General features: G+C 41.7%; 1 protein-coding gene across 2 annotated transcripts; it reads right to left on the bottom strand.

Moving 5' to 3' along the window:
- Window positions 1-37449: 37449 nt before the first annotated feature.
- On the bottom strand, window positions 37450-93763 carry LOC128835736 (mucin-5AC-like). 2 transcript variants are annotated; one of them, XM_054025349.1, is made up of 49 exons: window positions 93666-93763; window positions 90146-90214; window positions 88204-88278; window positions 87695-87956; window positions 86540-86654; window positions 85786-85876; window positions 85265-85374; window positions 84815-85031; window positions 84331-84456; window positions 83118-83235; window positions 81425-81563; window positions 80133-80243; window positions 79410-79479; window positions 78502-78639; window positions 77810-77974; window positions 76819-76913; window positions 75918-76044; window positions 75009-75258; window positions 74364-74413; window positions 72830-72930; window positions 72532-72683; window positions 71662-71800; window positions 71444-71557; window positions 71008-71187; window positions 70192-70431; window positions 69286-69442; window positions 68512-68640; window positions 68023-68167; window positions 66236-66279; window positions 65938-66135; window positions 54001-64518; window positions 53579-53805; window positions 51942-52116; window positions 51505-51755; window positions 48836-49019; window positions 48216-48414; window positions 47300-47478; window positions 46484-46553; window positions 46060-46160; window positions 45099-45133; window positions 44148-44325; window positions 43266-43370; window positions 43026-43066; window positions 42463-42585; window positions 42259-42357; window positions 41161-41289; window positions 40259-40316; window positions 39584-39692; window positions 37450-38875 (listed from the first exon to the last, which is right to left on the bottom strand). In XM_054025349.1, the coding sequence occupies exons 1-49, from the start codon at window positions 93736-93738 to the stop codon at window positions 38626-38628; spliced, it is 17031 nt and encodes a 5676-aa protein (XP_053881324.1). In that variant the 5' UTR covers window positions 93739-93763; the 3' UTR covers window positions 37450-38625. The 2 variants fall into 2 exon arrangements, with proteins under 2 accessions (XP_053881324.1, XP_053881325.1); XM_054025350.1 differs by having other exon boundaries at window positions 39584-39689.
- Window positions 93764-144179: the final 50416 nt, after the last annotated feature.

The raw sequence follows: 144179 nt of genomic DNA, 5'->3' as shown, positions 1-144179 counted from the left end.
GTTTGCTTGTGTGTCTTTTGTATGAATTGTATGTCTCAGGTTTAGCGTCACTGTGGTTATGCATTAACTTGTTTTAGCTGAAAGCAGTGGCTTCTGTGATTTTGAACTATCTGAAATTTTGGACAGTATACTTTTCCTTGCTATTCTGCTTGTAATTTGCATTGTCCTATGCCATTGTATAATTTTATTGTGGCTTTGCTGGGTTGTAATTACACTTTCTTCTCTTGAACAATGTTGAGGTAGTCTTTGTAGCTTCATACAATCACTGAGGCACAGGGCCGGCTCTAGGTGTTTTGCCGCCCCAAGCAAAAAAAAATGTGGCTGCCCCCGTCCGAGCCCTGGGCTCCTCGCCGCACCCCCCTGCTGCCCCAGCCCTGGGTTCTCCCCTCCCACCCACACCCCCTGCCACCTGAATACTGGGCTTCCTCATTCCCCCCCACCATGCCCCCCGCACACATCTCCTGCCGCCCCAGCCCTGAGCTCTCTCCTCCGCCCCCCATCTGCACCCTCCTTCCGCCGCAGCCCCCGGTCACTGGTAACTCGCTCCCACGGCAGGTCATTCAGCAGGAATTTTAGATGTGCACAGAACACAGACAGGATTGGTTCCCATATGGTTACAGAACTGCAGTAAAGTGGAACAATTTTTAGCTTGTGTGATTGGAAGAGATCGGGATGCATATTATAAGACTGTCCTACATAAATGAGGAAAAGTTGAGGTGCCTTTATTAGTCTTTTGTTCCTCTCTTTCTTTCTATGGGGAATTTGCCAATGCAATATCACTGTCTTCCTTTTAAACAAACAAACAAACAAACAAAAAAGGCAATGGCTGTTGAAAATAGCAATTCCAGTCCTAATAACCACTGGGAAGCATTTATTTCTCAATTTTATCCTACTTTTTCTACAGCAAGTTACAGTGGATCCGTATATTTGATTTGGGAGAAATGAAGTAACAGCTGCCCAAACTGAGCTTGAACACTCCTGAATTTTGAGGTGTTCAAATCTGGAAGGCAGGTGGTGGGAGGGGAGGGGGAACTGTGGCTCAACGGGGGAGTACGGCAGCACGTATGCAGCAGTGTGTCTGGCGCTGCGCGCAGCCAGACATGCTGATCTGAGTGGCACGGTAAGGGGGCTGGGAGGTTGGATGGGGCAGAGGTTCGGGGGGGCAGTCAGGGGCAGGGAGAAGGGGGGGTTAGATGGGTCAGGGGTTGGGGGGGGGAGTCAGGGGACAGGTAGTGGTTGGATAGGCATGGGAGTCCCGGGGATTTGTCAGGGGACAGGTAGGGGGTGGGGTCCTAGTTGGGGGGGGTCTCAGGAGGGGGCAGTTGGACAAGGAGAAGGGAGGCTTAGATAGGGGTGAGGTCCCGGGAGGGGGCAATCAGGGGACAAGGAGCAGCGGCGCTTAGATGGGGGTGGGGTCCTGGGGGGCAGTTAGGGGCAGGGGTGATCAGGGGACAGGGAGCAGGGGGGTTGGATGGGTTGGGGTTTCTGTGGGGGGCAGTCGGAGGGAGTGGATGGTGGCAGGGTGGGGCTACCCTCCCGCCCTGTGGAGTGTCCTATTTTTTGAATGTTAAAATATGGTATCCCTACTCACAGCGCAGCTCTCCATTCATAGCAGGCTGCAGCATGAGGTCTCAGCTACCTCCCTCCCCCTCTTTCCTGTTGGTAGTGGCCAAGGGAATGCTGGAAAATGTAGTTCTTTCCCTGCTCCAGGGCTGGCTCTATAGCAGGGGTCAGCAACGTTCGGCACGCGGCTCGCCAGGGTAAGCACCCTGGCGGGCCGGGCCAGTTTTATTTACCTGCTGACATGGCAGGTTTGGCCGATCGCGGCCCCCACTGGCCACGGTTCACCGTCCCGGGCCAATGGGGGCGGCGAGAAGTGGTGCGGGTGAGTGATGTGCTGGCCGTGGCCCATTGGCCCGGGACGGCGAACCGCGGCCAGTGGGGGCCGCGGTCGGCTGAACCTGCTGTGTCAGCAGGTAAATAAAACTGGCCCGGCCCCCAGGGTGCTTACCCTGGCGAGCCGCGTACTGAACGTTGCCGACCCCTGCTCTATAGGCTGGGAGCTAACCAAGGAACTACAGCTCCCAGGGCCCCCTGTTGGTTCTCAGCTCCCATGCTGGATCCCTGCCGCCCCTGCAAATGGGCTGCCCCAAGCACGTGCTTGCTTTGCTGGCGCCTAGAGCCACCCCTGCTGAGGCAGCACTATCTAGTTGGCATTGAGTTTCCTATTTATCTGTGTGCTGCTGCCTTGTCTTTTCATCTGATGCTAGTCTGAGATTTACAAACCATTTATTTTTGCTGTTTTGCACTTCATTACTATCATAAACATGCAAAATCTCGTTCTCTGACTGCTTGGTTCCTCGATATAGTGCATTTGTCCCTTTGTTTTTCTTATTGGCAAGCTGTGCCATAATAATTTCTCTTGCAACAATTATTGCATATGACTCTGTATGTGGGATATTTTCCATTATCATGTTTTTCTCTACAGTACCTATAGATATTCATTTGCATTTCATTTGTCTCCTCTGCTTTGTATTTTTGCATTTGCTTTTGCACACTTTCTGTGCATGTTTCCTTATATTTTCATCCCTTTCCTGAGCTACTTGGTGAAGTATTTCTGTGTCCACGCTATTTATGCTCTGCATTTGGATGGGAGCTTGTTCGCTAGCTTTGCACAGCTCTTTGTAGAGTTAGTGTGGGTTCCCTCAGCATTCTTATTCAAGCTCCTTCATCTTTCATCCCTGTTGATCGTATATAATAAACAAATTCATCTTTTAAGATTTGACAATCGTATGAGTTAGCTATTTTGATCAGTTTGGCAATATGTTGGTTTATTGTTTCTCCGGATTCTTGATTACACATACCTTTCATATGACATTTTTTGTGGGTTGACAATGCTTTTGGAGCACTTCTAGGACTTTACCTGGGTCCTTACAGTGCGGACATGTCCAGATGCAGTTGGAGCACGTGGCAGCCTTTGCATATTACAGGTAATAGTGTGGCTATGGTTATTTTGTTTTCCTTTTTATCCCACTCCATTGCAATTGCATAGTTTTTCCATTGTGATCTGAACAATATCCAGTTGCTAAACATGTCCCTTTTATTTTCCTCTGCTCGGGAACGGGAATCTGGTAGGCTGTCATGACTATTGTTTTCCCTTTGTTCTTGTTTTCAATGTTCTTAGTTTCTGATTTCACGTATCTAGAGGAACTGACTCACTTCTGATACCATGTTCAGTGCTCAAGCATAAAGAGAGAGAGAGAGACAGAGAGAGAGAGAGAGAAAAGACAGTGCAGCCTTCCGGCTTTATTGTGCCTCCACCTATACTGTCCTCTTCTCTCTCATCAAGGACTTCCTGAAAGCATAGTTCTCAAATTCTCTAGACATTGCCCTTCTATAATTAAGGATGTTATCACAGTATCATGCCCCTTATTGGAAAGCTATCTATTGCAACAGGAATAAGGCCCATCTACCCAGAACTTAGGTCCAGATCTGGTCCTGAGCACAGTCCCTGGCTCTCCAAATACTCTTCACTGCCAGCAAGTAGGGGATGAGGGCAGGGAATGGGTGGAAACTTGGTTCTGCTCACTGCCCCCGCACTCACTAGCTGAAGTAACTGGATAAGTGTGAGGGGAAAGTAAGCAGCTCATTCCAAGGGCTGCAGTAACTTCCTTTCTTTCTGGAGCAAGAGGCAAGCGGAGGTGATTCTGAGGCATGATGCCTCCCAGGACTATTGGTGGTACAACGTATGCACCACCCCTTGCAAAGGACTCTGTGGATAGCCACAACCTAGCCCTTTACATTTGCAAAGATCTTGGTATCCTTGGATGAAAAGTGCTATACAAAGATAACTATATTATTAATTATTATTATTATTATTATTATGTAATTATATGAGCTGATTTTTATCTTAAAAAGCCTTTGCCAGCCTTCTATTTAAAATATGAAGGCATAAGGCAATGGATGCTAGCTTACATTAATTAACCTACTGTATATGATATTTCAAAGTCTGATAAAAGAACAATAGATTAACAGGATCTCATGCAAATATACTTCTTTGCTTTTGGGTGGACCTGTAATCCATCCATTATTTTATTTAGTATTTGCTTATCGTAACCTTTATGTATGTGTGTGCGCATATGAATGCCATTCTATTAGTTTAACTACAAAGGAAGACATTGCAAACTGCTAAAGCAAATAAATCTAATCGTTGTGTGGGGGGGGGGGAGAGGGGAGGAGGGGTTGGTTCCTCCCATTTTATTTGCAAATCTCCAGAGAGGAACAAAATCTAAATTAGTTCTGATAACAATTGTCCAGAGAGAGAGAGAGAGAGAGAAGCCCTCAAGATATTTAACAATAAAGTTTCACCCAGATCCAGCAGTGTCATATTTTAGGGCCAAGTTCAATAATAAAATGTTGACTGGTTTCTGGACTCCAAAATGCATAGCAAAAGAGCAGAAAAATCTACTGCTTATTTCTTAATCAGCACGAGTCATATTCTGATCTCAGTTATACCATTGTAATACCATCAAAGCCACTGGCACTCAAATGCCCTGCTGAGGGGTCCAGAATAAGACCCTAGATCAGGGATGGCCAACCTGAGCCTGAGAAGGAGCCAGAACTTACCAATGTACATTGCCAAAGAGCCACAGTAATACGTTAGCAGCCCCCCATCAGCTCCCCACCCTGCTCCCAGCACCTCCCACCCACTGACAGCCCTGCCGATCAGCACCTCCCCCTCCCTACCCACACCTCCCGATCAGCTGTTTCAGGGGGTGCAGGAGGCTCTGGGAGAGAGGGGGAGGAGCGAGGGCATGGCAGGCTCAGTGGAGGGGGTGGAAGGAGTGGGGGCAGGGCCTGGGTCAGAGCCAGGGGTTAAGCAGTGAGCACCCCCTGGCACATTGGAAAGTTGGCGCCTGCAGTTCCAGCCCTGGAGTTGGTGCCTATACAAGGAGCCGCATATTAACTTCTGAAGAGCCGCATGTGGCTCCAGAGCCATAGGTTGGCCACCCCTGCCGTAGATGGACAGATTAAATGAAGTCACTCTTGATTCACACCGGGGTAGTGGAGATAAAGTTTCCAGAATGTACTTTTGGGGGAGGCAGGATAATCCAATAGTTAGGGTGTTAGCCTGGGACTCTGAAGACTCAGGTTCAGGTGCCTACTCCATTGCATATCCTGTCTGACCTTAGGAAAGTCACTTAGGCTATGTCTACACTTATGGCCGTGTGTAGAGTACAGGCACTACATATATAGCTGCACACCACGGTGAAAGGAAGGCTGCATCCACATTTGTCACTGCGTGCTTAATTCCGTGACTGAGGTTTGCTCTGTGCAGCTGAGGAGATGTGAGGGAAGGATGGCTGTAATACATATATGTGGTTCCCTGATTCTTGGGGCCTACCAGGGATTAGTCTGTCCATTGGCTTAATTTAGAGCAATCTGAGGGCTGTTCTAATTACACTCAGCTCCCCAGGCTCCAAAGGGCCATTCTGGCATCTAGGATTGGTGGAATACAGCACTGTTCTGGACATATCTCATGCAACAGGGGTTACTCGAAAAGGTGGCATAAAACCACTACACTGGAAGAATACCCAGGAGGTTAGATTCACTGGCGCAAAACAGCCAGAAAGGGGCTGAGGATCTAATCCTTTGCAAATCAACACAGATAAAAAAAACCCATATTATACAAGTCCAGTGCATCTAATATAAATCCCTATCTCTCCTTAATAAGACAAAGAAACTTTCCTTTCCTTAAGACAAGTGCTATAAAGTAACAAATCTTCATTCTAAATTAATTTTTTAAAAAATACATATTTAACTATACATTTGTATTTAACAATATTGAAGAATGGGTCCAATCCTGCACTACTTGTTCACACCACAATCCTACTTGATCTTTTGTTTGTCATAAAGTGTAGTATCAATTTAATATTGGACACATCCTCATTCTGAAGACCATGTTCTTCTTCTGCATCAGCATGACTCAGCCTTGTGAGCTTTTCCATTTCTAACTACTAACATCCTAAATAGTAGTTTGCAGTGCTGTTGTAGCCATGTGATTGTAGATCAATACAGGATAATGTTGTATATATGTCAAGGCCAAAGAAGTCATTTTTATAATAATAATTGCGATACTTAGCTCTTACAAAGTACTTTTCATCTGTATATTTTAAAGTGCTTTACAAAGGAAGGTAAAAATAATTGTCTAAACATAACATGAATAACAATAATAATATTAATATATATCTAAGTAAACCCAATATTCCAGATTTATTTTCAGACAGGAAGGGATTCATCTTCAGATAATACTCAATTACATTTTCTTTATTGGTTTTGCACTATATGCCTAATATAAATGTAACCATTTATAGGGGAATAAGAGTGACAGTTGTACTGACCTTTTGTATTCTGATTGTCTTGCAGAATTGCTCTATGCTTCAGCCAATTACAGACAGCCATACATTTACAGTTTTATTAGTGCATATTTATGGATGAGCTGTTTTTAAGTGACTGGAGTGTTTTTTTAAACCTTTTATTAATGGGATGCTATCGTGATTCCATTAGGTATATTATGAATATATGTTTCATTAACAATACTAACAGAAGAGACAAGAACTAAATAGACAGGAAAAACTCCCAACAGTATGTTAATCATAGATCCAATGTATAATCTGAATCAGTGGACTTTTGCATATCAGGTTCTTTAACAGCTTTGTAAGGGCAGGGTGGTCATGGCACCCATGCTGAGAATCCAGGTTATGAAGCACACAACTTTACAGGTAACATACGATTTTTGTATGTGGATTGGTCACTGACACCTGGACAAATACCCAACATCACCAATGAAATTAAATACCTGTTACAAACACTGACCAAACAAACACAGCTAAAGTAATCCCATTAATACCTCAGACAAATGTCCAGAGATATCCAGCAAAGGAAACCCCTAGCACAATTAACTATTGTCTTAGAATTCTGTGGAAGAGAAACCCATTCCTTAATAAGGGAGCTCAAAGAAATCTAAACAACCATTCCCCCTATTATATCTTACTGTAAATATAAAGGACAAGAAAAACTATCTGGGTGATTTTCAACAAGCAATACCTATCTGTAGCATGTCTGATGGAATGCTTGGGTTTTTGACTATAGCAATAAACCATAATAACACAATGGGCATTAGGCAATGAGTGAATGCCTGGGCTGCATTTTGAGGGATACGACTGAAAACTTAGGCCCCAGTTCAGGACAATGCTTAAGCACATGCTTAAGTCCCATAGAGATGCTTTCCTGAATTGTGTCCTGAGTGCTTTCAACCACTCAAGAAGTACACTCAATAGTAACTAATCTTTAAGGAATAAAGTGCCTGGCACCAGTTCTGGGTGGTTTCTAGTAATTCTGGAAATATCTTTACTTAATACAAATAATTTAACATTTTTAAATGCATGGGGGATTATCTTGGCATGGTCATTTAGCAAAAGTGGGGTCTTTAATCCAAGTGTCAAAGTAGAGAACATTCTCTGTCTCATTTAACTTCTTTTTATATTTTGAGAGTGAGTGGGTGTCATCAAAGAAGTAGCTTAGTTTTACAGGCTCCATCTTCACAAGGAGTGGAGCCAAGGTTGGGAAATGTATTTAAACATAGTTCTAGACAAACTGGTTTCTGGCATAGTGTAGCTGACTGGTGTGTGTCTATGTTAGAAGAACTGAGACCAGGCAAACTGCTTTTGTCTCATCTAGGAACTATTAGAAAACCTTCAGTTTGAAAGTTTGACTTGAACTCAAATATTATTTGGTTCACTGTAAAAAAAAATGCAAAAGGAAAAAAACGTTAAATAAAATGGAAATGGGGCAGTGGAAAACAAATACAGAGCAATTGTGAGAAAAGGGGAATAACTCTAAAGAATAATTTCTTCAACAAGTTTTGCATTTTTTCTATTTAGCAAATTATCCTGAACAATGTAGGATAATGATTTATATGAATAATGATTGGTCTGTAGATTGTGTGCAAAATTTGAGAAGTGTTGTGTAGTTTTCATTAGATATGTCAAAGTCAATGATATGTTTGATGGCCTGTTTTTCCCCCCAGATAAGATTATCCTTAGATCTTGTCTATACATGGGATTCAGCAACCAGTGGTCAGCAACAAGTGTAGCTGCACTGATGCAAACCCCAAGTGTAGGCAAGGAAAGTAGTCATTTGCATTGGCTGAACTTATCCCCTGCTTGAAACTGGGGTAAACTCAACTAGCAAATTCATAGCTTTCCTTGTCTACACTTGAGGTTTGCACTGGTATAGCTATACCAATGCAATAGAGAAGGTTTTGGAACAAATTGATGAATTAAATAGTAATAAGTCACCAGGACCAGGTGGTATTTACCCAAGAGTTCTGAAGGAATTCAAATATGAAACCGCAGAACTACTAACCATGGTATGTAACCTATTGCTTAAATCGGCTTCTGTACCAGATAACTGGAGGATAGGTAATATAATGCTGATTTTTAAAAGAGGCTGCAGAGGCAATCTTGGCAATTATAGGCCGGTAAGCCTGACTTCTGTACCAAGCAAATTGATTGAAACTACAGTAATGAACAAAATAATCAGACACACAGATAAACATGATACATTGGGGAAGAGTCAACATGGCTTTTGTAAAGGGAAAATATTCATCTACAATCTATTAGAATTCTTTGAGGTAGTCAGCAACCATGTAGAGAAGGGTGATCCAGTTGATATGGTGTACGTGGACTTTCATAAAGCCTTAGACAAGGTCCTTCACCAAAAGCTCTTAAGCAAAGGGATAAGAGGGAAGGTCCTCTCATGGATCAGTAACTGGTCAAAAGATAGGAAACAAAGGGCAGGAATAAATGGTTAATTTTCACAGTCGAGCTAGGTAAATAGTGGGATCCTCCAAGGATCGGTACTGGGACCAGTGCTGTTCAACATATTCATAAATGATCTGGAAAAAGGGGTGAACAGTGAAGTGACATAATTTGCAGAGGATACAAAATTACTCAAGATAGTTAAGTCCAAAGCAGTCTCTGAAGAGTTACAACAGGATCTCACAATTTTGGGTGGCTGGGTAATAAAATGGCAGATGAAATTCAATGCTAATGCACATTGGAAAAAATAATTACAACTATACATACAAAATGATGGAGTCTAAATTAGCTATAATCACTCAAGAAAGAGATCTTGGAGACATTGTGGATAGTTCCCTGAATAGATCTTCTCAATGTCCAGTGGGAGTTGGAAAAATTTAACAGAATGTTAGGTACCGTTAGGAAAGGGATAGATAAATTATACAGAAAATATCATAATGCCGCTATATAAATCCATGACACAACCACGTCTTCAATAATGCGTTCAGATCATCTCATCTCAAAAAAGATGTATTAGAATTTGAAAAGGAGCAGAGAAAGACAACAAAAATTATTAGGGTTATGGAACAACTTCCTGATGAAGAGAGATTAAAAAGACTGTGACCGTGCAGCTTAAATAAGAAATAAGTGAGGTGGGGAGATATGATAGAGGCATATAAACTCATGAACGGTATGGGGAAAGTGAATAGGGAAGTGTTATTTACACCTTCACATAACACAAGAACTAAGAGTCACCTGATAAATTAACAGGCAGCAGGTTTAAGACAACAAAAAGAAGTACTTCTTTATACAACACACAGTCATCCTGTGGAACTCATTCATTGCCTTGGAATGTTGTGAAGGCCAAAAGTATAAGTGGGTTAAAAGAAGAATTAGATAAATAAATGGAGTACAGGATCATCAAAAGCTATTAGCTAAGATGGTCAGGGATGCAACCCCATGCTTTGGGTGACCCTATATCTCCAACTGCCAGGACCTGGCACTAGAGGGGATGATACAGGATGGATCACTCAAAATTGCCCTGTTCTGTTCATTCCCTCTGAAGCATCTGGCACTGGCCACTGTGAGAGACAGGATACTGGGCTAGGTCGACCATTGGTCTGAACCATTGTTGCCATTCTTATGTTTTTATGTTATGTACAGCATTTGCTGGCCATTGATTGTTGAGCTGGGCTAATCCCAAATAGAAATAAGACCTCAGAATTGAGTTTCCAGCGTGACTACTGATACAAGTTTACTCCCCAATGCTCCAAGAAAATTTGCTGTTTCTGTGAATATTGCTGTCACTAAACTTACTTTCTAGGATATTTGTGGAGTGACAAACTCAGGCCATATGGCTACAAGAGGGTCATAGAATCATAGAATATCAGGATTGGAAGGGTCCTCAGGAAGTCATCTAGTCCAACCCCCTGCTCAAAGCAGGACCAATCCCCAACTAAATCATCCCAGCCAACGCTTTGTCAAGCTGGTCCTTAAAAACCTCTATGGAAGGAGATTCCACCACCTCCCTAGGTAACCCATTCCAGTGCTTCACCGCCCTCCTAGCGAAAAAGCTTTCCTAATATCCAACCTAACCCCCCCCTGCACTGCAACTTGAGACCATTACTCCTTCTTCTGTCATCTGGTACCACTGAGAACAGTCTAGATCCATCCTCTTTAGAACCCCCTTTCAGGTAGTTGAAAACAGCTATCAAATCCCCCCTCATTCTTCTCTTCTGCAGACTAAACAATCCCAAGTTCCCTCAGCCTTTCCTCATAAGTCATGTGCCCCAGCCCCCTAATCATTTTTGTTGCCCTCCGCTGAACTCTTTCCAATTTTTCCACATCCTTCTTGTAGTGTGGGGCCCAAAAGTGGTACAGCTGAGGCCAATGCTGAATAGAGGGAAATGATCATAGAATATCAGGGTTGGAAGGGACCTCAGGAGGTCATCTAGTCCAACCCCCTGCTCAAAGCAGGACCAATCCCCAGACAGATTTTTGCCCCAGATCCCTAAATGGCCCCCTCAAGGATTGGGCTCACTACCCTGGGTTTAGCAGGCCAATGCTCAAACCACTGAGCTATCCTCCTCCCCCTCATAGGGCTTTTATAGGACATAAGTGGTGCATATGTAATAATCGGTGGGTGGGATTGAACCTGGGGCCTCTGGAGCTTATGCATGAGCCTCTACTGCATGAGCTAAAAGCCACGTCCCTCGATCTACTGACAATACTTCTACTTATACAGCCCAAAATGCCGTTAGCCTTCCTGGCAACAAGAGTACACTGTTGACTCATATTCAGCTTCTCGTCCACTGTGACCCCTAGGTCCTTTTCTGCAGAACTGCTGCCTAGCCACTCGGTCCCTAGTCTGTAGCAGTGCATGGGATTCTTCTGTCCTAAGTGCAGGACTCTGCACTTGTCCTTGTTGAACCTCATCAGATTTCTTTTGGCTCAATCCTCTAATTTGCCTAGGTCCCTCTGTATCCTATCCCTAGCCTCCAGCATATCTACCACTCCTCCCAGTTTAGTGTCATCTGCAAACTTGCTGAGGGTGCAATCCACTCCATCCTCCAGATCATTAATGAAGATATTGAACAAAACTGGCCCCAGGACCGACCCTTGGGGCATTCTGATACCATCTGCCAACTAGGCATAGAGCTATTGATCACTACCCGTTGAGCCCGATGATCTAGCCAGCTTTCTAGCCACCTTATAGGTCCTGGAAGGCCAATATAATAGCCCTAGAATGTTAAAGGCCTGTTTTCCTACAAGCTGAGAAGGGGTTACCTTTTTTTTTTTAGGGACACCTGAATCCAATTAAGGGCTGCCCAAGGCCTTTAAAACCCCCTCCTCTGTGGGGGGCGGGGGGAGAGAGAGAAGCTACTGCCAGTCTAGTGGCAGCAGGGAAATAAACTCTTCCAGACTGAGAGGCTGTGCTCCTTACCAGAGGGGAACAGCCAAGCCCAAGTGCCTGCTAGGGGAAGGACTGACACCCCAGGGCAAGCAAGAGGACGACACCCTGCCCCAGCGAGGAGGCAGAGAAAGGGGGAGGGATAGCTCAGTGGTTTGAACATTGGCCTGCTAAACCCAGGGTTGTAAGTTCAATTCTTGAGGGGGCCACTTGGGGATCTGGGGCAAAATCAGTACTTGGTCCTGCTAGTGAAGGCAGGGGGCTGGACTCAATGACCTTTCAAGGTCCCTTCCAGTTCTAGGAGATGGGATATCTCCAGTTGTTGTTGTTTTTTGTTTTTCAGTTTATGAGACTGTTTCCTTTTTTTGTTTGGTGCAGGATCACTCCTTAGGCCGACCCTGGGGCCTACCCTGAAAACACAGCCAAGGTTAGCACAGAAGGGGAAGGCACACTGCCCAGAGTGGGGCTGTTTTACCCCAGGCCTGCCATCGCCAGAGGAGGAAGCGCTAAATCTGGCGAGACGAAGGCGGTGCCTTGCCACAGTGGAGAGCAAAGAAAGGAAGGGTCTGAACATAGTAGAAGTAAATTTATTTAAAATTAGGAATGATTTTTTTTAAAATTAATTATCAAGCTTTAATTCTAACACAGTGTAACCCTATCTATCTAACTTGCTGGAACTGTGTTTAAATTGAGTTTAAACATCACTCAATACTTAGTTCTTGGCCCATTGTGATTAGGGCCTAAGTTGCTGTATGGAACATTTCAAAACTTGGGAAAATAAATCTAAAATGTCAAGAAGCTCTCACCAGCACGAGATTGTTCTTTTGGGTGTAACCATGACACGGCCATTATTTTACCTAATGTTTGCTCATTAAAGGTTAATGGAATGTGTGTGCATTTATGCATAATATTCTGTTAGTTTTAATATATATGAGTACACCAAAATTCATTAAAGCAAATAAGCCTGGTAGGGAATTGTTTCACTCACTAGCTCTCAGATGCTAATATGTGGAGCCTTCCTAGTGGGTCATAGACCGAAACTTTTTCTTAACCAGTTACTGGAGATTTGTGGGGTTGGGAGAGGAAGTTGTCTACAAAAGGATCTTTCTCTTACAAAGTGGTCCACATAGTGAAAAGTGATGACACAGGTGGACAGATTCATGCAAACTTTCCTTTTCCCTTCAAGGTGATACCAGTTTGGTAAACTGTAGGAATTCATAAGGTATTTAATCTGCATTGCCACTGTCCAGATAGTGCCTGCCATTGGGTATTTGGTCTTCACAACTGGATAAGAATTCTGTTCACCCTACATAGGACTTGATTCAAATTCCACTGAAATCATTGGAAAGACTTCTGTGGAAGTCAATGCAAGTTTGATCCCCTTAATTATCTATACTTTGATGGTGAACGTATTCCTTTTGTGAAGTATTTTACCAGCTCAAATGGATTACATAGTTCCTATGTACACTTTAGGTACAGTGAAGGACTGTGTGAGTTAAATGACTGCATATCTGCATATTGGATATGAGTTATTGTCCCTAACTATTAATTATGTAATATTTTGGATAGATCATTGCTGACTGGTCTCAATTTGTTCCTAGATCTTTTTTTTATCACAGGCAGAGTTGGTAGCACGTCTCTTTATAACCTGTTTCCAGTTCTTATAACTTTGCCAAACTTAAACAATTTGGACACACATTTCTATGCTGGGTGTCTTCCGTGGGTTCTTTTTTTTTTTCAGCCAAAACAGTCCAGCTGTTTTTGAGAACAAGGCTAGCGAAAAATATACTATTTTGCCCATATTAAAAAATTCTGATGACCTTTTCTTTGAAAAGTCTTGGGGCTCCCATGCTTTGGAGCAGGGACTTGAAATTTGGCAAAGTGGGTTGGCCTTTGTGACAAGAAAATATCTTAAGCATCCCCATGAAAATCTGCCCAAATTTGGCAATATTTTAAGCCTTTGAAAAAACACAGTTAACACACACATTCGGTAGAGATTTGCTAGAGCATTGCAGCTAAATTTCCAAAAGATTCTGGGATGCTCTGGCCCAGGGCTGAACAAGACTTTCCCTGAAATTACATCTCTGGGCTGTTGCAGGCCAGGCTAGGACCAAGCACGGAAACTGAGGGTAGGGAGTCTCTCTCTCATCTAATCTCAATGAACCCCTGCTAGACCAAGGTATTGTAGAAGAAGAAGCTGCCTGATTTGAATGCAGAAGTGAGAAGAGCTGGACCTGGGTGGGCAGGAATGAGTAGATTGGGACAAGGAGCCTGGGCAGGGAGACTGCAACTGGAGACTGTCAGAATCTGGAACTGGGAATTGGGGTAGGAGACTGGGACAAGGAGACTGGGAGCTGGAGGGAGACAGACTGGGAGCTGGTAGGGAGACTGGAATAAGTTGGGCAAGGAGGTTGGACTGAGGGGGAGACTGGGACTGGCAGGGCAAGGATATTGGGTGCTTGGGAGGGAAATGGGTGGAGGAACTGAGAGGCATTGGTTGGGGAGACTGGGGCTGGAGGCTGGTGGAGGGAGGGAAGAGGGAAACTGGTACTGGCAGCTGGGGTGTCAAATGAGACCTAGATTGGCTGGGTAAGGTGAGTGGAACTGGGAGCGAGAAGGGAAATGAACTAGAATTCAGTGAGTACCTGGGGGAGACTCAGTCTGAATGGGCAAAGAGACTGGGAACCAATGGGGTTGTGAGAAGGTAGGGGTGAAGGGGAAGGGAACTAGATTTGACAAGGATCCAGAGTATGAGGGGAGAACTGAGACTGGTTATGCACAGAGACATAGTCGAGGAAACCAAGGAGGGAGAATGGGACAGAGAATATGGATGTGGGGAGGGGGATGACTAGGTCAGGTGGGAGGGGAAACACATATGAAACAAGGAGCTAGAAGGGGGAATGTGGGACTGGCTGGGCAAGGAGCCTAGGGACAAGAAGCTAGAGGTTGCGCTGGGATGGGGAGGGAACTGGGAATGGCTGGGCAAAGGACTTGGAATGGGGGAAGCCTGAGCCTGGGATGGAGAGCCTGGAGGGGGAAGACTAAGGCTTGCTAGGCAAAAAGACTGTGGCTGGGGTGGGAAGCCTGGGGAGTGGAGACTGGGACTGGGTAGGTGAGCAGAATGGGACTTGGACAAGGAACCATGGGAGGGGAAGAGACAAGACTGTGACAAGGACAGTTTGGAGGGGATGGGACAAAAGTAGGTCAAACTTGGTTGGAAAAGTTTGAAGAGCGTGTGCCCATTAGAGGATACTGCCCTCCAGAGCCTGGAATGGAACTCAAGCTTCCGGAGTCTCACCATTCGTCTGCTGTCAGCAAATATCTGTGAAACCCGCTGGCAAATATACCACCCCCTCTAATGCTGGTCCCCTTAGAAGATGACAACCTATTGTTGCTATCAGTTACTTTATTAGCTCAAGTGGAAATAGTCTGTGCGGGGACTCTAAAAGTTCTAGCCATGCTCATGATCCATGTGGTGTCAACATGATGCCATAGGATGGAATTTCTGTTTTTGCAGTTAGCATTATTAAAAATCTAGGAAATTACACACAAAACAACCTACATTTTAAAAAAACACTATTGCAAAGTGAAGCACTGAAAAGTTAAGAAATGCCACAATTAAGATGGCACAATTAATGCTGCCACAAGATTTCCAGTCCAGTTTTTCAGATCAAAGAGACCAAGATAGTTTCAATAAGTGCATAAACATTTGGGGACTACTGCTTATATGAATTGAGCCTGTGAACTTTCCGAGGTTCACCTATCAGTGTCTGGAAGCAAAACAGAAACGTAGGGCTTGTATACACTACTGCTTAAGTAGTTGTAATTTACGTTGCTCAAGGGTGTGAAAAAGCCACCCTGTTGAGTGACGTATGTTACATCGACTTAAAGTGCTGTCCACACCGTGCTATGTTGGTGGGAGACATTCTCCTGCCGACATAGCTTCCACCTCTCATTGAGGTGGAGTAATTCTGCTGATGGGAGAGCACTCTCCCGTTGGCATAGCGCATCTTCACCAGACGTGCAGCTGTGCTGATGTATCGTGGTAGTGTAGACAAGCCCTAAGTAGTTGGCAAAGGGAATCAAGAGGTCAGGAATAGAAAAGGCACTTTATTATTGTTCAGCAAAGAAATCTTTTCACTTGGCTAGTGTGGGTTTATGTTAATGTAAAACAAGGGCATCAGATAAATGGCTGCCGGCTTGACCTGGTGTGAGTGATTTGTACATCCAGCTCATTCATTTCTTTCTAAGCTAACAGGGGATATGGTTGCCTAGTGACTGCTGAATAGAGGAGTACTAGCAAGGCTAAAACTTGAGGTAAAGGATTTGGGGCCTTGAAGTCTCACCAACTTCTTCCTCCTCCTTCTTTGCTGCTGCCAGCTTAACTGGTGTTGACATGATGGGCCTCCTCTTCAACATCCTATTCCCCCTTAATTGCTGCTGCTATCACTGGGCCCTGAGTAGCCTTTTCCTAGCACTGATGCTGAGATGAAAGAGGAACTGGAGTGATGGAAGGGAGAATGGAAAGAAAAGTGGAACATGTGGTATGGGGAGTGGGAAGACACAAGGAGAACAGGCGAGGAATAGACAGTGAGGAGGGGTGTCTGAGGGAAACGTGTGTAAATGGAGAGAATGTAAAAGACTGGTTGATAGATATTGAGCACCAGTGAGAGAGTGAATGTGAGGCGGTGTAAAACATATGCCTCTTGCTAGATAATCACCTCCTGGGCAGCTCTGGGCCCTCAGTTTAAGCTGTCAGTCAGACACACAGAAAGAGTTAAACCCCTTTCTGTAAAGATTTCTATTTTGTGTTGTTGTTCTTGGCAAGTCCTGGAAAGAACGTCATGCTAGTGAATTTTATTTATCTTGGAGGTGGTGTGTTGACATCCTTGAATCTTGGATACTCCTTTAATTAAATGATACTTCCATTATACTTGCTAGGGTTAAGAAGCAGTTCTGTTTATAATCAGAATACTTCTCCTTTGATCTCAAAAATTTGATGAAGACCATTTGTTCCATGGGCACCATGACTGGTGTTCCACAACCAGCCATTGGAGAACCATTCAGTGACAAAAAAGACTTGCAAAGAGGGCAGTTATCACTACACTGTACATTAGCTAATAGCATACGCAGCCTTATATTCCTATTAATGTCACCCCTGTAGTCTGTCTTCCACCTACTCCACTCCACTCTACACCGCTTGTATCTCTTGTCCCTAGGAACTGTCTCATATTTTATGTTTGTACAGCACCTAGCACAAGGTCCCTGATCCTGACAGGAACTGTTACCATTGTAAAACAATAAATACATAATTAAAAATAGTACTAATAGGGCAATAGACAGAGATGGAAGCAAAATTAAGAACTAGTTCCAGTTCAGCAAAGCATTTAAGTGCATGCTTAAACAAATCCATAGTTACTTCAATGAGACTTAAATACATGCTTGTGTTAAGTACTGTATGGGCTAAAAGGCTTTGCTGAACACGGATGGATTGCTGAATTGGGGCCTTAAGCACAATCTTAACTTTAAATGTGAGTATTCCCAATGATTTCAATGCTTGAAGTTCATGTGCTTGAAGTTAAACACATGCTTTAAATGCTATGCTGTATCAGGGCCTCAAACAGGAGGAGGGTTTCAAGTTCTAAAAGAAAAGAAAACCAAACAAAACACCACCACCAACAGAGTGAAATGAGAACAATTCTTAATGAATCAGGCACAGAAATATGGAAAATAGCAATTTAAGAGGGGACTGGGGTGTGGGGGAAACAGATTCATCTTATTACTCATTGTCTCCCCTAAAGTAATTTTAATTAAGCTTTCTGTCTTTACAAGAGATGTGTCTACATGAAAACCATGGATCCACACCCATCAGGTCCGCTCCAGATCTGATAACCAGGCTCCTCTCTAGTGGACAGCATACAGTTCATCTCTATTACTCATACTGTGATCTTTTCATCTGACGGTTGTATTTTGATAGGGATTTTCTTTAGCTCCCACTGATTATGTTAAAGCTCTCAGACTTGACAGTATATGTATCTTGCTGGAAGACCGCCAATGCCACACCTTAAGTGTGGTGTTAGAGGTTGAAAGCTGATACAAGGCAGTCCACAATAGCAGAGTCTGTCTGACTGTTTGCTTTGCGTGCATTCTGTGTGTGCGAAGCTTGTTAAATATTTAAGCCTTTCTGACGCTGAAAAGGAGATTTATTAATAGGAATACATTGACTGTTTCCCATCACTCTCCCCGCTTTTGGAGCATTTGAGAGTAAAGCTGTTTTTCCTGTTAGGACTTCAGCCATCAGTATGGGCTAAATTCACGCAGGGCTTACATCAGTTTTATGTCATCATAACCCCTGGCAGAGGCTCCTGCAACAGAAGAACCAGATTGCAGCAGGACAAAGTAGCTGCAACTTTCCCAATGCTAATGCCAGAGGTTATCAGCACAGTCCCAAAAAGGAGCTTGCATTGGCTGGGAAGGGAGCATGACTCTGGAAGGAGTGTACTAACTCAGTGCCTGCCTGTAGGGTAGTGACTATGAAACTCCATGGCAGGAATTTAAAGATGCCTTTCATAAGAAACCCTGAGACAGAGCAACAGTGCTAACACTGCCACTTCTCCCTTGGGATGAATCCCTCCTGAGAGCCAAAGGCCTTGCTGGCATATATGCTTATAGATCGTGTGCTGATCACATTTTTAGGGCTTGTCTACATTGAAGCTTTTTGCATGAATGTAGGTACATCGGTACAACTCCTTAATCAGCTGCAGGAAAATGCTTCCTCCTTTAACACTTTGAAGACAAGTTCTGCATACCTCTTAACAATGAGTTTAGAGGCATTGCCTACTCTAGGTTTTTTTCCAGTGCTGTACTGTACTAGTGCAACTCTAAAGGGTGGACTTGTTGCACTAGTGTGAAAAGTGCCTTGCACCAGTGTGGCATACTTCAATTAAATGCATTGATGCAACTCACTTTTTACCCTGGTGCAGCATGTCCACCCTTTAGAGTTGTACTAGTACAGTACATCACTGTATCTACAGCAGTGGAAATATCCCTAGAGTAGGCAAACCTTTAAACTCATTGTTAAGGGATATGCTGAACTTGTCTTCACATTTTTAAAGGAAGAAGCGTTTTCCTGCAGCCAGTTACTTTATAGAGGCATACTGTGGACCAGTCCTGTCCCAGTTACACAAGTGCAACCGCTCTGACTTCAGTGGGGTGACCTGGTAGCAGTGGAATACAAGATTTGGCTAATTTTTTCCAGTTTCTCAAATAACCAAGTTTGAGAAATAACTTGTTCTGATTTAGGAAGATCTGAGTTGCCTTTGTCAGAGGTAGAACAGGGTGGGTGGATTTTAGTGGCACAAGATATAAGGTAAAAGTTCAGATTAAGTCTGTTATTTTAAACATAGTCTCTCATGGATAATCAAAGAGGTATCAAATCTTTACGTTCACTATGGAACCCTTCCCTTTTGGGAATTTCACTGTATCTTAACCCTAGAAGGCTGCTAAAGTATTCCTAACCTAAAAGGTTATATACATCAAGGTATATTGTCCAGCATAACCAGAATCTCTGATCTGAGTCATTTTCTAGATCATACAGGATTCCTAGGGAGAAAGGAACAAAATAGTCTGTAGCCCTCAAGCATAACACCGTATTTGTTTCTCTTAGAACAAAAATTTAAATTTCAAGAAAGAGAGCAGTGGCTCTTCCTGGGACTACTGAGTGGCAAATAAACCAGCTTTAATACATAGTGGGGAAGAAGCTTCATATATTGGATGGAAAGCAACTACCTATACTTCCAGGGATTATAATCACATGTCTTCAGCTTCTTCAAAAAAGTGCAAGTGGTAATTGTGATGGTGATCTACAATATTTTAAAATATCTTTGAGATTTTTTTAAAAACAGAAAACAAATGAAATTGCAATAGATGCAGCAAGAAAAACAAAAAAGGTCAATATCATGCAACACAAAAGATGCAATATAATCAGTAAAAATATTAGTAAAACGAAACTATACAATAAGTGAAGAAACGATAAGAAGAGAAGGAAAGAAAGAGAGATTGCTGCAAGAAGAGAAGAGGTATCAGAGTAAATATAACTATTGTTTTAGTAAGACAGGGCAGGAATTGTCCCCACATACAATCTCATTGCTATGTTCCTTGTAATCTATACATTATTCTTTCATGTGAATCTTTTTCATGTAAAGAGGTGATCCAATCTTTCGTGATAGGCTTTGAGTCTGTTTTCTTAACATTATATTTTGCAGCCATAATTTTTATATTTGTTTACACTGACACTATGGCCTAGATCCTTAGCTGTGGCAGGGTTCAGGTCAGCATTGCTTATGCAGGAAAAAAATTGCCTTAAGCCTTCTTTGTACTCTCCCAATTCTAAGGCATGCCAGCAGCTGCTTCAGTCCCCTGTGCAACTTGGACCAGCCTCAATGTTGCTTTATGGTCCTGCCTACATTCGAGAAATTTGCACCAATGTGTCGACACCAATACAGATGGTAATGTAGACACAGTGCACTGGTGTAAAATGAGTCTTGCACCAATGCCCCTTAACCTAATAACTTAGAGCAGTGTTTCTCAAAGCCGATCTGCCACTTGTTCAGGGAAAGTCCCTGGCGGTCTGAGCTGGTTTGTTTACCTGCTACGTCTGCAGATTCGGCCAGGGTTGTGGCTCTCACTGGCTGCGGTTCACCACTCCAGGCCAATGGGGGCTGCGTGAAGCAGCGCAGGCAGAGGGATGTGCTGGCCGCCCTTCCCGCAGCCCCCATTGGCCTGGAGTGGCGAACCGCGGCTAGTGGGAGCCACGATTGGCCGAATCTGCGGATGTAGCAGGTAAACAAACTGACCTGGACCACCAGGGGCTTTCCCTGAACAAGCGGAGGCGTGACTTTGAGAAGCACTGACTTAGAGCAGCCTCAGGGCTGCTCTGAAGCCCCGTCCATATTAGAAAAATGTGCACCAGTGTTACTGTAGTTGTGAAAAATTCTCTAATGTAGGGATTTACACCTGTGGAATCCCTTAAGGATCCATATTATACCCGCCTCTCTTCAATATCTATACGAGACCACTCAGAGAGAGAGTGACACACAATGGCTCAGATACCACAAATATGCCAATGACAGTTAACTACATCTCTCACTCTCAACTGATGGAACCACCACCACTGCTTCCAAAATGTCAGAATGCTGATAAGAAATCTCTTCTTGGATGAAGAGCAGCTGGTTCAAGCTGAACCCAGGCAAGACTGTGAAGCGAAGTCGGTTCCAAAAAGGAAATACTTTGAAGAACTAGATGAGACGTTGTTTCCACCTTCCATTGAAGGCATTCAGTCCCATTTATTGAAGTGGTACAAAACTTTGGGGTCTTGTTTGATGCTCCACTAAGTTTGGATGACCAGGTACCATGAATATTTAAAAATGGCACAGTGATCCATGCATTGGTCACCTCTAGGATGTATTATTTTAATTCACTGTATCTAAAGCTGAAAGTGAAGACAATGACCAGGCTCCATATGGTGCAGAATGTGACGGCCTACCTTCTCTATGATTTAGACCTTTGTAAGAACATCAGACCTGTGCTCAAGTCCTTCCACTGGCTCCTACTTGGCTTCTGATGCCAGTTTAAAGCTTTAGTACTAATCTTCAAAGCAATTAATGGATCAAACCTTAGCTACATCAGAGGCTGAATTTCAACCTATGAACCACCAAGACAGCTGTGCTTCTTTGGGACAGTGCAACTCATAAAGCCAAGGGCAAAGCGTGTGAGAGCAGGAGACAAAGCCTTCTTGGTAATAGTGATCTGGGTATGAATTAAGCTTCCAGAGTTCAACTGAATCCAGATTCTGTCTGTCTCTGTAGGAAATGCTGCAAACCCTTTCTCTTCCAAAAGGTCTTTCCACCATAAAAATGTCATAGCACTGGTGTTGAGCTATGAATCAGACTTTCATGGGGCCCTATAGCTTACCCATGAACCAAACTCCCATGATTCTTTGGGAGTCATGCTAAGAAGAGAAAATGCTAGCTTGCTAAGAATTAGCAGAAAGATATAGACTTTACAAGAATTGTTAAGTAAGGAATATTATTTTTAGCAATGTCCTTACAAAAACGTAACAGATGATTACATTAGCTCAATTTGATGGACTTACTGAAAAGATACAAGTAAATAACAGATGTCTGACTGTGTAATTAGAAATGTATCCAAAAATGTGCTAAAAATATCATGTGTCTGTATGTGAAAAAGAAGAAAAACTGAGGATGAAACTGTAATCAGCTCCTCTTGAAGATTATTTAAGTCTCAGCTAAACACAGAACCAGACAGGAGTGCAAGCTCACTTTCCCCAGCTACAGGGAATGGGTTCTCGGAGACTGTGGTGATGTATATCTCTTTCTCTTATGTGCTGCCTAATTAACGAAACACTTAATAAAGCAAATCAAGCTGACTCTCTCCTGCGGTCTCTTTAATTACTAAATAAATTTAAATCTTACTAAAACCCTTGGAGGTAACACTAGCACCCCTTTGCCCAAAAAAACCCAAAACATGCCAATGAAAAAAACGAAACAAAACAAAAAAGAGGTGGGGTGGGGTGTACAAAAGAAATGAATAAAGTCTAAAAAAAAAGAAAAAACCCTATCCCAAGCAGAGTTTTACCCAAAAAGGGAGGATGTCAGAGGATCCATGAAGTCTGCTAAGAACTTTGCTATTTCTGTCAATTTTACATGGAAGGCGCTTAGATATTGTGACAGTTGGCAGTAGTATAAAACCCTAAAAGAGAGAGGTCCTATCTTATTCTAGCTAGTAATGATTTCTTAGGGACAATGGGGACCATGGGAGCACAGTGCACTCCAGCCATGCCCTCTTCCATCCCCAGCACACTTCCAACATGCCCCATGCCAAGAAAAAAGGACTACACAAGGGCCAAAGTGCTGAAGAATCATATTCCTGGAATTACTTAGACACATCACTCTCCCTCAGATGAATATTAAAGCCACAAAAGAGAGGGGCAAAACATCTTAGAACATAAGAACTACCATACTGAGTCAGACCAATGGTCCATCTACCCCAGTTTCCTGTCTCCAACAGTGGCCCGTACCAGAGCTTCAGGGGGAGTGTACAGAACAGGGCAGTCAGAGTGAGCCATTCCTGTTGTCCTTGCCCAGCTTCTGGAAGACAGAGGTTTAGGGTTGCCCCAAGCATGAGGTTGCACACCTGACTGTCTTGCCTAATAGCCATGGATGGACTATCCTCCATGATGTTTAAAATGTTTAACTTGCTGTCTTAATTTTAAATTCATTTACTGTAAAAATTTATGAACCAATAATAACCATATAATCCTAAAGCCAATTCAAAGCCCAATGAACTCAAAGGGAGTCTTTCCATTCAATTCAATTTCTGTTCTATATATGTTTTCATATTGCCCTCCTCACCATAGTTTTGTAGTTCATTGACTTCCATGGCCTTTGCATCAGATCCTAAGACCTCATTCAATTTAGCTGCCCAGAGAAATGCTGCAATCTCTAGCTGTAACATACATTTATAACTATAATTGTCAAATTTTGAACTAAATCTGCTCTTTAAAGGAACTAGAAGGTTATTCCCCACCACCACAAAATAATGGCTTGTATCATGAGCCCTACCTATTATAATGTATTTAAATAAATTAATTCAATTTCATTCTTTTGATTCAGAGCTATTGTAACAATTCTGTCAGCTTGAAAGAATGCCGTTGGGCTTAATATGTGGCTTGAGTCTCTGTTATTTAATGGAACATCTGACTAAATAAAATGAGAAGAGAAATTATTTTTAATGCATTATAGTGAGTTTATCCATGATGCAAATGTTAAAACCCATAAACCTCTGATTGAAGCAATGTGCAGCTTTGTTACTGACAGCTTCGGGATTCTTCAGTGCCTGAGGTCATCACTTTTCATATTCATTTCAATTTTTTGAAAATTAGTGACTGATATGAAAAAAATCCATCTTTAAAAAGTTGGCAGTATCTAATTATCATGTGCATATAAAAAAGAGCATAATTATCATGTGTACTTTGAATCATGTGTCAGTCTGATTCTCCTCTCACTGTTGCTGGTGGAATTCAGAAACAATTCCACTAAAGGCCAGGGAATTACATCAGTGGAAAACTGGTGTACATGAGAGAATTTATAATGATTAATAACAGCCTCTTACAGGCTATTGTGCCTCCTGGGGATCACAGGTGGTGCTCAATTTGCAAAGAGGCCACACCCCTTTGGGAGTTGCCATGATGACGATATCTGACTCCTCAGGGTAAAATTCCGCTCTCATTTACCCTGGTGTGAATCACACCACATTCCATCCTGGCCATGCCCTCTGTGCTAGGAGTGCTAAGAGGGATGGGGTGGGATAGAATTGGTTACATTGGCTGTTCATCAGTCAAGAACTCCCCCATGCCAGGGAAATCCTCAATTGCCCATTTAAGACATCACAAAGGAATTTAAGCATGAACTAGGATCTGGCCAGAATGTGCACAAAAGAAGTGTAAGCCAAAGGGACTGTTAGTGTGTGTCTAGTATGAAAATCCATGAACTGAAAAGTGTAATCTAATGCTTTCTGATGGAGGCTGGGGAGGGCTCTTTTATCTTACACCTTCTGTTAGTTGATGTTCCTTTCTGACCCCTCAGAATGCTGTGTTCTGTCAGCACTGTTGTTTGGTACTGGCATTGTTTGGCTGATAAGTTTGAGAAGGCAGTTGTCAGTAGTGTTGAGCTAAACACCATTCCTCTTTGAGATCTTGAATGGGTTGATGACATTGTCTTGTTGGCTCGGGTTGGTGAATCGCTGCAGCTGATGGCTGATATGGTCCAGGATGAAGCTGTACACGTTGTTCTGGTTATTAATCTGGATAAAACTAAGTCCCTGGTTATTATCAAGCAGCCTCTAGCTCCAGATTACTACCAGCTCATTATTAACCTGTCTGAATGGGACATCAAGCAGGTGGCAGCTGTCAAATATTTGGGCAGTGTCATGGACAGTGCTGGAGGAAGCTTGAAAGTTGTGGACACATATACCAGTGGCTGCTGCCTTATTTTGGGCACATCGTGGCCTCTGTTGGGTCATTGTGACATCAAGTTTGTTATGAAGCTGCGGATCTATAGAACCATGGTTATACCAACTCTGTTGAATGGAAGTGAAACAAGGATGCTGAGGAAGGCTGAAGAACACTGGATTGACATTTTTTGATTCTTGTAATCTTTATCTGCTCCATATCAACTGGCAGACCAAAATCAGAAATGAGGATACTCAAAACTGACCCCAGCAACTGCCTCCATCAGCACTGGTTCAGTTTCAGCAGCTTTATTGGTATGGACATATTTTTAGAATGGAAGACCAATGAATTCTGAAGTTGTGTTCCAAGGAATTCTACTGCACAACCATCCGTCATGTGGATGTCCGTCCAAGGCTTTGGTGGTGTGACAAAATTGCCAGTGATAGACATAAATTGAATATACAGCCAGAGCACTTTAAGCAACTTGCCAGAGATCTGTCTAGGTGGTGCTCCATTTGCAAAGAGGTCACATTCCTTTGGGATTTGCCACGATGATGATCTGACCTCTCAGAGTAAAATTCCCCTCTCATTTACCCTGGTGTGTTTCTCCACTAACAGCGCTAGCAACAGTGGAATTACTTTGATTTTATACTTGGGTTACCGAGGCCTGGATTTTGCAATCCTAGGGAAGTGCCAATGTCACAGAGTTCTAGGGAACAGAAACCCCATGAGGTGCTCCAAGTGGCAGTTTCCCTGAATCATGCTATTGGAGTGCATGATTTACTTTTCTGCAGAAGAGGCAGTGGTTTAAACCCCGCCAAACTCCGCGGAACTGTCTGTCTGTTGGCTTTCCCAACATGTTTGAGAGCCCATCTGCCCTGTCCTTGTCTCTCCTCCTTCTGTCCCCAGACCACCTGTTCCCAACCAGGAACTCCAGACTACAAGATGAAAGGTGGGGTAGGGGCAGGGATGGTGCCATGGAGGTCGATGACACACAATTCTGCCCTCATGGGAAAAGTGAGGATTCGTGCAGAGGAATTCCCTGTGGGGGTAATAATGGTTAGACAATCTGACCCCGAGATGTTTCCATAGAAGTTGTTCCCACTTACAAGCAGGTTTGGATTTTGCCTAATGTACAGTAGTGCCTGGATACCTAACCTATAAATTAAAAAAAAAAAAAAAAAAGGTGAAAGAAAAAAATTACCTTTTCCCAACCAGCTGGAGCATGTTGTTCTTCACTGATCTCCCTTGTGAATTTCTCAACTTCTTCTGACAGATATATGTTTTTCCAGCGACGATGCATACCTGTTGATAGTGGAGAGGAGGGGGCCACAATTTAAAGGTTCTGGTGGTATGCAGTGGAGTTCATGGCAAGGCATATAAACCCTGGCAGAAATCTGGTGGGGGACATGTGACCCAGCGTGCCTTCCCCCTCCCCCATGTGTCGCCTCTGGTTTCTTCTGAATTCATATAAAGCTTTCTGAAGAAGAGGGGGAGCTATTCGCCTAAACACTCCCTACTGCTCTAACCCCTACTAAGAATCAATGGTTTGCTGAGCTGCTGAAAAGCTCTGTGAGCTCAATGACTCAGTGTAACACAGCGGGCACTCACCGCCGCAGTGCCTCCTGCTGGTCAGTCTGGGAATTAGCTCAGTCCAGCCTCGGAGCACCTCCTCCTGGCCCGTTTCTCCCTACCGGTACCTGCTTCCTCATCTCCACCACCTCTGTACTTCAGGCACTTCAGACCCCCTAATCTTGGGGTGCTGCCCCACAGCAACACCCCCACACTCTGAGTCTCCTCTGCCAGGGGAACCCCCACCCCCTATGCCCACCTTGCCTAAGTGGCCACTGACAGTCGTCCTCTAGTCCCCTTTCTCTGGGGCAAACTGCAGTCTGTAATGACCACTCATCATTAGCAAGGGAGTTGGACCTGCTGCCTTTCTAGCCCCAGCTGTCTCCCTGCAGCCCCCGTACCTCCTTAGGCCTTTCTGTCAGGCCTGAGCTCCACAGCTCAGCTTGCCGCTTCCCCAGCATTGCTCTGTCAAAGGTACCCTGTCTCTCTCAGGCGGCTAGGTCCTTCTCACTCCAGGGCTGGAGTGAGACTCTCATGGCTCCTTACTCCCAGCCCTCTTATCAGGGCCAGCTGTGACCTATCATAACTGCCCAGCTACATTCAGGTACTTCCGTCTTTCTAGTAGATGTCAAGGAACAGGCTTCTGTGAGGTTACTGGCTCAATATCTCTAGCTTGCTGGGTTTGCACGAAAGCCCAGGTGTCCGCGACTTCTCTGGATCAGCATCTCTAGCTTACTGGGATGATGTCAAGGCCCAAGCCTTTGTGAGATTGCTTAGATCAGCCCCTCCAGCTTGCTCAGTTGTCCAGGCAACAGGCTTTGTGAGCTCACTTCAGTAACTCAGCACCTGCATCTAGCATCTCTGGTGTGAAGGGACAGAGTGGCATGAATCCGCCCTGCTAACTTGCTGGGATGATGTCAAGGTACAGCCCTCAGCAAGGTCTCTAGCTCTGCATCTTTATTGAGCTGGGCTAAACTCAAGCTTCCTGGTTCAGCATATCTAGTTTCCTGAGCTGATGTCAAATCTCAGATCATTGTTAGTTCTCAATTAGGTTACTGGCTCAGCAACACTGGTGTACTGGGCTGATGTCAAAGCACAGGACTTTATGAACTCACTAGCTCAGCACCTCTAGCTTGCAGATTTGATACCAAGAGATAAGCCACTATGAGGTCACTGGCTCAGCAACTCTAATTTTCTGAGTTGATTTCAAGGCACAGATTTCTGTGGGGTTTAGCACCTGTAGCTTCATGAGCAGAAGCCCAGGCACCAGCTTTGTGAGGGCACTGATTCAGCACTTCACTCTTGCTGGCCTTATGTGAAGCTCCATACTTCATACAACTTTAGCATGTGGTTTGATGTCAAGACATCAGCCTCTGAGAGTTGCTGGTTAACAGATGTAGCTTGATGGGCTGATGTCAAGGTTACTGATTCAGCATATCTACTTTTCTAGACTTATTGGAGGTCATTGTAACATTGCCTCAACCTTCAGGCTTATGTGAAGGGCCAGATTTCTGTCAGGTCTCTGGTAAGCACCTTTACCATGCGGGGATGATGTCAGGAAGCTTACTTCTGTGATGTCTCTTGTTCAGAACTGTTAACTCACTGGGCTGAAGCCAAGACACAGGCCTTTATGAAGGGTCAAATCATCAGTCACTCTGGATCGACATACTCTGAGTGATTAGTGCTGATCGGGGATCTTCAAATGAATTTTTTCCATCAGAAAATACAGATTCCTCAAAACTGAAACATTTTATGGGAATGTATCAGTTTAGACAAATCTTTAATTGGGAAAGGTGTCTCAGGTCTGGGATGAACTTTCTGGTCAAAACAAGATATGAACCTCCCAGAATAGCCAGTAGGTGAGTGGTTAGGGCATTAAGGGTGGAGGTGGGAGACCCAGGGTCAAGTCCCTTCTGATTCAGAAATGCTGATTCAGAGAAGGGACTTGAATCTCACAACCCAAGTGAGTGACCTAGCCACCTGTCTAGTCCATATTCTCGGTATTTTTTGCAAAAAACTTTGAAAGGTCTTGTTTTGCTCCCCATTTCACAATGACAGGAAGGGATAGATGTTTGATAAATTGCAAGGAGAGTTGTTTGAAAATTGACCCATTATATCCTTGTGCTTGTCTTGAATTGTACCCCATAGCTGCTGCCAAGTTTTTGCCTTTATAAAAACCAGCAGTGCATTGAGAAATGGAGAATGGTTTATGCTGAAAAATTACCTTTCTTGGAAAAGAAAGTGCAATCTAATGTTACCTATTGTGCTTTAGAAACTCTCTGCATGGGAATATTGACAAAAGGGGTTGTCTTTAATTGTTGGACCTATCAATCCAGTAACTTCCTTGCTAAAGACAAAGGTTTCTTAAACTTCAGGATCACTTCAGGCAGAATTGTGGAGATGTTTCATACAGATATGTATATTGCTTAACTGTACCTTGTCACAAGGTACGTCATTCAGTGTAGACTTAAATTTATCTTCATTCAGCACAAACCAGATATTACGTGCTGTTTATTACCTGTAGTAACTGAATAATGGGGCTAAAATTCCATTAGGTTGACTGATAAAATATGAGAGCACTTATAGTTAAATAACATTAAAAAGGATAAGGAAAAATAATCTCATATTTCAGGGCATAAAGCAAGTGCTAACTGATGGGGATTAGGAAAAAATTCCCTATGGCAGGTTATGACATAACTGTCTATTATGGTGTTTCTTTTATCTTTACCAAGGGAAATTAATAGGCAGCAGGTTTAAAACAAACAAAAGGAAGTATTTTTCCCCACAACGGACAGTCAACCTGTGGTACTCCTTGCCAGAGGATGTTGTGAAGACCAAGACTATAACAGGATTCAAAAAAGAACTAGATACGTTCATGGTGGATAGGTCCATCCATGGCTATTAGCCAGGATGGTACAGGGATGATTTAGTTGGGGTTAGTCCTGCTTTGAGGAGGGGGTTGGACTAGATGAACTCCTGAGGTCTCTTCCAACCCTAATCTTCTATGGTGTCCCTAGCCTCTGTTTGCTAGAAGCTGGGAATGAACAACAGGGGATGGATCACTTGATGATTACCTGTTCTGTTCATTCCCTCTGGGGCACCTGGCACTGGCCACTGTCGGAAGACAGGATACTGGGCTTGATGGACCTTTGGTCTGACCGAGTATGGCTATTCTTGTGTTCCTCTGAAGCATTGGTATTGGCCACTATTATAGAGGCTGTATATAGACTAGATGGACCTCTGAACTGTTCTGGTCTGGTAATTCCTGTGTTCTTATGGCTTGAGCTGGGGCTGTCAGGGTGCCTGCCATGGAGCCAGAAACCTGGTGCCAGGAGACCAGGTCAGAGGTGGTCTGGCCTAGTGGTCAGAGCAGGAGTGAGCTCTAGTGATCAGAGCCAGATGTAAGAACCGGAGTCAGAACCTGCATGCCAGAGCCAAGGGTCAAGACGGTCAGAACCAGGGCTGAGTGTGAAAACTGTAGTCAGAGTCCAGACGCCAGAGCCAAGGATTGAGACAGAGCTAGTAATTGGAGTCAAGGGTCAGAACCGGAGTCAGGAGCAGGGCTGGTTCAGAAGCAGGAGCAAGGCTGGACAGGACTGGAACAAGGCCAGGTACCGGGCAGGGTCTAGGCCAGAGCAGGTCTGGGTGAAGATTGGGGTCTAGGCTGGAACAGAGCTTGGAGTATGGGAAGCAGAGAGTCCATGGGTGTGCGCATTGAGTAGTCAGCACGCTACTGCTGTTGTGTGGCGTAAAGAACCAGCCTGCTGGCTTCCTCAGCCAGCCAGGCAGAGCGGTGTATCAGGCAGCCTAGCTGACCCCTAAGGCTGTCAGGAGACTGTGGAGGCACAGCTGCAGGGCCTTACTTCTGACATCTGACAGCCCTGGGAGACCTGTCTTAAGCTCTGGCTCACAGAATTCCAGACTCTTTGCTCTGTGGCAGAAAATCTGGGAGCCCCAGATCCCAAGCTCTGAGGCTTCCAACTTAGCCATGGCTCCTAGGTGCCTGACTCCTCACCAGTTGACTTTTTTGTTAAGAACTGGAACTAATTTTTTCCACAGCTTCAGAATTTTCCATGAATGGAAATTCCAGCTTTCAACCAGCTTTTTTTTTGCGCACATCCAGTTAAAATGTTCTGGGCTGAATGTCATTCATAACAGTATAAATCAGGAGTAACTCTATGGAAGTCATTGTGGTTATGCTGATGTGAGATCGGAATCAGGTGCTCGGTATACAAGATTAGTTGTCATGCTAATTTAGCTGTTAAGCATTTTGTGGGAATCCACTGCTTCTCACATGTCTGAGTGCACATTTTATAATCTGATACGAGTTTTCTGTGTAATTCACATATCAAATGGGTCTTTGTTTATTGGCTTTTGTTTACCATTGCACTTATGTATATTTACTAAAGCAAGTAAAAAGGGGGAAATTAGGTTTTATTTTATACAAATGGCTATGTCTGCAAGAAAGAGGAGAGTAATATGAAAGAAAATAAGTGAATGAATCTACAAATGTTGTACTTGAATGATTTGGGTGATGGTTAATATTATAGGTAAACATCTGCCCCCAGTGGTTATAAATAAGAGCTACAGTCAAGAATTGGTATGAGGAGAGTGTGTGAAAGAGAGGGTAGGAAGCAGAACAAAATAAAGCTATGTTTGGGTGCCAAAGCTTTTTCTAGTACAGAGTTTCATGTTCAGTGATGTGCTAAGTATAAAAAAATAGTGCCAGATTCTGTTCTCAGTTACACCAGTGTAAATCTGGATTAATTCAATTGCAATGGAGTTACTCTTGATATGTAATTGTGTAAATGAGTGCAGAATCTGACCTGTAGTATCCAAAACTCAGTTCTTGTACCTGTGAATGTCTTTTCTTTGGAGTTCTTAAGAAGATAGAGCTGATGCTGCTCTTGTTTACTTCCTGATCTCTCTACCCAATTTATTACAGAAGCCTCTTAGAATCTCTGCCCACCTGGTTTTTGCTCCAGAGCCCCTCTGACATATTATCACATCCTTACTATGGCTGGATTAAGCACTAGATTCAATAGGCCCTGAGTGTAAGGCCCCTGACTCTGGGATTATGTGATATACAAGATGATGGCACAGTGTCCAGAGTGTTGCAATTTTAGATATTTTTAAAGCCGCTTATGTTGTCAGGAGAAAGCTAGATTTTGTGTTTTTGCCCTTGCTAAAAATGGACACCATCTTCAGTTATCTATAGAACTGAAGCCAGCAGCTGCCCTCAACTAAGATAATTTCCCTTTGCTTACAGCATTGCAGCTGGAATTGCCCTTAGTGAAGATGGCCCTTGGCTCTTATTTCTATTAGGACTGAAGCCAGGCAGCTCTCAACTAAGATAGGAGCCACCTGAGACAGTGAGGAGACAACGGAATGTGGAGAGAGAGGGGGTGTTTGTTTAGAGTAGGTGGAGGTAGAGAAACTTTGGGGGTCAGGGACAGGGAGGGAGAATGTGAGGGTGAGAAGAGAATGCAGAGGGAGCACTGGGACTTTGGGAAGCAAGAAAACTGGAGGAGCAGAGAAGGAGAATATGGGAGTAAATAGAAATAGGGATTCTGTGGGAAAGGAGCAGGGTTGGGAGAAGGCAGTCAGAGCAGGATGGGGCAGGGAGACCCATGACAGAGCAGAAGACTAAAATAGGGGATGGGGCAAAGAAGGGGAGATATGGGTAGGAAACTGAGAGCGGAGGAGTTGAGTGGGGAAGGGAGGGAAGGGGTATGGAGAGTGATTGAATTTAATGTCCCCTCCCCTAGCGGGTAGAAGAGGGTAATTGGAGGACCTCTCTTAGCAGCCCAGCAGGTGGGAGAGGCCTGCATATCTGTGTGTGCATTTCAAATTGAAATTTCAACCTGAAATAATTACACACAATTAGGACTGAACCTTTCCCCTAAAAGCTAAAAAAATGAGGTGACAGACAAAAAAACAACCACCACAAAAATTCATTGATTATATTTAAAAATCTCATGTTTTTTAACTTAGTCTCATGGTTTCTTGGTGGGGTTGAACGCATGGTTTTTGAACTCTTAGGGTTGGCAGTACAGGCAATAGCATCATGAACATCCTGGAGAGTGCTACAGTAGAAGCAGACTGCTGGCTGCAGGAGAGGCTGCCAGCCAGGCCCTCCTCTCCATTGTATAGATGGCTCATCTAGACCTATCCTGGTAAGTATCTGTGGGTGCCCACTACTGTAAGTCTCAGTGTTCAGCCAGGCCAAGGCTTGCTACCTCCCTTGCTGGCCACAAGTCTCAGGGTTTGGGAAGGCCTCAGACCAAGGAGAAGAGGGGTCCTACACCACTGCTGCCTTTGCTACACCTCTTTGTGTGGACAGGTGGGGATCCTTCTTCTCCCCAGCTCGCTGCTGCTATTCCCATCCCTACTGCCCTCCTCAGTAACCATCATTCCAAGTAGAGGATTCTTTGTGAATGACCTCTGTCTATTACCCCTAAGCAGGGGGTAAGGGAACCAGATATTTTACTGTTCCTAGGCCACAATTGCCTTAATTCAGGCCAGGAATGCCTGATATGTTCTACGGTGGTGCCGGAGGCTCCTGGCAAAAACAGCTACTGGCGTCCTCTGCCCACTCCTTATAGCTGAGGAGACACCAGTAGTGTCTCCTGTGCACCCTTTGTGGGAGAAGCATTGGCCACAAGGGGTGACCTGCCTCATAACTTCACACCAGCTTCTCTCTTATCACCCTCAGAAATTGAGTGACTCAAGTGGATGCTTAGGCCAGAGGAGCTTAGGCCTGTTCTGTTGCCATTCTGCATACATGGTGAGAGAAATCTGGGACCAGAATATAAACCTGACCTCATCCAAACCCCTGAGCAATGCTGTCCTGGGTCTCTTAAAGAGAAGGATTCTGCAGTGGGACTGAGCCTTTGGCCATCTTTCCCCCTCCATCATACTGCCTCTAAAATAGGGAAATGGACTTTGCCCTGAGTCCAGACTGTTGCACACCCAAGTGTTAAAGAATTAGCCAGGCACCCCAAAATAATGAGATTGGCTTAAAAATCATGAGATTAAAAAAAATGCATGTTGGATTCTTTTTATTTTTCCTCAGGTACTGAGCCTTTAGGGGACACCTGCTTCATATTTTCAAGGTTTTCTCTCTAACTATGAGGGCTGGAAATTTTATATATTTTTTAGTGAAAGCTAAGATTCTCAAGTAACCATCGGACTCCATTGGCTAGGATGTTAAGAAAAACACTTAAAACTGTGTGGTGCATTAAAAAATAAAAATAAAAGTCACGAGAGGTGGCAAAACTACCACAAAATATCTACTAGGTCATCTAATGCCAGTTCTTTGGAAGAGAGGACCAGTCTGTTGTTGTGGTATTTAATGACTTGCTCTGGTGCCATCTTGTGGTGCTTTAAAAAACGGTAAATTAATTTGAAGGTTAACGTGTTCATGCTTCTTTGATGTGTGTTCTGTAGTGAGTTATCCAGAAGTTGTTGCTGGCTAGTAAACTCTGAATAGACTAATGAAATTTTAGCTGACACGGGGCTGCTGGGCCTTACATTTTACATACTTTACATGGTTTTAAAGAGGAAATAATGATGATCAAACATTATTTGGTTACATCTTAGATTTCTGGGTGAAAACTACAAAAAATTTGTCAGTCACTCAAACTATAATCAAACAGTATGCTTTAGAGGAGTCTTAGCTACAAAAGTTCAGGAGGGAGGTGGGGAGGGTTCTGTCTCCAGGGAGATTTCTCCAAACTAGGCTGAAATTAAAGACTCCTCTCCAGCTGGAATAATTTCTTTCTTCAATGAACAGTTTTCAGACCTTATGTCTTCGTATTCTGAGGATCATTTTATGTGACATAAGTTACTGATAGCTGATAAGTTGTGCCAAATTCTGTCCTTGTCCCCAGTGTTACTTGTGCTGGGCACAGTCAGAATCAAGGGTTAATCAAAGGCAGAATTTGGCTTACTGACTTGTTAAACTATAACAACAATATAACACTCTAGAGTAATTCTTTCCTTTTTCTAAATACAGTAACTCCTCACTTAATGCTGTGGTTATGCTCCTGAAAAATGCGACTTTAAGCAAAACAATGATAAGCGAATCAAATTTCCCCATAAGAATTAACGTAAATGAGGAGGACGGAGTTAGATTCCAGGGATTATTTTTTCGCCAGACAAAAGACATTATATACATATACAGTATAAGTTTTAAGCAATTTAATACTCAGCAATGATGATTGTGAAGCTTGGTTGAGGTGGTGGAGTCAGAAGGTGGAAGAGGGTTGATTGTCCCACTGCTCCTCCTGCTGTTCTTGCTGAACTTTCCCAAGTCAAAAAAACACATCTAGAGATTGATGTTTTGCTTTCCTTTTTTTTTTCTTGGTAAATTTCTTTATGCCAATTTGGTGCAGCTTGACTCACAGCTGTGACCGGGTAAGTGAATAGCCTCTGGCCCGAGACCTCTGTTGAGGGTGTGGGCCAACAACACCCCGACTCCTAGGCCTGCAGAGTCCTACCCATGCAAGCTCTGTGGGTTTGGGCTCGACAAGGGAGCCAGGCAGAGCAAGGCCCAAGGCCCCACCCCGACCCACCTCTTCTCACCCCCTCCCCCAAGCGTGCTGCATCCTCACTCCCAGCCTCCCTGCACTCCACGAAACAATTGATTGCAGCGGGCAGGAGGCACGGAGCAGGAGTGGGGAGGTGCTGATCCACAGAGCCTGCCATCAGGTGGGAGGCGGTGGAGGGCGTTATAACTGAACATTGCACAACTTTAAATGAGCATGTTCTCTAATAGAACAGCGACGAAACAACATTAACCGGGATGATTTTAAGTGAGGGAATTACTGTAAAACAGAATTCAGGTGCATAAACTGTAAGTCTGGTGCCTTCTAGTGTCACGTCAGGTGTATTACACATTCTCTGCACAAGAGAGTTACTGTGACCTGCACAATAAGCTGAGATGCATCAAGAGATCATTTGCATGTTCACTCATGTTTCCACTTTATTTTTGGCTGAATTTTGCATTTAAGACCTGTCTATTTGTCAATGTCCGTAAGTTGTGAGAGCCTCAGAACAGGGATCATCCCTCCTTGAATGTGAGGGAAGCACCTAATACATTGTGGGCACTATTATAAATAAATAGGAGATAGCAAGAATGTAGGATTTGGTGTAACTGAAGGCAAGTAGGCTCCATTAGCTGTCAATGTCACAGCTACACGAGGGATAGTGCTGCAAGGCAGTGAATCTGTGGCAAGTCTTGACCATTATGGACACAATCCATATCAGTGCATTATCAACAGAATGATTGAAAGAACTACCAGCGTGACAAGGAGAGGAATAAAAGATGAGAGAGTTCATAGGAGGGAGCCATTCCAGAGACTGGAGTAGGGGTGATCCTGAAGGGTGAGGATCTCAGTAAGAGGGAAGATGTCCAGCAAGGCATTGGAAAGTGGGAATCACAATAAAGTCTCAGACAATGGATGCAGTGGCCTCACAGCTGAGTCAATGTAATAAGGATGGATGAATGAACTTCCCAGCAAAGCCAAAGAGGAACCCAATGTCAGTCCTTAGCTACTCTTCCCAAAGGACTTTTGGTTGAGATGCTAAGGACAAAGGACACAAGCATTGTTCATCACACCCAGTCAGTAGTCACAGTAAGGAGTGTACCTGAGAATTTAGAGTCAAGGAGTGGTACAGAACAAGTAGAAAAGGGGGAGTTTGCTAAGGCAGTTGGGAGTCTCTATTAATGGCCTAATTGGCACAAATCTCTCAAGGACTGGAGCAAGTCCTGCTCTGCCAGTGAGCCATGTGAAGTTGCTGGTGGCATACTCTGAATACACACAGTTTTCAAGTAATGAGAGAAGTTATGTTGCTGAGATTCAGGCTTTGGATAGAGAAAAGATTGAGGGTCATATGGCAGCCCTGTGGCATAAAGTTGGGCTGGTGGATTGAGCTTCCGCTCCTGAGGAGGGTTAGTGTAACTAACCTACTTGTCCATTACTAGGTATCCTCCCTCCCCTCCCCCAGAATGAGCTGGAGGAGAAGCATCACAGGTTATTCTTGGAGGAACAGAGACCCAGCATCTAGCCTGTAGATCAGGGGCCGGCAACCTTTCAGAAGTGCTGCGCTGAGTCTTCATTTATTCCCTCTAATTTAAGGTTTCGCGTGCCAGTAATACATTGTAACATTTTTAGATGGCCTCTTTCTATAAGTCTATAATATATAACTAAACTATTGTATGTAAAGTAAATAAGGATTTTAAAATGTTTAAGAAGCTTCATTTAAAATTAAATTAAAATGCAGAGCCCCCCAGACCAGTGGCCAGGACCCGGGCAGTGTGAGTGCCACTGAAAATCAGCTTGTGTGCCGCCTTCGGCACGCGTGCCATAGGTTGCCTACCCCTGCTGTAGATAACTCTGTGTTACCCAGAGCAAGCAGGAAAAGGGAGTGTCATAGTTCAGAGCAACAGCACCCGTATTTCCCTTTTGTGGTCCACTATGGGCACCCACTATTCCCAGCCATCATCTCTCTTGGGCAGAGACCTGTGTCTTTCTCCCCCTAGCTGAGGTTTTTCCAGGCTACACAGTTTCCTGCTCACACTGTGAATTTCCCAGAAAGACAGACTGCATAAGCAGACCTATGTTCAGAGGCTATAAATGTCTAATTATCCACAGTTAAGTTACCACACTGATCTTTCTAAGCAAGCAAATATAGTGTAGTGTCAGAATAAGATCCATTAAATTTACAAAGGTGGCAAGGTCAGTTTGTTGGAGTTTTAGATATGGTACATTAGGCCTTAAAGTCTGAGAACAGTTGGGTGGCATTTACACAATTTCCATTCTGCCAATTCTAATAAAGAATCTTCTGTTACTTACAAAAAGTATGTGCGTTTATTGCACCAAAGGCTAGAGTCTCTACACAAAGCACACTTCTAAATCTCGAATAAGGACGGGGTGCCACTCCACGCAGTGACATCCTGAACTGGGGCTGATTAGAAAACTCTACGGTAGAGGGGGAAGCGAATATTATGTAGGGCAAACAAACTGCTTGTGAAGGATTCAGCAAAATGAAAAAAGCAGAGGACACAAAAGTTGCAAAATGCTAAAAGTTTATTAATCATCATAACTTTTTTTCCTCTTAAGAAACAAACAAAACCCAAAACAAAATAGAAAAAGAAAACATCCCACAACCAGATACCCACTGATGCTAAAAAATGGGGGCAACATTAATTGTGGAGGAAATGGTCCAATACGCTTATTTTTCCCAGAAACAAAATAAATAGCAATGGTACAACATTTTAAAAAAATCTCAGCTTCCTAGGAAAGAATTTATATTACTATTATTATTACTTTTGTTTACAAAAATCCTTCATATACCCCTTTTGGCAAAAATATATTTCTTCTGTAAACAGTTAACCAAAAACAAATACAAGAATCCAAATTTTCATACATTTACTATGCTGATGATCTCATGTAAACATAGGATATTCTGCAGCAACCTTGTATGATAGGCTTTCTTTCTTTCTTCCTTTCTTTTCTACAACACCACAACCCCCCCCCCCAGTATCTTTAAAGTTTGAAGTTTGAGAAGATGCAGTTTCTACAACCTAAACTCACTTTAATGCTAAAACAACAAACAAGCAAACAAACAAAAAGGTAGGAAGGTGAGCGCGATAGTCTATGTTTTTCCTGGACTTGAATTGTTGACACTGCCTAATTGAACTGGAATCAAAGGGGATTTTAAAAGTTGTCTAATTCAGTGCAATGATTAGTCAGTGTCAGGTGGGTGTGTAATGACCGTGACTAGTGAAAAATTATTAATGACCCAGTGATGTTTGTTCTATGCTTGGCCTTTGGCAGTCAGTATCAGAATCACCACAGGGAAAATTTCAAGACAAAAAGAGACGACGATTTACATCAAGGACTTTAGTTAGAGTATAGTTCCACTTACCCCACCCTCTTGAAAGAAAAGTTGTCAGTCCTATAGTACAGCACTGCTGAGAAAAAACAAACCTCAAGATTTCCTAATCCTGCACCTCTCAAGTTAAAAGAAGACACTCAAAGCAATGAGACCCGTTGATAAGGGAAGCTGAAATAATTAGGAAACAGAAATTTCTAGCATGTATACAGGAATTTCATCCATATGTCCAAGATTCTAGCTGCTTTGGATACTTGTTTATTATTAGGAAAAAAAAGCGAAAAGATTTATTTCAGTCTATATTCTACTCTTCCTGGTTTGGGTTCCTTTTTTTGGTTCTACTCCTGGTTCTAGGACTGCCCTTGTTGCTGCTGGATCTGTTCCTGTTGCTGCTGTTCTTGCTCCTGCTGCTGTGCTGGAGTGGTGGGAGGGGCTTGGGGGATGCACTCCGTGCCCGCACAATCGCACTGCTCCACGTGGGTGTATGAGTAATCAGTGGTGCTTCCATCAGGGCAGCTCAGGGTCACCTGTCTTTTGCTGGTCTTGACCTCCTGACAACACTTGCACTTGTGTTGCATCACATTCGCCTCAAGGGAATACCTGATTGGCCACAAAACAAAGCCAACAAGAAAGAAAGATTTAGAAATACTGCAGCAAAAACCAACAACAAAATACACCCCCATTGCTAGATATCACCAAATATGGTGCCTCTGTGTTGGAAGCAATCGGTTTGACATTATTACTGTGACAATACTGTGGTGAAATATAATTTCAGTGGGACTATTTGTGGAAGAAGTTAGTGCTGCATGTAAGAGTGGCAGAATCTTACCCTACATTAATACTGTGCATTATCAACAAAAAATCTCAAAGTACTTTACAAAGGTGGCTAAATATTATTATGTACATTATACAGATGGAGACACTGAGGTACAGAGGGCCTAAATGACTTAGCCAAGGTCATACATCATCAGTGCACAAATGATGTCCAGGATGAGACTAGCAACCTCATTTTTAAATGGGCAAGTGTTCAAGTCAGGATGTCAGAGGTTAAAGGCATTTGTCGCTATACCACCGAGCTTTCATCTAGTAAAAACTGATGGGTTTTAAGGTAATTAACATCTTGTAACATAGCAGATATCAGAAATTCACGTCAACACAGCAGAAACAAACACCTGCTTGTTAGGTAGATATTGGATGCATTAAAAATGCATAATTTGCTCCCTGCCACCAATATAATGAATGAATGCCAAGAGGGCATAGGGACAATCATATACAAGGAGAGTGAGTAATGAGCTTGTAGCCACTTACATTGAAGAAGTATCACAGTTGCCTTCGCAGTATGTTAGTTCAACAGGCACAGAAGAGTTGCATTCATTGTGTCTGATGACAGTGGGAGTACTATGCAGTTTACAAGCTACTGTAATAAAGGGAAAATAATTGAAAATGTATTTGTTTACTGTATGCAGTTACTGATAGAAAACAGAGAGGTGTAGCTGATATCATGTGTTCACCTGTTTTAATTACATATAGCGAAACTGTGGCTCCCTCTCCCTTAAGCACTGATGCACGGCCCAGACTGGATTTTTCCACTGGCACCTCTTAAATGCATGGCCAGCTACCATGATTGGTGTGTCACTCTATCCTTTGAGAACATGTCCAGCTATGCTGGAGAGTGAGCATGGCCCTGTCCCTTCCACATAATGCTAGCATTTAGCAGTAGGGAAGGAGAAGCACATACTATACATTTTCAAAGGAACTGTACTGTGTGCTGGGAATGTTCTTTTCCCAGCCACTCCCTATTCCCCTTTCTTGCCCCAGCAGAAGGCAAACTGCCCAAACTTATTCTACACAGGCATAATGCCTCAGATCACATCAGCTCAGCCAATATATTTGTGCATCTGACACCCATTGTGGCTAATATGCTTCAAGGCACTATTTAGACCATGTATTTTGTCTTTGCACCACAAAATTAGCATGACTTACCTTTACCCTGTGGTATGCATCTTTTGCAGCAGCCATCTTCACTTAGCTTGATATCAGCCTGGAATGCAGAAATAGGGGGAAATAATTCAGAATTGGAGTGTACTCACCAACCTGGGGGGTTTTTCCCAACTTCCCAAGTTTCCTTGGTGCCAGCAAGAGGTCTGCATTGAGATCGATGCTGATTCAAAGCAGGGCTGGAGGAGCTTGGTGGTATTCCAGTGAGGGGCAACTTCTGCATCAGTATACCAGTAATAGGCAGCTTCTTTACAGGCTGGCATTGAGTGGCGCTCATTTTCTCTTTTTACCCTCAGAATTAAGCATTCTAATATTGTATATACTAACCCAACTTTTAAATACTGCATGCTGCAGATACATTAAATTCTGAGTGACTGAAGATGAAATGTTGCAAGTAAAGGATTAAACCAGCATTGGTCACATAGCTAATAAAATACTGACCTTCCACCTATGCGGCCCTGGTTCCAGTCCATCCCAAAATGTTGACTGAGTTGGAGGGCTTTATTTTAATCAATTCCCCTTCAAAATAATGTACTCTCCTTCACCTTATTTAGTCTCAGTGGGTGGGATTTTCAAAATCACCTAAGTGACTTAGGAGCACAAGTCCAATTAACTTTCAATGGAATTTGTGCTCCTGTATCACTTAGCTCTTTTGAAAATCCAACTCCTTTTTGTGTGTTCTGTTCTCTACTCCATGCTCTGTAATCCAGCGCAGCACATAACTTTGGCTCAAGTCAAATTCAAAGGGACCATATTTGAATAGACTATAATTAGAATTGCATCCCACATAATAGGTATAATCTTTGGACACAGTGGTCCTTCTGTTTTTGCCTATCCTTCCCCAGGCAACAAACATGAGAATTAGAGAAATATTTAGTAGTACTTACAGGATCGCAGTCTTCTGGGTATATGGGTTGACAGGCTTTCCTTACAGTGACAGGAATAAACTGATCCTCAATTTGTTCACATTTATAGAAGGTACAGTTATCACCAGGCTCATGCCAGACTTTTCCAGCCTGTAAGTAACAGTTGTAAAAAATTAATAAAAATCTACGCATTATGTCTTTAAAAAATCCTTTTTTTCATACTATCTACTACAGTGTGATTATTCTGCAAAAAGGTCATTTACAGTCCTTGAGGGCTAAATCAGGGGAGTTCCTGTTGAGGGCTTTTGTAATGTTAGCAGCATAGCTACTATTGTGTAAGTAATAAAACCCAGTTCATTGAAAGTGTGAGGAGTCTATATATTACCATTACACTTTCAAGATCATTTTAATAATGGATTCACCTATCCCTACTCAACTACTACTGAATTACAGTCAAGCGATAATAGTACAATAAGAATTAGCGATACCAAGAAAAATGCGGTGAGTGTACAGGTTGGTTTGGAAGGGAGACAAAGTGGCTGTGAACAGTCTCTTTGTTTTGTCATCAGTCATACCCTCAAGTTGTAATAAAGTGTATATACTCGTGAACTTGGTGCTGAAGACGTGTCTGTCTGTAATGACCTATTGTTTCCTTTGTAAAGATATCAACATACTCTTCCTCTTGAGAAAATACACAGTGGGGCAAACCCTAATACCATTCAAGACAGTGTCAAGATTTCCCGTGACTTCATTGATGCCAGGATTTGTCCAGTAATATTATAAAGCTTCCAATTGCGATTGGCCACATGCAGCCAGATTCTGCCCTCATGAGAGTGATTCCCATTGAGAGCAATGAGTGCTGTGTTTTCATACCGAGGGCAAAGCCCGGCCCAGTGTTTTTATCTACATTGCTTTTAACATTGAATTCTGAAAGCTATCATTATTGCAGTAGCTCCTAGAAGCCTCAATCAGAATGGAAGCCCCATTGTCCTGGGGACTGGCCAAGCACGGAGTGAGATCTAACATGAGAGAAGACACAGCGAGCAAGTGTGATAAACACCGGGACAGAAAAGGAAAGGAGGAGACTGGAGTTCACAAAACCTTAAAAGCATTAGTTACCTGAAGCACATGGACTGTGTTATCCTTCATCTTCAGTACACAAGCCACCTGTACACACTTGCCACAGCATTGTCCAGATTTCATCTTATATTCATAGCCCTGTTTGTAAAGGAATAAAAAAGGAATTGCGCTGAGTCAAGGATGCTCGTTTCCTCTCAGGCAGGTTTTTAAATTGTGTGTGATGGGACAAAAAGCGGCACTCACCAGTGGGCACTCAGTGTCACATGGAATGGGCTGGCAGTCAACGATGTTTCTCTGACTGTCTGGCTGTACTTTGGCAGAGCAGGTGCACTTTTCACAGGTACCTTTTGGAATGACAGCTCCAGGCTAAACAAAGTCAAAGGAGGAGTATTAATTGTCAATAAAAATAAATTGCTTCATGTACAGATCTCACAGATCAGAAATACTGGGCTAAATTCTTTAACCACACTGGAAAATTTGACCCACTTTATTTAACCAGAGTCCCAGTGTTGGTGATATGAGTACCTTATTTTTCTTGGGGCAAATTCCTTATGCTTATGCAGAGGGTGATGGAATGTTGTTTTTTGATGAAGTAATGGACAATGTTTAACTCAGCCTTTGTGGAAAGAATATACGTTTCAGGCCCCGGCTAGGATTCTGAACCAATTTTTGTTCTATTACATTGTTGTGGTTATTTGTTATTACTGTAGCACCCAGGAGCCCCAGTCATGGGCCAGGACCCCATTGTGCTAGGCATTGCAAACTAATATGTTTTGTGTTAGAGTAAGTAACATATATGTACATACCATGTAGAAAGTTCCATTGGTTACACAGCCTGGTTTTAGCTCTGTAAGGGGAAAAAACAAAACAGTGTGATGCAAATGTAATTTTTTTAAAAGAAGCAGAAAGACATGAAAAGCTATCAGTCATTTTGTTGACAAGATATAACAACAGAATGTAACTTCTTTACACGGTGCTGCTCAGACTACTTTCTTCAACATCTTGACAGGTGTGGATAATTCACAAAAGAAGAGCTTAATACTTACTACATGTGAAGATAGTACAACAATTTCCATTTAATACTTCTGGGATTAACTCGTATCCTGGTTGACAGCTGGCCACTGATTCGGGGCACTTGCTAGTGTCACATCCTATGTAATGTAAGACAGAAAACAAGGAGTTCAACATAGTTAAGTACAGAAGATTCTGTATTGTATGAACAAGAACTTCTGAAGTTTCCTCACTGGGCCATAATTAGCACCCTAGCTCTGTGAGCAAGCATGAGGATGGGATTAGAAAAACTTCGGTAAAGCCTCATTTAAAGTTAATGAGCTTTATTCTTAACCTTAATTCTTAAAACAAATAGTTTAATGTTCTAGCTCAGAAGAGCAGATTAGTGGAAACTTCTCTCTCCTGTCAGAGACAAGTTTGAAAGAGAAAACGTATAGGGATCGAGACTCTGGTGACTTTCAGGAATTCATAAAACCTCTACTCCAGTTTGTAAAAGTTCTAGAGATTTTGTGAAATAGCTTAGAACTTTTGGTGACAGTGGTTTTTTTTGTGGGATGAGGTGGTTTTAGAGAGATTTTGTTGGTGGTGGGTATTATTTACTTATTAGGGGCAGTACAGTTTGTTTTCTTCCAACAGTTAAAATAATTGGACATTTCAAATGACTTTTTGGTAGGCATGCTTTCCCTTTGCTGGTGAAATACTTTTTTCTCTCTCTCAGAAATGAAATGTATTTTTTTTAAAAGGTGCTCCCTTCAGACATCTTGTAAATGCTATACAAAAGGTGTGGGGGTCGTGATGGCACAAGTGGGCACTATATGAAGAAAGTAAATTCCAAATTAAATGTTGAAAAGATGCTTCACAAGTTCCCCACGATATATACAGTATTTTTCACATGGAAGAACTGAGAGGATTCTTACGGCATTCAGTCTGGACACAGCATGGGTCTTCTTGTGTCAGCGACTGGACAGGAACAAACCCTGGGTCATCACAAGAAACTGGCGGGAGTGGTTTACACGGGCGCTTTGTACACTGCACTGTAACAGTGTACCGGTCACAAACACAGTCCTGGCAATTGCTTTTCCACTGGTCTCCAGGCTGTAAAAAAAAAAAAAAAAGTTTAGAACCGAGTCAGACTATTTGCACTAGTTAGCTTGTTCAGGGCTAAAGCTATGCACAGCTGCATCAGCATCATTCATGTTTATATAATTTCTAGACTAATCTTTATGAGGGAACCTCAAACTCTGAAAATCCTTAGAAGAGGACCCCATATGTTACTGAAAGTATCTGGTCATGACCACCTTTCCTTGCATAAATCTGTTAATTCCTAGAGATTGTGTGAAAGATACAAGAAATATAATTGAAAGAGCATAGGGAACACCCATGTGTGTTTTGAATGCGTAACAAAATTCTCATATCAGGTACGTCAGGTTATAAAATGGGTCTTGTAGAAATTAGATGGAATTAAAGAATTGGGACTGCAAAGTTTGCTATCTATAACTAATTTTTCCTCCATCCAGCCCTTCATTTCTAATAAACTTTGCATGCCAAATTCCAGAAAATAAAGGAAACCAATATGTTGGTCCTCTAGGACTGCTATTTGTGCTTGTATTTTTAGAATGTAATGGAAAGATTAGAAATGGAAGAACCCATTATCTATAATTTAGTCATTCATAAAATTACACAGGGTTCCAGAATTCAGACACTTGCATATTTTTTTTCTACAATTTAAGAGGGACGCACATTTTCCAAAAATAAATATTCCTCAAAATCTGTTAGAATGTTTGGCAAACCCCATGTTCATAAACCCCCAAATGTTCCTTGAGCTCTACAATCTATATTTGGTAAAACATACTGATTGCAATACTCACTAATTTGGGCTGTCCATCTGGTCCTATACAGTTACCTGAAAAAAAATGAAAGGATAGATATTAACATTAGTGCTACTGAGGTGATGTGGAATAAATGTGATAGGGTTGGGTCAGGGTACTGCAACCAGAAACAGCCTGCAGATAGATCCTAGAAGAAGAGGGCTGACAGATTCATTCAAACATTGATGCTATTTTCAGATAAATACTGAAAACAACATATCAGAAATCCCTATTTGTCAGTTTGAATGTTTCACAGGTTCATAATACACCGAGGACACACTTTAAAATTAAAATAAACAATAAGGTGGGGGCAGGGAAGATGGTAGAACAAATGTAATGTATTCATTTTTCACTTCAGAATACAATGGCTGTAATTAAGGTCATATAAGTGAAATGAATTCTGAGCCCAGTTATCAGTGCACATTTAGCCACACCAAAATGACCAAACTGGCAATTATGATTATCAGTCTGTGCTGAGAAGAGGCAGAGCATTGTTAAAGGAGGAGTGCTACAGGGCAGGATTGAGATGCTTTGGCAGAGTGGAGTATGGGAATCTTGCATGGGTCATAGCAGTAGCAGGTCTGGAATTAGCCAGCATTATTAGTCACTTGCTTTCATAAGCAATATTCACCACATTCAGCATTCTTTATAAAACAATCAAGGGCCCAAACCAACACCAATTGAAATCAGTGGAAAGCCTCCCATTCACTTTACTGGACATTGGATCAAGTTCTAGATAGACAACAACAATGCTTATCTCTTATATGGAATTTTCCATCCGGAGATCTCAGCATACTTCACAAAGGAGGATAACTACTATTATTCCCAGTTTGCAGATGGGAGACTAAAGAACTGGAGAGACTTGCCCAGAGTCAGTGGCAGAGATGGGAATTGAACTCAGGCTTTCTGACTCCCAGTCCAGGGCCCTATCTACTCCTAAAGTAAAAAACATCTTGCTTACCACATCCAGAGACACAGACATCGCTGTTTGCATTGAAGAGAAACTTTCCTTCAGGGCAGAAACATCCTTCAGTTAGGCCAGTGCCATTGTGTTGAACAGCTCTAGAGTGGAAAGAGGCATATGTTAGAGTACAGGTCTCTCACAGTTAAACAGCCAAGTGCAATCCATGCAGGAAGTCACAGCATTTAGATGATGGATACATGTGAAGAGGGAAAATAATGCAGTTCTTTTAAGAAGCAATAGAAATTACAGGTTAAATTCTTTATTGCTTACTAGATCTGGCTGAATAATGATACATTTTACTCATGAAAAATGCCAAAATTCACCAGATGAATTATTCACTATGATAATAAAGGATCCTAAGTGACAAAAATCCATAAGGACACATTGAACTAAATGGTTTGCTTGTATGTTCTTTCCATACCTTGAATCACAAGTAGCAGGATTAAGAGGCCCACATGGTTTATACACTTTGCCCACTGGACAGTTATATGCTGTATGGGAAGGGGAAAATATAACAAGGTTAAAAAGCTGAGAGATTACATTTCAGTTTGGGTTATATTTTGTCGAAAGAGGTCCCATGCATCTAAGGTCCCAGGTTTTTAAGTGGTCTTTCCAAACCCTCCCCCCGCCCCGCCCATATTCATTCTGGGTTTCTGTCAATAGAGCACTCAGTGAAGCAGTGAGTAACAATCACGAGCTAGGTTGAGTTGGGATGTAAGACTGTTAGTTTAACCCTTTATTTTGTATCATCATTTTCCACCAATAACTTTCCAATCTTCTCTTCCCCTCTCTGAAATCTCATGTTACTCTCCTGTAACGAGTAAGCGGGTGCTACAATGAAGCGAAGTAGTAGCTCACCCTTTCGCAAAACACAGTTGGCCAGATTCTTAGTCTCAGTGATACCTGTATAAATCCACAATAGCTTCAATTGCTTCACTGAAGCTACACTGGATTTACATTGGTCTGAGATGAGAATCTGGCCTTTACAGTATCACCTCTGTGATGCTCCGTGCTGACAACCATTTGTGAATTAGGTATCCAAAGTTTGTTCCAAATCTGGATCATCTGAATTAATGTTGCCATATTCTATCCACTAAACCACTGAGACAGACCTGCTCATGTTTTTATAGAGATATTAAATACATTGAGTAAGTGTGAGATGCAGGACGAACTTACTGAACAAGCCTCCAGTTACTATTTCATTAACACATGTATTTGTTAATGCTGAAGTACTTACGGCATTTGCCCTGAGTCTCTCCTCTCCAGTCAATACAAACACCTCTAGTGGCACACAGAGTGGCATATATCTCCAAGCCGGAACACTGCATGGATGCATTGGTCATGTGACATGCATCAAAGACACAGCCCTTGTAAAAATCTTGTGGTGGTATCACCTTGTGGCATTCTTCAAAGACTCTTTAAACACAACAGAGAAGAAAAAAGTCCCACAGTTGCTATACAAAATCTATTCTTGTCAAAGAGGAACATCACAGTGTGAGCAAATTGTCCTTCTCCTTTGAGATGAGTTTCTGACTGAAATTTAATGTGGGAGAAAGACTCCAGAATGGAAAGGCTGAGAAGTCTGAAACCATCATGTAGAACATTTTTTATGTACAATGTACACATATTTTAGATTTTTTTATGGGGAAAGGAGTCTGTCTTTCTGTGTAAGTTTTCATAAACCAAACTCATCAGGCATCTTACAAATGTAAAGTGATGTTACTGTTTGAAAAATATAACTTGGTGTGGATAGATATGCCATGGAAAACATGTGGGAGATAGATGATTTTCTGGTTAAAGCACATAACTGCAAGCCAGAAGATTTGGGTTTTATTACTTGCCAGGCCCCTGACTTGCTGATATTCTCCATACCCTCTCCTCAGAGAGCTGTGGAATCATCATGGAGATCTCCTTGGTGTAATCAGGTATGTGATTTCCACTTGCAGAGGACTTCTATTGCATTTGCCCCCCTTGGCAGCTGTCACACAACTGTTTGGCCTTCAGATATGTGCATAAAGCCACCCTAGATTTGGCCCTGAATTTGTTGATAAGGGCTTGATTGGGATATAATTCTTATCTCCATCATTTTATAAGATTTTTGGATACTTTTGCTTAGTTAAGAAAGAGTAAATTAATTCATTTTTGTATCTTACTCGCTCAAAATTATCTTGCAAAGAGCAGACGGAGGACAGCTGGGAGCTGGAGTCGGGGTGCTGGGTGGTGGTGTTGTTCCTACACAGTATCGCTTCTTGTCATCGTTAACCTTCCAGTGGGGAGCCATTTGGGTACAAGAAGAGATGATCTTACCACTTGGCAAGCGGCAGTCATCGATTTTGGTGTTTGAGCATGTACCTGGAAGACCAAACATAACCAGATCAGAAGGGTCTGAGCCACTGACAAAGTGCATAACCCATTACGTTAATATCAAATTCAAAACTGGTATGCATAGTGAGTGGATCAAACTCCTTGTAAGTTTAGATTGCTTGATACTCAAAGTGCATAATTTCCTTTGAGTTTACTTAATAATTGCTTATATAAGATTAAAATTATAAGACAAAAATCAGGTCATTGAAATATTAAGCATTTGAACCTATTTGTTAGAAGCAGATTGAAGTAATATAAAAAAGTAACAATGAATGAGACCCAAATTCTCCCTAAATCCATTTACTTTACAGTTGAGGAATTTCAGTCTATGGTAAGCTTGAATAACTATCTGGCTCAGGGAATAAACATAGGGAGAGTGAGAAGAGAAGGATTAATGCATCTATCTTACCACACTGTCCTTCAGTGTTATTGCCAAATTTGCTGAATGGGAGTTTCACTGAGAAGATCAACCCGCTGAAGGTGATGGTAGCGCCAATCTCAGGTATTTCAACAACCATGTTGATGCCAAGCATGTAAATAGAAATGCCATCTTTCTTGAAGCCTGGGTTGACAACCGTTTTATTGAAGATAATCTGCATATGGGGTTAAAAATGATGTCATTGCAGGAGTCACTTTTGTTAGACACATATTTTAAAATAATTTGTTTACTAATCTTTATAATCATGTCATTTCATGATGACATGTCCCATGTTCCTCATATCCCACACCAGGTTTTTATAATAATAACTCATATTGTTTTTTTTTTCCTTTCGATGCTGCTTTACAAGTCCCCGAGTGACTTAGTTGTGGGACTAATTATCAGAGTGGTCCTGTTCAATTAGCATGGTTATGCAATTGGTCATATTCCATCCGGACAGGCTCTATGCTAATACACATTATTTTAAGGCCAAATATAATGAGTGAAAATATCATTTGCGTCTTTTTGTAGGCATTTTTCCTTACAGAAAATGACTAGGCTGTAATTTTTTAAGCTGCAGCAAGATTCATGCCGTTATTCTGTTATAATCCTGTCATCATTGTATAGTCACAATGGACCAAACCATGAGGGGTGTCTAGCACAGGGAGAGCCCCTGGAACTCACATTGAAATATACATTTCACCCATCATTTTTATATGATGACTTGTTTCCTCTTTAAATTAAGCTGTTACTCACATTTGCCACATACAAATTCCAGGTGCTAACAAAAGTGTGGACCTTTGGTTGGTGATATTGTTCTTCAGGAATTATTTCTATGTTAGGAACTTAACTCCTTTCTCATTTGATTGGGATGGAGGAGGGAGAGTTGCAGATCCCTCAAGTACCATTCTGTTTTGACTGGGAATCACTGGGCTACATTTTACAATATGCCCTATTCCAGTGGTTCTCAACCAGGGATATGGATACTCCTGGGGGTACTCAGAGATCTTCCAGGTGGTACATCAACTCATCTAGATATTTGCCTAGTTTTACAACAGGCTACATAAAAAGCACTAGCAAAGTTAGTACAAACTAAAATTTCATAGACAATGATTTGTTTAAACTGCTCTGTATACAATACATTGAAATGTAAGTACCATATTTATATCCAAATAGATTTATTTTATAATTCTATGGTAAAAATGAGAATGTATTTTTATGTCTGATTTTGTAAGTTTTTAAGTGAGATGAAACTTGGGGGTACACAAGACAAACCAGACTCTTGAAAGGGGTACAGTCATCTGGAAAGGTTGAGAAACACTGCCCTATCCTGTCCCTGACAGTGGCTTATGAGTGCTTGGCACAGCTCTGTGTGTGTGTGTGGGGGGGGGGGGGGAAACACACACACCTTTGCATCTCCCCTCCCACCATCCTGAGCCATCTGAATGCCGGGTCAGTCCCCAAAATGAAATAGGGCAGCATGAGGCCACTTCTAATTTTCACCAACTGCCAACAGCAATTTAGGATTACTGGGGTAAATGGATGCTCTAGTTCATCCCCTTCTCTTCAATTACATCTTCTGTGCCAGCAAATAGGAATGGAATGGAGAAGGAGCTATTGGGGGGGGGGGAGGGGGGCTTTATGCTCATCAAAGATCTCCATACTCAGGGGGAGATCCCCATTTGGCCAACTAACATGAAGTGATTGCTGGTTTGCACCATCAGGGGAGAATTGGTCTTCTGGTGTAGATCTGTTCCCCTTTGTATTAATTTTTTGCACACAATATATGAGTTTGCATCAGACAGAAGTCCCCCAAGAGCAATGCATTTCCACACCAGCCCTTACAAAAGACTGTGTCTTAATCAGATCCAAAAACAGAATACCTTGCTTCATTCACCTGCCTCAATAACATATTCCATGGGTTTGTGTCTCGTGCTAGAACTCATAATCTAATCTTACATAAGAATATAAGACTGGCCCTACTGGGTCAGACCAAAGGTCCATCTAGCCCAGTATCCTGTCTTCTGACAGTGGCCAATGCCAGGTGCCCCAGAGGGAATCAGCAGAACAGGTAATCATCCAGTGATCCATCCCCTGTCACTCATTCCCAGCTTCTGGCAAACAGAGGCTAGGGACACCATTCCTGCCCATCCTGGCTAATAGACCACTGATGGTCTTGTATTCCATGAATTTATCTAATTCTTTTTTGAACCCTGTTATGGTCTTGGCCTTCGGTTGACTGTGCGTTGTGTGAAGAAATACTTCCTTTTATTTGTTTTAAACCTGCTGCCTATTAATTTCATTTGGTGACTTTACTCTTATACTTTACAATACCACATGTTCCCTAGTTTTTGAACTTCCTCACTCTTGGGAATTTAACTCTGACAAATGCATCCACCTCTTTCATAATTTTCTATTTTTCCAGTAAGGATAGCTCTAGCTCTCTAAACCTTCTATTATATGTTTGCTTCTTGAGAATTGGCATAATATTTTTTATCCTATGATGCCCTCTGCCTAAGCATTTCTGTGCTATAATAAACACAAATGCCCTCAATATTTCACATGAGGTTCAGACAAATGCCTGTACACTTTATTTCTGTTTTGCTGAAATAGGAAACTTAATAGGAACACTGCAAAAACGTTAAAGAACTATATTTTACCTTATTAGCCATCACTCCATTATAGAGTTCACGCGTCAGCACTACCACTGTGTACTTGTAGTAAACAATAATGGACTGAGGACAGGAAAGTCCATCTTCCGCATCACAGAAGTAATTGTCAATGTCAACACGGAAGTTGTCATATTTAGGGGTAATCTGCTTCACCAGAGTATATGTGCAGTTGTCAAGGAATGTGTAATAGGTTCCATCGAATGTAATGTAGTGAGGGTCACCCCAGCCACTACAGACACCTGGTAAAGAGGAAAAATGTAGATGCTAAGACTAAAATAGGTTTACAAGAAAGAATTTAGAAAGTTAAGCCAGTAACACAACCGTCTAGATAGCCCTGGAACCATGAAAAACAAATCCCCATATATTCTATTTACGTGTTTTGTGTATTTTCAGTGATGTTCTTCCTTAATTTAGTTGTCACTTACATTCACATTCATAGTGGTAACAGCAGCCATCCTCACTGAAGACCTCTACTGGTGGGTATCCGTTGGCGCAGGTAATTTTCTTTACAGGTGGGCATTTCACTTTCTGTATAACAACTTTGTTATTTCCCTCGCAAGTTGCAGTGGTACAGTTGGATATCTTCCATGTTTCACCCATCTGTTTAAAAAAAAAAAGGAATTGGGTATCACAAGAGTTTACAATTAGGTTTGAGCTTTATACAGATTTTTAGTTCCAAAATGTTATGATGCTCACAGTGTTTGGGGGGTTATGTTTCTTATGATATATTTCTTCTCTCTAATGTTTGACATCCATGTTTTGGAAATTTTGGTGACAGTTATTGTGCAGTACATTTTACACTACAAATAGATGAGCAGTAGTGGCACCGTTTTTGCTGAAACCTTCTAAAACAATTCAACCCAAAGCAGCTAATCAAGGAAAATGTTGAAACTTATAAAAACTGAAAACAGACAGTTTTGGAAAGGGTTATGCAGCCTTGTCTACAGGCATTTGTTCTGCTCTGCCTTATGATAATATCCCTACTACTTTTGTGTCTATGGCAAAAGAAAACCTTAAGATTAAACCCTGGCAGTATGGTGCTCTGTGGCAATGTACCATCTGGTGTTCCAAAGCATAATCAGGTTTCTTGCACCTGCAGTACCAGGGGAATTCTGAGGAGGGCAGGGGAAGCTCTGTGGCAAGGGGAGTGGAGTTCGTGATCCTACACATTTCCTCACAGAATCCTTGTAGATGACACCAGTGCACCGGTGCATGCACAGAACTTCCATTATTTTTCATATGTGAGAAAAGATTCTGTTGAGGCTCAGCCAGTGTAAACTGAAATGAGCAACAAAGCCTGGAGATCTCCACTGCTTTATACATCAGAAACAGAGTTGTCAGTCAGTAGAGGAGCAACCCATGTTAGCATGAGAGATCTCTCCCCAATGATGCTGAAAGGGGGGGGGGGGTGACATCCTCCCCGAAACTCCCACCTATACCAAGGCTGCAGAGGTAATTTTTGAAGGTGTGTTTTAACCCAGAGGAATCATATTGCCCCTTTGCCTTTGCAACGTGTATGATACTACAGCCCAAAGGCCATCATGAGAAAGAGTGAGAGCTTGGGTTATGCAAAGGGATGTTGGTCAAGGCACAAGGGAGATTACCACACTGTAAGCATCTCTGTGGGTTACAATGTAGGGTAGGCCCAAAGACACAGAGTTTTCCACACTATCTTGAGCATACTCAAGATATCTCAGTCCAGTGTAGAGCTGTCGTACCCAGGAGTAAGAGGCATTCCCATCTCTTACTCCAGTGTACAGAAGGGGCAAGATTGACCATTACAGAATGGAGAGAAGAAATAGCTATCCACTTCATTTGCAATAAAAATAATTTGGAAGATTAATTCTCTTTGGAATTTGCAGATACCAGGTTGCACAAATTAACCTGTAATATTCAGACTAACATACAAGAGTTTTATACCAATTTTGCACATTGTCTACCACAAGAATTGTTTAAAAAAATATGTGGTCTTTCAGTTTTAAATAATTTATAATGTTCTTTCCTGTGAGTCCCATTATTATTAAAGGTATTTTCAAGGCTGTACAAGATAAGAGATCGATACCTTTCTGGGAGGTTTAGCATCAGGACACTCAATTTTAGTGGTTGAACTAACTGTTGTAGTGGGAGTCGTAGTTGGTATAGATGTTGAAGTTGTAGGTGTAGTTGTTGTTGCTGTTGCTGGAGTTGTTGATTTACATGGTCCCTTAAATCGCTCCACTGAACATGTTTTACTACAAATGGCATAAAAATTACATCCATCCTTGTCTATTTTGTTGTAAATCATTTCACCTATAAAAAACAACCATTAGAATACACAAAATACAAAGAGAAAACATAAAAAAATCATTGAAAAATCTGCAATAGTTCAATTTGACTATGTAAAATTTTAATATAATTACAATCTGTACTTTAATTAAAATACCCACTCAAAAATGATGTAAAAATCTGTTTTAAATATATTCTAATAAATTGTTAAAGACTTACCAGATGCATAAACAGCGTCCTCAATTTGGCAAAAGCAGTGAGTAGTTGTCATGGTTACTTCTGTTGTTCCAGTTTGTGTACTTGAGATAGTTGGAGTGGTTACTCGTGTGGGCATTGTTGGCAAAATTGAGGTTGTAACAGGACAATTTACGTTTTCGTCACAGCAAAAAACACGTATCTGATAGTTGAAACACATTTTAAATTTCCCGATTTGATCCTCATTTTTGCACACCAGCCCAAAATTGGCATCGCACTGCACAACTTGACCGATCTGGTCGATGCTTATGTCTGGGTAGTTTTCTGCCCTACACTGAATATTTTCAGGCTTTCTGCAGATTATCTCTCCTGCAGCCCTTATGTTGTTATAGGTTTCAATGTCTCCTTCTTTAGGTCCAGAAGAGGGGAAATCAACATCAAACCATTTGGACCACGTGCACGTTGGTTGACACTTTGTAGTTGAGGAAGTGGTTGTTCCTGTAGTTGTGGGTATTGGTGATGTTGTGGGGATTTCTGTGGTAGGTAGAGTGGTGGTACCTGTTGTGCTTCTGCTTCCGGTGGTTACTGTAGTGGTGGTTTCTACAATTGTGGTAGTTGGAGATGCTGTGGAGGTCGGCGATGTTGTGATGACTCCCGTGGGAGGCAGAGTGGTGGTACCCGTTGTGCTTGTGCTTGTGCTTGGTCTGTTAGTGGTAGTGATTGGAGTTGTTTCAGAGGTAGTGGTTTCTGGTGTTTGTGTGACTGTTGGTTTAGTAGAAGTGGTGACTCTGGTGGTCGTTTCTGTGACTGTAGTTGTTGGTGTACGTGTAGTTGTGGGCATGATACTTGTGGTCGCGGTTGGGCAGTTAGGGTTCTCTTCACAGCAAAAAACACGTATCTGATAGTTGAAACACATTTTAAATTTCCCGATTTGATCCTCATTTTTGCACACCAGCCCAAAATTGGCATCGCACTGCACAACTTGACCGATCTGGTCGATGCTTATGTCTGGGTAGTTTTCTGCCCTACACTGAATATTTTCAGGCTTTCTGCAGATTATCTCTCCTGCAGCCCTTATGTTGTTATAGGTTTCAATGTCTCCTTCTTTAGGTCCAGAAGAGGGGAAATCAACATCAAACCATTTGGACCACGTGCACGTTGGTTGACACTTTGTAGTTGAGGAAGTGGTTGTTCCTGTAGTTGTGGGTATTGGCGATGTTGTGGGGATTTCTGTGGTAGGTAGAGTGGTGGTACCTGTTGTGCTTCTGCTTCCGGTGGTTACTGTAGTGGTGGTTTCTACAATTGTGGTAGTTGGAGATGCTGTGGAGGTCGGCGATGTTGTGATGACTCCCGTGGGAGGCAGAGTGGTGGTACCCGTTGTGCTTGTGCTTGTGCTTGGTCTGTTAGTGGTAGTGATTGGAGTTGTTTCAGAGGTAGTGGTTTCTGGTGTTTGTGTGACTGTTGGTTTAGTAGAAGTGGTGACTCTGGTGGTCGTTTCTGTGACTGTAGTTGTTGGTGTACGTGTAGTTGTGGGCATGATACTTGTGGTCGCGGTTGGGCAGTTAGGGTTCTCTTCACAGCAAAAAACACGTATCTGATAGTTGAAACACATTTTAAATTTCCCGATTTGATCCTCATTTTTGCACACCAGCCCAAAATTGGCATCGCACTGCACAACTTGACCGATCTGGTCGATGCTTATGTCTGGGTAGTTTTCTGCCCTACACTGAATATTTTCAGGCTTTCTGCAGATTATCTCTCCTGCAGCCCTTATGTTGTTATAGGTTTCAATGTCTCCTTCTTTAGGTCCAGAAGAGGGGAAATCAACATCAAACCATTTGGACCACGTGCACGTTGGTTGACACTTTGTAGTTGAGGAAGTGGTTGTTCCTGTAGTTGTGGGTATTGGCGATGTTGTGGGGATTTCTGTGGTAGGTAGAGTGGTGGTACCTGTTGTGCTTCTGCTTCCGGTGGTTACTGTAGTGGTGGTTTCTACAATTGTGGTAGTTGGAGATGCTGTGGAGGTCGGCGATGTTGTGATGACTCCCGTGGGAGGCAGAGTGGTGGTACCCGTTGTGCTTGTGCTTGTGCTTGGTCTGTTAGTGGTAGTGATTGGAGTTGTTTCAGAGGTAGTGGTTTCTGGTGTTTGTGTGACTGTTGGTTTAGTAGAAGTGGTGACTCTGGTGGTCGTTTCTGTGACTGTAGTTGTTGGTGTACGTGTAGTTGTGGGCATGATACTTGTGGTCGCGGTTGGGCAGTTAGGGTTCTCTTCACAGCAAAAAACACGTATCTGATAGTTGAAACACATTTTAAATTTCCCGATTTGATCCTCATTTTTGCACACCAGCCCAAAATTGGCATCGCACTGCACAACTTGACCGATCTGGTCGATGCTTATGTCTGGGTAGTTTTCTGCCCTACACTGAATATTTTCAGGCTTTCTGCAGATTATCTCTCCTGCAGCCCTTATGTTGTTATAGGTTTCAATGTCTCCTTCTTTAGGTCCAGAAGAGGGGAAATCAACATCAAACCATTTGGACCACGTGCACGTTGGTTGACACTTTGTAGTTGAGGAAGTGGTTGTTCCTGTAGTTGTGGGTATTGGCGATGTTGTGGGGATTTCTGTGGTAGGTAGTGTGGTGGTACCTGTTGTGCTTCTGCTTCCGGTGGTTACTGTAGTGGTGGTTTCTACAATTGTGGTAGTTGGAGATGCTGTGGAGGTCGGCGATGTTGTGATGACTCCCGTGGGAGGCAGAGTGGTGGTACCCGTTGTGCTTGTGCTTGTGCTTGGTCTGTTAGTGGTAGTGATTGGAGTTGTTTCAGAGGTAGTGGTTTCTGGTGTTTGTGTGACTGTTGGTTTAGTAGAAGTGGTGACTCTGGTGGTCGTTTCTGTGACTGTAGTTGTTGGTGTACGTGTAGTTGTGGGCATGATACTTGTGGTCGCGGTTGGGCAGTTAGGGTTCTCTTCACAGCAAAAAACACGTATCTGATAGTTGAAACACATTTTAAATTTCCCGATTTGATCCTCATTTTTGCACACCAGCCCAAAATTGGCATCGCACTGCACAACTTGACCGATCTGGTCGATGCTTATGTCTGGGTAGTTTTCTGCCCTACACTGAATATTTTCAGGCTTTCTGCAGATTATCTCTCCTGCAGCCCTTATGTTGTTATAGGTTTCAATGTCTCCTTCTTTAGGTCCAGAAGAGGGGAAATCAACATCAAACCATTTGGACCACGTGCACGTTGGTTGACACTTTGTAGTTGAGGAAGTGGTTGTTCCTGTAGTTGTGGGTATTGGTGATGTTGTGGGGATTTCTGTGGTAGGTAGAGTGGTGGTACCTGTTGTGCTTCTGCTTCCGGTGGTTACTGTAGTGGTGGTTTCTACAATTGTGGTAGTTGGAGATGCTGTGGAGGTCGGCGATGTTGTGATGACTCCCGTGGGAGGCAGAGTGGTGGTACCCGTTGTGCTTGTGCTTGTGCTTGGTCTGTTAGTGGTAGTGATTGGAGTTGTTTCAGAGGTAGTGGTTTCTGGTGTTTGTGTGACTGTTGGTTTAGTAGAAGTGGTGACTCTGGTGGTCGTTTCTGTGACTGTAGTTGTTGGTGTACGTGTAGTTGTGGGCATGATACTTGTGGTCGCGGTTGGGCAGTTAGGGTTCTCTTCACAGCAAAAAACACGTATCTGATAGTTGAAACACATTTTAAATTTCCCGATTTGATCCTCATTTTTGCACACCAGCCCAAAATTGGCATCGCACTGCACAACTTGACCGATCTGGTCGATGCTTATGTCTGGGTAGTTTTCTGCCCTACACTGAATATTTTCAGGCTTTCTGCAGATTATCTCTCCTGCAGCCCTTATGTTGTTATAGGTTTCAATGTCTCCTTCTTTAGGTCCAGAAGAGGGGAAATCAACATCAAACCATTTGGACCACGTGCACGTTGGTTGACACTTTGTAGTTGAGGAAGTGGTTGTTCCTGTAGTTGTGGGTATTGGTGATGTTGTGGGGATTTCTGTGGTAGGTAGAGTGGTGGTACCTGTTGTGCTTCTGCTTCCGGTGGTTACTGTAGTGGTGGTTTCTACAATTGTGGTAGTTGGAGATGCTGTGGAGGTCGGCGATGTTGTGATGACTCCCGTGGGAGGCAGAGTGGTGGTACCCGTTGTGCTTGTGCTTGTGCTTGGTCTGTTAGTGGTAGTGATTGGAGTTGTTTCAGAGGTAGTGGTTTCTGGTGTTTGTGTGACTGTTGGTTTAGTAGAAGTGGTGACTCTGGTGGTCGTTTCTGTGACTGTAGTTGTTGGTGTACGTGTAGTTGTGGGCATGATACTTGTGGTCGCGGTTGGGCAGTTAGGGTTCTCTTCACAGCAAAAAACACGTATCTGATAGTTGAAACACATTTTAAATTTCCCGATTTGATCCTCATTTTTGCACACCAGCCCAAAATTGGCATCGCACTGCACAACTTGACCGATCTGGTCGATGCTTATGTCTGGGTAGTTTTCTGCCCTACACTGAATATTTTCAGGCTTTCTGCAGATTATCTCTCCTGCAGCCCTTATGTTGTTATAGGTTTCAATGTCTCCTTCTTTAGGTCCAGAAGAGGGGAAATCAACATCAAACCATTTGGACCACGTGCACGTTGGTTGACACTTTGTAGTTGAGGAAGTGGTTGTTCCTGTAGTTGTGGGTATTGGCGATGTTGTGGGGATTTCTGTGGTAGGTAGAGTGGTGGTACCTGTTGTGCTTCTGCTTCCGGTGGTTCCTCCGGTGGTGGTTTCTACAATTGTGGTAGTTGGAGATGCTGTGGAGATCGGCGATGTTGTGATGACTCCCGTGGGAGGCAGAGTGGTGGTACCCGTTGTGCTTGTGCTTGTGCTTGGTCTGTTAGTGGTAGTGATTGGAGTTGTTTCAGAGGTAGTGGTTTCTGGTGTTTGTGTGACTGTTGGTTTAGTAGAAGTGGTGACTCTGGTGGTCGTTTCTGTGACTGTAGTTGTTGGTGTACGTGTAGTTGTGGGCATGATACTTGTGGTCGCGGTTGGGCAGTTAGGGTTCTCTTCACAGCAAAAAACACGTATCTGATAGTTGAAACACATTTTAAATTTCCCGATTTGATCCTCATTTTTGCACACCAGCCCAAAATTGGCATCGCACTGCACAACTTGACCGATCTGGTCGATGCTTATGTCTGGGTAGTTTTCTGCCCTACACTGAATATTTTCAGGCTTTCTGCAGATTATCTCTCCTGCAGCCCTTATGTTGTTATAGGTTTCAATGTCTCCTTCTTTAGGTCCAGAAGAGGGGAAATCAACATCAAACCATTTGGACCACGTGCACGTTGGTTGACACTTTGTAGTTGAGGAAGTGGTTGTTCCTGTAGTTGTGGGTATTGGCGATGTTGTGGGGATTTCTGTGGTAGGTAGAGTGGTGGTACCTGTTGTGCTTCTGCTTCCGGTGGTTACTGTAGTGGTGGTTTCTACAATTGTGGTAGTTGGAGATGCTGTGGAGATCGGCGATGTTGTGATGACTCCCGTGGGAGGCAGAGTGGTGGTACCCGTTGTGCTTGTGCTTGTGCTTGGTCTGTTAGTGGTAGTGATTGGAGTTGTTTCAGAGGTAGTGGTTTCTGGTGTTTGTGTGACTGTTGGTTTAGTAGAAGTGGTGACTCTGGTGGTCGTTTCTGTGACTGTAGTTGTTGGTGTACGTGTAGTTGTGGGCATGATACTTGTGGTCGCGGTTGGGCAGTTAGGGTTCTCTTCACAGCAAAAAACACGTATCTGATAGTTGAAACACATTTTAAATTTCCCGATTTGATCCTCATTTTTGCACACCAGCCCAAAATTGGCATCGCACTGCACAACTTGACCGATCTGGTCGATGCTTATGTCTGGGTAGTTTTCTGCCCTACACTGAATATTTTCAGGCTTTCTGCAGATTATCTCTCCTGCAGCCCTTATGTTGTTATAGGTTTCAATGTCTCCTTCTTTAGGTCCAGAAGAGGGGAAATCAACATCAAACCATTTGGACCACGTGCACGTTGGTTGACACTTTGTAGTTGAGGAAGTGGTTGTTCCTGTAGTTGTGGGTATTGGCGATGTTGTGGGGATTTCTGTGGTAGGTGGAGTGGTGGTACCTGTTGTGCTTCTGCTTCCGGTGGTTACTGTAGTGGTGGTTTCTACAATTGTGGTAGTTGGAGATGCTGTGGAGATCGGCGATGTTGTGATGACTCCCGTGGGAGGCAGAGTGGTGGTACCCGTTGTGCTTGTGCTTGTGCTTGGTCTGTTAGTGGTAGTGATTGGAGTTGTTTCAGAGGTAGTGGTTTCTGGTGTTTGTGTGACTGTTGGTTTAGTAGAAGTGGTGACTCTGGTGGTCGTTTCTGTGACTGTAGTTGTTGGTGTACGTGTAGTTGTGGGCATGATACTTGTGGTCGCGGTTGGGCAGTTAGGGTTCTCTTCACAGCAAAAAACACGTATCTGATAGTTGAAACACATTTTAAATTTCCCGATTTGATCCTCATTTTTGCACACCAGCCCAAAATTGGCATCGCACTGCACAACTTGACCGATCTGGTCGATGCTTATGTCTGGGTAGTTTTCTGCCCTACACTGAATATTTTCAGGCTTTCTGCAGATTATCTCTCCTGCAGCCCTTATGTTGTTATAGGTTTCAATGTCTCCTTCTTTAGGTCCAGAAGAGGGGAAATCAACATCAAACCATTTGGACCACGTGCACGTTGGTTGACACTTTGTAGTTGAGGAAGTGGTTGTTCCTGTAGTTGTGGGTATTGGCGATGTTGTGGGGATTTCTGTGGTAGGTGGAGTGGTGGTACCTGTTGTGCTTCTGCTTCCGGTGGTTACTGTAGTGGTGGTTTCTACAATTGTGGTAGTTGGAGATGCTGTGGAGATCGGCGATGTTGTGATGACTCCCGTGGGAGGCAGAGTGGTGGTACCCGTTGTGCTTGTGCTTGTGCTTGGTCTGTTAGTGGTAGTGATTGGAGTTGTTTCAGAGGTAGTGGTTTCTGGTGTTTGTGTGACTGTTGGTTTAGTAGAAGTGGTGACTCTGGTGGTCATTTCTGTGACTGTAGTTGTTGGTGTACGTGTAGTTGTGGGCATGATACTTGTGGTCGCGGTTGGGCAGTTAGGGTTCTCTTCACAGCAAAAAACACGTATCTGATAGTTGAAACACATTTTAAATTTCCCGATTTGATCCTCATTTTTGCACACCAGCCCAAAATTGGCATCGCACTGCACAACTTGACCGATCTGGTCGATGCTTATGTCTGGGTAGTTTTCTGCCCTACACTGAATATTTTCAGGCTTTCTGCAGATTATCTCTCCTGCAGCCCTTATGTTGTTATAGGTTTCAATGTCTCCTTCTTTAGGTCCAGAAGAGGGGAAATCAACATCAAACCATTTGGACCATGTGCACGTTGGTTGACACTTTGTAGTTGAGGAAGTGGTTGTTCCTGTAGTTGTGGGTATTGGCGATGTTGTGGGGATTGCTGTGGTAGGTAGAGTGGTGGTACCTGTTGTGGTTCCGCTTCGGGTAATTTCACTAGTTTTGGTTTCTACAGATGTGGTAGTTGGCAGTGCTGTGGAGATCGTCAATGTTGTAGTGACTGGAGTTCTTTCTGGTGTTGTTTTACTCACCAGTGTGGTTTCTTTAGTTGTACTGTGCATTTCTTGAGTCGTTTTTTGATGTACAGGTGCTGTTTGAGCTGTTTTAGTTGTCTTTATTTGGGTAATAATTTTTTTTGTGGTTGCTGTTGTCCTTGTTGTTACTGTCGTTGCAGTGGCTGGGGTGGTTGTTACTGTCGTTGTAGTGGCTAGGGTTGTTGTTGTTACTATTGGGGTAGTTGGTGGGGTGGTTGTTTCTATTGTAGTGGCTGGTGTGGTTGTTAGTGTCATTGTAGTGGCTGTGGTCGTTGGTTCTATTGGGATAGTGGTTGAGGTGGTTGTTTCTATTGGGGTAGTGGCTGGGGTCGTTGTTCCTATTGGGGTAATGTTTGGGGTGGTTGTTAATATTGTTGTAGTGGCTGGGGTGATTGTTACAATTGGAGTAGTGCCTGGGGTGGTTGTTACTATTTGGGTAGTGGTTGGGATGGTTGTTACTGTCGTTGTAGTGGCTGGGGTGATTGTTACTATTGGGGTAGTGGCTGGGGTGGTTGTTCCTATTGGGGTAATGGTTGGGGTGGTTGTTAGTATTGTTGTGGTGGTTGTTAATATTGTTGTAGTGGCTGGGGTGGTTGTTACAGTTGGGGTAGTGCCTGGGGTGGTTGTTACTATTTGGGTAGTGGTTGGGATGGTTGTTACTGTCGTTGTAGTGGCTGGGGTGGTTGTTACTATTGGGGTAATGGTTGGGGTGGTTGTTGGTATTGGTGGGGTGGATTTTACTGTCGTTGTAGTGGCTAGGGTGGTAGTTGGGCATGATACAATGACATTTCTGCAACATTCAATTTTGATCTGGTAATTATAGCAGATTGGTGGGAGTTGATCCTTGTTATAACATATCAGCCCTTCTGTTTTGCTGCATATTACATTTTGCTCCAGCTCATTTAATGGTGTGTTAGGGAATCTTTCTGCTCTGCATTCCACAGCCTTTGGAGCTTTGCATACATTGTATCCTTTGGCTCTTATATTCTTAAATGTATCGAAATCTCCACCATTGATAGCAGACCTTGGGTAACTTACATCATACCATTGTGACCATTCACATAGTTCTTTAAAACAATCATGAGTTGTTGGAGGAACAGTTGTCACAGGTGTTGTAGTTTCTGAGATTGTGGTTACTGCTGGAGTAGTTGTTACTATTATTGATGATGTAGGTTTTGTTGTTGAAATAGGTGTAGTAGTTGCAGCCGTGGTTGTTGGTGTAGTGATTGTACTTATTATTGTGGTAAATTCTGTGGTTTGAGTAGTGGTTGGTGAAGTAGTTGTAGTTGTAAAAGTGTCCGGAATTGGTGTTGAGGTTATTGGAGTAGTGGTTGGTATTGTAGTAGTAGTTTGAGGAGTTGTCATGGTTGTAGTACCTGTGGTTGTTGTAGTTTGTGTGGTTGTGGCAGTGAAAGGTGTAGTTGTGACTGTTGTAGTTTCTGTGCTGGTGATGGATGAATGTGTAGTTCCTATTGATGTAGTTTCTGTAGTAGTAGGAGTCAGTGTGGAAGTTTCTGTTGAAACAATGGGTGTGCCTGGAGTAGTTGTAGTTTCTGTGGTTGTGGTAGTGAAAGGTGTAGTTGTGACTGTTGTAGTTTCTATGCTGGTGGTGGATGAATGTGTAGTTCCAACTGTTGATGTAGTTTCTGTAGTTGTAGGAGTCAGTGTGGAAGTTTCTGTTGAAACAATGGGTGTGCCTAGAGTAGTTGTAGTTTCTGTGCTTGTGGTAGTGAAAGGTGTAGTTGTGATTGTTGTAGTTTCTATAGGGGTGGTTGTTAAAGGAGTAGTTGTTTTAATTTCTTTGGTTGTGGTTTCTGTTGTTGTGGTGGTTGAAGGTGTAGTTCTTATGGTTGAAGTTGTAGTTTCTGTAGTTATAGGAGTGTGGGTGGAAGGTTTTGTTGAAACAATAGTTGTGCCTGCAGTTGTTGTAGTTTCTGTAGTAGTGGATGTGGATGGGCAGTGACTAAAATCATCACAGCAGAATACTTTTATTTGATAGTTATAACACATTTGGAGCACTCCTTCCTGATCTTCATTCCTGCAGACAAGTCCAAAGGATACATTGCACTGGACAATTTGGCCAATGTTATCAATTGATTTTTCTGGGAATTTCTCGGCTCGACATTCTATATTTTCAGGTTTGCTGCAGATCACTTTTCCTGCTGCTCTAATATCATCATATGTTTCAGAATCTCCTTTATTGTCCAGACTGGGAAAATGGACATCATGCCATTCAGACCATTTGCATTTTGGTTTACAAGGTGTTATGGATGTGATTTCTCCTGTAGTATATACAGTTTCTGTTGAAGGGCTGGCAGTTGTTTCAGGGATTGTTGTTGATGGAGCTGTGGTTGTAAGAGTTGAAGTTGACACACTCGTTGTTTCTGTGACTGGAGACGTTGAAGGAGTTTTGGAGGTCATGGTACTTGTTGAAAGAGTAGTTGTTTTAGATTCTGTGGTTGTAGGTAGTGCTGTAGTTGTTGAAGATATACCGGTTACAGTAGTTTCTGGAGTGGTTGTTTTTGTGATGGGTGTTGTAGTCTCCGCAGGCGTTGTGGTAGCAGGAGTTGTATATTCACATGGTACAAAGCTACAGCATAAGATTTTTATCTGGAAGTTGTCGCAGATCATTTGATGCTGATCCTTATTATAACATATTAGTCCCCTTGTTGTACTACATTCTCCTTTTTGCTCTAGTTCATTTAATGGTATGTTAGGGAACTTCTCAGATCTGCATTCAACAGCCTTTGGAGCTTTGCAGACTTTATAACCTTTGGCTCTTAAATGATCAAATGTGTCAAAATCTCCATCGTTGATCCCAGACCCTGGATAGCTCACATCATACCATTGTGACCACTGGCATACTTCACGAACACAGACTGATGTAGTTGGTGTCACTGTGGTTAAAAAACAAAAAGAGTGAAAATTTAGTACTAAGAAATTCAAGCAAATATTCTCCTTTCTATTATACCAAATAGACTGAGCGTGATGTCAGCTATCAGCTGTAGGAAGAGGGGCTTGTCTGGACACCTGCCAAAGGGCATGAGCTAGTATACTGAGCTGAAAAATATATCAATTTATTAGGCTAGTTAAATTATAATGAATATCCATTCAAATAATGAAAATAATCGCAACATCTGAATTTGTTGGTATGCCTGGATTTATCACTTCCAAGGGCATGGCCATTATTTCTTGTGATGTGCTAGAATAAAGAGTAATTACCACATTTCAAAAATAGTTGCCTAAGTTACACATGCATAATTTGCACACTTGGGAAAAAACATCTTTGCATAAAATTTTCCATTTTGTGCAGCATGTTTGCATCTACTCATGAACATTAAGGCCCTGATCCAAAACGCACTGAAGCTATGGAAAGACATAGTTGAATTCAATGTGCTTTGGAGTAGGCCGCATATGCACCTAATTTATTTGTTATATAAATTTACTGCTCATGAACATGTCACATTGCCTGCACTCCTCTCTATTTGTTCATAGAATAATTACTGCAGGGTTGAATCAGGGGTATAAGTTTCCTTATGCGCCCTAATGTGCTTCAAGTCTGTTTGTAAGGGACCATCTCTTGGGTGGAGAGAGTAGTTCATGCTCCTTGCTGATTCAATGCAGGCCTCTCTGAAACTTCTGAAAAGTTGCCAGTTAATGCCAACTATGCTGGCAGTTTCTGTGATATAGCACTAAGAACTATACTAAAATGACTAACTAATCTCACGTGTGCTATCAAACAGCCATCAGATGGTCATGACTTTCAGGCATTACCAATCTGGGACAAATTGAACCAGAGATCTAGAGGTGAAATGCATAGTATCTCAGTATTGCAGTCTGAGCAATCCATTTACTAACTGCATTTTCAAAATACTATGATACTGACTGGGATTTTAGGAGAAATTAGTCATTCTGCAATTTAATAAATGAATAATAGGGAATGATTCTATGACTGTGCAGATTACTAGCTGTGGACATTTTCTATATAGCAATTTAAAAAGAATGGTATAGAATCAGTTACCACAACAGTTTATAAAATACCCTTGGGATTGTTTTCTAATAAATCTGTCTGAATTTGAGCAAAGATCATATCAAAACCATGCACAGTGGTTTAATTTTCTATATTTTCATGTTTCAATTTGTTTTCTAGCTATGATCAAAACTATATAAAATATATAAAATACAAAGAAAAATAGGTCTTATTAGTTTTTGAGTTTCTGATCCATTCGTTAGAGTTATAAGCATGGTTTGGTAGGTAAATTTCACTCAACGGCAAGTAAGAGTACAGTGAGCTCATGAATTCATTAAAAACATACCTGTAGTGGTGGATATAGGTGTTGAAGAGGAAAATGAAAATGGTGTTGTGGTTAAGGGTGTAGAACATGCGTAGACTTTTCTATCAATTGTTCCATTGTGACCACAAGTTGCAATGATACACCCGCCAATACCATCTGTAGTGTCGTAGATGACATCCTCATACTCATATTGCTTTCCATCATATGTGCAGTGGCATTCTGTAAATCAAAGGAGAATGTCATCATTAGATTTCCTGTATAATGGAATAGATTGTTCCAAAAATTTCATGTTCAGATAACAGCTGCTTTGTCAACATACCGTCTTCATCATATTCACACTCAATGCCATTCATTGTGCATTCACTGCGGGGGGAAAAGAGAAAAGAAATATGGGACTGAAGATGCATAAAGGATAACCACATACATTTTACTGTTTTAACTGTTTCTATTGCATTTATATCAGAAGGAACAAAATGAAGTTCATGGAGAAAAGTTGTGTGGGTAAGCTCAAAAAGACCTAGAATGTTCTCATCCATCCTGTGATAAAAGGGCCCTGAGTAGGGTTACCATACGTCCTCTTTTTCCCGGACATGTCCGGCTTTTCGGCAGTCAAACCCCCGTCTGGGGGGAATTGCCAAAAAGCCGAACATGTCCGGGAAAATGGCGGCTCTGCTCCTCCCCGACTCTTCGGCTCTGTTTAAGAGCCGAGCTGCCCGAGCGCTACCGGCTTCGGACAGCCCCCGTGCCTCCGGACCCTGCGCCGCCGGAGCCCGGGAGGGGAAGTGCCCGGCTGGGGGCGCAGGGTCTGGAGGCATAGGGGCTGCCCAAAGCTCCAGTGCTACCGGCTTCACGGTTTGCCGGGCCGCCTCCAGACCCTGCGCCCCCGGCTGGGCGCTTCCCCTCCCGGGCTCCAGCTGCACTGGGGAAGCGCCGGCTGGGGGTGCAGGGTCTAGGGGCTGCCCGGCAAACCCTGAAGCGGGTAGCACTGGGGCTGCCCTTTCCCCCTGGCTGGGAGTGGAAGGGAGGAGGGGGCGGAGTTAGGGTGGGGAAGGGGTGGAGTTGGGGCGGGGCTAGGGAATGGGGAAATGGGCGGGGCCAGGGCCCGTGGAGGGTCCTCTTTTTTTATTTATGAGATATGGTAACCCTAGCCCTGAGCTCTCAAACTGGTGCACTTCTGCTGCAGAAAGGCAGGATGGGCAGGCTCCTTTCAATCTGCAGACAGGATTTGTAACACCATCTGTGCCTACTAACAATACCCTGCACTGCATCCCTTCCATGATGCCACAGAAGAAGGTTTTGGAGGCTGCAGGAAGGGATCCACTGACCACTTCCCCCCAGTGGAGGGGAAGTGCAGCAGGGATGGTGGTGGAGGAATTACTGTTGCTCTTAGGTTGAAATAGCTGCCAGAGAGTCTCTTTAGCCGCTCTGCAGCCTAGTAAGGAGGATTCCCTCTCCTCAGCCCTCGATGGTACGCCCCTGTGAGAACACAGTCCGTTTACTCAGGCTGTGCACAAAGATAGGGATTTCTCACTTACTAATTAAGGCCTAAATTCAGGTACCTTTGTTCACACTAACTAACGCTGTACTCCGCAAGTAGTCCTATTGACTTTGTGGAGTAAATTGCTATTCAGCATGAGAAGCATATCAGAATATGTCCCTAAGTAAATATCTGTGTAACGAAGTAATCAGTTACAAAAAATAAAACATATAAAAATACTGAAGGACTCTCCTAGACAGATACATGCCAAGACAATAGCAAAAACAAATGAACAGAATTAAGCTATAGAGCAATTTTAGATAATGATTTCAATAATACCTTGTCAATTTGTTTCCTAAATGCAGTATAAAGAAGATCTTTTTTTTTTAAGGATAATACAGAATGTGCAATAAAACAGAGAAATATGCTTCAAGCAAATCACTCCAAAGGAAAGAATTTCAGATCATGATCCTTTCCCTTCCCAGTCCCAGAAATAAAAGTGGTTTATGTACTCATTAGTAATTTATGCACAGTAGGCACAAGACCAATTCCTGTTAGCAAACAATGGAGTTTAATGGCCAGTACATTATGTTAGGATCCTCCTAAAATCCTCATACAGCTAAGCTTACCATGATTGACAGTTCTCTTCTGAACGAATGGGTGTTCCTGGCTTGTAATATTTTCCCTTGGTATCATAACAGCCACAGCTATCGACACACTCCATATCATCTTCATCAAAATAGGGCTTGTTCTCTGGACACTTTGGATAGCATCCTGCAGTAACAAAGAGAGTTATATTGACACTGGATCTCTTACACTGCGGGTGTCTCTAGACAACTGTCTACATTCTGCATTGATTTCTTGTCAAGGGGCGGGATGTCACCCTATGCTGCCATAGCATATATTTCTCTGAGAGTTTAAATGCCATCATTTGGATTTGAATCCCAAAGAAGATCATGACCTCTTTAGAGAATTACACACAATTCAGAAAACTCCATAATCACTAACCTGGCTTGTACTTTCTAATATTATTAACTATATTGAGAAGTAGGAATTTTAGTTTAGGAATTTTTAATTAGCTTTTATAAGTAGAGTGAGATATATATAATGTATTTTACCTTCCAAGCCTTGTAACTCATGAAGGCATTTTCCACTTCGGTTCCTGCAGGTCTTCATACAAGGAGACCCACAAGGCTTGTAGTGCCACTCGCATTCCCCTTGCGGGTTGTAGTAATCACAGAACAGAGCTGAAAGAGGGCAAAATGGGTGAAAATATGACATGTAACAAAATGTTTCTAAAGTGCTTCATAGCTATCCATATGCTGTGTACAAATCCCATAATACTAACATAATTCTGCAAGTAGTAAACAGTAGTTATCCTGTTTCTAATTCAATATGATTATCTTAATTCTACAGTTGTATTGACTTCAGTGCTGGTACACTGACAGAACGCATAAAACTCAATTAACTGGAACATAAAATTTTCAGCTGCTACTATGCATTGCTATTATTTACACTGACAGATAAAAGCTGTGTGTGTGTTTGTGTGTATATATACTATATATATATATATAGTAGGATGGCAGTGGTATATCACAATCTGTAACTAGATAATACAGTAATTTAACAACTAATACAATCACTAGGGCACAGTTTTATTTTAATCATATCTACAATTGGAGATGTGTAGGAAGATTGGAAAAAGAAGTTTTGTAGATAGTTCTATTGATAATTTACTGTTTGCTTTGGACTATTTTGCTATTTTCCAGATTGTAGTGCATCTCAGGAACAGTACTATACTCCTCTTCATTTCTTCCTGTGTTTTTTTCCCCTTCTCGTTCTTTATTTCTTTTTCTCCCTCTCCCTCCATGAAGTTATGGGGTAATACTCACGACAGATAGATGGGGTTCTCCATGCAACACAAATGCCAGCCTCATTACATGCTTGAGCATATGAAGCTACCGCTGTACAGAAACATTCACAATCTCCCCCAGTGTCACAGGCACAAGCATCAGTCACGCATGCTTCATAATATTCATTTGGTTCAACCTGTTAGAAAAAGAATACATGACATTTAATTTTTGTTCCATGCATTTGTCATCTTGTTTTGCAATAGCAATTCCCCCCCCTCCTAAAATTTCAGTCAAATTATGATTTTGGAAAAAAAGAGTCTAAATTGGGGGGGAAATGACAAGAATTTTTTTTTATAAAGTCAAGTGAAACATCAAGTGTAGGACACGCCTAGCATTAGTAATCATAAGAGAAGTGACTACCCTAACAGCTGTGGAACATTACAAATTAATTGGAAAAAATAATACAATTAGATTAGTACATCCTATCACAACAATCATCCTGTTATCAATTAAATGTATTATCAGAAGCTAATCCTACTGGACGGAATAACACATCCTGTGATTGTCCCATGTAAAAAGGGTTATCTGATGACGTCTGTACAAGTGTCACATACTTCTTTGATGGACCGGCTTACTTGGCAAAAAGAGAAAATGAATCTCAGTGAAATTTCTGCATAGTCCTCCTGGAATTAGCTATGAGTCCAGTTTGGTCTTAAAGGACCTGATCCAGCTCCCATTGAAGTCAAATCTTTCCATTGACTTCAGTGTGAAACTGGATCAAGCCCATGATGCTTCTCCCACAATCAAATGTACATGTACATTAAAAAACAGGTAGAGCATCCTTATGTTTAGTGCAGGGAGTGGCAACGCAAAGTGCACCACGAAGGTATTCTGTATATAATATAATCCCTACTTAGAAGGATTCCACCTGAGGATTTGCTATACCTGAGAGTGACAGGCAGCGAATACTTTGCTGTTGATTATGCTGCACTGCTTCTGGGCCCAAGAGTTCCTGTAAGGGTTTGCAGTGCAAGGATCCTTGTTGCTCTTGGCATCTGGGCAAGTAGGAGACACCTTCCAGCTGTTTCCAAACTCCAGCACATCTCCTACCACAGACTGACTTCTGGTGGTAAAGTCATTAATGCCATTGCCATCGTAGTTCCCACACAGGCCACAGACCTGACCCTGCATAGAGAAACAAACAAACTGATGAGTGCTAATAAAACATATTTGCCAGTGTCTGTGATTAACTGAAACGCTGACTTTTCGGATTTAATGTAGACTTTGCGTCTTCAGTGACAGCCTCACACTTTTCCCTGAAGATGCCTTTACCAAAAAATGTACCCTTTTTTTTATTGTACTGAATCCTGTCTGAAGAAAGAAGTAAAGTAGACACATAATTTTGTTCTTAGTATTTAAAAAAAAAAAACGAATTAACTATTTTTATTTCATTTTGAATATACCTTATTAGTAATGACCTTTAATGAATGTTCTGCTACTATTTAGTTATGAAATCATTATGTAATTTGTGGACATGAATGATGTATTTAGAAGCAGCTTATCACACCACTATATTCTGTCACTCTAAAGGATCTATTTTGAGACACCACCGAAAGGCTGAAAATATGCAATAGGAATTCATTCAATCTTGCAGTTACAATCTTACTTATGTTTCACTGTACTTCCATTTTCTCCTTCAAGAGATAACACCATAGTGTATCCATAACAGTTGATCCCAGTCACACAGCTCCTAAAACTCACCTTAAAATCTGGGCTGAGCTTGATGAATATGCTGGTTTTCTTATCCCACATAAGAATCAGCCCATTGTTGGTGTCAATCACCATGTAGATGCCCATGTAACGGACCTTGTATGGCACTTCCCCTCCACGGACCTTCTCTATCACTTCAAACTTTCCGTCACTGAGTACCAGTTCATAGTTCTGAAATAGGAAGAAAAGCCAGTTAAAAAGCCAACAGATTTAATATATCTATAACTATCTGAATTATTCTATAGCATTTCTTCCTAAGATATCACGCAATTGCTGGTAGCAAGTTTGGAAGGCTACGAAAGGTTATGCTGTCTGATTGGATATTTTTACAGTGAGATCTATCTTGGACAATCTATTGTGCATCCTACTCATGTCAGAGATCAGATACACATGTTCTTTCCCACAGTTTATCAAAGAAGCTACTCACCCCTAGGAAGACTTTAATGGCCTTTGAGCAGGTGGTCCCAGTGGTTCCACAGGGGATGTTCTCAGTGATCACTCGGAAGGTTCCAAGGCTGGTACTGTTTTTACCACAGTAATCCTGAGAACAGGAGTTATAGTTAGTGTTAGTAATGCAAGGTCACCACATGTAGGAACACAAGATACTTTTAGTGGTGTAATAATGCTAGGAAAGAAGCTCAGTACCTGGACCAGTGTGTATTCACAGTCTCCACTAAAGCTGAAGCGTTTGCCATCAAAAGTAATGTAATGACCATCTCCATAAACAGAGCAGGTTGCCAGGCAAGATTCATTGGTGCATTGCCACATTCTGTTTTTACAAGTGCTAGGAGGGAGAAAAAAGTCCAAATGTAACAAAAATACTTAACATATTAATTTCTCCTTATATAGCCAGATGTAAATTTGATTCAGAATGTGTCTATTCCAAAATACAGTAAACCTATGGTACTGGGAAATAGGGCTTACTCATTCTAAACAGTAATCTATCGTAGCTCTGGACCAACAGCACATAGACCCCATTAATTCCCAAAATTTAATTTATTTTCTGATTAAATGGGTGATATGATTGAGAGCCATTTAAAAACCCTTTGGATTTCAAAACCTCTTAGAATTTTTTGAGATGTATGCACCATTGAGGGACTGCATACAGACTGAGCAGGTATAAAGTTTTCCCGTGCAGCTCTAATGGAGATGAGGGCATATAAAGCCCATCGTTGTCCTGCTCATTTACTAACTATTCTTGTTTGGTTTTGGAAAGAATGAAGAGAGCCCGTTTTTTTTTTTTTATGCTGAATATTAGATTTCAACATTAGATACCAATGCGGAACTAACTACTAACCCTCTTGCAGTGAAGGATCGCATTGCCAACCAAATTCTAGTGCACAGGCTATGTGTATATCTATCATCACCTTCTGTTGCATGGAATATGAGCCCCACTCAAGTGTGTGCTGTAAGTCTTAATTCTGCTACAGCAAAATGAGATTCTCCTCAAGTTTAAGCGACACGGACATGTACCTTTAGGATTGTGAAAACCATAACTATTCAACATATACCTACCAGGTGTTACAGTTGACTTTAATTGTTTCTCCTGGATTGTAGGAGGCATCATTGTGAACACATGGACATTCCCCCGCAGCTACACAGCCACCTTTGCCATCTGACACTAGACCATTAGGGCACACACAGCCAGAGACGCACTGTGTGCTGTACTGTAAGAACCATAGAGAAAACATCACTTGATAAATCATGTCAGTGGAAAAGAAACATTCAACTACAACAGCACAGAGTGTGAGAGATTTAATTTTGGTCAGGATATGAAAATGTTTTCAAGTGGGCATAAGGAATTGGCACTTACGCATCCCATATCAAGAGTCTGACAGCTCTTCTGGCACTCGGATCCAATGGTGCCTGCAGTGACATTGCTGCAGTCAAAGTAGACCATGGGAGCTGCACAGACTGCAGGAGACAAAAGCCATAAGACATTTGGGATCAAACACAGAGTTATCAGTTATTGCTACAGTAATTATTTGTCATGAATATGCCTCCAAAGAGCCCTGATTTTAGAGTTAAGCCAAGGAACACAATCTAGTTACAATGCTTCAGTTACTGGTAAATAACCTTCATTTGCTCTGTCACACATTTTAGCTCTCTGCTGAAATGATTTTAGCCACGGAACTGGGCACAAGGCTTTGGTTAGAATTATAAATGACCTCAGATATAGGAGCTCATTGCCTTTGGTTGTAAACTTGGAATACAATTCTTCATTATTGTTAGTAAAGAAAATTTACAACTAATTTACACATTACTTTGGAAACAAAATCCATTTGAATCTTTATATAATATATTTCAATTCAGTTAATCCTGTAATAATTGTGCTATAATTAATGGGACAGATTTTAGAATAGCAGATGCATAGTTTTCACGTGCAATGTAACGGCATGCACAAATGGCCAGTTAGTTACAGAACTGGTCATTTGCATGTTTAATTACCCCCTCTGCAAGCACAGATATGGTAAGTGTAGCCAAATCCTGCACTCTTTATTCAGTTAAAACTCCCACTGACACCAGTGGGAAATTTTTGTTTGAGTAGCGACTGCAGGATTGGGTGCCACATCTTGGATAAGCACCTGATAATAGCTGTAGTATTAAACATATGAACCAGAAGTATGGCCAGAGCCCTGGCCATGCATGTCATTTAAAAAATTGCCATTGGCACATGAACAATATTTGGATCTTAATGTTTTTTTCTTCTACTGTATGGAGAATGGAGTCGGTGGCATGTTATACTTTTGGGTTTTACATAATACCTACTGAAATATGTGATAAGTGCTTTGAACCACCTTTCAGTTGTTAAGAAATACATCTTACCATCATTTCTTTGTTGAAAAAAGAAACTGATTCTTGTTACTATATTAACAGCTGTGTTATTTTTCTTTATTTTTTGCTTCCTTTTGCTGATTTTCATTTTTAAGAAGTCTCATAGAAATTTGCCTTTTGGAGAACAATTCATAAAGGTCACCCCTCACCCTATATTTATCAAGTTACCAGCATCCAGTAATTTTTGCTTTTTAGGAAATTCAGTGGTTATTATGTACTCCCTAGGGCACTTTTCTTTTTTATCTGTAACACTATGACAAGATCTTATCTTGCTCTGAATTAGATCCTTTAGTTCTTGTCATATTTTGTATCCACTATGTCACAATATAAAGAATGGTACTTTGCATTTCAAAAATTACATCCTCGCTACTACAAAACTGCTATGCAAATGGTTTCTGATGCATTAATTTCCCTACTGGGTTTCAAATGTTTGCTGTCTTCATCATTGTAATAAAACTGAGTTCACTCAGAAGTGTGAGAGGGAATTAAAATAAAGCTTAAAGGGATTATACCTGGTTCTGGTTTCACTCTCACGCAGTCCAACTTTCCATGTGTGCAAGAGCTGTGAGAAAGAGAAGGGAATTATGTTTGCTTCAAATCTTAGTTAGTTACACGAAGAGCTGCTTCTATCTTGCCATACATCCAGTGTTTCCTATGGAATCTGGAATACTGAAATGCCACCTTGTGGCCAGAGATAGAAAGTGTCCTTTCAACAGAACCGTGTATATTGTTTGCATATAATTTCTGTGATAGCTGTCCAGAAAACAAACAAGCTTGTGCCTTATGCTAAGGCAATGCCACCCAGTCAGTTTGTCGACATAGATTATTACACTTAAAAAGTTTCTTCCGTAATATTATTCATTTCACCAGCATTCCTCATTTTAAATACAGGGAATATTAAACTGGTAGACTTTTTTAATCTGGAAGAAACCTTTTAAATTCAGGGAGAAAATATGGCTAATTGAGTTAGTTGACTGGATTAAAGAAAGATTTCTAAACAAAGACAATCCTAAAAATTCATGAGTAATTGTGATTTTCACACTGAAAATTCTTAAACGGGGAGAGAAACTCATTTGACTTGACTAGACTTCATAAAATATATATGATTCCATGATTGCCAGTGTCCAGCCCCAGGGTTTTGTTAAAGAACCTCTTACCATATGACACCATTGTCGTGAACAACCTCTCCAGAAGGTAGCACAGAGCCTTTGTAATAACAAGGACAGCTAGTAGCGGGTACGCATTTGCCATTTTCATCCATGTAAGTTCCATTTGCACAGGTGCAGCCATCAACTGGAGTGAACTTGATGTTGCATGTGACATCGGGCTCACTCAAAGATCGGCAAGTGGGTTGGCAGGAACTGACAACGTAGCTGTACGTCAGGGATTTGGGGCACGAGGTTATGGCTTGAGAGAGTAAAATAAAGTAAGTTACATTCATAGCTTATTTAATGATGGCTATAAATGCCAAATTTTGGATATATTGTGTATAATAGATCCTGTATGTCCACAGATTAAAACTGAATGGATGAAATTCTTCAGTGAGGTCAACAGTAATGTAATATACATGTCTTTTGTACTTCTACTACAAAATTTACCCCCACATTACTATCTCGGACGGGTACACTAGAGAACCCCATTGCTGTCAATGAGGTTTCTTCAGTTTAAACAAGTGGAGAATTTAGCCCATATTAATTTGTACAGTTTATTTTTTCTGTTTGTTTATTTTCCTCCTTCCACCATCAGTATATTAAAGTAATAAAACTGGAAGCATCCTAATTATATTAAATTGACAGTAAAAGCCTTATGCTCCCTGATATTTCCTTGGGACTTTCATTCAGTGTAGGCATGATTCTCATGAAGCATCTTATTTAAGTAACTTCCTACTTATCGTTCATTATGTCCCCCGTTACTTATACCCCTTAGATTCTATAAGACAATTGTTGATAGAACACCATCAAACTTTTGTTTAAGATTTGACTGGGAGAGCCGTGGATTTCTTGGAAACTGGTATAAAGGGCCCACTGGCTGATCATTTTTAACCAGTGAATGGTTTTAAAACTTACTGCAGACATTGGTCCTCCATCCATTCAACAGGACTCCTTTGGCAGCACAGGCTCTGACATAGGTAGAGAGGGCAGCACACATGCAGTCCTCACTCTTTTCACAGTTACAGGTGTCAAACAGACAGTTCTAGGAATACATATAAGACTCATTAGTAATCACTGAACTGCCCATCCAAAGAAATTTCCCTTTAAGTTTTTGCATTCACATGTCAAAATCACTGGCTCTATTTAGTCTTATAATGGATTATAGGGCCAAATTCTACCTTGATGTATTCACTTTGCAACCTATTGGACCAAATGGTGCTCTGATTTACCCCAGTATAGATCTGAAGTATGTCAATGGGTTTATTCTGGATTTTCATCAATGTTATTGACAACAGAATTTGGCCCATTAATGTCTGTATATTTATACCTGTATAAAAATCTAAGCATTTCCTTCTTTGCAGTCAGTTATCTAAGAGTGTTTCAGACATGCAAATTTAGATTACTTCTCCGCAAGGGAAACTACCCTGAGTACCTGCCAGAAAGATGCAATCCTTTACAAGGAAGTAAAATAGATGTCTGCAGCTGTATTTTTATGTTCCTCCTTTTATTTGAGGAAAAAAATAGTTTTACTATTTACATCAGATATTTACAATCAATGCAGTGTCATATACAAAGTGAAACAATTAAACTTATCTTCCTGACAGTGTAAAGAAAAATGCCTACTTAGAGAAGGAGTAGATTACATGAAATCAAATTACAGTTAAACGTTATTGTAGCCTGATGAACTTGTCAGAAGCAAATTGGGTGTCTAAACCAGCTCCTCCTGTTTGGTATGTGTTTCTCTTGGCACTTGGTATCAGGGATCAGACTCTTATTGGTGCTATTATAAAGGTGAAAGAAATAACTAGCAAAGTACCGTGTGGTAAACATCTGGATTCACTGTTGAGTGGCATTCAGCAAAAGGTCCTTGAGTATCAGTCAGCAATCCACACCAGTGCTGAGCATATTTTTCTGTAAAAACAGAAAATGCTATGAATTCATGTTTCACTTTATGGGTTAAATTCTCTTCCCAGTTACATCACTGTAAGCCCGTTGTGTTCAGTGGAGTTGCAGAAGCATAACAAAGAGTAGAATTTGGCTCTGTATTTCTTCAAACACAAAAAACTGCCCACTCTCTTTGTACAGAAATATGAACGTGTCATAAATTGACTGAAGCTAAATCACAATGGCTGCCTTTGATTAAGCTGGTAAAACTTGAGCTGGTGTTTAGAAAAAGGAGATTTTCAATGTGGATTAACAATGGCTCAATTCATATTAGCAGCAGAAAGAGTGGCTTGTGGACCTTAAAAACTTAAGTTCTTTATTGGTTAGAACAGAAGATTGAGAGCCTTGAACCAATGAATTCTCAGTATGATTCATGACTAATTGTGTGGCACTGGGCAAGTTACATACAATCCAACAAGTTCTGAGCACACCACACCTTCTAGATGGCACTCAGCATCTTACAGGATGGAATGATAACCTCTTCAATGACTCAATTTCCCCATATGCAAAACGGGAATCTTAACACTTCGCTTCTTAACTCACAGAGCTATTGTGAGGCTCTAAAATACTCTATTAGTCTTAAGTATTATTATTATTTATTAAGAGAAAACCTCAGTCTTGTCTAACAGAAAATGGGTAGGCAAGATTGGATTAGTTAAAATGAGTCGCAGCATCCTGTTAATATTTCTTACAGTTAAATAATTGCTTTGTTTTTCAAGCTAATCTTCTTTTATGATTTAATTTTTAAAACCATCTATATGTAACATGGAATTTAGAATCTGAATTCATTTCTGCTACCTATTTTTGTCAGATTTGTTTAGTCTTCTAATTATAGAAGAAATATATTATTATAACGAACATACCATTTTCTATGCTGAGGGTACAGGGGTTCTCAAAGATGTTTTTGACATTAGGGCAATCACCCTGGATTTTCCAGGTATTGGCAAAAGCGGCTGCTGTTCCTTCCACTACACCACTTGTGGCTTTGAAGTCATCTGCTTGGATATTGTTGAAGTTTCCACAAAGACCTTAGCGGGAAGCAGAAGGATTTTGAATCTCTCATACAAGATCAAAAGTAATTTCAATGAGTGAGGTCACAACCTGCTCCTTCCTGATTACACTCTTGTTCAAGACCCATGTCTCCGGGTTGCTGGTACAACCTTTGTACCTCTGACAGCTTTCTCTCAGGACATTTTCCTGTGAATATCAGACTAACCCGGGTACTTTTCCTATCGCTATTTCAGGGGCCCTGCAGAACTCTTCAAAACCCACTGATTGGCTATGCTTTCGACTTCTGGGTCTGAAACACCACTACACTTCTATTTGATCAGAGTAAACATAACATAAAAGTAAAAATAGCATTCAGTGACCCTTCTACTTCTTACTCCCAGAGAGAAAGCTTAATCTTATAAAAGCTCAGCCGTGCTTCCTTTCCTGATCAAAAGTCTAATTCTCTGACTCTCTCTGATCCTGCTGCCTGTCTCCCACCCAAACAAGCAGTCTGGGTGGTGCTTCTCCTCAGTAGGAAAGACACATATTAGATAAGTCCACTTACCACATGTCTGCCCTTTGTGGGATGGGTCCAAGTTTACAAAGAGTTGCATGATGGGTACAAGCTGGATTTGAACCTGAAGCCCAAAGTTTGTTTGTACGATGATGAAGAATGATGAAGGCCTGAAGATAGTGACATTGGCTGTGGACAAAGAACACAATAAACCCATTTTTGTATGTGATCAAAAATCGAAACAACTGTCCATTATTTACAAAGATTCTCTTTATACTAAGCTTCTGCTACATGTAGTGTTAAGCTATCACTTGGAGAAAAAAAGGAGAGTTAATTTGAACTGGACCTAAAATCTGGTACAAAGTTAGTCTATTACTATTCTAGGTACCAAGCAGGCAGAACACGCCTCCAGTCTCGTAATTTCTTTGGAACAAGGAGAAGAACATGAATTTCTGTGTCCAAACAGACTTTGGCTCTGGGAGAATTACCTAACATGATGTTGTCCTAGGATCCAATCTGAAAATACTCGATACACATACAGTACTTGTACTTCCTGTATATGTGGGTAAGAAACTAAGGAGGTACAGATAGAGTGAAAGGCTTTAATGATGAACAATATTCTTGAAAACAGGCAGAAGAGGCATAGGGCAACCTAATCAGTTGTAGGCCTGGTTTTTGGGGCCCAGTGTATTTGCTTTTTACTCTTACAGCACTAGTTGGGTCTGGAAATATCAGCGTGATAGTGTATGTGTGTATAGAAGATGTTCTCTAATGGTTACATAACAATATCAGATTATCTCCAAACTGAAAAATGCTGAATGAGCAAAAACAATTATTTTAAAAATAAGAGGTTACTGCAGGGTAACTGACTTCAGAATGTAACGGAGAGTATAAGCAAAGCACTAGGCTAGCCAAGTCAACGTCCGCGAATGCCACAGATGTCTCCTAAAAGAACATACCTGCAGAGATGGGCAACTGGGTGTAGATCGTATTCACAAACACGCTGCCAGAAGGTTTGATCACAACAATCTGACAAGAAGAAAAAGACAGTGATTGGCAAGCAGGTTTAGGAACTGTTCAGCACTTTCCAAATATTTCATATCTAGTATTGTTCAAGATGAAGAAAAAGGCCGGACACTTGATATAGTGAAAATCAACTTTTCAACACAACTTTTTTTGTTACTATACTATTTTTTTAATTGTTATAACTAGCAATTATTTAGAAAATCTGTATAAAATGTAAATGCCAGAGAACTACCAGTATCTTGACTTCCATTGTCTGCACTGCAGTTTCTTTTTGCTTGATCAAGGTTATATCTTATTTGAACAGAAATCAATGCTGACTTCCTAGCTGCGCTGTTCTTTTTTGTGCAGGCATCTACCCCAAACAATACATATGTGTGTTTGTTGGTACAGGATTTGGGATCAAGGACCATCCATATTCACATATTTTTCCATCTGGGCACAACATAAGGCTGAACATAGTTCCTACTGCATCAGGAACAGAAGTTGTGGTGAGTCTAGTTGGTGATGGTTAACACTTTTTGCAAGCTACAGATCACTCACGTTTTTCTCTGGTCTTCAGTTTAAGCCCATCCTTCCCACCCACACCTACCTACGCAATAACTGTCCATTTTAAAAGCATTCAGGCCAAAGGTTGGGTATCTGTTTTTACTACGTACAGTTTGTCCTCCACCTATGCTGATGGCTACACCTTTCAGGTATGTCTCGGTGTCAGTTAGGCCACATTTGCGGACTTCTCCTAGAACAGCGAAGGAATCGCTGTCACAGAGCTGAAAAAAAGGAAAAACAAACCCATTAGGTGAAAAGGGATCAATATCAAATAACATTCTGGGTAAACTTGGTCATTGTAAATTTTGCTCATTCCTTCCCTTTGTCTCTCTTCCTCATATGCACACCCATTTACAGTCACCAAAGTAAGTTGGCGTAAACACATGCAACACAATGAAAAGTGTCAGCTGACCATGGCATTAAATACTTGAAGTACCCATGAGGAGATTTCAGGAGCCTTAATGTTCAGACATTCCTAGATTAGCAACAGATATTTTTGTGGCATTCTCTTTTCAGTTAAAATTTAACTTGGCCTTACTGAAAGTGAGGTTGTTTTATCTCATAAAAAGGATTTCTAGCACACAGCTGTTAGGTGAGGAAAGATAATTCTTTGTGTGTGTGTTATTTTTAATATTAAGTCTTTATTACTTATTTTACAGAAGTTATTATATATAAGTCAATGACAGTGGTATATAGGGCCTGACTTTTGCAGTGACTCTGATGGACTTTCATTCAGGTACATAATCATTACCACCCCCATTCATTCCCACATCCTGTATTCCATACATATCACAGTCCCCAGTTATTAAGTTATCTAAACCACACATACACATTTTAGATCCTACTCCTGAATAGGAGTTCTTAGTCTTTTGCTCTGAGACTGAACAGTTATGCATGTGTAATAGGAAAGTTGATAGTCAGTTTGCATGAGAACTATAAATGATGCTTCTGACATGAAGAACATTTAATCAAGGAAGGCAAACTGTGTGCAAACTGGATTAAGGGTGACAATGGAGGCAGAAAGGAGGGTTAACTTTACTCAGAAAGAAAAAATTACAAAACACAGGACAGAGGAGATTTATTTGAAAATGTATAGTAACCATCTGCAGGTTATATTGAGGGGGTCTGGAAAATGCAATGTAATTCATAAGCAAACCTCCCTCCCTCTAAAAAATACACATTCCTAATGTATTCAGCTACCTGATTAAGTCTTTGCATTCGTTTATTCTGGGCCTATTCCAAAGCCCACTGAAGTCAATGGAAAGAATCCTATTAATTTCATTGGTCTTTGGATCAAGCCCCATGTTGAGACTTCCAGTAGCACTAATTAAGTTGCATCCTCTCTAGTTAAAGAATCTGCCTATACTAAGTTGCATGGCAGTAAATGCTCAATTATAGTTACCTTCGTCAGGATATAGCTACAATCTCCAAAGAAGGAATAACGTTTCTCATCAAATGTGGAGATGTGGGAACCTCCTTCAATGGAGCAAGTCCCAGGGCAGGAAAGGCTGACACAACTCCACTGGCCTCCAGTACAGGTACTGAAAAAAAAGACAAGAGATTTTTGTTAAGCTTGAGTGACACAAGGTTAAGAAAAATGGGAGAAAATGGGGTCAGATGACACCTTCATTTCCCCCCTGCTGTTTTTATCACTGTTTGCAAGTAGACTAACTGATATTGCATTGTGTCAAGTATTAGGGGGTAGCTGTGTTAGCCTGTATCCACAAAAACAAGGAGGAGTCCGGTGGCACCTTAAAGACTAACAAATTTATTTGCACATAAGATTTCTTGGGTAAAAGGTAAAGTTACTCCTTCTCTTCATGTGTCAGTATAATAATGCCCGCATCTCTAATTTATACTCCATGCATCTGAAGAACTGGGTTTTTTACCCATGGAAGCTTATGCCCAAATAAATTTGTTAGTCTTTAAGGTGCCACCAGACTCCTCATTGTTTTTTTGATATTGCATTAAAATCTCAAAATGAATAAGGGAAAAGCATCTCCATCTTCATGGTAATGATGTTTTAACCTAAAGCTATTCATTGTAAATCTTTGGACCAAATTCAGCCCTTGTGAAAGTGGAAGCAATTCTATGGAATACCAAGGAATTTTTCTCATACTGAATTTGGACTCTTACCTTCATTAGCATGAGACAAAATTCAGAGCATGTTAAATAATTCTTTACAAATAATAGATTTTGTGTTTTTATATACATATACACATATACATACACTGAAGTAATATTTAAGCAGCTACGGGGAAGCCATCAATTCACATCCAGAAGCTGTTATATGTGTACACATAATTTCACTATCCATGTAATACACTGTGTCTTCAAATTTAAAATGGTGCTTATATAGAACATGCATATTTCATGCTGGAGTCCACCACTGGATTTACCATCAGATTAGGCATGAATAAAGACTGGGAGTGGTTGGGTCATTACAAAACCTAAACTTAATTTCCCCAATACTAATTTCTCCCTACTGTTACTTATATCTTCTTGTCAACTGTCTGTAATGGGCCACTCTCTTACCACTTCAAAAGTTATTTTTCCTCCCTTGGTATCCTGCTGTTAATTGATTTATCTCATTAGACTGACCTCACACTTGGTAAAGCAACCCCCATCCTTTCATGTATTTATACCTGCTCCTGTATTTTTCATTTCATGCATCTGATGAAGTGGATTTTAGCCCACGAAAGCTTATGCCCAAATAAATTTGTTAGTCTCTAAGGTGCCACAAGGACTCCTCGTTGTTTTTGCTGATACAGACTAACACAGCTACCCCTCTGAAACCTGTCACTGGATTTATGTTACTGAGGGCTGATTTGAGCATTCAGTGACTGGATTTGATCATATTGTTAACGTGCCTGGGCTTGAAAATGAGATTACTCTTGTCTAAATTCAAGTTTTTGTTCTCGTGTACAGAAAGAAACCAAGGAGATAAACAACTTTAGTAAGTATTTTAAGCCAGAAGCTTCAGACTAATATATTCATTCCCAACCCCTGTGTAATCAGTGATTTCTTGCCCACTGCCAACAATTATTAGGTAATGCACAAAAAAAGGAAAAGATTTGACAAAAATAGTAGGTTACCATGAAGTGCACTGGGATGCAAAAGAAGCACCTGGACTATACGTTTCACCTTTGTAGGTACAGTGGCACTCGCTGAGAGGGATACAGCCAGAGCTGTTAATGTCATCAGACACGGTTCCTAGAGGAAGAAATAGTAAGTTATTCACTTTGTCATGCTTTCCATGTTGTTTCGGAGCACAGCTGTAGAAGAAATCGTAAAATATGTTGTGTTTCTTTTTTTATTACAGATGAAATGCAAACATAAAAAGCATTGTAATAATGGAATCTCTGCTATCTACTGACTGCTGTGGCTGTGTAACCAATCAAAGAGTGGCAGAAATCCTAGAGCTCCTTCACTCTGTGATACTCTGCTAAGTGCCTTGGTGAGATGGGCCTCGCTGATTTGAATTGCAAGATGACAGAGTGACAGGATGTAATGGAGCAAACATCTATAAATTCACATGGGGACCCATTTGTAGTGTAAACACTATACACCCTAAAGCAAGCACATAGTAGTCTCAGGGAGACTAGTTAATTTATTCTGACAAGAGATGAGGACACGAGGGAGCACCACATGTGACCACACGTAGCATGGGCTGAAGAGCAGAGATGGGAAATATGATGAAGATGATAAATTCACTCCAGTCAGCAAATATTCTCAGCACGAGAACTTAGTTTGCATGGAGATAGGAGGCAGTTACTGTACCTACAATTACAAATTAATGTCCATTTATCATGCATAATTCCTGAAAATGGCCTGATCTTACAAACTACTGAGTGCTCCCAACTCCCAGTGTTTACAGAGGGAGAGGAGGACAGGCAGCACTCCACAGGAAATGTTCATCACCTTGCAGGATCAGGCTCAAAGTTGCTAATGTCAGGAAACATTTTTGTGGGCAAAAGGTGAGTAAATGTAATCTACTTATTGCACACAGTGGCTAAGGAAGCTGCCAGGTTTAGAGAGTTCCATCTCTAGTATGCTGTCATATACTAATTTCAGTCACTTTGTGGCACATCAGATGCATGTCCTGAATAAACCCCTGTCATCTGAAAGGGTGTTTCCATTAACATAGATAGAAACTATGTACATGTCTCAAGGAAAGAACATGGAACTTCCTGTAGCTGTGGAAAGAGCATTAAAAGATATAATGTATCCTAGGAAAGCTGCTAAACCTGTACATGTAAATGTGCTGGTGCTTTTGAATACGAGAAAAGGAGATGAATATAAACTTGCCTGGGGGGCAGACGCAGCCATCGGTACAGTGATCTTCACAGAGGGCTGACCTTTCAGGGTTGGTGCAGGTGTTAGCACAGGGGGAGCCACATTCCTCGTGCTGCATGTTATAAGGGCACGTCTTGTCTGAAAGTAGAAAAAAGGATAAAGAGTTCTTAATTTAATCCCCATGTATTGACTTTTCTCATTTAAACCATGGAGAGGTGACATCTGTATCTGGTGATGAATTCCTTAGGAGATGTGCTGATATCTGCAATTTGTTATTGAGTCCTCTGGGGAATACTGGTATCCCCGGTCACTGCAAAGTGTTTAAAACCTTTAATTCCTGTAAGGCCCTGATGTACTCAGGTTGAAATTGACTTTGTGAAAAGTATGGTATATAGGCCTTTTGAAAGCTGTCCACACAGGAGTAGATTTCACACTATTGGAATTTGTTGGTGACTAGTTGCAAGCATAGGAGAAAGCATCTTCTTGAGATACTTACTGCACAGTTCTTTAGTTCTCCAGTTCAGAGGTTGTCCACCGGCATGGGCGCACTGCCGGGAGTATTCAGCAAAGGTGTTACAGATGCAGAAATCACGCATAGACTCATCACAGCGGCACAAGTCTTGTACGCAAGAGTCAATGTAGTCTTGAACGTCCACCAGTGCATTGCAGCTCACAAATGCTTCACCAGTCAATACTCTCTGGCAGATAGCACTCTAGAAGTGAAAATAGTGGTTGTTAGAGCAACAGAGTTTACAAAACGCCAAAGAACTAATTTTTATTTAGATATTTTAAAGTATTTTGTTCCAAAGACATCCCATTGTCTTCATTTTGATTCATGTTATGTTTTCCTACTCTTCCAAATTTCCCCCAAATTAATTCATTGATGTAAGAAGAGGGAGCAAAGATATTTCAATGAAAAACAAAATACTACAGAAAAGATCCTTACAAATTCATTTGAGCAGTTTGAAAGAGAAGAAGATGTAGGATCCTCGCATTGCTCTGTGGGTCCATCCATCTTCTGCATATTCCCAAACTGCACGTCAGTCAGCTTGATGTCTGTAACAAGCAGTTAAAAAAATATTATGGCACTTTTATTGGCTTTGAAAATGCAGTGCTAATTTTGTGTGGAGATTGACCCTTATGATGTTGCCCGTGGTAATCACCATGATAGCAAAAGGAAAGAGTGATGAAGAAAGTGTGAATAGCTGGCAAGTGTTTGGTGTTGAAATATTAAAAAAAACCAGGAAATCACTCATTACAGCTTTATACCCTATGCCTACTATAAAAGTGTTAAATCAAAGGACATAAAATAGTGCATGTCAATATTAAACATCAGTGTAGTTTAATATTAAACATCAGTATAGTTTCACAACTTATCTGTGGATCAGTGCCCCATTCTATTGAAACAAATACTATTAAAGGAAAGAAAATCAAACCACAGTGCTTAATAATGTTGTTGTTACTTACTGTTTGATGTGAACTCATTGTAAATTGGAATGCCATTGAAGTCCCCACAAAGTCCACAGGTCTGATTGGCATATTTCTTATCCAGTTCCACCTAAAAAAATGGGGTAAGTGAGTTACACACAGAGTTAAAATTTATAGTGTATTCAATGTTAAGGATGGAATTCACCACTATCCAGAGGTACTACATACATCCCACTTAGGTTTTCAAAATCAGTGGTGAATGGACATGGTGCTGGCCCTCGACATGGGGTGAAATTAAACCTAAATCAATGCAATAGTTTGGTCAGACAGGTTTTTTTCATTAGATATGGGTGTTTGGGTGAACAGTATGATGGATTAAACTAAGTCTGGTCTATTTTATAATAATTGATTTCTTATGATCACCGCAGGACTTCAGGATGGGAGTTGTGGCTACTTTGCTTCACTGCAGTCTCCTCCCCTGGTGGACTTCCCACTGCTGAAGTTCTGCACCATTGTTTATGCTACTGAATGCCACAGGGGCTGTGAACATCAAAGCAGTGGTGTATTTAGTATCTGAGTAAGATTACATTTCACTAAAAAGATCTATTAGTGGCTTGGGGAGAATGGTGATTATAAACTGAGCTCTGAGAAAAGAAAGGAAATTGAAAGCATAATAGAGTAACACAATGCAATGAAAATGGATAAAAATCCCAAATCACCTAATCTCTGGCTCATAAAAGCCAGAATAGTTTAAAAATAAGTATTCTTTGCAACATCTGGAATGTACACTTACCAGAAGGCCATCCAGTTGGTTCCACATGAAGACCAGGCCCATCTTGGCAGTGATTTTCAAATAGCCACTACTTCTCTCTATCAGGATTCCTGACTGGCTGAAAGGCAGCTGAATTCTGGAGAGAGATCAAAGTGCAATTAAAGTAGGAGTACAGAATTTGACATCCAGTCTTTGAGACATTTTTAATTCAACTGAATAAGGAATTGGCTAGTAATACGCATTGCTAAATATGAACTGCACAAGTTTATAACAATCTTGGAAACCTTCAGTTGGATAATCTCCTATGCAGTTGCTCTCCAAAGTGCTGTGGGGTCAGTGTTATTTTCTGGTGCCATTCCTTTTCAGTACATCTATACATGATGTTTTAGTGTATAAAATGCAGGTCTGTCTGCTATATGATATAATTCAGACAGTGCTATGCCTGTCTGTTGTTTAACAAATGCACGTCAAGTGCTCTGCTATTATTATTTTAAAGCCTTAAATAATATAGGACTAGCTTCTCTGGAGGGAATTTGTTCTTTTTTGTTCTTTCTTCATAACTAAGACTAGCACAGTTGAAATGGCAGAGCTGGAATTGCTGGACTTCCCCACATGCAGTCTTAAAGGAACAAGATGAAAGGCTTTCTAGTGTAGAACTGGAATCACTGAGATACTTTCCCCCTTCACATTTACACTTGTGGCATCCTTCAGGAGGGAAGGCTCAGGACTCTTGTTCTTTTGCTAATATGTACTGTTTCTTTCTTTCTTTCTTTCTTTCTTTCTTTCTTTCTTTCTTTCTTTCTTTCTTTCTTTTCTGCTGCAGTGTCTGGCTTCTTGTATTCTTGATCTTGGATTTATTTAGGTATTTTGCTGTATTTGTTTTTATTCTACCTTTATTTTATGGCACCTAGAGGCCTCTAAATTACAACAGTAGAGTGGGGTCTGGAGTGTCCCTGAACTGCATGGCACATAGGTCAGGAGGTAATCTGTAAAGGTGGAGTAAAGCTCAGCTCTGTACTCCCCTGTTTCTGCTGCTGCTCTAAGAAGGGCCTATCCCCTTATGCTGTTTTAGAGCAGCCTGAGGGAATGAGACTGAAATAGGCATCCTTTCAAACAGGCCATTGGGACAATATCAATGGTGGCAATTTCATGAGATAATAAGACATCTGAACTTACGGGTTGCCATTGACCACAATGGAGTCTGAGGTCAGTTCAATCACCATTCCGTCAAGCTTCAGGGTGATATGGTTGATCACAGGAGAGCTTTCCAGCATAGTGCGCCTGATCTGGATGTTGAAGTCCTCATAGGCAGATTTGCAGTGGGATGCAAAGACATAGTTGCAGAGCCCGGGGAAGTGAAAGATGTCCCCATCAAAGGTCTTGAAGTGGAAGTTTCCCCAGGTGCTGCATACACGTCCATTGTGAGCAGGGTTGCCAGCTGTGGATTCAAAACAAGTTGTAGGGCTGTACTGAAAATTCCAGTGTAAGTCCCTCTATTCACTCACTGGCTAATTCGTTTACATATTTATCCATCTATCTAAACAACTTCTTTGTTTTATCTTCTCATCTAGCTATGTGTATGTATCATTCATTCTGTTAACTTTTCTCTTTAGTCTATCCATCTCTTCACTTACCCTACAGTTCTGATCAATTTCTCATAAAGACTTAGCATTTGTTTAACTTACGCTTTACAGGCAGCGTCGTTCTCAGTGGTTGGATGATTGTCACTTCTTGTGGTTTAGTTACTGGTACAGAAAAATCTAAGAAAAAGAAATACAATTATCACTAATTCAAAAGGCTCAGTAAACAAATTGGCAAACACAGATATGGATCTCCTAGCCTCATTAGTGGTTAAAGGTTTTTACTGCAAGTAATGCTCACTGGAAAATTTCCAAGGGAGTCTATTGATGGCTTAATGCCACTGCATCAAATTTTGGTTTCCAATGTAAACTGTCATTAATAGCCGGATCCTGACAACCCTTCCTCAAGTCAGTAGTCCTTTCTCACACAAGGAGCCCAACTGAATCTGACCCCACCTGCCCAAAGTAGGTATCCGCAAGCTGATACCAATTTAATCCTTCATCTACGATAGGAACTATACAAAAAACCTCAGGCAACACAATGGAGATTAAAGTTATTCACAACCTTTGGCTCCCAGCATATGTAAAAGTGGAAAACTGTAGGAGGGTTTCAATGATTGGGGTTGAGAAACCACAGCAGAACTTGTTTAGATCTCATATTCTTTTCTTAGCCGGAAGTACATGTATACACACACACTCACATACAGCCAACTTCAGGCAAACAACAAATTCTTGTAGAATTCTGCAAATCCTTAATCACAAATCTAGTGCTTTTTCACACAAGAACTCCCATTTGCAGGATCTGGCCCTAAGTTTGCTGTGTTCATCCCTAGCATTTCTTCTTTGGTTCCAGTATTGAATGGATTTGAGATTCACAGAAGCTGCAATGTAGTTTCTCAATCCTCACTACAGTTTTCCACTTGCATGTAGACTGGGAGGCAAAGGTCAAGAATGGTTTTAATGTCCCTTAAAGCTCCTTCTGAGATTTTTTTTAAAGCTCCTGGAGTAAATGAAGGATGATATCTTTATTAATAAATTCATACATTTGAAAGCCAACAGGGACCTTTATGCTCCTGTAGCCTGATCTCCTGCATAACATGGCCCACACGGTATCACCCAGTGGTTGCTCCATCTAGACCAATGATTTGTGGTTGAAACAGAGCATCTCTTTTAGAAAGACAACTGGTCTTGATTTAAAGACTTCAAGGGATAGAGAGCCCACCATCTCCATTGATCAGTTGTTACAATGGTTAGTTACACTCAAGGTTAATAGTGTTTGTCATATTTCCAGTTTGAATTTGTCTACCTTCAGCTTCCAGCTGTTGGGTTTGTCAAGGTTGCTAACTTCAGATTAGGTTATGGTTCAGATTTTCAGGCTGATTAGTTAAATTATAGTGTAATAAATTTACTGGAGAAAGGAACAAGGGACATTTTGTTAGAATTTTTATACAACATGGTTTTTGTTCTGACAGCAGTGTTATACCAACAGCCGATACACATCCCTTATCTTATTACATGTAACTAATATGTTCCAACAAGCAGCATAATATATTTTATACACAAATCTGCACTATCTCTGGTGCATGTACTGCAATACTTTTCATTTTCTGCCTTTTCATGAGTGATGCAGTTATCTCAATAGAATGAAAAAGAGTACTTTTTATTACCAATTATCAAATATCTTTGTGATACACATGTACACACACACCTCATAAAATACACCTTGTAAATTTGCAATATGTACCTATTACGTAATTATAGATTAGATAATTGTGTAGCTTCAATGGGCCAAATCCTCAACTGGTGCAAATCAGTATAGCCCCACTGACTTCAATGGAGTTTCAGCAATTTATACCAGCTGAGGATCTGGCCCTACAGTACCAATTCCAGGGAGCTGAACATTGTGTATATAGAATGGTTCCTCTCCCTTCATTTAAAGGCATAGTACACTTTAATCACTCTATGTCTATTGCAATGAGTTTCTAAGACAAGATTGGCTGAATTTAGATTGTCAAATAAATAAATAAAGTAAAAAAAAACCACTTACAGTCTTGTCCCTGCTGGACATAATTATAGTCATCATAATTTGCTTGTTGGTCCTCATATTGGGCTTTGACTGGAGGAAAAAAAAAGTTACTTTGGGGGATTGTGCTCATAAATTCGTCAGTAACACCTGGTTGAACAATACAATCTGCAAAAGTAGCATTCTTTTAGGCAGGGAAACTGCATGATAAGTGTGGTTTGTTATGCTGTGGCAAATACAAACACACACTCACACAGAGGCAAAGGCTGTGAGGGCGAAAATATTTTAACAGATGAAAATGGAGAATTTTTCTCCTTAGCTACAGTTCAGATCAAAAAAGATCTCTAGGTCTCTTGTGGTATGATGGCTGGTACGCTTTTTTTTTTTTTTTTTTTTTACAGAAGTTGTTATATATAAGTCAATGACAGTGGTATAGAGGGCCTGAACTATGCAGTGACTCTAATGGACTTTGCTTGAGGTGCATAATCATTGCCACCCCCATTCACTCCCACATTCCCTACTCCATACATATCACAACCCCTCCCCCCTGTTATTAATTTATCTTAAAAAACACACACACATTTGAGATTGGGTTTGCAATCTATACATTTTTGTCCTAGGTGTCAGAACTGAGTAGGAGTTCTTAGTCTTCTGCTCTGAGACTGAACCGGTATGCATGTTCATTGGGAAAGGTAATAGGAAGGCTAATAGTCAGAGAGCTTTTTCCCTATGCTTCCCCTGAGCAACCTGCTAGCTGGTCACTTAATCTCCACCAAACTCTCACCCTCTCCTCCTTCAAATCCATTCTAAAAACATGGACCTGTCTACCAACTATCAGGTCGGCTCCTCAGCAGTGTAAGTTGGTATAGTTCCATAGACTTAAAGGAGATGGCCTGATTGACCCTAGCTGAGAACCTGACCCATATATCACTCCTTGAGCCAAATTTTTCTTTTGGTTGTAACAAGGAAAATTCTACCGAAATCACTGGGATTATACCAATGAAAACTGAGTGGAGAATTTCTCTCTTTCTTTGATAGCCACACTGTACCCTCTCTGCCCTTCTAAGCTATTTAGAGCAAAGGCTCCATTTGATTCTTTGTTTTTCTGAATTTGTACAGTTGAACCATCTGCAAAGTCCTATGTACATCTTGGGAACTATAGAAATAATAACCGATAACCAAAGAAGGGTATAGAGAAGACTGTTTTATACTGGAAGAACCCTTTTTAGAGCGAGAGGGCCAATTTATAAGCTGTGTTACTGGGAGTAGAATTTGACCCATAATAGCTGGTTTACAACTTCAAACACCAGTAATAATAACTAACATACCCAGAAGCAATGTGGATAGAATTGGGGAGCTGATAGATTTATTTCAGATTATTGATTGGGCCCCCAACTTGTTCAAAATAATAAAAACAATCCCGAAGATATTCCTTTCATTCCTTTGCGCCATCATCTCAAAATATAAAGCTGCACTCAACCCCTGTTTAACAAAAAGCACTGCTTAATGAAAACACAGAATACTGAGGGCACAATACTGAGGGTAGCTCTTGAGCAGACATGGGGAGCACCTGAGCTAAAGGCAGGCAGCATCCTGTATTCCTTGAGTGTAGAACGACTGCTGGCACCACTACTGAGGCTAGTCATCCCAAATGGGTGAGGCTGACATGGGCTGAGGCGTTGCCATGGCCCCATCTGCACTAGCTGGATGTCTGAGGCTGGCCCTGGAGCAACACACTCTGCACCCTTTGAAAGGGTGTATCATTTGATCCTACTGTGTGCCCTTCCCTAGCTTTCTAGCCCAAGGAATCATTCTGCTTCCCTCTCAGTGCACATTCAGCACAATTTCTATGCCATGCCAAATACCCATGCCCATTGTCAGTGGCTGGTAATGGCACAATTAATCCCGTGGTGTAATGAGGTATAACAAGGTTTAATAAAGGTTAGCGTGGAACTGCATAGGAGTTAGGAAGAAGTAAAAATATTCATTAGGATGTGTGCATCAGATCAAAAAACACTAGATACTAACATTTTCTGAGTTTAGCCATGGAATGAATTAACAAAGGGCACAGTGAATAAAAGATTATATAGAATGTGAATATAAAATATCTTCTTAGATGATAGAAGGCTAGGCCTGTGCACTCTGGATCCTGGTTTCATGAATTCATTAAAAATTATCCTTTGAAAGACAAACTTTGGACTAATCCCTTATGTCACCTTTACCCAAAGTCTCAGTGATAATTATGACTGACATTAATATCAATAGCAGCTTATTTTGCTGATAGGGTGACAGTTAAAAGTTAATGATAAAATCCTAAATGCCTTTACTTAGGGCCCAGTTCTGCTCCCCTTAAGATCAAACCCCTTAGGTTTTACATTAACCTTATGCAGGCAAACTGCCATTCAACCAAAATTCTTATGACATTGGGTAGATTTTAAAAGTGGCTCTAACAGGATGACATTTGGCAGGAATAGTGCCCTTGATTCATATATTTTTTTGCTCCATAAGAGCCTTTGGTTACAACAAGAATCTTGGCACCCATGGTCTCTCATGTTACACTCTGTACTGGCTCTTTTTGTGTCATCTTTCTCATCACACCCTTTCCCTCCATCACAAGAGGCTTTTCAGCTAAGATGATCTACAGTATTTAAGTCAAGTTTATATTTCAAATGAGTAATGTGCTCCCTCATCACTGTTTGTTCTCTATAGCCTATGACTGCTCTGTTACAGCTAAATTAATTGATCACATTTGTTGTCATGTCTATAAAAACAGGCTTCATTTGTTGTTGGAAATTAGGTTTCTATATGATTATTCATAATCATAATATTATTATGAACTTGCCTGGTTCAGAGCATTTGAAAATTGAAAGCAAAAGAGAACTGGTGAGATTGGTATTTATACAGCCATAAAAACTCAGGGATATATTTCTCTAGGAAATGTTTAAGGAGTGGAAAGCACCATTTTGTCTATTTTAGCTCTATTTTGTGATATATTAACGAACATAACATTTATACAAATTCTTTGACCAAGAGGTGGAAGTTTGAAGCGTTTTGAATTAATGGAGTGGAACAGCAGCAGAAAAGAAAAAGCTGTGAATTTAAGGTTTAATACCAGAAGGATTGCTATCACAGGGAGCCAATACCAGATATTATGCAAAGCTTGCAGTCTGTGTTCTTAACTTGCCATGTTTTTAACAGCCTTCCATGTTCACATTTGAAAAAACAACAACTATTGAAACTGGTAAAAATGACCAGCTAGAATAATTATATGACTAAATTCTACTTTTAGTTATGCCAACGCAACTCCGTTGACCATGGTTTTTCAATTCATCCAACTGCTTTTCCTGGGCTTGAGAGCAATATGAAATCAGTGAAGCAACATTAGTAAGGAGAGGAATAGAAAAAGACATGGAAATCTCATTTATGAACAAAATCTTATTAGTTGCACAAAGCAAAGAGAAACCACTGAAAAGTCTTTCCAACTGCAAAGCAAATTATAAGTTCTCTAAAGTAATAAAAATAAAAAGCAACTATAGCCTCCTACCTTTGTTCTGCATAAAGGTGATCACTAATATTGGTATCCATAGTGGTATTCGTACCCCCCAGCCTATGCCCATCTTGATTGGAGTTCGGTAGGAAGTACCGAACTATAGGCTTCTGAAGAGGCACTTGTCTTTAGACAAGTCTTATATAGCAACAGAATAGGCTTTGGCACAGTTCCCAGATAGTTTCACAAGGTTCTAAAAAGGTGGAGCTTCAGGGATTTTACCTTTCCTCTGCAGGTGCACAGGTAAACAAAGGATGCTCTAGCTTCCTCACGAGCTGGCCAAGTGTATTTGCATTCTGGGAGGAGTGCTATTTTCTAAAAGACTTTTCTACTGAAGGAATTCCAAGTGAACAGCAATGAGGAACAGTTATGCTCAATCTTACTGTCTTACAGTTATTACAGATCTTGCAATAAATATAAATCAAGAATGACTTTTGGGGAGTCGGGGACGGGATTTAGAATGAGAGAGAGGCAGGTTTTTTATTATCCTGATTACAGCAGGTTATTTCAGTCTAATTTTTCCAGTGAGCAAAACACTAACTTCTTCTGATCCAAGCTGTGTGATAAAACTTTTCATGTTTGGGACCCTTGTCTTTTGAGAAGAGATTTTGTGCCTCGGTCTATAAATACTCTGCTTCTGAAGATGAAGAGACCAAGAACACTGAAGGCCAACAGTTATCCACATGCCAGGCACAGGACAGGAATATGCAGTCAAGCTCTTCAGTGCTGGATAGTCAAAAACTAATACCCTCCATAAAAGGAATTCTTATCCTCAGAGGTGCTTCAGTCAGTGTTGGATCAAATCTGTATCCCTTCTAAAGGCTTGTCAACACAGGGAATTATTCTGGAATAGCTATTCTTTATTAACTCTGTGTTGATGCTCTTGTTCCAGAATAACAGTTTAGTTTAATAGTTTAATGTTGGAAATGGATTAACTTTTAAATTAGCAACCTATCTTATTCTGGATTAATTTTAATGTGTAGATAAGACCTAAGTAAACATAGCTAATTGAACAGATATATTTAGGTATATGTCTATCCATACTGAACATATGTATTTCTCTTGCCCCAGATAAAAGACAGTTTATTTTATATAATTTGGTGTACATTTCCTTGTTGCACAAAATAAATGTTTTAGTAGCAATGAATTTAAGAAGGTTCCATTATATTGGGAACAATGTGAATGTGAACAATGAGTTTTTGTAAATAGGTCAGTGTATTTATTTAAAGGTCTATTACTTTTCCAAGTTGCTTTTTATTGTAGTTTAGCTTTCAACAGGTCTAGTATTGTCACAGGTATCCTTTCTAGTGGGCTCTGTTTATATTTGGTGAATTAGATGATCAGCAGTTAGGGGACAAAGGTAAAAGGTTCATATTTTATCCATTTCCAAGGTGATAGAAGGGAGGTAAGACACTGCTTTCCCTGCACATTTTTAAAGTTCACATGGTTTATTGGTGTTATAATAAATTGACTATAGGTAAATAAATATAGTGTAGTGAAGAAAACAATTGGTCAAATTCTGCCATGAATTACACTCTGTGAAATTCTACTCAGTGTGAGTTATAAATCAATATAGCATTTGGCCCCAAATCAAAGGGTGACAAAAATGACTAAAGATACTTTCAAACAAGAATTGTACAGTCAAAAATCTCAATAAGTGTCATAAATATATATATATAAAACAAACACATTATTGAACAGTTACTCAGTTGCTTAGCTCCAGGGTGAGTCAGGATTTCATGTTCTGGCCCTGTAACTTTCCATATCTTTGTACTATACCATATTAAATATATGCTGCAGTGGAGACTAGTGAGACAATTTGTTCATGATAAATTAAATCACCAGTATGATCAGCTCATCTATCTAACACTCTACCTTCCAATCATCTCTTAACCTGGAATCTCTTTGTAGAGTGTTGAAGGAAGAAATGTGGAAATTTAAATTCACACACATTTGGTGGAATTTTATATAGGTATCCAGACTTGTCTAATTGTTGGATATTATAACTCATTGCATAACCTAACTTCATGAGCAAAAGCATTCATTAGAATCACAAGAACAGCAATTATCTGGATAATTGTAGATAAAGATTTAAGTAGGTAACCAAAAAAAACAAAACAAAACCCTTCTACTTCCTCCACCTGTAACCTAGAAGAACCCATTCAGCATAGAATAATCTGCTGAATCTTTTTTATCATTTACACTGGCCTATACTGTCCTCCTGCCCAGTCCTGTTCCTATGATATTCAATGGGGGTTTTGCCATTGACTTTAATGGAAGCAGGATTGAGTTTGTCACTGCACTTTGGTCATATGACTATTCAACCCCAAGTTATTTTATCCGGTGCAGATTCCAAGATAAAAAAAGATGATTGGTCAGTTGCTACTAATTTTTCATTCATTAGAATTACAGATATTGCTCAGTTAGTTTTATATCCTGATGATAAAGTGAATTGATCTACCAGCCCCAAATAAGGCTTGCACCAAATTATCCAGGTCAACGACCAGTGATATTTTATAACCATTGTCACCTGAATGTCCTATGTAAAGCTAAAATAAAAAAGAATGGGATATGGATCTTGTTTGTATTATGCCATATTTTTGTCAAATATGGTGCCATTAATCCATTCTGTTATCTGTCAATGGCTGTATAAAACTGATGGGATTCAAACCCAAACCACCGTAATACCTAAAATTGGAAGTCCCATCCCACACACAAATATTTTTCCCCATTAGACTGCAAGCTCTAATGTCTGTAAAGTTCTTTGAGATTCTTAGAGGGGAGTGCTACCAGAATATAAAATATTATCATCAGAATGTCAAGATAGCAGCTTCCTCTTTGATCACTAATTATTATTTTTTATTTTATTTTAAGCTTTACAAATACTGTAACTAGATGTAGTGACTATAAAATCTTTTACATCACATTGCAATTTTACTTTAGGAAGGAATTTGGCCATAGACCAGTCCTAATGTCTCTAAACCGGGAAATACCATTTACTCAGGCTTAGTAAACAGCCCACATTTTTGAAAACTTTGCATTTTAAATACACCCACACTCTCGTAATAACACTATTACTTTTTTTAGACTACTGGGAAAGATTTGAAATTTTATTACTGGCACTAACCTGGTCAAGTGGATCTTGGTATTAGCACAATAATGTGAAATTCCCAATGTAACCCTGCACTTGTGTCTAAGTGCACTACAAACTGGAATGAGTTTTTTTCCCTCCTTATTAAAACATTTCTAGTTGAATCTGCATTGTTTTAGCCCATACATTACTTGCACCTTTCCTTTCCTGCAGGTCCAGTTCCAGATTTCTCTTAGGATATATCTACACTACAGTCTGAGGTGAGATTGCAGCTCAGGTAGACATACCCACACTAGCTGTACAATCACTGGCTTGGCTAAAAATAGCAGAATATATGCAGTGGCATGGGCTTCAGCTCAGGCTGTACAAGCATGCCGGGGATCCTCAGCACCTATTTGCATTACTAACACGGCCTTTTTGTGCATGCTAGTGCAGGTAAAGCTAGCATGGGTATGTCTACCCAAGCTGCGCACACACCTCGGATTGCAGTGTAGACATAACCTCTGTCACTCCCAAAAATCTTGCATGCAAAAAACATGACTTTCCTCTCTGCTGATTGGTTGCTTGCTCCAACCCCCTCCCTCACATTCTCTTCACTTCAGCCTCACTCCACCTGCCTTCCATGCTTCTCTGAATTCTTCCTGTGATGCTTTCCTGGGGATACCCGGGGCATGAGGCACCTGACTACCACCCGTCACACTTCTCTTTCCCTTCTTTCCTCCCCAATGCCTTTTACTTTTTGCCCTGTAATGCTCCCCCTACCTTGTTTTTTTCTTTTGTTTAATCCATTCCTGTCTTCCCTTCTCCTCCAGCCCTCTCCTATAATATGTTAAATAAATCTGATAAATACTGATAAAATAAACAAAATCTCATCCAAAATTCATGCATTCTATCTATCTATCTATCTATCTATCTATCGGGGCTGTTGATTAATCTCAGTTAACTCATGCAATTCACTCAAAGAAATTAATCACAATTTAAAAAATTAATCGCGATTAATCACAGCTTTAATTTCACTGTTAAACATAGAATACCAATTGAAATGTATTAAATATTTTGGATGTTTTTCTATATTTTCATATATATTGTAATTGAAATCAAAGTGTATATTTTTATTAAACTATTTGCACTATAAAAATGATAAAAGAAATAGTATTTTTCAATTCACCTCATACAAGTACTATAGTGCAATCTCTGTGTCGTGAAAGTGCAACTTACAGATGTATATATTTTTTGTTACATAACTGCTCTCAAAAACAAAATAATGTAAAACTTTAGAGCCTACAAGTCCACTGAGTCCTGCTTCAGTATTTGTATTGGGTGAATTGAAAAATACTATTTCTTTTTTTACAGTGCAAATACTTGTAATAAAAAATAAATATAAAGTGAGCATTGTACACAGGAGCGGTGCCAGGGTTTTTGCCGCCCTAGGCGGCAGCGCTCCTCCTCTGAGCATTCGGCGGTGGGGGTCCTTCCGCTCCACGTCTTCGGGGCACTTTGGCGGCGGGTCCTGGAGCGAGTGAAGGACCTGCCGCCGAATTTCCGCCGAGGACGGCAAAATGACGCCCCCCAAATCCTGCCACCCTAGGCAACCACCTAGGGTCACCTAGTGGAAGCGCTGGCCCTGATTGTACACTTTGTATTCTGTGTTGTAACTGAAATCAATATATTTGAAAATGTAGAAAACAGCCAAAAATATTTAAATAAATGGTATTCTATTATTGTTTAACAGTGCAATTAATTGCGCGATTAATTGTAATTAATTATTTTAATCGCTTGACAGCCCTACTAATTATATATTCCCCCCAAATAGTAATATACCATATTGCTGCCATCTGTCACCACAGCTATTTGTCTTCTTCTCAGAGCCTAGCTATAGAGCTGGTGCCCTGTGTGAGAGCACACGTGGAACCTAATAAAGGGTCAAAGCTGAGAGATTTTTTTCAGTGGATTTTGATAAGCAAAATGAAAGCATCTTGTTCAAAAAGAAGATGTTAATAGAAGTCCCTCCTTTTGCCACCACGCTATCTGGATGCCTCCATGATAGCAGAACACATATGCAGATGAGTAAACGCATGTACTCTTGTCTATTTTGTAAACACAGGTGCTGCGATGGCAGGATACACACGTGCATATTGAAGAGCAAGAGTGGGTCCTTAGAGGTAATTGGTAAATATTCATAAGCACACAGAAGTGCATTGCATTTGTAGGTACATGGCTAAATTGTTATAGGACTATGAAAGGGCAGTAGGTTGTGTATGCACAGATACCCAGAAGGGCTTGATAGTGATGGGCAATTCTCAACAGTTTTGGAGGTTCTGTAGAGTGTAAAGAAGTATCTAAAAGCTGGGCTAGTTTGCTAAACATTATTCTAATCCACAGTTTTTAAAATCCTGTATATAGTAATCTATTTCCAAAGGGGTCAAGATTGAACACCTCCTTCTCTGCTGTGAGGAAATTTCGTACCTGTGAGGAAACTACAGTACTTTCCTCTCCTGACAGTTTCTTCTGAAGGAGGAAGCCTTCCTTTCTGATTCTCAGTAGCACCTGTTTGTGGTACGAAGGGAAAAAACCCAGGGCCATCTTTTCATTCATTCTGGGCAGCCACTGTCCTTCCCACCCCCTATCACTATGGCAGAGTAATTTCAGCAGCCTCTCTTTCAATCTCTGCTTGTGTCGATTATACAGAGTCCCTGGGACAATACAGTGGGGATTCTTCGAGTACAGAAGATTGATTAAGCAATACTTGGGGCCACACACAGGGACTGCTGGGGCACTGGGCACTAATGAACAATTTAGGAATGGTAAAGTCTTGGGCATTTCATAGAGGAAGCTTGAGGATTGCAGGTGGTCAGCAGGGCCAGAATGTAGGGTCCTGGAGATAGTGGGAGGCAATAACACCGTGTTGGGACTTCCCCCATTCCAGCGGTAGGTCCTTAACTGAACTTTTACAAACCTTAAAAATAAAGAGATGCAAGAAGGGTCGATTCAGAGCTCATTACAATAAAACCTCTTTCTCCATCGCTAATGGATGGTAAGGATACATGGTGGTGCATGGTACTTGTGCACAGAAACAGGGCATGCTGGTTGGACAGAACTCCAATTATTTGTGAAGGGTGTATATTAGTTTTTCTTCCCACAATGCCTTGCAAGTATACCCATTAGTGTAAAGCACTAGCCCCCTGGCCTTATCCTAAAAGTGCTCTCCAAGTGTAAATGTAATCTGACAAATGTAGATAAAGGAAGCCAGAAACTGAAGAGTGTCACAAAAAAATGCTGTATATAATTAAACAGTTTGAGAAATGTATTGAATTTTTAGGTGTGGTTGTGAGTGTTAACGGGGTCCCCATGGAGTTCTTTATCAATTCTGTTCAAATATTAGCATTTATTATAATAAGTAAAGGCATTGTACTGCTCTGGCATGCTCTTCAAGGGCAATCGGAGCTACTGCACTGGGTGGGTGAAATGGCAGTTTTTCATAAAGTTTTTGGTTGGTTTTTCTGCACTTAGCTATTCAGTTTACAGAATGGTACAATAAGATGATGCAGTATTGATAAGAAATATCCTTATAAAAAGATTTAGCTTTATATTCTTCTCCCTCTTTTAATTGTAGGAACAGAAGAAAGAAAATAACAATTGTACAAAGGCAAGTCTCTATTCTAGTGACTTCTTTTCTAGAGTCCTGATACTGTTATTGTGCCTTTGCATTACCAATTTATAACCAGAATCCTACCTTCACACTTGAACTTCAGGGAACAGCAGTGATATCAGTTTCATACACACTTTTGAAATCCTCTCAACAAAGCCGATTTAGGAGGCAGTAATTATAAATGTTCCAGTAGTCTTAGAACTGGAAGACAAAGTTCAAGCCAAATGCAGACCTGGAAGTTTGTATTGTCGTTCTTCCATTTCATTCGACAACTGGATGAAGGTTCTGAAGAGCAGTGCAGCACAGTGGTCTCTCACTTTTACGCCTTAGCTCCAGTGCCCAGAAAGAATATTTTAATGAAAGAGAAATAACCAAACAGTCCTCTGATAGAAGTGACAGGAAAATCTCAGAATTACATTGAATGAGACAACAGTTAGACTGCAAAATATGTAGAAGAAACTAAAATAAAAGAAGAAATGTAGAAGCAGAGATTCCACATTGAGACAATATCAGTTTAAACCTGAAAATCTTCTGGTCAGTTTTCTTTATATTTTGATCTATTTCAAGGGAGACTGAATGGCTGTGGAAAGTGGTAGTGACTAATCTACACTAAGGACCAATCCTGCAAGCACACATGAGTAACATTAAAGGCCAATAGCACTGTTCATGTGGGTTAAGTTACTCATGAGTGTAAATTTATAGAACTGAGTTCCAACTCAGCTTGAAAGTTGTTACAATCTATTAGTTGTTTGATAGTCTATGTGAATTTGAGTTGTTGAAAGTCTCAGCAAAGAAAACCAAGAATAAATGGGCCTGGAGAAAGAACTAATTACTGCCTCATTCTAGATCAGAGTTGAGGCTCATTAGCACAACTGACTGTGATGTGCTTGTTCTGTGGATAAACATGGGACTTCAGTTTTTAGTGGTGCCAATCTAATACCACTCATTAGAAATAGCTTCTCTTTTTGATTTTATCATGACACAGCTGTTAAACTGTTTTCAGCATGCTAACGCCCTTATGACTACATGGGTTCAAAAATGAATGTCTTTTAATGCACCCAATTCCCCCTCTGGGTCTCCTTGGTTCCTCTTTTTGTTCAGTGAAGAAAAATAAGATACCTACAGTGGTGGCTGCATGAAAGGTCTGGGTTATCCTAGTTAAGAGATACCAATTTCATCCTCTCCATCATGTAAAAACACCTATATGGAGCAACCAAGCCTTGCAAATAGGTAACAAATCTATAATTTGGAAGAACTGACTGAGCAGGACTGACCGAGCAGGATTTTCCAATTAGTCCATAATGAGGGCTTTGTCCCATTTCTCATGATAAAGCAGCACTATGACCTGCCACCATCAACAGAGCGGCAGTACTTACAGTTAAAACACTGGAAAATGTAATAGTTTGGTCCAGACATGCTAGGACTGCCAGAGGCCCCAGAATTGCTTGCTAGTAACTTTAAAAATGCTTCATAAATTTCCCAGACTCATGTCCACTAAGTACACTTTGTTACTGAAGAGGAACTCCATTAGTCTGGAATTCTTTGTGAAAGCAAGGGAAAGGGATTTATCAGTCCTTAAAAAAATCCCAATGGCAGCGCATATTACATAATGTTAAAAATATCTTTGTGGATCTCAGGCTCCACTTGTCAGAAAATTTGATTCAAAATGTACTGAATGCCACAAAGGTTGCAAAAGATATAGGCCTTATCCTCTGATGTTTGTTGGTGCTGTAATAAAGAAAAAGGGACCTTGAGACACATGCTATGGGAATAGCTAAACAGCTGTGGAAGGAGATGGACACAAGTGTTAAAATGGTGCTTATGGGTGAAATCCAGGTCCCATTTAAATCAATGGGAGTTTTGCCATTAATTTCACTGAAGCCAGGATTTCATTAGGTTTAGACCTAACAGTTCAATATAGAAAAGCAAGTAATATTTATTTCGATTTTCCTCAAGGTAATTTTTTTTAAAGGAATCTGGATCTTTTCAGCAGCTGAACATGGAAAACCTGCTCATGATGGAGTTGGGGTTTTCATTAATGACCAAGAGATTACATGGTAAATTAGAAGAAAGATGTTCTTAAGGATGGGGATCTTACGCTTGTTGAGACTTACACAAGTGGGAAAGATTTATGTGTTCCTAATGCAAAGCTAATGCCCATTTATCCCAGAGCTGATTCTGCAGTCATTACCCATGTATGTAAACCTTCTTCATGCAAATAATCCCATTGACATCAACGAACCTAATTAGGTAAAGAAGGATTTCTCATGAGAGCAAGGATTCTGGACCCTAGATTGTTAGCTATCTCATTCTTTAGTTTTGAATATAATCCTCTAAATATACATAATAAATATGTCTAATTGGTCTGCTTGTTTTATTAAGGTATGCTAGGAGCATTCCATCTTGGAATGCTAAAGTACGATATAAAACAAAAATGTTGTCAGACTTGAGCAACTAGATTTGTACTTTATGAATCATCTAATACGTCAGTGAACCAAATTTCTATTGATATTTTTATGGCCATTTTCCTGTTTTATTAACCTGTGTTCTTAATAGTGACTTATTCAGTATTTGTATATTATATAGTAGAATTTTTATTGACTGAAAATCCCTCCATTGAGTCGGAATGACTGCAGAAGTTTTGGATGCAGTAGAAGTTTATTCTATTCTATTCTCCTCAACACCTAGACTTAAAGTTGAACATTTAGTAGTAAGAGGAAGGAGGCCTGGAACATTTGTGATTGTTACTGACATTATATGAACTTGCTGAACAGATCTTCAAAATCTGCAGTAGGTATACAGCAATGACTTTTTTCTATCTTGTACATTAAGAAAATTGTTGACTAAGTTCTGATTGCAGAATCTTCATAGCTGGCAATAAACGGACAAGAAAGAACCCTATTTGGAATTCAGATTACTGACTAAGCCTGGGGTGCTATCAGTTAGAAAAAAATATATTGTACTTGTAAACTGCTCAGAATCTATCTAGAAATCAAACAATTGAAACTATGGTCAATGTGATTTTTTATAGTTACTTTTTATAGTAGAACCGCACTTTAAGTATTTATTTTCTATTTAGATAGATTTATTATTTACATTTTTGCCTCTTGATTGTCGATATCTGGTTTTCTTTAATCCAATACTTTGGTATGGCTATTATAGATACAGTGTTAAATTGAAACAATACTAGTCATATTTTAGCATCCTGACATCTGGGCCCTATGCTACGTTATCTCAAGGCCTATTTGGTGGATAGTTAGCTGTAGCGTGTGATTTTGAGCTGGGGCCACTTATAATGCTGCAGATCAGAAGAGTCATGATACCATTCATGCCATATTACAAAAAACCCTGATCTCCCACTGAGTGCATTAGTTTATATGTTTTTATTACACTATGTTCAGCTTTTTAAGGAATTTGTTTATTTTAACTTACTCATGCCATTCGGTTTTATTTAGTACTTTGTTCTTCATTTCAGATTTAGAGTATCTAATCAGAACAGAGTAGAGCGGAAGAGTTACCTCTTGTGTCTTGCTTACAATACTCCCCAGCTCAATCCCCAGGTGGAGAGAGTAAGTACGGTAATATCACATGACAGGTGGATCACGTGTCTAAATCAGGCCTCTGAGGATAGATGAGAGGCCTATGGAGAGCTAGAAGGCAGAGGGAAGAGGAGGATGTGGGCCCTCTCCAAAGGGAGAAGGACAGAGTCCAAATATGAACTCAGACTTTGGTAAGGTGGAGCATGACAATTTAAAGAAGTAACCTTCCAAATGTATGTAAAACAATTCAGTGATATCTACACCTATACCCCGATATAATGCTGTCCTCAGGAGCCAAAAAATCTTACCTCATTATAGGTGAAACTGCGTTATATCGAACTTGCTTTGATCCGCCAGAGCGCACAGCCCCGCCCCCCTGTAGCGCTGCTTTACCCCATTATATCTGAATTCGTGTCATATCGGGTCGCATTATATCGGGGTAGAGGTGTACTTAATTTGCAAAAAGCCTGAAAAAATAGCTCAGAGAAAAATATAAATAGATCTCATTCATCTCAATGAAATGGTAACTATGAAACCTAATAATGACATTTTAAAGGAAACACTGTTTCACTGGTAATTGATATTTTTGGTCAAAATAATGTGGGTAGTAGAAATTGACTTTAAAGATTCACTCAAAGGCAGTTTACAGCTATGGGTAAAATTAATCATGAACCTGTACCTAGCATTTGTGCTATTCCTGCTCTTGTTTTAGATTCAGAAGAAAACAGAGGAGCGACATCCCCTTCATCACCTCTCCAGACTCTATGGGGATCCTAAATCACACTTCATTTTTGTTTGGTCTGGTTTTCATGTTTTCACCCTTATGGCTGAGATTTTGCCTGTGAAAAAGGAGTATAGTTGAGAACTACAGAATAGGTCTCTGTGAGAAGATGACTTTCTTGGAAATTGAAAGTGAAGTACAGCATTTCTATTGTGCACCACCAGGCCATGCATGAGAAGGTTATCTCATTTTAATATTGACAAAAAGGGTTGTCTTTGATTGTTGGCCTTATCAATTCAATAACTTCCTTGATAGAGACAAAGGTGCCTTAAAGTGCTCCATTGCCTTTGCCTCATTTGCAAATACTAGCAGAAGCATTGATTTGTGCGATGACTTCAGGAAGAAGTAGAAAAGTTTACAGTAAATTTCATAGTAGATGATTAGATCCCAGACTTTCTGAGACCAGTGCAGCTCAAAAAATTAACTACCTCCTTCTTCTGTTCCTGAGCAGCAGGGAGAGAACCAGGAAACGTAAATTTGCTTTTATGGTGTGGGTCCTGATGATTTGGATCACCTTTGTATGCTCATTCGTTCTCTGAATCATTCAGACAAACAGGTGGGAAATGTTTTCTTTCAAGTTTTGGATTGAATCCAATGAATCTGGAAGCTTGGTTCTACAGTGGTGTAAATTTGGAGCAAATCCTTTGAAGTCAGTGGAGTAAAGCTAATAAGGCTGTTAATACAGTCCCACATGACAGGGAAATGTGGTCTAGATGAAATTATTACAAAGAGGGTGCAAAATTGACTGAAGGACTCTAGTTAAAGGGCAGTTATCCTTTCGCTCTCAAACTGGGGGGACTTAGCTAATGAGGTCATGCAGTGGTCTTTCCTGTATCTGGTACTATTCAATATTTTCATTAATGACTTGGATAGTAAGATGGAGAGTATGCTTATAAAATCTGTGGATGACACCAACCTGGAAGGGACTGTAAGCATTCGGGAGGACAGGATTAGAATTCAAAACAATTGCACCAATTGGAGAATTGGTTGGAAATCAACATGATGAAATGCAATAAAGACAAGTGCCAAGTACTACACTTAGGAAGGAAAAGTCAAGTGCACAACTACAAAATGGGGAATAACTAGCTCGATGGTAATACTGCTAAAAAGAATCTTGGGGTTATAATGGATCACAAACTGAATATGAGTCAACAGTGTGATGAAGTGACAAAAAAGGCTCATATCATTCTGTGGTGCATCAACAGGAGTGTTGTATGTAAGACATAGGAGGTAATTGTCCCACTCTATTCAGCCCTGGTGAAGTCTTAACTGGAGTACTGTGTCAAGTTCTGGGCACCACACTTTAAGAAAGATGTGGGCAAATTGGAGAGAGTCCAGAGCAGAGCAACAAACATGATAAAAGGTTTAGAAAACCTGACCTATGAGGAAAGGTTAAAAAAACTGGGCATGTTAACTCTTGAGAAAAGAAAACTGAGGGGGGAACCTGAGAATAGTCTTCCAATATGTTATGGACTGTTATAAAGAAGACAGTGATCAATTGTTCTACATGTCCACTGAAGGTAGGACAAGAAGTAATGGGCTTAATCTGCAACAAGGGAGATTTAGGTTAAAACTTTCTAACTATAAGGGTAGTTAAGCACTGGAATAGGCTTCTAAAGGAGGTTGTGGAATCCCCATCATTGGAGCTTTTTAAGAACGGGTTGGACAAACACCTGTCAACGATGGTCTAGGTATATTTGGTCTTGCCTCAGTGCAGGGGGCTGGACTAGCTGGCCTCTCAAGGTTCCTTCCAATGTACGTTTCCATGATTTAGTTTAGTTTAGTACGTTTCTAGTACATTTAGAAAATTCCCCTACTTAAAGATGTGAATGAAGAAATTTTATCAGCTAATGCTGCAGTCAGATACCATCTTCAGAAGCAGTATGCTAATAACTGTATTTCTTGAAGGCCTGATCCTACTTCCATTGAAGTCAACAGGATCAGGAGCAGGCCTCAAATAAATGCAGTGGGAACTGCAACATTATGAAAAGACTTGATCTTTTTTTGGTGGTGATGGGGGCTATAAATTAATCATCCTTCTCACAGAGAATTGCATTTCACTGCATTTAGACACCATCTCACAGTGGATGTATTTGTCAGTCTAGGTAAGGTGGGTCTATCTAGCCCAGTATTCTGTCTTACAACAGTGGCCAATGCCAGGTGCTTCAGAGGGAATGAACAGAATAGGAAATCATAGAGTGATCCATCCCGTCGTTCACTCCCGGCTTCTGGCAATCAGAGTTTAGGGACACCCAGAGCATGGGTCGCATCCCTGACCATCTTGGCCTATCTTCCAGGAACTGTTTTAGTTCTTTTTTGGCCTTCACAACATCCCCTGGCAATGAGTTACACAGATTGACTGTGCGAAGAAGGACTTCCTTTTGTTTGTTTAAAACCTACTGTCAATTAATTTCATTGAGTGACCCCTAGTTCTTGTGTTATGTGAAGAAGTAAATATTATTCACTTTGTCCACACCAGTCACGATTTTATAGACCTCTATCATATCCCCTCTTAGTCGTCTTTTTTGCAAGCTGAAAAGCCCCAGTCTTTTTAATCTCTCCTCATACGGAAGATTTTCCACATCCTTAAACATTTTTGTTGCCCTTCTCTGTAACTTTTCCAAGTCTAATAAATCTTTTTAGAGATGGAGAGACCAGAACTGTATGCAGTATTCAAGGTGTGGGCATTCCATAGATTTATATAGTTGCATTATGATCTTTTGTGTCTTATTATCTATCCCTTTCCTAATGGTTTCCAACATTGTTCGCTTTTTTGACTGCCACTGCACATTGAGTAGATGTGTTTAGAGAACTATCCACAATGACTCCAAGATTTTTCTTGAGTGGTAACAGCTAATTTAGACCCCATTATTATGTTTTCCAATGTTCATTACTTTGCATTTATCAACATAGAATTTAATCTGCTATCTGGTTGCCCAGTCACCTAGTTTTGTCAGACCCCTTTATAACTCTTCTCAGTCTGCTTTGGATTTAACTATCTTGAGTAATTTTGTATCATCTGCAATTTTTGCCACCTCACCGTTTACCCCTTTTTCCACATCATTTATAAATATGTTGAACAGCATTAGTCCCAGTACAGAGCCCTGGGGGACCCTGCTATTTACCTCTCTCCATTCTGAAAACTGACTATTTATTCCTACCCTTTGTTTCCTGTCTTTTAACCAGTTACTGCTCCATGAGAGGACCTTCCCTCTTATTCCATGACATTACTTTGCTTTGAGGGACCTTGTCAAAGGCTTTCTGAAAGTCCATGTACACTGTATCCAACAGATTACACTTTGTTGACTCCCTCTAAACATTGGCGAGGCATGATTCCCTGATCTTAGCAATAATATTAGCACCCAATCCTGTAACCCTTACTGACCACAATGGAGCTATACTGTTTTAAGACAGCTGAGGATCTGGGTCACAGTTTAAAGTAAGAGCTGCAGCTGACTCAGCCCCTTGGAAACAACACTTTGCATTTAGGTTGGATGCCTGTTTAATGGGTTGTATCAGCCAGCCCTGTTATAATTATTGCATTTTCAAAAGCTTTAAATTACTTTATTGTTCTTGTGATCTAATTACTGCTCTGTCCAATGGGAAAAACAGCAAAATTCTTTGTACACATTATACTCTGACCACCCATTGGGCCAGAGCTTCAGCTGGTGTAGCTCAGTTGACATATATGTACATGTATTTATGTTGATTAACCCAACTGAAGAAATGGCTCATGGGTTGTAAGTGGTCAATTGCTATTTATTTCCAGGGCTCTGAGCTAGATTTGCAAATGTTCCCAGATATTGGGGAAGTAAATTCTGCAGGTTTTTCTTCATGGGACATAATAATGGGCCAAATCCTTAGATGATGCAAAACACAGGGTGTTCCATTGACCTCAACAGAACTATGGATTTCTAGCAGCAATGGGATCTGGCTCATAAAGTTTTCTGATATTAAGTTAAACATTATCTACTCAATGATTTCTTTGCTGATATCTAAGCTGTTCAAAAAATCTTCTTTCACTCTCCCGCAATAGGAACAGAGCCTGTACTCACCCATGCTAAAGCCAGAATGTAATAACAACAGACAAACCAGTTAATCCCAGTGGACCTGGGGAGACAGTCTGCCCTGACAAACTATTTATTGCTCATCTTCCAGCAGACAAGCTGGGAGAGATTCTCACGGTTCCATAATGCTGCTAGTGTTGCCACTAAACCCCTCTCTTTTTATTGTTTAACTTAAAAAGGTTTTGTAGGAAAGAAGAAATGCAGACGTGCAAAATTGGCACTTTGCTCAGGGCTTTAGTAATCAGAGGTATTGACGGAGGGGTGATTTATGCTGGTTCCCACCTTGGTAAATATAGTGATAGAGCCTGATTACCTGAGAAACCTGGTCAAAGCCACAATTGCAAATGAATCGACAAATAAATGGGGCCAAGGGCACTGCCTCTATGTAAACAGCAAGGACTGATTCACACTGTACAGTAGAAACAGAAGAGATTAGCCAGGGTAAACTCAATGAAAATCTTAAACACACAACTAGTTCTGGCCAACGTATGAGGCAGCACAGAAGAGATTTGTGCAGTTAGTAATCAAGACTGTAGGTTCAACGTGAATGGAGGGTGGGGACCACAGCTACGGCAAAGATGACGATTGTAACTGCCCCCGCTCTAGCTGCAGGACCTCAATCTCTTTTCCTATTTATCACACCCTCAGAACAACGTGCTTCAGGGGCCTAGGCATGTTTCATGGTGTGAAAGCCATGTTTGATGAAATACTGGAAGTTTGAGACAATGCTTGTGTTGGCAACACTCTGTCTTTTGCACCTATTCAAGCTGTGGAAGAAACTGTGTGACACACAATGTCACAGAAATATCTCAAGATAAAGATCTCTTTTGCTGTGCTTGTTTCTCTTCATTCCAATAACCACAAAGAATAAAACTACACTTCATGCAAGTGCTACTTCAGAAATGAACCCAGGCAGGAATGCAGAGGGAATTTTCTAAAGTGTGCCTGCTCCGGGAATATACACTTGCCCTCACTGGTTGAGCAGAGAATTTGGGGATATTGAGGGCATGTTGTGCAGTGTTAGCTTCAGACCTTAAAGTCTAGTTAGAATCATAGAATATCAGGGTTGGAAGGGACCTCAGGAGGTCATCTAGTCCAACCCCCTGCTCAAAGCAGGACCAATTCCCAACTAAATCATCCCAGCCAGGGCTTTGTCAAGCCTGACCTTAAAAACCTCTATAGAATCATAGAATATCAGAAGGGATTTTCTTACAGCACTGCTGTTCCTTAGAGATGAAATTTAGCCCTGTGCAGTGGGCCAACACAAGGGCAATGTACTGCTTAAGTCACTATTTTGAGTGGGACTAAAGTGGCTCATAGGTCATGCTGGCCTTCCACATAAGGGTGAATTTCAGCTCTCAGCATGTTCTGAATCATTTCTGCTTAGCTTACTGACATAAAGAAGTTATTAATTCTTGTCAGCAATGCAGATCCAATACACTGTGTACAAGAAAGCCAGGTGTTCTACCCTGCATCATTCACCATCCATTGCTAGCTAGATTCTAATTTAGTTATCTGTATTATTGGTGGTAACTGATGAAGCAGAAAGAACACTGATTGATTTTCAGGTAGCTTCTTGAACATGCAGTCCTAGCAGGAAAATCTTGCTTTGAGTTACAGACCAGGGAGAATACAACAAATAGGAAATGCCAAGAGGTCATTTTTAGAGACACCTTTCTGATCATAACCACATATTACTGTGGGGAGTAGCACCTGTCATTATTGCAAGACCCCACCCAAATAAGGCAAAAGAAACAGCTGCAAAATATTGTATATGATGTGAATGTTCTTTCTGATCAATCAATAGTCAGAGCTGAATTTGTGCCAGGGCTTGCCAGGGCTGACTCCCGGCACCTCTGGGCTTGGCAGTTCATAGCCCTGACACCTCCAGGCTTCCTGCATCAATTATGAATGTAAAAAAAATAGCTTGAGTCCTGGCACCTCTTTCATTACAAATTAAGCCCTGCCAATCAAAGTGCTCAAAGCAACCTCTGGTTTTAGCCCCAAAGCTCAGTCTGACACTTGCTTGTTCAAAGCATAGTTATGAATGGACAATTTAATTTTCTAGTTGCTAAAAGTGGCAGTTTAAAAGGTAGCAGGTGTTATGGGACAGATCCTTAGCTGGTGTAATTCAGCATAACTATAGTGAAGTCAATGGAGCTATGCCAGCTGATTCCAGTTGAAGATCCGGCCTATAGATATCACTCAAATTATAGCCACTTATCCTTCATTTAAAATGTATAGATGGATTCCTACCAGCCCACAATCACCCACACAAATAATCTGTAATTATTTTCTTGTCCTTAAAGTTTGTTACTGTCAATGTTACTTCAGCCTCTGTGGTAGACCTGGACCTAGACATGGTCACAATCATGTTAGCTGAGACATGCAGCAAATTGCATGGCACCATAAAGGGCTGACCCTGTCGTTGACCTATCTGGATGGGTGCTAATACAGTTAAATGAAATTCCATTCAACTGAATGATCTGTCAAGACAGCACAAGCTATACTGCATTCTAGGTGCAGGTTTTCTGGCTGTACTTGCAGATAGACAGCATTAAAGGTGTTTTTTTTTTAAATTAGTATATAGAGTCTTGGCACTGTACATCTGCACTGTGGATGTGTTTGTGTTTTCTACTGGAATGAGGAGGGAATTCTTGCAGTGACATTGTTTTTGAACAAATGATTATGTTACCACATACTTAGTGTGCAAATACATAAGACTTCCCCAGCAGATGTATAGCATTGCCAGAAAGATGTTCTTTTCTGTATACAACTGAAGCACCAAACCAACACTTTTAAGCCAAATATCAATGGATGTGAAGTCTGGCCTATTCAGAGCTGTATGTATCAGAACAAGAACAACAATGGAATGAAAGTATCTGCCAAGTTGGTAGGTTGACATCAGGTCTTTGGTAAAGACTTAGTTCATCTGTCCAAGCAATGCTAGTTTTTATTAGGATTCACAGCATGTCAATCATACACAAAAGAAATCTGGCTCTCTGGCCTATGTTTTGATTGATATCACTGAGTTTGAACTTGTGCGGGAGGGAGGAATGCCTTTTGTATGGTTTTCAGTTAAAAGCTTATATGGATCAGTAAGTGTTTCTGTGTGTTTATGTCATGTGAAGTGCTCTTTCCCTCATACTAAAGGTATAGAAACAAAGTACAGTGCTAACACTTTATTTTCTCCATACACAAATATCATGCTTTATGTCTATATTAACCATGTAGGGCCCAAATCTGCAGTCTTTATTCAGGCAAAACACCTCCTGCATGTATTTCAAGGACTGCAAGATCAGATCCACTGGTTTCACTAGGTGTTTTCCTGAGTAAAAAATTATCAGTGACTGCAGAATTGGGCCCTGAGATGTTACTCAGTGGTTCAATGTAAGTACATAGGATTACATCTTATCACTGGTATGTTTGTGCTGTGGAACCCAACCGGAGCTAGATTGCTAAACTGGACTCAAGCCCACAGAGGGCCAACATATGCCCTAAGCAGTAGAGCCACATAATGCTGCAGTGGCTGACCTACAGCCAGGGCCGGCTCCAGGCACCAGCTTAACAAGCAGGTGCTTGGGGCGGCCAAGGCAGAGGGGCGGCACCTGCGGCAATTCGGGGGCGGCAGGTCCCTCACTCCCTCTAGGAGCGAAGGACCTGCCGCTGAACCTCCGCCGCCGATCGCGGCTTTTTTTTTGCTTGGGGGGGCAGAAATGCTGGAGCTGGCCCTGCCTACAGCTCTCTTGTGCAGGGGTGGACATCACAGACTCTGACCCAGATCCTCAAAGCTACTTAGATGCCTGAATCCCATTTAAATCATTGAGTGTTAGGGGCCAAAAAAAGGTGTCTATTTACCTTTGAGGATCTGGGCCACTGTCCCATCTGGGCACTGAGAATGGCAATGAGGTCCCTGGTGAAGGGGGAGACTGGGTCCAGGCGGGTAGGGTGCAGACATATAGCCTTGTGTGATAAAGCAAAGCAGGATTCTGATGACCAAGTTAATATTTGGCCAGGAAAAAAATAGAGGAATTTAGATTATGTTTATTTTTAAATAAAATTTATAGTGAGAATTCTGCACTTGTGCTAATTGGACTAAAGTGATTATTTATACAACAGTTTAATCGGTAAACAGCTTGTGGAATTCTCATTTCTATTTATCATAATTTTGCTATAGTAAAACATTTCTCCTTCAGTGCTCTTCTTCTTTCTTCTTCCATTTATTTATTATTTGTATTTTGGGAGAGCCTAAAAGCTCCACCAAGGCTTTGGCCCAATTGTATTAGGCACTGAACATACACAGAAGATGGTCCTAAAGTGCCCTTCTACTTGGTACTGTAGAGAAGTCAAAATCCTTGGTTAGATCAGTCTGCTGCTGTGGGAATGAATTAACGATCCAAGATTACATAGCAGAATCTTAGTTAATCATTGTCTAAGAGGAAGAGCCAGGCTCTTTATTGAGATCCAACTTCTTTTCACCACTCAGAAGGTGCAAAGGGACTGTAGTTTAGCCACAAATCCAGCAAAGAATTCCAGCAATGAATTCCCTGCTGGTGTAATAATCACCGAACACTGCCAATACCGAGAGTGAGCCGGTGTGACTTCGCACACCCACAATGAGGAAGAGACCTGAAGACTTCCTCTGTTGGACCTTATCTCCTGAACCCACCGAACCGAACTGAATTCCACCATATGAGGGTCATCTTATCCTCATTACCCAGCCCGCTTATTTATACCTATGATTGCCTGTAACTCCTGTATGAGTGATGTAGCTTCACTGCTTGCTGACTGTACCTTGATTCATACACCTTATACCCCCCCATTGGGGATATTGCAGACTGAATGTGTTGTGCGCTATCCAATATCAAAATACTAACATCCCCCTATACTCTGTATGTTACCCCCGATGACTAATAACTGAAGTTTCAACACTCTGTATCATCTATTTTTAAACATTTTCTAATAAAATATTTTGTCTCTTTCCTGTCCCTCCTCCCCATCCAAACACATTGGGGTAAGGTGTGGGAAGAAGATGTGGCAGATATCTTTCCAGCCTAGATGCTAGCCACCAATAGTGCAAAGGGATGGTGGGGCTGTGGCAGCTAGGGGAGAGGGAGACAGCAATAGAGGGACTGGGGGCAGAAAGGAGAGCGTGGAGCAGTAAGTAGAGGCTGGCTGAAGGCAGCTTGGTTATGCTTGTGGTGGGGTCTTTTGTAGGAGTGGCAGAACTTCTCTCACATTGGTTTAAAGGGTGTCCAGGAGGGATGAAAGCAGAAGCCCTTAGAAGAAACACTTCTGCCTGTGTGTGTGTAAATCCCCTTTCTTCAAAGGACTCAAGGCTTCTTTTTTCCATCAGCCATAGACCTTCAATGGTTGATTCGCAGGCAGCTGAAACATGGCAGGCAGTGCCCAGGCCTAGCTGAGACTGGATTTATCTACCACTTCAAGCCCTCTGGCTTCTTCACCAAATTGTTTTGCTAATATAGTGTAAAATCCACTTTAGTGACTGGCTGACTCACTGGTATCCGACCAGTTCCTCAGACTTACCTTTAACTGAAGCAGCAATGACGCAAAGAAAGTAGCTGCATGAAAGTCAAACTTTTGGAGAGATGCCATCTTTGAGTTCAGAGCCATCCAATAAACTTTATTGTGGGTGACTTCAAGGAAATCCTGTTAAGAAAATTTTATTTGGCTCTTAATCATTCTTCAAACCTGAACCACAACAATTGAAACTTAGTACAGAGTCTTTTCAAACATTTGAAAAAATGACTTGAAGGGGAAAAATAAGTAAAAAAAAAAAAAAATCCTGAATTAGAGCTGAATTTCAGATAATTAAACCAGGCCTTCATACTGAATGTTTCATAGCAAACAATTGTAGGCCAAGTTCAGATATATTATGAGCAGAAAAATTCCATTGACATTAGTGGAGTTGCACCTGCTACACCAGATCTGAACTTAGCCCAGTGTTTACAGGAGAGCAATTAATACATCTACCATATGTTCAATTTATAAACCACTCAGAGAAACTAAAACATTTTAGGCTGGGACTTTTAAAGGGGCTGAAAGGAGTACAGCACCCAACTATAATTCCCTGGGAACTGATTATCTAACTCCCTAAAGCTCTTTTGAAAACCCCCAGCCCTAAAGTGTAACATCTGGGAATTATGTATGAAATTTGCCCTCACTGCAGACTGCCAGGGCAAGGCCTATGCTTAGGGCCCTATGAAATTCATGGCTACGAAAAACACGTCACAGACTGTGAAATCTGGTCTCCCACTGTGAAATCTAGTCTTTAGTGTGCTTTACACTATACGGATTTCACGGGGGAGACCAGCATGTCTCAAATTGGGGGCTCTGACCCAAAAGGGAGTTGCAGGGAGTTCACAAGGTTATTTTAGTCGTGGTATTGACACCCTTACTTCTGTGCTGCCTTCAGAACTGGGTGGCTGAGAGCGGTGGCTGCTACAGAAGGCCCAGCTCTGCAGGCAGCAGCGCAGAAGTAAGGGCGGCAATACCATACCATGCCTCCCTTCTGCACTGCTGCTGGCGGCGGCTCTGCCTTCAGAGCTGCACTCCCGGCCAGCAGCCACTACTCTCCAGCTGCCCAGTTCTGAAGGCAGCGCCACTGCCAGCAGCAGTGCAGAAGTAAGCGTAGCAGTACCCGCAATCCCCCTTACAATAACCTTGTGACCCCCCACAACTCCTTTTTGAGTCAGGATCCCTACAATTAACACACCATGAAATTTCAGATTTAAATAGCTGACATCATGAATTTTACAATTTTTAAAATCCTATGACCACGAACTTGACCAAAATGGACCGTGAATTTGGTAGGGCCCTATCTATGGTACACTTAAATCCCACCTATAGTCCCAAAATGTGGGACTGAAGTGAGGCATAGGCCTGTTGTATTGATTTTAAGGGCCAAAAGACTGAATGGTACTTATAAAGTCTTTTATTGTTCAACATTAAAACAGTGATACTTTGATTCCTTAGATTTGGGGGGCTGACAGAGGCCTTGGTTTACTTGATATTTTGGCAAATACCCCACAGCATGTATTGTAAAGTTGAAAGTTTATTGATTAACCACAAGAAGGAAGAAATTAAAAGAAGCATTTATACTGGAACTGAAATTGAGTGGTTGTGCAAAACAAATGTAATTAAAACCGTTGAAGTCTCTCTCCTTTTGGAGGCAAAATATTAGAGGCTCTTGTTTTCAGAATAATTGTTCTTTGATGAAAAGGAAAGGGTTAATTTTACTTTCAATCCTGAGGTGTAAAGAGTATTCACTTCTCCTGTTTCTAACAAATAGACAGACGCAAGGTGGAGGAGAGATAGGATATAAAAGCCGAGGTGGGGAAAAGACAGCTTTTGTTGATATCTTTAGAACCCTTGATGGCCAGTCAGCCATGAATGGATACTTTGGCTGACAGGTTGACCGAGGCATCTGTTGCCTGAACACTGGCTTACATTCTGGTCAGGGATGTCATTTGATTTGGTCTTTTCTTCTTATACAGGACAGGACTGTAGTAATCTCATCTTGCAGTGCTAATGCAATGCAATTGATTTCAGGATTTGATGAAAAGCCAAGAGACTAAGAGAAAAGATAGGAGGAAAGAAGTGTAGGAGGAAGCAATGCAACAGGAAAGAAACAGAATAGGCCCTTACATGCCTTTGAGATGCTGGCAATTATGTATCCCCATTGATAGGCTGAGGACTGGATGTCCTGGTGATATTTTCAAAACTCACAAGCAAAAAACAAAGCTCCTTGAACAAGGGCAAGGTCTGTTGGGCCTCCTCTCAGGAAGAAACTCTTTCAGTCTGGTCTGCCCATCTATCCTGGGGTCAGGGAAGATGAAATGAGAGAAGATGGACTGGATGGAAGATGAATTTTTTTTCAAAGATTCTTTTTAAGAAACCCCCCGCCCCCAAAGGGAAAAGTGGGTGGCATAGTTCATCCCCTCATTATTTTGTTCACCAGTTAGGCTTAATATCCAACACACCAATTTTGGTCCATTAACTTCTGGCTCCACATCATCTGTTTTTATCAGACATGATTTCAACAGTCCTTGAATCATGTCATCAGGCCCTTTTGGTTTGGGCTGATCCAGTTTCTCTGTTTGGTTTTCTTGCAACTGTATATAACATTTAATTACTGAAAACAAGTTGACCTATTTTCCATGGCTAATTCCCAAGCAGGCAAAAAGATATAGGTTATTGTGACATTTTATGAACTAGCACATACTTTTTACATTTGAGCTTACTATTGGGGAAAATTTTTAGATCCACTAATCCCAACAGGCCTTATGCTGACTCGTGTGCAAAGGCGAATTTCACCCAGTGAGAATAAAACATGTTATTCTAACACTTGTGATACCACCACAAGCCTCTTACGCTCATGCTTAAGGGAAAATGTTAGGGGCCAAGTTCTCTGCTGGGGTCAACTTTCAGTGGAGCTGCACTGGTTTATAGTAGCAGAGAATTTGACCCTATGCATTTTTTTTCCTGCTTCAGTAAATATACATATCAAAGAGGGATGGTATAACTCAGAAACATTTGTGCCAGAAGGTTGCTATCTTTTTCACACATTAGACTCCTACAGCCAGGTCCTCAGCTCTTATAAATCAGCATAACTCTATTGATTTCAGTAGAAATGCACTGAGAAACACATGCTGAGGATTTGGCCCATACTGTAGTACCAGTGAAGTGCCAAATGGAGCCACCCTTTATAAGAAATGTTAAACTAAGGTCCTTTATGTTCACTTCTGGGGCCTAGTCAGAGGTGGACCTGAGCTGGAAAATTCAGATCTGGATTCTGGAGTGTTTGGAACTGGGCCACATTCTTTTCTGTTACCTGTGGCTATAGCCTGGCCTATACTTGTACAGCTCCGTTTCACAGGTATGTAAAGCAAGGCTTCAGTTATTTTTTAAAGTTTGCAAATATAAATTTAGCTGCTGCTGGCTCCAAGCAGGATCAGAGCATGCACCTAGGAGGAATGGAGCACTGCAAAATGGCAGAAGTCCAGGAGAGGGAGCATGGTGAGGGGACAATGATAGGAGAGTAGATGACATTTTGTGCCAATATATAAAAAAGGGCAAACATAATTACAAACCTGGGTAATTATAGGCCTGTCAGCCTGACATTGATCCCAGGCAATATAATGGAGCTGCTGATACAGGACTCGATTAATAAAGAAGGTTAATATCATGAATGCAAATTAATATGGGTTTATGAAAAATAGCTCCTGTCAAACTAATTTGATATCTTTTCTTGATGAGATTACAGGTGTTGTTGATAAAGATAATATTATATTTAGACTTCTGTAAGGCATTTGAATTGGTACTGAATAACATTTAGATCAAAAAACTAGAACAATATAAAATTAACATGGCACGTGTTAAATGGATTAAAACTGGATAACTGATAGCTTTCAAAAGGTAAATGTAAATGGAGAATTGTCACAGTATGGGTCTGTTTTCAGCAGGGTCCCACAGGGAATGGTTGTTGGCCTATGTTATTCAATATCTTTATCACTGACCTGGAAGGAAACATAAAATCATCACTGATTAAGTTTGCAGATGACACAAAAACTGAGGGAGTGGTAAATAATGAAAAGGACAAGATCATTGGTTAAGAGTGATTTGAATTACCTGGTAAACTGGGCACAAGCAAACAACACACATTTTAATATGGCTAAATGTAAATATATACATCTGGGACAAAGAATGTAGGCCATACTTACAGAATGCGGGACTCTCTCCTGGGAAGCAGTGACTCTGAAAAATGTTTGGGGGTCATGGTGGGTTATCAGCTGAACGTGAGCTCCCAGTGTGATGCTGTGGCCAAAGGGCTAATGTGATCCTGGGATGCATTAACAGGGGAATCTCGAGTAAGAGTAGAGAGGTTATTTTACTTTTGTATTTGGCCCTGGTGCAACTGCTGCTGGATTACAGTGTCCACTTCTGGAGCTCACAATTCAAAAAGAATGTTGATAAATTGGAGAGGGTTCACAGAAGATCCGTGAGAATGATTACTGGATTAGAAAACATGCTTTACAGTGATAGACTCAAGGAGATCAATCTAGTTAACAAAAAGAAGGTTAAGGAATGATTTGATTACAGTCTATAAGTACCTACATGGGAACAAATGTTTAGTAATGGGCTCTTCAGTCTAGCAGAGAAAGGTATAATATGATCCAATGGCTGGAAGTTGAAGCTAGACAAATTCTGACTGGCAATAAAGTGTACATTTTTATCGGTGAGAGTAATTAACCATTGGAATAATTCACCAACTGTCCTTGTGGATTCTCCATCACTGACAATTTTAAAATCAAGATTGGATGTTTTTCTAAAAGATCTGCTTTAGGAATTATTTTGGGGGAACTTCTATGGGTTGAGCCATCAAGGAGGTCAGACCAGAGGATCACAATGGTCCCTTCTGGTCTTAGAATACATGACATAGAGTTGTGCTACCAGACCTTGGAATGTGGAGGAGGTCAGAGGAGGGAGTTCTTAGGGGTGGAAGGCTAGGAGATTGGCAGGGAGTGGAGAAGGGATGAATAATAATAATTAATAACAATAACAATGATTATTATTATTTATTATTATTTTATTTATTATTGCTATTATTTATTATTTGTCTTGTGGTAGCACCTAGGAACTCCAGTCATGGACCAGGACCCCATTGTGTGGGGCACTGTAGAAACACAAAACAAAAAGACAGTCCCTGTCCCCAAAGAACTTACAGCCTAAGTATAAGACAAGAGATATAGAAATAATGAGACGATATCAGTCAGCATGATAGGCAGTGGTCTCAGCACAAAAGAAGGTACAGGGGATCAGAGGGCATGGAAACAGGGTGTAGTGGTACCTATTCACTAGAATATACACAATTGGGAACAATAATGAGCTGTGAAAAAAAAGGTGAGGCAAATTCAGTAAACTTTTGCAGAGAATCTTTTGAGGAATTTGTCCAGCTCCACTGAAAATTGACCCATTTATTAAATGAATAGATCTGTTCTGATACTATTCACATCTTACTCATCTGTCCTTGTAGATACCTTCCATCTAATGGCAAGAACAAGCGTAAGACACAAAAGTCAATGCACCTATGTTGTGAGGCGGTATGGCCTCCCTCTGAGCCAGAGGGGTCTGAACCACCCTCCATGCCCAAGTGGCAGAGCCTGGCCTGCCTTGCTCCTCCCGCTGGAAGTATGTCACCAGGGCAGCAAGTATAAAGGGTGGGGGCCTCCCGCTCAGTTGGAGCACAGACACCGAAGGAGGCAGACGGACCCTGCTTGACCCGGCCGCTGACCCTGCTGCTGAGCCCAGCGGCACCCAGCCCGCCGGGGAACCTGCTTCTGCTACAAAGCTGCTGGGACTGCTGCTGGCCACCTACTCCAAAGAGGTGGAGGACACCACACTGGTGCAGATACACCCCGAGGGGAGGGGAGGGAGGCCCAGGGACAGCCGACTTTAGTCAGGCTGTAGTTCTGCCTGAGGAACGGTTGGCGTTTTGTGGCTGGATCTCCTCTGACCCAGTGGTGGACCACTCTGCCACTGTTAGGGCCCTGGGTTGGGGTCCAGTGGAGTAGGGTGAGCCCGGACCCTACCTACCACCCCACCCCTAGGGTGGCACCCGCCCCTCGCCAGGTCCAGTGGCCTGCGCTCGTTGATTGTCCCCCGAAGCTAGGCTGCTCAACCACTAGGGTTTGCTTCATCTCTGCAGCAAGAGGCCAGGACTAATTGACTGCTGGGTGTGCTCTCTCTCTGCAGCTAGAGACCAGAGCTCTTTGGCTACCGGGTTTTCTCTGCCTCTGCAACCTGAACCCAGAGCTAATTGCCTACTGGCTTTGCCCCATCTCTGCAGCAAGAGACCAGGGCTAATTGACTCTTGGCTTGCCCTGTCTCTGCATCAACGGACCAGGGGTGATTGACTCCTGGATTTGCTCTGGCCCTGCAGCTAGAGCCCAGAGCTAACTGACTGTCTCTGCCTACAGAGGCTAGAGCTAATTGTACTGTGTTTGCTCTGACCCTGGCTGAAGGGCCTGGAGCTACTTGTTGACTGTGCAGGCTCTGAGCCATGCCAAAAGGACCCAGAGACCATAGACTAAGCTGTGCACAGCCTCTGTGTGCAGGGCCCAAGGGCTATAGAAAGTTGGCTACTTAGCCCGTTAGACTGGTCAGGACGCTAATGCGTAACGCTAATTCTCCTGATAGTAGGTAGTGGCCCCGACGATGTAGGGAGGTAGTGTGGCCTCCCTCTGACCCAGAGGGGGAGGGACAGCCACCATAGCAGTACAACCCTCCACAGCCTGTTCTGTCAGGTTATCAGCATTTTGAAAGAGCATAAAAAAGGAGAAAATTAGTTATGAAACTGGGTATAAAATGGGAAAACTCTCAAGGAAAACATTCCACCCCACACTGAAAATTGACACTTGAGAGGTTGTTGTTAAGGTCAGGATTAGGTCAAGGAGGGAAAGGAGCTGCATTTTACAACACTTTACCCTCCAGTTGTTTGAATTCTTAGTTGGAACTCACCGCGGGTCCACACGTGGCAGGCAGGCTCCCCCCATTGACTCCGCATACTCCTCTCACGGAGCAGGAGTACCGGCATCAACGGCGAGCACTTCCGGGATCGATCCCAGAAGATCGATTGCTTACCGCCGGACCCGGAGGTAAGTATAGACGTACCCTAGGATAGCTGCGGATCAGGACCTTCAACTTCTGACAGCCCCTATCCACTGAGATTTCAGCAACCGCACCCAGGAATAGCAGCATTTTGTGGTGACAATGGTGGTAGCTATGGTGTAATAAAAATGCCACTTACTTTACCAATATAGACATGAATAGAGATGGTCTTTGGGGGCCACTCCCCCTCCATGAATTTGGGGACTCAGAAATGACCAGGTTCATCTCAACTTTAATTACAAAACTGCAGGATTTTTTGCCCTTTTCATTATAAAAATGTTAGTGAAAATATAACCCAATTGGACTGGTTGGATAGTGCTGGGACAGATTTTGTGGTTTAACCATCAGCTAATGCAGATGAATGTTCATTTTTTTATTACACTGGACAAGACATCCATTAATAGGTAGTTGGCCAGCTGCCTGAACGATCAGAAAAGTGAGAAGTTCAATAGATGTCTTGAGAGTTAAACTGCTTAGTGTACATTTGAAGTTATTCAAACATGTGAAAATCTTGTTACCAGATGGATTTTCAGCTTTATGACCTGTTCCAACTAAATCTGATCTTTTTGAGATGCTAGTCACATCACTTAATGAACTGCTGGAAGGCTCTCATATACCAGGGTGATGGGTTTGAAATAAAAACCAGAATAGAACAGAATTCAGATCAGATCAGAAATTTAAAAAAATGGAATTTTTATGGTAGCACCTAGAGGTCCCATTGTGCTGGGCCTCCATTGTGCTGGGTACTGTACATACTGTGGCAGAGCTCTGACCTTGCTCCCCGTGGGTCCTGCATTTCTAGGCGGTATATGCTAGCCTCAGTGGCTCACTGTGTCCCTCCATGTAGCCCTTCTCTCTCTAGGGCCAGGTTTACAGTCTACTGAGCCCTTTTCATCATAAGCCAGCAAGGAGGTTAGTGAGAGAACTCCCAGTCTCTGTTGTCCCTAGGGGCTTGTTTCAGAACAGTTTAGCGTCCTGTCCTGACAGCAGGGCCGGCTCCAGGGTTTTGGCCGCCCCAAGCTGCCAAACAAAAAACAAAACAAAACAAAAAAGCCGCGATCGCAATCTGTGGTGGCAATTCGGCGGGAGGTCCTTCGCTCCGAGCAGGAGTGAGGGACCCTCCGCCGAATTGCCGCCGAACAGCTGGACGTGCCGCCCCAAGCACCTGCTTGGTAAGCGGGTGCCTGGAGCCAGCCCTGCTTGACAGGGGCCTGACTTCCCCCTGGAGGTGTTCCTGTAGTGGTGGGTTGGGGGGAACCCAGGCCCACCCTCCACTCCGGGTTCTGGCCCAGGGACCCTAATGGTAGCAGCTGTTGGCAGCCAACCTTTCACTGCCAGAGTTGCTACATTTCCCTGGGCCACTTCCCCACAGCTCTCCTGCTTCTCCCTTACCTTAGGGTTCCCTTATCAATAACTTGAGGGTGTCCTCATTAACCTGCCACACTTCCTCTCCCCTGGCTCTCCTCTGCCTGACTGGAGTGAGCCCTTTTTATAGTATCCGCAGGGCTTTAATTAGAGTCAGGTGGTCACATTAGCTTAATGGCCTCATCTGACTCTTTGCAGGTTAATTGGAGTCAGGTGTTCTCATTAGCCTGGAGCAGCCCCTGCTCTGGTCAGTCAGGGAACAGAAAACTGTTAATCCAGTGGCCAGTATATCTGCCTTCTGCTACTCTGCTGTACCCAACTGGCCTGGGTCTATCACAATACACATAGTGAAAGACAATCCCTGCCCTGAAAAGCTTACAACCTAAATACAACAAGACACCAGGGATACAGAAGTTATATGACTTGCTCAGGGTCACAGAGCAGGTCAGCAGCAAAAGAGCCAAGCTGTCCTGAATCCCAGGTCAGCAACCTAACCACTAGTTCGTGCTGTCTCCCAACTCTGCTTTTCATTACCCCTATCCCATTAGACAACCTTCCCATTTTATACAAAAGTCAGAATTCTAGTGTTTGGGAGTTTTTCATGCTTTGCTCCTGAATTTTGATGGATCTCTAATGCTTGAACAGGGCAGCCCAACTTTTACCAAATTATTGTCTATCGCAAATGTGACTTTCTAATGTGAGACTATAACTATGCCTCACCCTGGCAGAGCAACGTTTCAATGCTTTTTAACATAATATGCTCTTTTCTGTAGCCCAACAAAGAATTAGGCTCTTTAATAATTCTTGTAGCTGAAAATATTTATGCTGAAAAACCAATGATTAAATTGATTGGTTATTCTACAATAGAGTATCCAGGACAACATTTAGAGCATCCAAAATGTCATGCTTAACAAAAGGATTCACAAGAAAAATTTTAACTTCATTGCTAGACTTTCCATGGAATTGCATTTACTGTCCCCAAGAACTAGGTTCCAAAAGAAAGTAGAAGGGTAGCATAATGGTATCCTTTTACAGATGCAGAGAGCCATATTGGCAGGGCAGAGGAGCTATAGCCATTATTTTGACCCATTGGCTGGAACAGCAGCTATCTAGGGAGTGTTGCTGCAGCTCCACAGTTTACCTACAATTCTGACCACTTCCAACCTATGCAGAGCTCCCCATACCACCTTATTGCTTAGGCAAATCCAAAGCAGTGTGGACCAACGCATGTTCATTTTCACCATCTGAGTCACCAGCAGAAGGTCGATTTTTTTTTTTTTGGTGGTTCGGGTTCTGTAGTTTCCACATTGCAGTGTTGCTCTTCTAAGACTTCTGAAAGCATTTTCCACACCTTGTTCCTCTCAGATTTTGGAAGGCACTTCAGATTCTTAAACCTTGGGTTGAGTGCTGTAACTATCCTTAGAAATCTCACATTGGTACCGTCTTTGCGTTTTGTCAAATCTGCTGTGAAAGTGTTCTTAAAACGAACATGTGCTGGGTCATCATCCGAGACTGCTATAACATGAAATATATGGCAGAATGTGGGTATAACAGAGCTGGAGATGTACAATTCTCCCCCAAGGAGTTCAGTCACAAATTTAATTAAGGCATTATTTTTTTAACAAGCATCATCAGCATGGAAGCATGGCCTCTGGAATGGTGGCTGAAGCATGAAGGAGGCATATGAATGTTTAGCATATATGGCTCGTAAATACCTTGCGACTCTGGCTACAAAAGTACCATGTGAATGCCTGTTCTCACTTTCAGGTGATGTTGTAATTAAGAAGCAGTCACCAGTATCTCCCTTAAATGTAAACAAACTTGTTTGTCTTAGCAAGTGGCTGAACAAGAAGTAGGACTGAGTGGACTTGTAGGCTCTAAAGTTTTACATTGTTTTGTTTTTGAGTGCAGTTATGTAACCAAAAAAAATCTACATTTGTAGGTTACACTTTCACAGCAAAGAGATTGCACTACAGTACTTGTCTGAGGTGAATTGAAAAATACTATTGCTTTTGTTTATCATTTTTACTGTGCAAATATTTGTAATCAAAATAATAATATAAAGTGAGCACTGTACACTTTGTATTCTGTGTTGTAATAGAAATCAATATATTTGAAAATGTAGAAAAACATCCAAAACTATTTAATAAATTTCAATTGGTATTGTATTGTTTAACAGTGCGATTAATCACAGTTAATTTTTTTTAGTTAATCGTGTGAGTTAACTGCGATTAATTGACAACCCTAGTAAGGATATACAGAAAACAGAGTGTACGACGGTGAAACTTATAATAAAACATCTAAAATAAAAACAGCCATACCAAAGAGAGTCAGTCAGGCCCTAAAAGTGAAGCAGAAAGCGTAAATAAGGTGGGATAGAAATGAATAGCAATCAGATGAGAAAAACTCAGCTGAAAAATTCAATCTGTCTTGGAAAATAAATGAGACCATGGAAAGCCACAGTTTTTTTAGTAAAGAAAATGAAGAGGAAATAAAAATAAGGATGCACGAAGCAGTCCAGAAGTGTTGACCAGTGTCTTCACAAAGGCCTATGCCCTTAGGTCAGACCAGCAAGAGCTGAGCCAGATATGTCACAGAGGCCTAACCCTTGATAACCCCCCAGCTAAACAGAGTTGCAGAACCGGTAACCCTTACAATGCTAATGGTGCAGCAACCTCACTGGGTACATCTACATTGGCTGTGACAGTGAGTCTCTGAGCCCGAGTCAACAGAGACTGATTTGTGTGGCTTGCACTACCACACTACAAATAGCTGTGTAGAGAGCACTTTTAAGACGCAGCTCAGGCTCTGAAGCCCACCTCGCTTCCTAGGCTTCAGAGCCCGTGCTCCAGCCCGAACAACAACTTAGAAGCACTGCCTACACAGCTATTTTTAGCATGGTAGCGTGAGCCCTACAAGCACAATTCTATTGACCCAGGCTTGGAGGCTCATTGCCGTGGGCTGCCGCGAGCTGGGTAGACATACCCACTGTGGTTTTGGCCTTCACAACAGTAGTTGGAACCGCTAAACCAGAGCCTTCACAGAAATCTGTATCTTGAAGTCATCGCAGGGAGGTGAGGTTTATAGATTGCTTTGCAAACTCCGTAGAAAGGTTCTCATTTTCTCTTCATGTCTATAGGACTTTTCCATCTGAAGCAGCACATTTTAAAATAGAGAACAAGGTGGTGCCCTGAACAAGTGCTGTAAGAAGACATTAGCAAAACTTGATGAAAAATCATGCTTCCACCAGTTAGGCAACAAATGTCATGTAAGGGGATTCTAGCAGAGCTGGTTAGAAATTTTATTTTTCGCCAATTTTTTTTTTGGCAAAAATGATTTTTCTTGAAACCGCCCAAGCCCCCAAATGTCCATTTAATCAAAAAAGCCATTTTTCCATTGAAAAAATGTGTTGATGGAAGATTTTTTTTGCCGCCTTAGTTGCTAATAAAACTATAAAGTGAAAAGAGAAATCCCTCGTGTTGCCCACTGTACGATTTAGCGTGTGTTTTTGTCACATCTTTGTCACCAGGGTAATGCTACTGTAAGATGCCATGATCAACACAAGGGTGAAAGAGAAACACAGCCCATAGAAATGTGAGAGTCCAAATGTGGGCAACATCCTTGCTGCTATTTTAAGAAACACCTTGTGTGATTTGATAACAGCAAATTTAATGTGCAGACCCACCCACAGACATGTACGCAGTTAAATTTTGTTTATCTACAGACCTGAGCAAACATTAGCAGAGGAAAGTCCTTTTCTGCGGATAGTGAGCCATCAAAGTGATACAGAAAAGACTTCCAGCTGCAGCCTGCATATGCAGGAACTATTCACACAGGCCTAGCTGCATTTTCCGGGTGGTGTAATCAAATTTATCTTTTTAAAATAAAACTGCACAAGTAAAAATAAAAACCTCGTGTATGTTTTCCTCATGAGCTTTCTGCTCAATAGGATCAGGTTTCACAACTACTTCTGGGCACTGTAATTTTAGATGCAGATATACTGCACATTATGTACAGGACAATGAAGCTGTATGAGGTCATGACCCAGTAATGGATCAGAACTCATTTTGAAGAAACACTACGTGATGTACCAATCTTTCCTCAGTGTCTGCAGATCTGGGAGGCTGGAATTCATCACACTGAAGCCTTTTATACTCCACATTCAGAGCTGCCAACAAGCCATTGTGCTCACTCGTGCCTCTAAGATGGTTTCATAAAGTGTGTATTATATACAGAGTCCAGACAAAATGGTTCAGACTGAGCTGAGCCTTTGCTGGAGATGAACCAGTTTTGAGATTCAAAAGAGTTAGATTAATTTTTTATTAAAAGTTTTGCTTCTTTTCATATATCTGTATGTAATTCCTGATTCTATCTGGGATGAGAGGTAAATGGGTTATAAGAGGCTCTTCCAGCTTGATTAGTACCACAATGCACCAGAAATCTCTCAAGAAAGAATGTTTTGGGAGCTTTCCAGCCCAGTTTTGCAGACTCATGAAGCATTGCTAAAGTTCAGACGCTGTAAGATTCTAAACTTTTGAATACTTGCCCTTCTCGAATGACCATGGTTAACTGATGAGTAGCATATTGCTTCACTACCCTTCTTGTTTCTTGCTCAAGGTACATATAGATGTTTATTAACAAGTATGTAATACCATTCTTAATAAGCTTAAAAACGTATAAATTATGCCCAAATTGTTCCAGCTACATCTGTGAGCAGAAAGGACACTCTCTGGGTGTCTAATGACAGCCTTACATTTTCTGCTGTTAATACTCTGATTCATGTGTCCGCTAAAATATCACTTATACAGTGGGGGCCCTTAAAAAGTTTCTTTTTATCTTTTTTACCATTGATTAAGGTATTACCAGTGGGAGCAGCTACTACTCGTATTTGGAAAGGGGAATGCCACTAATGCTAACACCAACAAATACAAGGTCAGGACCATCCATCTAGAAACAGAGAATGCAAGTCATACTTACCAAGCGGGGTACTATATTCTGAAAAGTGGTGACTCTGAAAATGTCTTAGGGGTCATTTTAGATAAACAACTGAACAGGAACTCCCAATATCATGCTGTGGCAGGAAGAGCAAACAGTATACTTGGATATATTAATAGGGAATTATTAAGTAGGAGTAGGAAGGTGATATTACCTGTGTATACGACACTGGTAAGATAGGTACTGTAATAATTTGTTCAGTTTTGATGTCCACACTTTAAAAAGGATGCTTAAATATTGAAGGAAGTTCAGAGAGGAGCTACAAAAATTAATTTGCAGTCTGGAAAACATGCCTTACAGTGAGTGACTAAAGGAGCTCAAGCTACCTAGTTTATTGAAGAGAAGGGTAAAAGATTACTTGATATCCTTTCACACAGGAAGGAGATACAAATATCTTTAACTGAGCAGCCAAATCAAGCAGTGAGCTGTGTAATCTAGCAGAAGCTGACATGAGTAAATTTAAACTGGAAATAAGATGCACATTTTTAAATGGGGGTAATTAACCTTTGAAACAGATTACCAAAGATAACAGTAAATTCTCCACCACCTGCTGTCTTTACATCAAGATTAGATGTGAAAAGACATGCACAGGTTATTGGGATAGATTCAGGATTCACTGGATGAAATCTACCGCCTGTGTTCTTTGAGTATGAACTTCATGTAGTGAAGTGACATGCCATCACTGTATGTGGTGGATCATGGCATGGGAAAGAGAATAGTTACAAGAAAATAAATGTATCTGTAAGGAGCCTAAATCCCTAAAAACTCCAAAGCTAACCAGACAAGTTAGTTGTGTGTTTACATGCACAGTGTTGAGTTTCATCAAGGTACAACTTTTGTTTTCCCCAGGGAAGTAGGTGGTAGCTTTCTCTTTTCTTCTGGAGGGGAGAGAAATGGAGATGGCAGATTTTACCTTTTTGCCACTCTGCCCTCCAGGAGAGGGCAGAGGGAACCAGCAGGGTGACAGCTCTTCCTATACAAGAAAGGATGTAGATAAGAGACTCCTAGTTTGAGTAATTCTTCTCCCATTAGGTGCCAATTCTGTTCCAACTACTGTTGGAAAAATGCTTCCTAAATGATGGTCAAGTCCCTCTGAAACGGATTTTAATGAGGCTGAGATCTAATTTAATTCTCTTTGCTATATAAATACAATAAACCAGTAGGGCACCTAAAGCCTTGGATAGGCATATTTATTATTTTAAATCTAAATAAATAAATACACAAATTCCTGTGAGGTCTCTCGATCAACATCTGTAGTTTGCTGGGCTGATGTTAAGGTTCAGACCTCTTGGAGGACACTTGTTCAGCAGTTTTAGTATGCTTGGCTGAAGTCAAAGTCACACACTTTCGTGAGGGCACTGGATCAGCATTTCTAGCTTGTTGGGCTGATGTGAAGACTCAAGCCTCCGTGATTTCACTGGCTCGGCACCTCTATCTAGCAGTCTGGGCTGGTGTCTAGGGAGGTGATTCTCTGAGGTTACCTACTGAGCACCTCAGACTTGCTGATGTGATTTCAAAGAAGAGACTTTTGTGAAGATTACTGGTTCAGCCCTTTGCCTTGTTAAGCTGACATCAAAGCGTGGGCCATTGTCAAGTCACTGGCTCAGCAAATCTAGCTCGCTCAGTTCACTGGAGTAGCAGCTTTTGAATGCCAGGCTGTTGCCATAGAAATAAACAACCTTCTGAAGTTACTGGATTAGCACATCTAGCTGCTTTCTGGGCTGAAGTCAGAGAATGGGTCTCAGTGAGGTCTCAAACACAGCACATTTATCTTTCTGGGATTGTGCCAAGGAATAGACCTATGTGATGTCACTGGCTACTGGGGCTAGATTGGCTGCTAAGCAGGCTGCCAAGATTTGCTATCCCCATCTACTCTCACAGCTACCTAATGATTTCCTTAGTTCTAGCATCTCTCAGAGCTGGGCAGGTAGTGAATTGGAAAGGTGTCAAACACTGGCTGCCTCACATTTGCTCATTCATCTCTCCTCTGGCCCCAACCAGCAGCTGTGGTGGCAGCAACAGGGATACATTCCACCGCTGGGAAGAAGACATATGTGTGTGTCAGCAGGGGAGAGAGGACCTGTTGGGGAAATAGCACTGTTGTGTTGATAAGGGACCTGCCTCAGTCCCAAAGGGTTATGATTAGCGTATGTAGCAAATCTTCAAAATTCACAAAGAAGTCAACATTTTTATGAAAATGTTTTCCCTTTTTTTGTCACAATTCAAAATTATGATGAAAATTTCTTGGAAATTTTTCAACATTCAAAATTTATCAGCAAATGCATCATTACCAAAATACCCCATGAAATGTTCATGAAAATATATCCAGTTTTACTGCCAGGTCTAGGAAAGTCCTAGTTTACTGTTACAATATTAAACAGTTAAGAGTGGTCTGTGATTTTGTGTCAAGTTGTCTGTGACTCCTGCCAATTATACTAACCTATTAAAAAAAAACCCTACCCTTTTATTAAACACATAGTGACAGAATGGGAAACAGTTAAAGCCTTTGAAACTTACAAAGTAAGACTTCCTCTTTGACTTTTTCCACTCTTCCTTCTTCCTTTAGTTGTATAAAGTCTTTTAAATAGACAATTCCATATTTAACAGTTTAAATTGGTATTAAAAGTTCTTATTGAGGAAAACAGTCTGTTCAGATGCTCTTCTATTGCTTTTGTAGCCCAATCCTGATTTTTTTTTTTTAAAAAGATAAGCTAAAACAAAACATACTTGGGGTGGGGGAGAAAGTGTACAAAAGACAGAAATAGACAGCTTCTATCTCTGTATATTTCATGCTTGCAGCCTAGCTGCTGGAAAATTACAGGCCCAGCACATGGGATTGAACTAAAAACATTATTTATAAGCTTGTATTTCTGATTATAGCATGGTTGTGTGCAGCTTGATTCTTATTAGAGCTCAGGCAAAAAGAGAGAGACAGGAAAGATGTAGAAGAAATGTGCGTGCATAAGGGGATGCCTGGAGATGACAAACTTGGGAGGGGAGATAACAGGAAAGTTCACCTCTTGGCTATTGCTTAGAATTCAGCCTAGCTCAATGGAAGTGCTGATGTGATCTGGCTCTCTCTCTCTCCTTGGCCTCAATCCTGCAAGCACTTATCTGGATGGTTAGCTTTACTACTATGTGTAGCCCCATTAAAATCAACAGGGATATTCATCATTCATAACTTTGAACATGTGAAATGTTTTAAAGATTTTGTGAACATTTTTAATAAAAAAGAAAAAATGTTGAGTTTTGCTGCACAATGAACACAACTTCAAAATTTCAATTTTTTCCATAAAATTGTTTTTCCAGTTTTTGACCAGCTCTGAGGGTGTGTGTGTGTGTGTGTGTGTGTGTGTGTGTGTGTGTGTGAGAGAGAGAGAGAGAGAGAGAGAGAGAGAGAAAACATTGCAAAGGAAAATATGTAAAACATAAACACAGGCACTAAATGCTGTAATCACAACGGTATGGTTATTGTGTAGGGTTACTACAGGGTAGAGTTAAGGTTGTTTGGCTGCCATAGCTTGTCTTTTCATACTTTAATATGTTTGAATTTCTTTTAAGTGTAAACCTCTAGGTTTCCTGGGTTTGTAATACTTGGTTTTGGGATAATTAGCTTTTATCCTTAAATTAGTGATATATACTCTTAACCTTAACATAATTTTTATCTTAGATATCCATTGGCTTCTGTGGCAGTCTGAGCTGGATTTTGCAGTCTAAGATGTCTAAGCATTGAGGCAGAGCTGTCATTTATGTCTGGTCAAATGCACAGCTAGAATCTATTCAGTTCCTTCTCCAGTGCTCTAATAAACAGATCTTTTAAACCTAACCTTTTTTTATTATTATTACTACAAGACTCTATGTCTGGAAATCCCCTTTTCTATTGAAAATAAATGTGAGCAAATATTTGATGCAATAATTAAACAAGACCTTCCAGATTTTTACAATGGTTATCACTGCTCTGAATTCCTATTACTCATAAAAGAAATATTTAACTGCACTTCCTTACTAAAGGAGGCTTAAGTACTTGTGGTTACCATCTGTGGGGAGAATGGACTTTGACTTCAGAAATGAAATAAAAGATACCAGCCTAATAAGCCTTATAGATACACAGTAGCCAGATGGCCCCGTCAGCTTCCAGACACCAGCTTCCTCCTCTATTATCACATCTGGCACAGAGGGCTGGGTTTTCCTTTCTTTTTTCACTTGCCTGCAAAGCAACTGGAAATTAGTTTGATTTGTTCATATTTTTTATTTTAGAGAGACCCAAAATAGTTTATTAATAAAAATAAATATTTAATGTTAATTGAGGCTGTGCGCTAAATTATCAATGGCCAGGGAAGCAAAAGTAGACCCCTGTGATAGCCAAGCTTTAGGTCTGAGCATACTGAATTGCAGACTTTGTCTCCCAGTCCTTGTTTAGGGCATCATTCTTCCCACCAAGTCAGTAACTACGTAACAAGGAGGAAACGTCGTTAGGTTCAATTAGTGGCGTTTCCAAGGAATTCTTACATTGAAGTAGACCAGCCTCTTCTGCTGCAGAACTCAGGGTAACCTCAGGAAGGCAAGAGGCATCCATGCAATTGACATTTGCCCCTGCTCTGACGCCTGGCCCCACACATAGACGCCAACCTATGGATAGTGTGGCTGCTCCTGTAGTGCCCCCATAGAGGATTCCACAGTGCAGAGAGGCAGGACAGCTTAAGGTAATACCGATATTAATGCACTTCTGCTGGTTTCCTATGTATGTTTTGGAGGAGCTAATCCAGAGCTCAGCCCCTTCTTCTCCTCAGCCTGTCACCTCGTCAAGCTGTCTGGAGTAGGTTGTGACAGGGCAGACTGTCAAGGGACAGGGCACAAACCCCAAACTGGTTGTATGTCTATAATTAGATTTCACCAACCAAGTAACAAGTGTGAACTCCTAAAGCACTATAACAGCCTTAGCATGGAGTCACAGACAGTCCCCTGGGGTACTTCCCTATCTTGCTACTGAGGCAAGCCTGCCTTTGTGATAGGTGGTCCCTTACAGCAAAAATCACAACAATATTCAGGTTATTCCCAGTTGCAATGGACCAGTCAGTTACCCAGGTCAATGGTATCTTAGGCCTCTCACCAGAGACAATGCTTGTAGCTAATCCTGTAATAAACTAACTAAAGTTTTATTAACTAGGAAAAAGAAATGACTTGTTTACAAGGTTAAAGCAGGTAAAGATACACACACAAATGAGTTACAGTCTTAGGTTTTAAAAGGTAATAGATGCTGATATAATAAGCAAGGTCTATATGTCCTTTAGAGCTAATCGAAGCTAAGCAGCTTGGTGATCCCTTGCTTATGCTTAGAGATATTTCCCTGTCCAAATTCTAAGCAGCATAATGATAACAATTCCTCTTTGGCAGGGATTTTTAGCCCTTCCCCCAGTGTTCCGGTGTGATGTGATAGGGCTTGTGCACATACCCTCTTCATGGGTGCGGGGGAAGCAATCAACAAAGTCTTTTGTTCACTGATGTTCCACAATACTTTGTCCAGTGTCTATTGGCCTTCTTTTGTTGGGGAAGAGATGACACCTCTTGCAGTAAAGTAGTATTTCATACTTGGTAATGTTTCTCTCTTGACTGGGGTTTTTTACAGATTTAACAAACACTTTTATAGTTAAAGAACAAACACTTAAATATTACCTTATAACATGGTATACAGATATTATAAGTAAGCCAATGTTTTAGTCACAGGTATTTTTAGTAAAAATAATTGTCAGGTCACGGGCAGTAAACAAAAATTCATGGCCAGTGACCTGTCCATGACTTGTACTATAACCCTGACTAAATCCTTGGAGTGCTGCAGGTGCTCGTGGAGAACTGTGGGTGCTCGGGGGGGCGGAAGACCAGGGGGGCAGTGTGGGTGCTTAGGTGGGAGTAGCCTGGGACCCCCGCTCGTGCTGGAGGAGGGGGGAATTGGTAGGGTTGGCAGGCTCCCTACCTGGCTTTTTGGCAGTGGTGACATGTCCCTCCCTAAGCTCCTAGCTCCACCCACTGCCAGCTCCGCAGCCCCCATTGGCTGGGAGCCAACCACACCAGCCGCTGCAGAAGTCAAGGAAGTCACAGCAAGTCGCGGAATCCATGACAAACTCGCCACCTTAATTATAAGTACAATTAATGCATGCCGCATCCTACAAGCATTTCATAAAGTCTAAACACTAATTACATTCTTAGAACTCTAATATCTGTTTTAACAATACTAACCACACAAGCAACCTAAACTGGTTTCTGGCTATGCATTTGCCAGTGTTCAGTGAGGCCAAGGGGCCTTGGCATGAGCTGGCACCTGCTCTGCCAGCGTCACACACCTCTCCACTATTTCCACTTTTGTGGAACCTCTATGGAGAGTCTTCTGGGTCAGAGAAAAAAGGAGCCCATACTGCACAGGCAGCACTCCACTCTTGTCTTCCCAGTCTAATTTAGGATTTTCTAGAGTACCCATTACCAGCTAGTGTGTATATATATTATAGCTTTCCCCATACTGGGTTTGAATCAGAAACTTCAGATGAAACCCATGATGGGGAACCATCTGAGCCAAAGCTAATGAAAAAAAATAATGCTAATAATTCATGTAGATTTAAAGTTCAGCTAATTGTGAAGTTCGGATCTGATGGTCTGATCCAGGGTTTTGGTTTGGCTAATAATTGAGATAAGGCAAGGTGTAAGGTTCACATCCTCAACTTGTGTAAATTGTTGTAACTGAACTGAAGTCAATAGAGTTATGACATTCTATACCAGGAGAGGTTCTGGCTGGTGGGTTTTAAAATGGCCATACCTAGTCCACACTGACTGAGCAAGCAGTGTCTAAACTATGTGTGGAAACACTTTAAACCCCATAAATACTTAAAATCAGGCTGACATGGTTTTATCTGCGGTGTAGAAAGATCCAAAATCTTCAACTGTTGTTATTAAGTAAAGAGAACCCACCAGACTGTCATACCCGAGAGTACATACCATACAGGATATAGTTATAGCATTGCCATTTATTTTATATAGTCTGTTGACTCTGGGTGACTCATATTTTATGACCTTACAGAGGTGATAACAATCTGTGTCTCAAAAGGCTAAACCAATTAAGAAAAGCCCTGCTGTCTGATAGCCTGAGGTGAGTATTAAAGGTGGTGTTTTGAGACTTGGTGTCTAATCACTTCTGGCTTCTTACTGAGCAGCTGTGTGAAATTATCCAGCCTTTGGCAAACTTTCCCTACAAAAGATGCCTATTGCATCTGAAGATAAATTGTCCTTTACTTGTTCACTGCACTGAAAGGTGGGGCCCATCTGCTTGTGGGAATCAGTTTTCTGAGCACTTAGTATCTGCGTATTTGTTTTCCCATCAGTTATGATTTAGTGGTTTTGTATTTTCTGTAGTCTGAAGAAGACAGAGAAAGACAAGTGCTGTCTTACCCAGAATAAAAATATGAGTTCCTAGATTACTGACTTAAATGTTGATTCACTTGTTCTCTGACCAGTAAAAGTCAGCAATTTATACTAAATTGGGGCAACTCAGTTTTCAAAATTGTAAATAGCAATTTCCACAACTTCCATATCTAGCAATTTTACAAGATGCAGTATTTTTTATAGAACCCCAACAGGTCCAAACTCAGCAAAACCAATGTGATCCCTCTGATGTCAAAGCTGCTGTAATAGAGGAGAATTTGGCTCATATGTTTTGATGCATAAGATCTCATTGAAAAAGGTCCCTTCTCTAAGGGCAGACATTTATTGTCAAAATGTCTAGTGAGATACTGCTGACATCTGAAGGAGTCAAACTCATACTGTTGTCCTGTGAAATTCAGGATCTCTCATTCAAAAAATGGGTGATTTTTGTTTTGTTTCCTCATCAAAGACAACTCTTTCATATAGGAGGAACAGAAGTTTATGCCACACTGAAATGGCAACTACCAACTATTCTGTATTCTAGTACTCTGTAATCAAGTCTTTCAGTTTCTCTTTCTCTAACTCTTCACTCTATACCCGAGGCATTATATACCCCTTCTCGTGCCATGTAACAATGGCACCATCTCTTTATAAGGCACAATACTAATGATATCTCACAGCCTTTTTTCTTTCGCTTATATTTAGTATAGTAACAAATACTGCAAGCAGGATCATGAATATAGCTTGCCTACAACTCACTTGCCATACGTGCAGTATTAATGGTTAGTGATTACTAATTAGATCACTCAATCTTTAGTTCTCTTGCTTTTTCATATAGTGGGCCAGATCTGATGATAGAGATCCTCTCATGGGCAACTCCCCACTGTACACTCCACATTCTCTCTGCAACAGCTATGTTTCTTGGTTAGAGATTGACTCATGCCCAAATCCAGATTTTGGGGAAGACCTGATATGGATCTAAATTCCATAACCGAGTCCAGTTTCTATGATGCACCAAACCAAAATTGCAGAACCACCATCCCAACAAACTTTAGGAAAGTTGAAATCTGGGTCTGGATCTGAAGATGGCAGCTAAGATCATTCTGTACTAAGGACAGATTTGAGAAGACAAAGTCAAAATCAATTCACTTTAGTTCAAAAGGTGAGGATGCCCACCATTTTGTATTAGTGCAGTATAATTCTGCTCCTTGGGCAAAGGACTTTATATTTATTAGAACAAAATCTCCTTCTGTTTAGGTTCTGCAGTACTATGTAATGTACTTTGCAATTTGTTTCATCCTCCTGTTGTTTTGCTACCCCATCAGATGTTGGTGTCCTGTCTTCTCCACACATTTGACCACTGTTGAATTTATATGAAGATAAAACTTGGCAAAAGGAGATATGAAGCAGCCATGTGGGGTGCAGAAGTACTTAAGGTGTTGTTGTTGTTTTGTATTTGGTTAAGAAAGCCTCTGGAATCCCTAAAAATGGCTTGAATTGCATTACAAACAACAGGAAGTATCACTCCTTGAAGAATGACAGAAGTAGCACCACCAAGAAGTTTTTATTGGAGAACCAAAAGGTCACAAGTTGAGAACCACTACTCTACATCATTGCAGTTCTATGGTGCCTAGCAACATACAATCAAAACAGAATTAGGAATAAAACTCCTTGTAGGGTGAAACACGCCTTATCAAAATCTACCACGCCTGCTTCTAGATTTGGCTTTGCTGTTAGAATTGCAATCTGTGATAGTAGGGAGGTGTGCCAGTAATCTTTTATAGACTGCTTCATCTGAAATTTTCACAAATGGAACATAATACAACAGTCCATAAAAGAAACAACTGAATAAGAGATTTATCGGACAGCATGAAGGCCTAGGAGGCAATAGTGCCAGCTAGACTGTGAGAAAAAGAGAGACCAAGAGTGTGGTTGTGATGTTCAGATGCCATGGCGATAAGTGCAATAATTAAACTCTAGCTAGACCAGCTAAATAGGTAGATGGATTGCATTAGAACAAGATATTGGGAATTTGTAACTCCTGAGTTCTAATCCTGGCTCTGCCACTGATTTGCTATGTGACTTTGGGCAAGTCCTTTCAACTTTCTCTGGGACCGATCCTCAGCCAATGTAAAATAGTGTATCTCCATTGAAATCAGCTATGCTAAACAATTCAAGTAGCTAAGTCTCCTTGTGTGTAAAATGGGCCTAATGATGCTCACTCACCTACCCTACAAGGGGGTTATAAGAATTAGTTAATGTTTGTAAAGTACTTTAAAGATGGGGTTAGAACTCAGGACCTTTAATCTTAGTAAAGTTATAACACAGCCTTGAGCTGAAAGTAAAGGTGCATTAGCTAGGAGCAATAGCAGACTCTGATCGTCTATCAACTAGCCACTGTGGGGGGGGGGGGTGGAGAGAGGGGAAGAACGGGACACCACACACATAGCCACACTCCTCTTACCAGGCGAAACTTCTGCTAAGTGTCTGAGGTCCGTTGCTTTGAAACCTTCCTCAGCACAGATTGATGGAGGAGACCGAACTTGAGACTTTCAGCACCAAAGGCACAAGCCACTTGAGCTAAAAAAGTCACTTAATTAACTGTCAGCATTAATAGGCTCTTGTTCACTGCTTTTAGCCAGACATTGCAGTGGGGCATCAAACGTCACTTATCTAGCATGTTACATTAGTTTAAAAAAATGTATATTTGTTTTTCTCACCGTTCAATATATGTTTGAGGTTTTTTCTCTATTTATAGGTTTATTTTTCTTAGATGCAGAAATAAATCTGTCATTACAGGCCAAACTTTTACAGCACTTTTGCTTTCACACAATACACCTTTCATTTTCAATACAAACACTACAAGTGAGCCACTACCCACACACTGTGACTTCCTCCATCATTAGTTTAATCTGACAACACATCAAATTTGCTTTTGCCACACTCAGTGTTTCTTATTTTTGTCTTTGGATAAAGTGAGTGGGAACTCCAGACTGACAAAGAGTCTTGGAGTACAATGAAAGGAGGCAGAACAAAATGGATTTAATGATGACATTGCCAATAACTGTGTTACTGTGACAGCTGCACAATTAGAATATCTAAATCAGATGTTATACCAAGTATTTTATTTTAAGGGGTGGGAAAACTTTGTGAGAGAACCCTTGCCACTTAGAATTTGGGGCTATGCACACACCTATAAAATGGACTATATCAAACATGTGGCCCTATCCAGCAGTCTTTACATGGACAAAACTCTGATTGACTACTTTCCCCCGCTCTTCATTGATCTCTCTTCTCCAAAGAAAGACAGTTCATGGACTACAACTCTTCTGAAGGTGGGACAGTACTGTAGTCCCACTAGGATGATGTGAAATTTATGTTCTTAATTTGGTGCCGAGATATCATGGTGACTCCTGAAATAAAGATGATTGAACAGATAGAGTGGAAGGATCAGGCCCAAACATTGGGTCAAATCCGCACCTGGTGTAAAGCCATGTAGTTCCACTGATGTCACACTGGAAACAATTGGTTTATCATATTGTTTTCTTACAGAAAGGATCTAAAAGATCAAAGGTCTTTATTTGACCTTTGAGTTTTGTTATGAATCGTACAATATCATAGTTCCACATAAAAAGAAGAACAGGAGTACTTGTGGCACCTTAGAGACTAACCTCTAACTGCCACAAGTACTCCTGTTCTTCTTTTTGTGGATACAGACTAACACGGCTGTTACTCTGAAACTTGTCATAGTTCCACATGTTAACACGACTTATTTGTGATCTCTTGACCTTTTGGAAATGGTAAGTATGGTTCTCAAGCTGGAAAGATGGACAGCACTGGGGTAGAGGAAATTATAGAGTTCTAGCAGATATATTCTACAGCTGTTATACATCCAATTCTCCATGTGCAGGTTTCCATTGTGAATCCATGTAGTCATAGGACGAAGCTCCATGACACCATTCTCAATTCCTCCTTTATGGTAACGTGGATGGAAAGTATGCAGAACACAGCTCTGTTCCCCAAGGGCTTTGGATTACCCACCATCACCCTCCCTTATAGGATTTGTCTCTTTCACCATACGGCAGAACCATGAGTTCCTGCCTTTTTGGCCCTATGCACTTATGGCATATGGTCAGGACTTCAGCATCTCCATGTACCTATGTAAATATTCACTGCCAACTGCTGAATTTGGGCTTGCCATGAGGTTGGAGGAAAATCCCACATGAATTTCCCTGATAATCTTTTGTATTGTACTACTATATTTAAAAACTTCAGTGTGTTGCTACCTGAAAACTGAGTTGGACTGACCATCATTTTAATAAAAAATATTGATCGATTTAAACCAGCTCCATTGTCCCTTGGTCTGTGTGGCTGCCCAATAATGCACATACCCCTGTTTTCCTGCATGGCCTGCCTGGACCTGGGATTTCGACACACAGCAGTAAGTGGGTGCTACTCCCTCCATTAAGCAGAGAGTGAGCAGAATATGGGCACTATCCCACAAAGCACCAGCTGGCACATCTGAGGCAATGCAGGTATGGATCAGCAGCCAATTACTACCCCACCCCTCTCCCTGCAGAAGCAGGAAGGGCATTGTGCTCTTTGAGAGACATTTTTTCCCTCTTTTGCTCCTGGCATGACTATTCTACCCAGAGTCCTATGCCAAAGGGTAAAAGGAAAATCTAGCCCTAAATGAGTCACATGAGTATTGTGCCCAGACATGCATTCCTCCTTCTGGGGCAGTATCAGATTATGTAACAAAGTGATGTGACACAGAGTAGCATTTCACCATGTAATATGCGTCACATTGGAAATCCGATTCCCTTCCTGGTTTTGTAAATCATACATTTGTAAGGGTCACTTAAGAGAATCAATGGGCTTTTCCTTCCGCAAATACAATACTTAGAAGGAATCATCTCCAGCTTGAAATTTTGAAATGTGGAAAATAAACCCAACAACTAAGAAGGATATAAACAACATAACTTACAATACAATGCAGTGGTTTTTGGTCTCAGTTCAAGAAAACATTTTCTTCAGGCTCAATTCATTTTCACTCACACTTTAATTCAGTCAACAGTTAAAGTAATGGTTTTAAGGTTCGATTTCAAGATATGGGCCAGATACGCTGCTAGTGTATATCAGCATAGCTCTATTGATTTCAATGGAGCGGCAGTGATTTGTACCAGCTGAACATCTGATCTGAAATGATTAGCAGCTTGGATAAGACAAGAAGAAAGTATGAGAGTTGGATCAAAACTAGTGAAAAAGTATTCCCTTCCCCTCTAACTCTGGAGAGTTGTGTGATGTGGCTAAGGTTGGAGAAGCAGAGTGCTCATCAGGGAGTAGATCAGAGAGGAAGACTTGAATGAGTTCATGTGAGCTTGGAAAACCAAGGAAGCAATTTTGAACTGGATTTGAAGATAAACAATAAGGCAAAGCCAGCAATGGAGGATGAAGATATGTTTCCCTTGCATACAGCACCTTCAGAATCCAGAAACAATTGTAGTTTATAGAGTGGGACACACAAGTAGTCAGCTGGTATAACATGGTATACCTCAGCTGGATTGGGTCTTAGGTTTTAGGAAGAACATACAATATTTAAGATGGAAAATGATAAAGACAAAAATAAGTACTTGAAGCTTGAGAGGTAGGTCCTGTCCGCTAAGATTCAGGAAATGGAGTTAGGTAACCTACATTTCTCCCCATCCACTACATTTCTGATTTTTAAAAATTGTTTCCTTTGTGGGGAAGATTTTTCCATCTTCAATTTTGGGAAATCTGATTAGAGCGGGGAGAAAAAGATTTCCCTTATGTCATCTTGGGAAATGTTTGCTCTGCTTAAAATACCAGAGCAATCTTTATTTTCTGACCGAGAAGCATGAGTCATCCATTGGGCTGCCTCTGACAAGTTGAAGTAGTGGAACTCTGTCTAGTTTTTTTATGTCAAGTAGCTTCTTTCTATTGCTGGTAGGGGGAAAGGTGAATGGATGACTAGACTCTTCGTGGGGCAGAGAGGAGGAAGAGGGGTTCAGTGAGTGAGTGTGGGAAAGTCTATTGACCACAGTAGTATTTACCTGCCTCACAAATGCGCCCTCTTGACACCACTTTCAAGAAAGCTTCACATCTTTTGTATTCTGACTCACCTTGTGTAAAGTCATTGATTTTCATTTACCTAAACTGTTTATTTCATCTGTTAATTTAACCAAGAAGGCAACAACATCTCAAACATTAGCAACTAATGCAATTTGGTGCCAAGAAGTCTTGGTATTCCTTTCCTACTAATTGGGCTTCTGTAGCGGGGCGGCCTGGCTTCCAGGCGCCCCAGGAAGCGATGAGCCAGAAAAGCCGCCAGAGTGGGCGGAGCCACCACGGCCTGTCCCCGCCCCCCGGAAGTCAAGGGGCGGGACAGGAAGTATAAAGGCCAGGCCCCAGCGCTCAGTAGCTGGCCGGCAGCGGGAGAGGACAGACGCTGGTGCCCGAGCTCCCGCGGACCTGAGCCTGCCGAGAGCCCGGTATCCAGAGGAGGACTGGCCGAGCCTGCCGAGAGCCCGGTACCCTGAGGAGGACTGGCCGAGCCGGCCGAGAGCCCGGTACCCTGAGGAGGACTGGCCGAGCCTGCCGAGAGCCCGGTATCCTGAGGAGCAGTCTGAGCTTCCCCCCGCCGAGGGCCCAGAGGGAGCGACAGACCTACCTGGTGCTCGGGGCCCGGAGGAGCCCATGATCTGTGACCCAGCAGACGGAACTCAGGAGGAGCAGGTACCCATGGAGGAGGAGATGGGAAGTGGCCCGGGGATAGCAGACCCCGAACCCATGTCAGTGTGTTGCGGTCAGGATCCCCACTGACTGCGCGGCAGATGGACTGCTGCGGATAGGGCCCCGGGCTGGAACACAGTGGAGTGGGTGGGCCTGTGTTCCCCCCTGCCACCCCGTGCCGGGTGGCAGTCTCTCCTCCTCCTTGTCCAAGGGGCCTGGGCCCCTGACAGACTATCCGTTGGCTGCCCTGCCCTGACCTAGGGCCTGGGCTAACCCAAACTGACCCAGCCCCTGCTACAAGGCCTGGGCCACTGACTGACTATTGGTGTGCTGCCCCGCCCTGACCCAGGGCCGGAGCTGCTGATTGTGTGCTCAGTCCCTGCACAAAGGGCCTGAGCTCAGAACTGTTAATTGTCTGCTCAGCCCCTGCACAAAGAGCCTGAGCTCAGAACTGTTAATTGTCTGCTCAGCCCCTGCACAAAAGGCCTGAGCTCAGAACTGTTAATTGTCTGCTCAGCCCCTGCACAAAGGGCCTGAGCTCAGAACTGTTAATTGGCCGCTCAGCCCCTGCACAAAGGGCCTGAGCCCAGAACTGTTAATTGTCTGCTCAGCCCCTGCACAAAGAGCCTGAGCCCAGAACTGTTAATTGTCTGCTCAGCCCCTGCACAAAGGGCCTGAGCTCAGAACTGTTAATTGGCCGCTCAGCCCCTGCACAAAGGGCCTGAGCCCAGAACTGTTAATTGTCTGCTCAGCCCCTGCACAAAGAGCCTGAGCCCAGAACTGTTAATTGTCTGCTCAGCCCCTGCACAAAGGGCCTGAGCCCAGAACTGTTAATTGGCCGCTCAGCCCCTGCACAAAGGTCGGGTCCCTGAACTGTTATTCGCTTTGTAGCGGGGCGGCCTGGCTTTCAGGCGCCCCAGGAAGGCACGAGCCCCACCCCGGAACTACTACACGTGGCGAGCCAGGCAGGAGTCCCGCCCAGGATGTGGGCGCGAACCCTCGACTCCGGGGAGAGAGGGGCCGGTCGGAGAAAGATCCCCCTCCCGAGACATGGATCTGTCCCAGCTCTTGGCCCTGGTGACAGAAACCCAGGAGCGGCAGCAGGCGGCCCAGCTGCAACAGCAAAGGGAGCAGCAGGCCGCACAGCTGCAACAGCAGCAGCAGCTCATGGAGCAGCTTGGAACTCAACGGAACCAGCTCGTGCAAGACCTGGTCACCCAGCAGCAGGAGTTCCAGCGGGAATGTCTCCAGCAACTCACAGCGACGCTGGCCCAGCCTGGAGGCGCAGCCGGGACTACGCGGCCCAGCCCCCCGATCCGGCTGACGAAAATGGTGCCCGACGATGACCCCGAAGCCTTTCTCGTCACCTTCGAGCGGGTGGCCGTTGTCGCCGGTTGGGCCCCGGAGCTATGGGCTTCCATATTAGCCCCATACCTGACTGGGACGGCGCAGATGGTCTACCGAGGCCTGTCGGTGGAAGCCGCCCAAGACTACAGCCAAGTAAAGGCTGCCATTCTTGATGCCCTGGATGTGAGCCCCGAGACTTTCCGGCAGCGGTTTAGGAGTCTGACCTACCCCACGGGGGCCCGACTTCGGCAGGTGGCTCAGGAACTCCGGGAAACCTGCAAGCGGTGGTTACAACCCGAGCACCGAACATCGGAGGAGGTAATGGAACAGGTGCTGCTAGAGCAGTTCACCCATGTTCTTCCACCACGGGGGCGGGCCTGGGTTCTCCGGCACCGACCAGCGACCCTGACCGCCGCCGTGTCCCTAATGGAGGACTTCCTCGCGGCTGACCCGCCGATAGGCCCAGGACTCCGAGGGCCCCCACCCGGGGCGGAGCGCCCTACCCCCGAGAAGAAAGGAACACCTGCTCGAGCAGATTCACGGATTTCATCCCGGGGAGCCGAGGGTTGGACTCGGGCCCCGGTGGCACCCGGGCGACCCGCTCGGACCCCGACCCCCATAGGGCAAAAAGACCACCGAAGTCCGCCGGGACCCCCCCCTGGCGTCCGGCCCCGGACGGGGCGGGCCACCCCGGGGCCCTGTTTCTCCTGCGGGGAGTACGGCCATCTCCAGCGGGATTGCCCAGGGCTGGAGTGTACCTTTGGCCAGGTCTGTGCAGGGGAGGCTCGGGCCCGTCCTTCCCAGGCGGCTAAGATCACCGTGCCGGT

This window comes from Malaclemys terrapin, chromosome 4 (assembly GCF_027887155.1).
Source record: "Malaclemys terrapin pileata isolate rMalTer1 chromosome 4, rMalTer1.hap1, whole genome shotgun sequence".
NCBI classification, from domain to species: Eukaryota; Metazoa; Chordata; order Testudines; family Emydidae; genus Malaclemys; species Malaclemys terrapin.
The sequence above is the reverse complement of the archived record's forward strand: the minus strand, read 5'-3'. Positions and strand labels throughout refer to the sequence as shown.

What these genes read in the sequence shown, in the direction of transcription:
- LOC128835736 (XM_054025349.1), bottom strand. Translation starts at nt 93,738, where the DNA reads ATGGGCATAGGCTGGGGGGTACGAATACCACTATGGATACCAATATTA. An exon ending in AACGACGCTGCCTGTAAAGC is followed by an intron (nt 87,957 to 88,203) that starts GTAAGTTAAACA and finishes TTGAATCCACAG; the next exon opens with CTGGCAACCCTGCTCACAAT. An exon ending in ATGCTAAACCTCCCAGAAAG is followed by an intron (nt 52,117 to 53,578) that starts GTATCGATCTCT and finishes TTTTTTAAACAG; the next exon opens with ATGGGTGAAACATGGAAGAT.